At 42.6% G+C, this 144,179-nt stretch overlaps 1 protein-coding gene and 1 pseudogene across 1 annotated transcript; both read right to left on the reverse strand.

The window, feature by feature from the left end:
• Nucleotides 1–29,161: 29,161 nt before the first annotated feature.
• Nucleotides 29,162–86,524, reverse strand: LOC126236007 (farnesol dehydrogenase-like). Its single transcript, XM_049945015.1, has 6 exons — nt 86,365–86,524; nt 55,446–55,611; nt 44,185–44,314; nt 43,971–44,100; nt 38,330–38,476; nt 29,162–29,308 (listed from the first exon to the last, which is right to left on the reverse strand). The coding sequence occupies exons 1-6, from the start codon at nt 86,494–86,496 to the stop codon at nt 29,255–29,257; spliced, it is 759 nt and encodes a 252-aa protein (XP_049800972.1). The 5' UTR covers nt 86,497–86,524; the 3' UTR covers nt 29,162–29,254.
• LOC126238459 (5S ribosomal RNA) lies at nt 54,771–54,888 on the reverse strand (annotated as a pseudogene).
• Nucleotides 86,525–144,179: the final 57,655 nt, after the last annotated feature.

The following is a 144,179-nucleotide window of genomic DNA, read 5'->3' on the forward strand; positions in this document are numbered from 1 at the left end:
ATGCACATACACACACACACACACACAGAGAGAGAGAGAGAGAGAGAGAGAGAGAGAGAGAGAGAGAGAGAGAGAGAGAGAACTTACTCAGCATCAATCAAAGAAAAAACAATTGTAAGCAAAAGCTCTTTGGCTTACACATAATGAATTCGCTGCTGATCCGTAAGTACTTCTCAGTTGCGTTATAAAAACTTCAATGAACTGTTTTACATCTATAACCTATATGTGCACCTGATTACCTATCTGTGCAAACGAAAAAAATCGTATAATATCTCAGGACGCTAGTGAAGATGCCTTGTAACTAACACGAAACGCCTCTGGGAGCACAAGTTAAATAAAAAAACGTAATATGTAGTATACAACCGGCGTTTTTCTTTTGAAACCACTGCGATTTTTTACATTTTCATTGCAAATATAATGTAGAATCAAACGAATCGTTTCTTAGTTGCAAAAAATTGAATTTTGTCGATTACAGTGGCATCTAGCACGAATGGGAAAAATGTTTTGGGCGAACCCTAGGAATTTTTTGGCGTAGAATCCGAATGTACAATAAAAATGAGGGTTCCTATACGAAAATAAAAATGTGACCGACCATTGGCGGGGTGGGGGGCGGGGGGGGGGGGGGGGGCGGGGGCGGGGGCTAGGTGATGGCCAGATGGTTACAGACAGATATCCTCTTTGAAAATATTAACTTTTCATCTGGAACATATTTTTCGTACGATGTGTACTTTTCGAAGTATTTAGTTGTTCCAAGTTAAGACAAACAACATTTATACATACAACCAAGAGTGCTTTACAGTCTCTTCTCCTTGCGCTGGATTCGCGCGTCCACTGTGCGGAAAATTTTTAGATGTAAAAACTGTAAAATATACCAGAAGTTTTGCGCAAAACAGTCGCGAAAATATTTTATCGCTACAAAATTACGTTTACGGATAAAGTGATTCTTCAACGAAAGTAACAATAACATCACGTAATTGCATATGACAAGCTACCAGTTCTTGACTAATGAAAAGAGGGTAATATAGACCCATACAATGTAAAAAAATTAAGTTAATAACAGCAACAACAAACAAAACTGTTTTAGCACTATTTCCGATAGAGTAGTTATTACTTACAATATGTTTATATTTTACAGAACTGAATAGAGAATATGCACTGAGGATGGCACAAAGACGCTGAAAAATGTTTGGCCTGATATGAAAAACAGCTGTTTGCTGTAACAGGCATAATGCAGGCCCATTTTGTGTGCTGTTCTCAGGTACGTGATGAATTAGTTGGTGTTCCTAAGCAGCTGCAAATCGCCCTCACTGCAGTCAAGCGACTGACAACTGGTGTGGATAGGCTACTGAGAGTCAAGTAACAGAGGTACCAAAGGTACTATCCTCTCCTGTGGATACTGTCTCTCCTGCAGGAACTATAGGACCTATCACTACTCGTCGACCTGACTGAAAGTAGTGTGTCAATGACAGTTCTACTCATCCGGTATAAGGGAGACAGGACCAAGGAGAATCCAGGATGTTATACTGACCCCTCTAACCAACACGTTCGAGGCCCTGTCTTTCACTGAAACTGAAACTGGGCCTGTGAGACTCACTTCACTTGTTTTGGGAAAATTTGCTTTGTCCTGTGTCAAGAGTAGTGTCAATAGGCCAAACATATGGCGTCACTGCCCCCGGCAGCTAAGTTATCAGCGCGACAGAATGTCAATCCTAAAGGCCAGGTTCAATTCCCGGCTGGGTTGGAGATTTTCTCCGCTCAGGGAATGGGTGTTGTGTTGTCCTAATCATCATCATTTCATCCCTATCGACACGCAAGTCGCTGAAGTGGCGTCACATCGAAAGACTTGCACCCGGCGAACGGTCTACCAGACTGGAGGCCCTAGTCGCATGACATTTATTTATTTACCGTACCCCTTAGGGAAACGGTAGCAAGGGATGGGAAGGAACACAATGTGCACTCAATGTGGTTGCCTGGCGGTTTCGTTCAGTATGTGGAAAAGGCTATTCCTGCAATCATCTGAGACAACAAAGGGCAACCAAGTACAGACTGTGGCTCACGTGGGAACAAACGATGCCCAAACGATGCCCTCTGTCTGGAGTCCGACGTCTTACCTGGACCATTGCAGTGGTGACAGAGAAAGCTGAGAAGACCTGTTTCAACGAAGCTCACAATCTACATCATTGTTTCCAGAACAGACTATGACCCCTGGTTTTGAATCGTGTGCAAGGCATCAATCAGAGGCTGTGACTTTCTGGACTTGCGGCATACGGTTGAGAACTGAAGGGTGCCCCTAAATGGGTCGATGTACGCTAGATATCAGAGGCTGCTAGCCAGGTAGCTGACTGTGTATGTGGAGCACACAAGGGTTTCTTAGATTAGGCAACTTTCAACTTTCCATAGAGGCCAGATAAAGACAGTTGTAAACGACCTGAAAGTATCTGTGCGCGAAACGAAAGAAGTGCCGCCACAGGCGAGAGTGTTAAAATCCTGATGGGTAACTGCCAAATCATGCGCAACAAAGAACGAAAGTTTAAAGTGCTCCTAAAAGCGAGTGAAGCTCACATAATAAACACTAGGAACAAAAAGCTAGTTGAACACCAAAGTTAGCAGCAATGAGATTTTTGGGGAAAATTTCAGCGTAAATCGTAAGGCCAGGCTAATAGTAAATGGAGGTGATGTACTTGTGGCAGTTTACAGGAATCGCAGATCTACTTAGAAATTCACACTGCATGTGAGATTTCTTGGGCAAGACTCACAAGGGAACCTCCCCATCGCACCCCCTCAGATTTAGTTATAAGATGGCACAGTGGATAGGCCTTGAAAAACTAAACACAGATCAATCGAGAAAACAGGAAGAAGTTGTGTGGAACTATGAAAAAAATAAGCAAAATATACAAACTGAGTAGTCCATGTGCAAGATAGACAACATCAATGAGGGAGTATGCTCAGGAGCGCCGTGGTCCCGTGGTTAGCGTGAGCAGCTGCGGAGCGGGAAGTCCTTGGTTCAAGTCTTCCCTCAAACAAAAATCTTAAATTTTTTATTTTCAGACTATTATCTGTCCATGATCGTGTGTCAATTATCGAAGTTCAGGCACTCACACATGATCAACTTCGCTCTCCTAAATTCCAGGACATGTTCAGATTTGCTTGGACATATGCAGGATTTGACGGTCTCCACACGGAAAAATTTGAAAACGTTAAAACATATGTTTTGACAGAGCACAGGGAAAACTGTGCGACTGTGAAACTGTTGCATTCATTTGTTGCAGTTTATGTGACAAACTCTTATGTTTTCATCAATTTTTTGGGAGTGATTATCACATCCACAAGTAAACCTAAATCGGGCAAGGTAGGAGAATCTTTCTACCCATTCGCCAAGGTGGATCGACAACATATTCCTGTCATGTGAGGCATATGCCGTCACCAGTGTCGTATAGAATATATCAGACGTGTTTTCCTGTGGAGGAATCGGTTGACCTATGACGTTGCGATCAAATGTTTTCGGTTCCCATTGGAGAGGCACGTCCTTTCGTCTACTATTCGCACGGTTTTGCGGTGCGGTCGCAAAACAGACACTAAACGTATTGCAGTGAACAGAGACGTCAATGAACGGACGGAAAGATCATAACTTCGCGAAAATAAAGAAAGTAAAGTTTTCACTCGAGGGAAAACTTGAACCAAGGACCTCCCATTCCGCAGCTGCTCACGCTAACCACGGGACCACGGCGCTCCTGAGCTTACTCTGTCCTCAGATGTTGCCTATCTTGCGATTGGACTACCCAGTTTGTACATTTTGCTTATTTTTTTCGTAGTTCCACACAACTTCTTCCTGTTTTCTCGATTGATCTGTGTTCAGTTTTTCAAGGCCTATCCACTGTGCCAACTTATAACTAAATCTGGAGGGGGGGGGGGGTGCGATGAGGAGGTTCCCTTGTCAGTATGAGGGTTGGGCATAAACTTATGTGCTTGTTTAATGACATGAGTGAAGCCTTCAGTGACTGTTATCACAGGCTTTCTTTCTTTCTTTCGCTGATACCTTTATCCCACAGTTTCGCAGGGTGGGCATGGTTAGTATCGGATTTGGCTAGGTTCATGTTATGGGGTGGCCAGAAGCCCATCCTGCCGCCACCCCATACCTCCCACGATGGAATTAGTGTACCCCAGCTGTCTACATCAAGTGTAACCCATGGAATAGTGTGAGCATGCAGATGTCTTCGAGTCATGTAACTGACATGCGACGTGGGGACCAGCCCGGTATTCACCTAGTGGGATGTGGAAAACCGCCTAAAAACCACATCCAAGCTGGCCAGCACACTAGCCCTCGTCGTGAATCCGCTGGGTGGATTCGATCCGGGTCCAGCGCGCCTACCTGAGTCCAGGAAGCAGCGCATTAGCGCTCTCGACTAACCTGGCGGGTTGACTATCGTCGCAGTACACTGTCGAAGTATCTTTCACAAAACCCAAAGAAATTCTGGTGTTATGTAAAGCCTTTTAGTGGCACCAAAGCTAGTGCGCAGACACTCAGGCATAAGACAGGAACTGAAATATGTCTGGAAATCATAAAAACAATAACGGGATCCTATTGCCTTGTCACTGGTCACAGTACCTGGCTAGATACGAAAAATTGGTCACTATGTAAGCCTTCAGAAAAAAAACATGTAGTGCCAATATATTATTTTCTTTTTCATTTAAAAATACATGTTGTGGTACCTTGTAATACGTAGATTCAGAATGTGTAAGTGTTTCTATCAATAACGATTGTTTGTGAAAACTGAATTTCTCTTTGAGTGGCACTGTAAGATCTTTCCCCTCTTCTTCTCCCCCCCAGCCCCCCACCCCCCCCCCCCGTCCCACCCCCACCCACCACTCTCCCTGCGCCCTCTCGTTCCTATGCGGCACGAGGCGTCGCCTTCAATGCCAGTGCTGACTCTTAAGCAAAAACGTTTGGCAACTACTGCTGTAAATGGTCCTCAGAAGCAATATTGATGACTGTGACAATAACTGCGAATTTAGAAATGCTTAGATTAGATGGATACAACTTATATCGGTTGTCACGTCGTCTCTTGCACTCGTCCAGCTGAGTAATACTAGGCTTCTTATCTTACTGTGCACATGGTGTTGAGGTAGAAAACCGCAGATGGCCTTCTGATCGCAACTGGGTGTGTAAATTTTACAGTAGTGGACAATCTTTCGGGTATCAGAACTATCATTTCACTTATGAAGTCCTGTGTGGGATCGAAGTTGTCTGATATTATACTGGGGTCGCTAGTTGGTCAAAGCTACGTTGGGAATTAGTAGCTTACGTGAAGGCTCTGTGAATTCTGGTGCAAGGCACATTTATATTTTATTTAAAATTGTCACTGATGTACACTAACTTTACTGGGGGACACAGGGTCTAGACAACACAGCCTGTTTTACGAGATCCCAAGAATTTAACACTGTCGGCTTTTTCTATCTGTTTGTCATTATATTTTAGGCATCTAATGGTTGTTGTTGTTGTTGTGGTCTTCAGTCCTGAGACTGGTCTGATGCAGCTCTCCATGCTTCTCTATCCTGTGCAAGCTTCTTCATCTCCCAGTACCTACTGCAACCTACATCCTTCTGAATCTGCTTAGTGTATTCATCTCTTGGTCTCCCTCTACGATTTTTACCCTCCACGCTGCCCTCCAATACTAAATTGGTGATCCCTCGATGTCTCAGAACATGTCCTACCAAACGATCCGTTCTTCTAGTCAAGTTGTACCACAAGATCCTCTTCTCCCCAATTCTATTCAATACATCCTCATTAGTTATCTGATCTACCCATCTAATCTTCAGTATTCTTGTGTAGCACCACATTTCGAAAGCTTCTATTCTCTTCTTGTCTAAACTATTTATCGTCCACGTTTCACTTCCATACATGGCTACACTCCATACAAATACTTTCAGAAACGACTTCCTGTCATTTAAATCTATACTCAATGTTAACAAATTTCTCTTCTTCAGAAACGCTTTCCTTGCCATTGCCAGTCTACATTTTATATCCTCTCTACTACGACCATCATCAGTTATTTTGTTCCCCAAATAGCAAAACTCCTTTACTACTTTGTCTCATTTCCTAATCTAACTCCCTCAGCATCACCCGACTTAATTCAACTACATTCCATTATCCTCGTTTTGCTTTTGTTGATGTTCATCTTAGACCCTCCTTTCAAGACACTGTCCATTCCGTTCAACTGCTCTTCCAAGTCCTTTTCTCTCTCTGACAGAATTACAATGTCATCGGCGAACCTCAACGTTTTTATTTCTTCTCCATGGATTTTAATACCTACTCCAAATTTTTCTTTTATTTCCTTTACTGGTTGCTCAATATACAGATTGAATAACATCGGGGAGAGGCTACAACCCTGTCTCACTCCCTTCCCAACCACTGCTTCCCTTTCATGCCCCTCGACTCTTATAACTGCCATCTGATTTCTGTACAAATTGTAAATAGCCTTTCGCTCCCTGTATTTTACCCCTGCCACCTTCAGAATTTGAAAGAGAGTATTCCAATCAACATTGTCAAAAGCTTTCTCTAAGTCTACAAATGCTAGAAACGTAGGTTTTCCTTTCCTTAATCTTTCTTCTAAGATAAGTCGTAGGGTCAGTATTGCCTCACGTGTTACAACATTTCTACGGAATACAAACTGATCTTCCCCGAGGTCGGCTTCTATCAGTTTTTCCATTCGTCTGTAAAGAATTCGCGTTAGTATTTTGCAGCTGTGACTTATTAAACTGATAATTTGGTAATTTCCACATTTGCCAACACCTGATTTCTTTGGGATTGGAATTATTATATTTTTCTTGTAGTCTGAGGGTATTTCGACTGCCTCATACATCTTGCTCACCAGATGGTAGAGTTTTGTCAGGACTGGCTCTCCCAAGGCTGTCAGTAGTTCTAATGGTATCTTGTCTACACCGGGGGCCTTGTTTTGACTCAGGTCTTTCAGTGCTCTGTCAAACTCTTCACGCAGTATATTATCTCCCATTTCATCTTCATCTACATCCTCTTCCATTTCCATAATATTGTCCTCAAGTACATAGCCCTTGTATAGACCCTCTATACACTCCTTCCGCCTTTCTGCTTTCCCTTCTTTGGTTAGGACTGGGTTTCCATCTGAGCTCTTGATATTCATGCAAGTGGTTCTCCTTTCTCCAAATCTCTCTAATTTTCCTGTAGGCAGTATCTATTTTACCCCTAGTGAGATAAGCCTCTACATCCTTACATTTGTCCTCCAGCCATCATTGCTTAGCCATTTTGCACTTCCTGTCGATCTCATTTTTGAGACGTTTGTATTCCTTTTTGCCTGCTTCATTTACTGCATTTTTATATTTTCTCCTTTCATCAATTAAATTCAACATTTCTTCTGTTAGCCAAGGGTTTCTACAAGCCCTCGTCTTTTTAACTATTTGATCCTCTGCTGCCTTCACTATTTCACCCCTCAAAACTACCCATTCTTCTTCTACTGTATTTCTTTCCCCCATTTCTGTCAATAGTTCCCTTATGCTCTCCCTGAAACCCGGTACCACCTCTGGTTTAGACAGTTTATCCAGGTTCCATCTCCTTAAATTCCCACCTTTTTGCACTTTCTTCTGTTTTAATCTATAGTTCATAACCAATAGATTGTGGTCAGAGTCCACATCTGCACCTGAAAATGTCTTACAATTTAAAACCTGGTTCCTAAATCTCTGTCTTACCATTATACAATCTGTCTGATATCTTCTAGTATCTCCAGGGTTCTTCCATGTATACAAGCTTGTTGCATGATTCTTGAACCAAGTGATTAAGTTATACTCTGCGCAAAATCCTACCAGGCGGCGTCCTCTTTCATTTCTTAGCTCCAATCCATATTCACCTACTATGTTTCCTTCTCTCCCTTTTCCTACTCTCGAATTCCAGTCACCCATGACTATTAAATTTTCGTCTCCCTTCACTACCTGAATAATTTCTTTTATCTCATCATACATTTCATCAATTTCTTCGTCATCTGCAGTGCTAGTTGGCATATAAACTTGTACTACTGTAGTAGGCGTGGGTTTCGTGTCTATCTTGGCCACAATAATGCGTTCACTATGCTGTTTGTAGTAGCTTACCCGCACTCCTATTTTTTTTATTCTTTATTAAACCGACTCCTGCATTACCCCTATTTGATTTTGCGTTTATAACTCTGTATTCATCTGACCAAAAGTCCTGTTCCTCCTGCCACCGAACTTCACTAATTCCCACTATATCTAACTTCAACCTATCCATTTCCCTTTTCAAATTTTCTAACCTACCTGCCCCATTAAGGGATCTGACATTCCACGCTCCGATCCGTAGAACGCCAGTTTTCGTTCTCCTGATAACGACGTCCTCTTGAGTAGTCCCCGCCCGGAGATCTGAATGGGGGACTATTTTACCTCCGGAATATTTTACCCAAGAGGATGCCATCATCATTTAATCATACAGTAAAGTTGCATGCCCTCGAGAAAAATTACGGCTGTAATTTCCCCTTGCTTTCAGCCGTTTGCAGTACCAGAGTAGCAAGGCCATTTTGGTTAGTGTTACAAGGCCAGATCAGTCAATCATCCAGACTGTTGCCCCTGCAACTACTGAAAGGGCTGCTGCCCCTCCTCAGGAACCACACGTTTGTTCGACCTCTCAACAGATACACTTCCGTTATGGTTGCACCTACGGTATGGCTATCTGTATCGTTGAGGCACGCGAGCGTCCCCACCAATGGCAAGGTCCATGGTTCATGGGGGGGATCTAATGGTGGGATGTTCGAAATTCTGAGAGAAATCGGGGTAAGCTAAAGGGAGAGACGGCTAAAATACAGTATGCACAAAAGCCAAGAGGGAACAATAGAGGTGACGATCAAGGACCAAGGGCTCGGATTGAAAAGGGTGTAAGCCAGTGATGCAGCCTTTCGCCCCTACTGTTCAATCTGTACATCGAAGAATAAACAGTAACAGAAAGGTTCAGGAGTGGAATTAAAATTCAAGGTGAAAGTATACCAATGATACGATTCGCTGATGACATTGCTATCCTGAGTGAAAGTGAAGAAGAATTACATGATATGCTGAATGGTATGAACAGCCTAATGAGTACAGAATATGCACTGAGACTAAATTGAAGAAAGACGAAAGTAATGAGAAGTAGCAGAAAAGTGAACAACGAGAAACTTAACATCAGGATTGATGGCCACAAATCAGGAATTCTGCTATCTAAGTGGTAAAATGACCTATGATGGGTGGAGCAAGGAGAACATCAAAATCAGACTAGCACTGGCAAAAAGGGCATTCCTGACCTACAGAAGTCCACTAGTATCAACCATGGACCTTAATTTGAGTAAGATATTTCTCAGAATGTTTGTCTGGCGTACAGCATTGTATGGTAGTGAAACGTGAACTGTGGGAAAACCGGAACAGAAGAGAGTTGAAGCATTTGAGATGTGGTGCTACAGGCAAATGTTGAAAATTAGGTGGAGTGATGAGGTAAGGAATGAGGGTGTTCTATGCAGAATCGGAGAGGAAAGGAATATGTGGAAAATAATGGTAAGGAGAAGGGACAGGATGATAGGACATCTGTCAAGACGTGAGGGAATGATTTCTATGGTACTAGATGGAGCTGCAGAGGGCAAAAACCGTAAAGGAAGACGGAGATTGGAATACATCCAACACGTAGGGCAGAAGTTTCTCATGCTACTCTGAGATGAAGAGGTTGGCATAGGAGAGAAATTCGTGGGGGGCCGCATCAAACCAGTTATAAGACTGATGACAAAAAAAAAGGGATCTTATGGGAAATCTGTTACAAGTTCTGAACTTCATGTAGAGCGTTTTCTCAAAGTTTAGTGACAAAGAATTGGCTAAGCATCATTCATTCATATCGATGAAAGTTTCATTAACTGTTCCTCTAAAACTATACTTGATTTGCTGTTTATTGCAATGTTCATACCGTCTATAAACAAAACAAACTTGGTATCTGGTAATGTTCATGATGTAAGGTCACTGATATATACAAGGAGAAGTAAGGGCCCTAAGATGGAACCTTGTGGGATGCCACAAGTGATTACTTCCCTGTTGATGATGCCTGATAGCTTAATTCATGTACCTTTCCTAACGACAACTTTTGTTTCCTGTCAGAGATGTAGGAACTGATCTACTTTGCAGCATTTCCTGTTCTAATTTACTTAAAAGGATATTGTAACTTACACAGTCAAAGCCTTTGATGGATCACAAAATATACCATAGCCTTTAATTTATTATCTAATGAATTAAACCCATTTTAACTGTATGTGTAGATAGCCTTCTTAGTATCAGAACTTTTCAGAAATCCGAACTGAGACTTGGACAATATATTATTTGTTGTCAGATGGTTAAGAAGCCGACTGTGTATCACCTTTCATAAAATTTTCTTAGAATGCTAGCAAAAGTAAATTGGACGGAAATTTGATGGTATTTCTTTATCTCCTTTCTTGAACAAGGGCTTAACTTCAGCACATTTCAACCACTCAGGAAAGGCTCTTTGCCAGGCTTTAGTAATGCTGCTGCTTGTGCTTTCCTCCAAAGTTTGGGAATCTGAAATGTTTCCAAACATTTGTTTAACGTCCTCACAAGCCATTCATTAGATTTTGAACCAAACTGCTTTGCTTGTTCAGTTTGTATATCATCAGAACCTGCTGCTTTATTTTCTTTGAGTTCTCGAGCTGCTTTTCCTAGTTTTTCATGTGAGACTAGAGATTCGCTCTCTCTTTCTGTGTTTTACTTGAGATTCAGCCTAGTCAATTCTGTCTTGTCTCGCCATTCAGGAGGAGTTTGTGAGCAGTCTGGTTCGGAGTGACGTCTTCTGAAAGATGGGTCCGTAGGATCATTGCTGAGATTTTTGATTAGCTTCCACGCTCTACAAATGTTCTGTTTAATGTCCAGATCGGACAGTAATTTAGCCCATCTTTCGCTTCTCTGTTCAGCTGTGTTTCGGAGTAGCTCTTCTCCCACTTCAGTTAATCTGGTGGGAAAGGATTTTTTGCCGGCCGCGGTGGTCTAGCGGTTCTAGGCGCTCAGTCCGGAGACGCACGACTGCTATGGTCGCAGGTTCGAATCCTGCCTCGGGCATGGCTGTGTGTGATGTCCTTAGGTTAGTTAGGTTTAAGTAGTTCTAAGTTCTAGGGGACTGATGACCATAGATGTTAAGTCCCATAGTGCTCAGAGCCATTTTTTGAAAGGATTTTTATTTTTTTATTCTTCATATGTCCGTGGATCATTTCTCACAACGATATTGAACACTTCATGTTTACATAAATCTCGCATGGACATAGCGGAAAAATCCAGTGATTGTATTGTACTTGCTATGATTCTCGCTCAAGAGGTCTTCTGTGTTTGAGTCAAGGTCAGATATAAACTGGATCCTACCACCCCTAGGAATATGCCTCCTTGACGTTTTATTTACAAGTTCGACAAATTCTTTGTAGTTTTTTGGGTCTACTTCTATGTTTTCAACTTCAACATTCGGTACTACTCTGAAAGCGAGTCATTTGGCTGTCTTGAAGTTGATATGGCGTTTCAAGTGTACCCTATCTTCTCGGCCAACTCCAGAAACTGTACAATCTGGGGAAAGGTCTTCTATTGTTTTTATTCTCAGTAATTAAGATGTTGTCAGGATTATACACTGTCTGCCATCTGCCACTGTTCAATGGTGATCTATATCTGAGCTTACAGAAATAGCACTACTGTATTGTTCATGATGGCGTTCTAATACCTTATTCATTCCTTCAGTTTTTGTTCTTTGGTCGTTTACTCTTCTGAGTGTTTCTTGTAATGCTAAAGTTCCCATGAATGGTTGTTTTCACTTGTCTGATTTGGTTCAAATGGCTCTGAGCACTATGGGACTCAACTTCTGAGGTCATCAGTTCCCTAGAGCTAAGAACTACTTAAACCTAACTAATCTAAGGACTTGAAAGGAGAGACAGCATTGGTCGTATATTTTTGTTTATTATCGCAAAATCGATTTTCGGTCACTTAGTGACCATCTTCAGTGCTGTAATATATAACTTAAATTAGTAAGCACTGGTGTCAATAAGCTTACGGCGATCACATAGACTGAGGTCGCTGTTTACATGCACTTGTTCAGCAGACCTCGGTGTGACGGGGCTTGACACGCCCTCTATGTGACATGTGTCACGTGAAGACATAGTATTACTGGTTTTGCGAGATATTAACACTAAATAACTCTTGTGCATTTGTGAATCGTGCAGTAATTCAAATTTAAAATGTACGTACAACACTTAGCAGACGAAGGGGGATGGAAATATCTAAAATACATTGGCGTATTGTTTTTAAAAAAAAAAAACTTATAAAACATAAAACAGATCGATGATAAGTTGTCAGAGTGCAGGACATATAAAAGAGCAAAAGATAATGAAAAAGAATAATAAAGGAATAACATGAAATGAGGTGTAACACAGGTTTTTTTTAAAAAAAAACATAATACGCACCATCTGGCGTGGGAAGTTAGAAGTACAACGTTCGTGATTTACGTAAAATGTTACGTTAAGACTAAGAAGTCAAATATATAAAAAATTATAACAGTACGAAACTGCCATTACTTAATAATTAAAATGCCGTGAAACACAATGTTCATTACAAAAATGTTTGTACGTGTGGATACACAATTTTGTTATCATATTTAACCGACATGCTGATGTACGTCTCGTTTGTCCCTTTGGGCAATCTAGCCGTGTTATAACAGTGATTATAGGCTTCCGCATAAGCACTGGGTCAGAACCCATACATACATGACATCAAATATACACGGTTGCTTACTGTAAAACATAGCCCCATCATTTGGCGTGGGAGGTTAGAAGTACATCGTTCTTGATTTACGTAAATATTACGTTAAAACTGAGAAGTCAAATATATAAACTAGTAATAGTCCGAAAAAGCCACTAAGTAACAATTCATATGCCATTAAATAATATTAAAAAGAAAGAAAAAAAGGTTTTGAGGGTGTGGAGTATCAATTTTGCTATCATATTTAACGGCGTGATAATGTACATATCATTCGTCCCATGACTGGTTGTACGCTTCCGCATAAGCACTGGGTCAGAACCCATATGTACATTCACAGATTGATAAAACAGTAATGAAGTTACCAAGCAACCGGTTTTGAATATTAATAAACTAATTTGATTTTACATACTTATAGTAGTAGTGGGACCCATATGAAATACAAATGCACAAGAGTTATTTAGTGTTAATATCTCGCAAAACCAGTAATACTATGTCTTCACGGGACACATGTCACATAGAGGGCGTGTCAAGCCCCGTCATACCGAGGTCTGCTGAACAAGTGCATGTAAACAGCGACCTCAGTCTATGTGATCGCCGTAAGCTTATTGACACCAGTGCTTACTAATTTAAGTTATATATTACAGGTATGTTCCTAACAAGTGTTATGTTCGTATGCAGATGTAATTGTGATTTTCTGTTTTATACTCTCTGATCGTAATGTGAAAAAATTTTTAACTTCTAGCACTGAAGAGGTTCACTAAGTGATCGAAAATCGATTTTGCGATAGTAAACAAAAATATACGACCAATGCTGTCTCTCCTTTCAAGTATACCCATTATCTGGTCGTAGTGCACAGGACACTATGGAGTCGCCAATCAATAAAATTTTTCCTAGCTGGGCTTGTGCAGCGTATTTTAAATACAAGAAGTTAAAAATCAAGCTGGCGATCACAAGTCAACATATCCAGTTCAACAAAGAGTGTATTAAGAAAAATGTTACCCCACGGTATGTACAAAGTTACTTTAATAGAAGAAGACAAATGTGCGCAGTGACAATGAAAAAATGTGAACTGGTTTTGATGAGAAGTGAAATTAGGAAACTGTTTTTTAAAAAAAGTGTCATTAATTCTCAGCTGTTCGAAGCACACGCCAATTTGGGTTAACTTGTCTCTCCTTTAACCTTAGATTTGCTACTCTCAAGAGTGAATGAGATTGTGTATAATGCAGTTAGCAAAGTAAGAGCTAAACATGTCAAAAAAAAAAGCTAAGCTAATGGGACAAGGGAAAAGACAAATGTTAAATGGCGAACATAAATATAACTTCTATCCTAGAGTTAAAAAATTAACAGATATAGTATTTAATCAGGAAGAAAATGAACTTTTCAGTAAGGGTTTAAAGTACAACGTACATAAACAATTGGATAGTAGGGCAATTAAGAATACACTAGTGCAGGTTAAATTCGCGATGGATAGTTGTAAAATAAATAAGGTAGAACAGAATAAAATGGCTGTAGCGGTAGAAAAGCTATTAAAGAACGAGGTAGAAAAAGCAAATAACCAAAACAGGAGGGATCATTTGACAGTAAAAAGCTTGAATAATAAATTACAAGAAAGTAATGCAATTGTCATAAAGGCAGACAAAGGGAATTCTGTTATTATTGTTACAAAAGAAATGTATGTAGAAAAAACTTTACAATTTTTTCAAGAAAACGGTATTACATCAATTGCGAGGGACCCAACGAATGAGATTCAAAGAAAGTTAAATGAGAAACTTAAATCACTTTCAAATGTAATAGCCCCTCGTGAGATACAGTATCTCAAGGTAATGAATCCAAAATTCCTAAGCTACGATCACAATTCAAGGTTCATAAGCAATCTAATCCCATTAGGCCGGTAGTTGATCGGAGAGGGGGCCCGTTGGTGAATATTGCGAAAAAATGCCTTACTATTTTGAATAAGCATTATAAATTTGTGCAACAGTTCTCGATTAAAAATAGTACCCAATTAGTAGAGAAAATAAAAGATATACCTATTACAGACACTATGACGTTTCTTTCGCTGGACATTGTCAATTTATATACGAATATCCCGATTGAGGAAACAATACAAATTATTGACGCTAATCTCAGAAACCACAGTAATATGTCCGGCGTGGAAATCAATGAGTTCATAGAACTATTATCATTCTGCTTAAAGTATAACTACTTCACATTTAACGACAAAATTTATGTTCAAAAAGACAGACTCAGCATGGGAAACTCTGTGTCAGGGATTATGGCAGACATCTTTATTAACTATCTTGAACTGAAATTACTAAAAGATTTTCCCACATTAGCTAAAAAGATCGTATACTACTATAGATATGTAGACGACACGCTATTGCTTATTAATGGCAGTCAATCTGATATTGACGAAGTCGTCAGTACATTTAATGGTTTACACAACAAAATTGCTTTCACAGTTGAAAAAGAACAGAATGGAGTCATTAATTTTTTAGACCTAACCATTAGAAGGGAAAATGGAAAACATACATTTGACATTTACAGAAAATCAACATTCACAGATATCATCTTAGATTATGGTTCACAACACCCTGACCAACACAAAAAAGCGTTTTTCCATTTTGCATTTCATCGTATGTTCCTATTACCATTATCTAATGAAAACCATGAGAAAGAGTTAAACATAGTTAAACAAATTGCAAGAAATAATAATTACCCATTGAAATCCGTCATGAACATTTATGAGATGGTATCCAAAAAATATAGTAAAGATAATTTAAGTCAGAATGAGACAAGCGAAACTAAAAATAAAAAATTTATCATTTTGCCTTTCTGTGGTCCCATTAGCAATAAAATTGCCACAATATTCAAGAAGAGGAATATTAATGTTGGTTTCTCGACGACGAACAGACTAGGCGTGCTTTTAAGGAATAACATTCATGGACGCAATGTCTTACATGAATCGGGTGTTTACAAACTTATGTGTGCCACGTGTAATGCAGGTTACATATGGCAAACTGGACGAAAATTGGAAACAAGGTTCCGTGAGCACGTTGGTTGGTTGGTTGGTTGGTTGTTTGGGGAAGGAGACCAGACAGCGTGGTCATCGGTCTCATCGAATTAGGGAAGGAAGTCGGCCGTGCCCTTTCAGAGGAACCATCCCGGCATTTGCCTGGAGTGATTTAGGGAAATCACGGAAAACCTAAATCAGGATGGCCGGACGCGGGATTGAACCGTCGTCCTCCCGAATGCGAGTCCAGTGTCTAACCACTGCGCCACCTCGCTCGGTTGAGCACGTTGCACTTGAGAGGAAAGATATTGCCGAAAAATCGAATTTCGCAGCCCATCTGGTAGCAACTGGTCATACAACTCCAGATTTGACATCGCAATTGAAGTTGTTGCACAAGGGTAAAAAAGGTCGCTTCCTCGACCTTATGGAAGAGATGGAGATCTTTTGTCATAATAAAGCTCCAGATATCGCGCTACTTAACGAGCAAACGATATCGAGAAGCACACATTTTTGGGAATGCTTCTCCGATTTCCTATGAAAAGAGTCAACTTGTGGCCAATTATCACAATTAGCAATTCGTAGTCAGTTGCTTGTTATCCCTTATATACAACGCCTCAGTCATAGTTGCTACGAGAACACTTACAATGGCCGCTATTCCAACTATCTCAACGCATAGACACACATGTTTCGGTTTGTTTTAATAACATTACTAATTTCGGTTTTTTAAAAAGATGCTCCTTCTTTGTTCCGTAATTTGCAGAACTCATGGACACCTACTGAACATAATTTTACTACAGACGACATCTCGTAGGCGTTGACACAAAGTAATACGAACCGGTTATCACTTTACGTAATTATTTTTAATGTATGTTAACAATTCCTTTGCTGTTTGAATAAGTGCTGGATATCGTGCATAGCCTACGTTTAATTTCTCTAAAGTACGATGTATATTTTTGGTATAAGTGGCACTATTACCTGTCCTTCCTCATGATGGTTTCTCGATGTTTGATGTATACTACCTATTCGCACCTTATATTTTCGAATGTATTTCAAATACACAATTAGAATTATAGGTACTTCTTAAGTCTGCTTGTATTTCATATGGGTCCCACTACTACTATAAGTATGTAAAATCAAATTAGTTTATTAATATTCAAAACCGGTTGCTTGGTAACTTCATTACTGTTTTATCAATCTGTGAGTGTACATATGGGTTCTGACCCAGTGCTTATGCGGAAGCGTACAACCAGTCATGGGACGAATGATATGTACATTATCACGCCGTTAAATATGATAACAAAATTGATACTCCACACCCTCAAAACCTTTTTTTCTTTCTTTTTAATATTATTTAATGGCATATGAATTGTTACTTAGTGGCTTTTTCGGACTATTACTAGTTTATATATTTGACTTCTCAGTTTTAACGTAATATTTACGTAAATCAAGAACGATGTACTTCTAACCTCCCACGCCAAATGATGGGGCTATGTTTTACAGTAAGCAACCATGTATATTTGATGTCATGTATGTATGGGTTCTGACCCAGTGCTTATGCGGAAGCCTATAATCACTGTTATAACACGGCTAGATTGCCCAAAGGGACAAACGAGACGTACATCAGCATGTCGGTTAAATATGATAACAAAATTGTTTATCCACACGTACAAACATTTTTGTAATGAACATTGTGTTTCACGGCATTTTAATTATTAAGTAATGGCAGTTTCATACTGTTATAATTTTTTATATATTTGACTTCTTAGTCTTAACGTAACATTTTACGTAAATCACGAACGTTGTACTTCTAACTTCCCACGCCAGATGGTGCGTATTATGTTTTTTTTTTAAAAAAAACCTGTGTTACACCTCATTTCATGTTATTCCTTTATTATTCTTTTTCATTATCTTTTGCTCTTTTTATGTTTTATAAGTTTTTTTTTAAAAAAAACAATACGCCAATGTATTTTAGATATTTCCTTCCCCCTTCGTCTGCTATGTGTTGTACGTACATTTTAAATTTGAATTACTGCACGATTCACAAATGCACAAGAGTTATTTAGTGTTAATATCTCGCAAAACCAGTAATACTATGTCTTCACGTGACACATGTCACATAGAGGGCGTGTCAAGCCCCGTCACACCGAGGTCTGCTGAACAAGTGCATGTAAACAGCGACCTCAGTCTATGTGATCGCCGTAAGCTTATTGACACCAGTGCTTACTAATTTAAGTTATATATTACAGGTATGTTCCTAACAAGTGTTATGTTCATATGCAGATGTAATTGTGATGTTCTGTTTTATACTCTCTGATCGTAATGTGAAAAAAATTTTAACTTCTAGCACTGAAGAGGTTCACTAAGTGACCGAAAATCGATTTTGCGATAATAAACAAAAATATACGACCAATGCTGTCTCTCCTTTCAAGTATACCCATTATCTGGTCGTAGTGCACAGGACACTATGGAGTCGCCAATCAATAATCTAAGGACATCACACACATCCATGCCCGTGGCAGGATTCGAACCTGTGAACGTAGCGGTCTCGCGGTTCCAGACTGTAGCGCCTAGAACCACACGGCCACTCTGGCTGGCTACTTGTCTGACAGTAAGACTTCTTTCCCCCTCGATAATCCTTCAAATACAATGAAGTCATCAGAATTTTTGGTCTAGTAGAAGCACAGTTTTGTGTGTTTGCGATTTTTCTCCGTTGTTTCCGAGTGACAGAAGGATTATCCTTTGACTAGTTCAACGTTTCCAGGGTATGCACAGTTATGTTCACTCTATAGCAATCATTCCCGGAGGCTCCTTCCACGTCCCTCTGTTATTAGTTAAACAAGATCTAATTACCTCGTAATTACTGTAATTTGCAAAACGAAATCACATGAACAACGTAATAAGAGTTTATTTGGGCTAGTTTGTTATATATTGAAATTCTGTTCACATTAAAAAATAATGTACTCATATTTGGAACAGGAAACATGACAGGAATATTTGGGAAAACGCAGTTTCAGTGTGATTAGCTTTGTTGATTCGTATTATTTCACTCACTTTTCCATGAAAACAAGAGATATGTAATCCTCTTTGTATCACATTCCATGAATTTCCGTATAACAACATTTTTTTGTAATTAGCAGCAACTTCTGTATTTGTGATTAGCGAATTTATTGTATGAAACAACCCATCAGTTGTTAGAGTATATAAGATTCACAAGAAATCGAGTGGTAGACCCAGTATGATGTAGGATCGTGAGGAGCTCTCGGTGAGTTAATGAATTGTACACCTGAAACAATAACTGACTTTTTATGCCTTTTGAGAACCATGATGTTCTCTGGCCCATTTTCACTTAAGAAACTTACAGGGAACATCAACTGCAGAGAAACCCCAAAATGAAGCTTAAGTTCTGACAGTGTTCATTATTTTGAACAAACTGAGTTTCAGACAGAAAATTTCAAGAACATTTATTTCAGCTACAATCTACAAAACCAATATTTCGTAAAGACCTTTACACTGAATTATTTTCTGTTGACAAGGCGATTACACTGTGGGATGGTGGAATGATCTGGCAAAGTTATATAATTGAGGTCAAAGTGCTGAAATCACTTATGAGTTTCAGGTGGACCATTTTTAACATCAAGAGTGAAAGAGGATTTTATTTGAAAAGAAAACTTTTGGACTGGAGGTTGGCACATTCTGGACCAAAAAAATTATGAGGACGAGAAAACTGGACTGTAGGACTGTGAGTACCAGCTGCTACAATCAACTTGGATGTCACAAAAATCGAGGTACGCAGTCTACAGTTATTTCACCTTTACTGCACTGTTGTCAATTCAGTAGGCCATGTGAAAATCTTTTTGTTTGGGCGGTGTTCCTTTTTTTCGTTTCGTGTGTTTTCCGTATAATATTTTGATGATGTGTGACGACAGTAGGACTGACAATCAAGAGGTGGAGGAGGTAGAAAATTTGATACAAGATATTAAGGAAACAGTTGAAAAAATACTGCTACTATCGTAGAATCAGAAGGAGAAGAGGTAGACGGCGATTCAGATAGTATTTGTTCACCGATGCAAGGTTTCAGTCATGAGGAGACACTTGGTGACAAGGGCAGTCTTTTTAATATGGTTGTGAAACTCAGTGGGCAGAAATGAGATAAACAAAGTCAGAAGCCAGACAGAAAGAGTGGGATAAAACTTAAAAAAGAGAGTGAGAAATTAGACATCAAGATGGATAGACAGTAAAAAAAGTAGATCGTTGCGATAAAATCTTGGAGAGGTATTGTCAAGCCCCAAAATGTTTCAGAAAAGATTTAGACGATGTCAAAGTTTTGGTAGGGAAAACTGCAGATGCAACTGAAGTATCAGAAGTAGATTTAAATGTTTTTAGGACACATGTAAACACAGAGCATAGCAAATTTGAAATATGTATTACTTCTGTAGAAAACAAAAATGAGAAGATAGAAAAGAATCATATCAGTGAGATAGAGAGAAATGACAGGAGCCTAAAAATCTTACATTGTATGATTAAAAAATGAAAGTGGTAATATTAACTTGAAACTGAGTGAGACAAATAAGATATCTAACAAAGAAAAGAGATGCAAAAGATGATGTTAGTGGATATGTTGCTAATATTTCAAATGTTATGGCATAAAAGACGAAATGAAAGAAAATGTTGCAACTAGAAATTTTTGCAGTATTTGGAATAATATAAACATAAAGAATTTTCCTGGAGAAAACAAAATTCAACCAGTGTACTTCACTTATTAGTGTAAGGGTAATTTTACTAACAGTATGTCAGACAACTTGAAAATTAAATTTGTAAAGAAAATTTTAGATGGGGAGACATTGTCTTGGGCTAATCAGAATAAACATACTGATACGACTTTTGCAGAATTCGAAAAACGTGTTTTGAACAAATTTTGGTCTGAAACTAAGTAAGCTATGACCAAATTAGAACATCTGAATGGACCATGATTCAGAGAAATCAACATTGGCATTGAAAGACTTTTGTGAACAACAGCTAGAAAATTGTAAACTTAGATAAACCATTAGCTGAGATAATACCAATAGATGCATTACAGAGGTGACTGCCACATAAACTATAGTGACGTTTGGTAAATAGACCAGATGACTTCATTGAATAATTTTTAAAATACATTGATAAACTAGATACAGTGTGGGAGAGAAATGAGAGACAGAAGGAGAGGCAAAGAAAACATGGAACATGGATTTTATCAGACTGGGGGGGGGGGGGGTGTTGGCCCAATGATCATCATGGAAACAGAGATTGAAGAAGAAATAAGAGGAACAATTACTGTAATAATATTGGCAGGAGAAACAATAATTAGAATGATAGACATGGGGATGTTCAAAGGAGTCACAAGTAAAGAAGGAAGCAATAGAAGAATAATGACAGGAGATTTGGTGACAGAAATTTTGAAAATAGAAGGAATGGATTGAGAAACTATATCACGCCTCATTGGGAGTCTGTCAGCCCACAGTGAGAAGAAATAGATACCAAAATCAGGCTAATAATTTTAGTAGAGGAAGAAATAATTTTCAGGAGGGGTGCCACAGTAAAGGTTACAGTACTTCACACAAGGTAAATAGAATTGATTTTAGCATGGAATTTTGAAACATATATTAAGAGGCTTGAAAATGAAGAAAATGTGTAGTATAGGACTGGAGCTGATCTTGAGGAAGATATCTTGACAAACTTATTTGATTAATGTTGTAACTGTAACAGAGTTTTGATTAAGCACACTAATGATGGTAATTATGATTAGTTTTGTCTTGAGGGGTTAATGAATAATAAATATATAGAGAAGAGTGATGAACCTGTTTTTGCTGAGGTTAAATGTGTTGAGACTGAGAATCATGCAAGTGAGGAAGGAGAAAACCGGATGGATAGTAGCATGATGATGAAGATGCTGGTGCTGTGAATAATTGTGTTATTGATGATGATTTAGGTATGATGCTATTAATGACGTTGATGAAGATATTATGCTCTGTGAAGAATTAGATGGGATTATTTATGTTGAGATTAAAGAGGATCTTGATGATGATTTAGTGAAGAATAAGGAAGCACATGATAATCTGCTTATACCAGTTAATATCAGTGAAATAGTGTCCAAAACTTCCTGGCAGAATAAAACTGTGTGCCACACCGAGACTCGAACTTGGGACCTTAGCCTTTCGCGGGCAAGTGCTCCACCAACTGAGCTACACAAGCACTACTCACCCCGTGTCCTCAAAAGTTTACTTCAGCCAGTACCACATCTCCTACCTTCCAAACTTCAAAGACATTCTCCTGCAAAACTTGCAAGACTAGCACTATCGGAAGACAGGATATTGTGGAGTCATGGCTTTGCCACAGCCTGGTGGATGTTTCCAGACTGAAATTTTCACTCTACAGCGGAGTGTGCATTGATTTGGAACTTCGTGGCAGATGAAAACTGTGTGCCGGGCCGAGACTCGAACTCGGGAACTTTAACTTTTGCGGGCAAGTGCTCTACCAACTGAGCTACCAAAGCACGACTCAGGCCCAGGACTCAAAGACAAAGGTCCAGAGTTCGAGTCTCGGTACAGCCCACAGTTTTAATTTGCCAGGAAGTTTCAAATCACTGCACACTCCACTGCAGAGTGAAAATTTCATTCTGGAAACATCCGCCAGGCTGTGGCTAAGCCATGTCTCCACAATATCCTTTCTTCCAGTAGTGCTAGTTGCTTGTTTCGCAGGAGAACTTCTGTGAAGTTAGTAAGGTAGGAGACGAGGTACTGGCGGAAGTGAAATTGTGAGGGCGTTTTGTGAGTCATGCTTGGGCAGCTCAGTTGGTAGAGCACTTGCCTGCGAAAGGTAAAGGTATCGAGTTTGAGACTTTGTCTGGCACACAGTTTTAATCTGCCATGAAGTTTCTGGTGTCCACTTTTTCTGATAGCAGTAAGCAAACTGAGCTGATTTGTGATCAGATTTTGAAAGTAACTTGTGATGATTTTGATAATACTAGTAATTAAAGTGAAATGTATGATGCCTGTTAGGACATTCATCCAGAGTAGGGCATGAATTTTGAGTCTAATGAAAAGCCAGTAGATTTCAAAGAAGTTTTGGAAAACTTGCAGCTTCAGGAAAATCGAGAATCTGTAGAGAAAGAAAAAGGTATGGGTTTCAGAGAGATAGAAGAGGACTTGTTATAAGAAGATGAGATCCATATATTTGTGTTCAAACTGATAACTGAAAGTCCTATTTGTGGGATATCAAAAAAGCTGAGTGACAGAAGAAAAGCTAGGGAGAATTTTGTTGAGTTTCCTATAGCTGGAGTCAAAATTAAAGCTGCACTGGAAAAAGTGGTAAAGTGAACATCACACAAGTGTTATTGTGGGGATGTTTCGTGACTGAGGATGTGAACGAAAGTTTAATACTGGGAATGCAGGCTAAAGTTAGTTTTAATTGGAATGAGCTAAAATTGTCATTTATTGAGCCTAAGACAGGAATATCTGGGGTGCCAGATACTGTGATGGTAAATAATAGCAATAGTAATCAAAGTAGGGGGGGGGTGGAATATGATGATAGAGGGTACCAAGAGGAAGATGAAGTATTTTGTGATGGGAAAATAAGTAATGATTCTTATAGTGAACTCGCAGCAAGAAAGATAAGGGAAGCTAAAGCTTTGATTACAGAGGATAAAAAGGAACTAGGAAAAAAATGGAAATATAGTGATATATTTGATAAGATATAATTAGAGTGAAAAGTTACCAATGCACACCTAAGTTGAAACCTTATGACATGTTTTCCATGAAGCCTAATGTTGTACCCATTTGTAAAAGAAAAGCACTTGAAAAGGAGCTGCAGAAAATGTAAAAGTGGAGGATAGTGGAAACCAGTTGTAGACAGTGTAATAGCCATTGGTGGTAGTTTGTAAATGACAACATTGGATTAGGCCAGTTCTGGACTCAAGGCATTTGAACAAGTACTTGGAGAGAGAGAGACTGATCTCCCAGAAAACATAAATGACTTAATGAATAAATTTGCGAATGTAATATATATGACTAGTCTTAACTTCTGGTTTTCAAAAAATTGAATTAGAATATGAACTAGAAACTATATTGAATTTTTATATAATTAAGTTTACAGTGTTATGTGGTCCTATTTGGGTTGAATGTTTCTGTTGATGAATTCGTCAGGGGTGTTGGAATTTGTTTTGGGGAAGGAACTTCTAGCCAAATTAACTATGTATGTAGGTGATATTCTGTTATCCATCAGGAAGGATTATATGGGTGCATTAAGGGAAACTGGGGAGAAACTGATGGCAGAGAGGTATGACTTTGAAGTTAGAGAAGTGCAAATTTGCTATGAAACAAATTACTTTTCTTGGTTACAGAATAACAGAGGAAGCCACTGCAAAATTTCCTAAGTCTAAGAGAGAGTTAAATCATTCATCAGTCTTGCAGTTTCATATAGAAAGTATGTCAGAACTCAAACTTTAAATTCTCCTTGATTAAACAATATGTGGAAAAAGAATGATATGTGGGAATGAAGAGTGTGAAATTCCTGAGATAAAATAACAAGTTTGTAAGAGTGAAGTTCTATATAGACCAGATCTTTCTATGCCAATCTGTTTAATGACTGACAGCAGTGATTCAGGCTTGGATTTTCACTTGTTTCGGGAAAAAGAAGTAAATGGGGCTAGAGAACATCATTCAATTGCATTCGACAGCAGAACTTTACATACACATGATAAGAATTACATCATCACTGAAAAACAACTTTTGACGATAGTTTGAGAGTGCAAGAAATTCAGGAATTATTTACTTGGTCATAAAATTAAAGTTTATTAAGATCATAAAGCCTTATGTTACGCTCAGTAATGTAAACTTTATCATTAGAGGATCGCCAGGTGGGCAGTTTATTTACAACAGTTTGATTACACAGGAGGGTACATTAAAGGGAAAGAGAATGTTACTGCTGATCCATTGTCTATACTACCATGAGGGGGCAGGTGATGATGAACACAGAAATTGAAATCAACAGAGAAATGTCAAAATTATGCAAACAAAATGAGTAAAAGATGAGAAAGGCAACAGGAGAATTTGCGGTCATTTCAGGAGAAACCAAAATCACGATGGCCATTGGAAATTAGTTGAAAATTATTTGGGGAAGGAAGGCTTTATTATCAAGTTTATACAGCTATATTATTCTATGGACATAGTACAGATAGTGACAGACAGAAGATATGTCGGCCTGAGCACTACATTAACACTCTCATTAATTGTACACATGAAAGTTTTGGTCACTGTCGTTCATTAAAATGCATACAGAAAATCCAAGAAAGTATTTACCTCCATAATATACTCCATAATATAGCTAGTATATGTAGGAAATGTAATATCACTTGTGATAGATGTAAAAGTGGCAAAGTCGGCAACCAAAGATGTAGAGCTCACTAACAGAGGGACCTAGTTGGTATTAATCTATTTGACCAACTGCCTAAAACAAAAGGAGGATACACTTATGTACTTGTCATGGTAGACTTATGTTCTAAATTCAGTAAACTTCATTCTCTGAAGAAAGCTATGAACAGGTAGAAAAATTCTAATCAAGATTACACAAGTATACTTTCACAATGCTGATGTTCCAAATGCTATTCTTTCCGATAATGGATGTCAGTTTACATCAAAAGCCTGTAAAGATTTTACTCGTGTTTACAACATAAAACACATAGCTATTTCTGTTTATTCACTATCTTGTAATGCTACTGAAAGATATGTGAGGGAAATAGACCACATGTGCACAACTTACTGTGCCAAAAATCATTCGAATTGGATAGATTATATTGGCTGCTTCGAAGATGTACTAAGAATCTTACAGCACACCACAACTAGTGTTTCTATAAGAAACCTGCGTATCTCATCAATGGATTAGTTGAATTTTCATTAAGTAATAATATTTCTGCAACTGAGAGAGAAGACATAGTTAAGAAGACCATGGAACAACACTATAGTAAAAGAAAACAGACAACAATTTAAGATTGTAGACCTTGTATTAACTGAGAGTTATGTAAAATAAAAATTTATAAACGGTGAGATTTTGAAGTTTTTTGACATATATGTTTAACCATTTCAAATTTTAGGAAATCTGCATCCAAATGCATACCGACTTACCTATCCAAAATCTAGGAAGCTTTATGGTCTTAATAATGTAACGTAGTTGAAATTATACAGACATACAAAGTGAGCTAATGACTGATATATACTAGTTTGTTTATTTGAAATTTTATGATATAATACAGCTTGGCACCCCTCAGGGGGATACACACTCATTTGTGCATCTAGTGTGTGGCAAGGGCCCATGTGACATTTACTTCCATGGTAACACAGTTCTGATGTCACAGGTTTTCTTAGACTGTCCTTTAACTCACACCTAACTATATACACTTGACTAATTGAGTTATACATTTTGATCTTTGGATAGGCATATACTTGATAGAAGATGGAACTTGGATTATGAATATGTACTTCGTTTTTCCCTACACAAACACACTGCTGATACAACATTTGTACCTGGAATAATTCTGTCATGTTATGATGAGATGGTTTTGTTTACACTATATTACACACACACACACACACACACATATATATATATATATATATATATATATATATATATATATATATATTTATTTTGTTTACCGAAAGTTCTTTCATTTGTGGATTACCTGTACTCATCCATGTGTCTAGTAAACTACTTGGTGCATTCATTTGAGTCTTCAATACCTTTTACCATAATTCTACACAGTATTGGAACTGGTAACTATAAACAGAGTCTTACTGCATTTGTCTTGTTAAACCATGTGTTTCAAAACTCTTTGGACAACATACTCTGTTAATTAATTATTTGCAACTGTAGCTACACAGAGTTCAACAACTACAGAGTGAATTGTGCATAAATATCTTGAGCACACAGTTACTTATGAGTGGAAGCTTTATTAAGCTATGTTTAGCATAATGATGCACTGATGATTATGGATATTATCTATTATACTACACTATGATACTTAGATTATGTGCAGGAGGAGATGACGCTATGTTTACTTATTCCGATTGCTGTTGCATTCAGTTCTTCTAGTGTCATGAATGATGAGAACTGAAAATACTTTACACTTGTTTCAGAGATTATGAATTACGACCTATAGTATTAACACACAGGAGACATATTGATAATGAAGTTGTGAACTACTCAGCTACAATTCAGGATATGTACTGTTATGTGAAACAAAAATTAGAATTAAACAACTGTAGGAACCTCTTAGCAAGTAACAACTGTGCGTGACTTCCTAAGGGATTATCATACACTGTTCATGTTAACATCTGGCCAGGTCAAAATTGTACCAAATTCTGCAGTCACATTTCATTTATTTAGATATAGAGTGTAGGTTTTGTGCCAATGCCTGCCTGTATGATACTTTTAATTTTGTGAGTTGCAGTATAGCTTTAAACATAGATCCTCATTTCACCATAAGACAATAGGAGAATTTTTGTTCTATACGTAGTATTACTGTTTCATACGACCAATTACTGCTAGAGAATGCATTGTTTATATTGTATTTACTGCAATTTGTATGAATGCTTAAGTTAATATAGTTTGATTGCCATTTTGTCAGTTGTCTGCAATTTTTTTGTCCAACTGACGGTTATACAATACCTTTTTCATGCAATTTCGAAGTCCATTTGGATTGCATGATTAACTGTTATGTCATGAGATAGTACCCACGCAAATAATTTCGACTTTTGAGCTCTGTAACGTAATTTTCAAGAGCTCCATGTCAAAGCACTCACTAATGTTATGTCCATCTACTTGTAGGAACATGTACTGTCAATTTGTTTAACTGTCACTAGGGTTTCACATTTGCAATCAATCAACTAACAAGAGAGATAACAAATATATTGTAGTTATAATGCCTGAAACAGCTCTATTTACCATGCTGTGAGCTTGGTATGCTGTTAGCTGAATAACAATATCTAATTACTTGTAATTACTGTAATTCACAAAATGAAGCAAGATTAACAATGTAAACTAAGTGTTTTTTGGGCTGCTGTATTATATATGGAAATTCTGTTCACACTAAAAAGTAATGTACTCATATCTGAAACAGGAACGTATGAGAGAACGCAGTTTTAGTGTAATTAACAAAAATTAAATGATGTTGTTTATTCATATTATTTCACTTACTTTTCTATGAAAACAAGAGATTTGTAATCGGCTTTGTATTACATTCCTTGCATTCAACTGCAGTGAAGCACCAAAATGAAGCTAAGTTTTGATCAAAGTTCATTATTTTGCACAAACTGTGTTACACCCAGCAAATTTCAAGAAATTTATTTCAGTTACTATCTACAAATTTATATTTCGTGAAGACGCTTACTTTTATTGACAGCATTTATCCTCAGCAAAATGGTTACACAGCATATTCTGACCCCAATTTTGTTCAAGTTCCAACACTTTGTTGCGTGATGTACTCATTGGGGAATGATAAATAGTTTAGTACTACAATAAATCTTTAAGCTGATGGGTTGCACCTTTTCTTGCATTATTTTTAATTTGTAACTTGATTGCTACTGAGGGATGACGCATTCTTTCATTCATAGTGTCCTACAGATCATTTGAAAAAGGAGGATCTTGATGGATATGGAATGAGTCAAGGAATACATTAACAAATGTCAAGCAAATTATAGAGACCCATCGTGTACCCAATATTAACAGTGAAATGCCATTATACTCTTTAATACCATGTGTACTGATGCCATTAAATGTTATATGCTGAACTAGAAGGAACAGCGCTACTTTATAAAAAGCTACTACCTTCTCCATTATAATACACAGCTACTGTTTTTATTTTCTGTTGGTAGCTTAATATTTACTTAATTTCATTGACATTATACAAAGAAATTATCTGCCTATATCTCGAACCACAGAGGCCTGTTTACGATACAGTACTAACTGTCATTCGGTTTTACAATGAACAATGCTATTGACTCATAGCTAAATGGAATTTTCGATCAGTTCCTTCAGTAGTTGTTAGTTCAATTTTATAACACTATAACAGGTGCTTTTATATTTATGTATACTGAAATAAGGTAATAGTTTAGATACAGCATGGTTTAATAGCTTATAAGCATCATCCAGATTTTTTAAATAAACAAAATTAAGTACATATACCCACTTTATATATTCAGGAAGTCACCCCTCCTCGGCGAAAGCTCGAAATATTCTTGTCCCAGATTTCATAATGAATGCCGAAGAATTCACTGTGGAAAATAATGTGTTACGTAGGAAAACATGGTTATAAATTAAGAAGAAATTGAGAAGATCGGTATTATACATTTATTTTGACCATGCTGACAATGTACATAACATAACGTCGTGCAGTGAGGTGCCCACGGCAAGGAGACAGTGTGTCTGTTACATGTCGGTCAGCATCTTTTGTTTGACTGGCATTACCATCATCTCGTGCACCTGAAACGTGAAAGTGATCTCTGACAAACCTCAGCTAGCAATTGCAGGACATTAACCGCGGCATGGTATTTCAGCATCTTCAAACAGGAAAAAAAAAAATACGTTCTCAGACAGAACAATACGCGAAATAGTATGAAATAGTGGTGGCCCTCTTTCTCGTAGGGAGAGAGAAGGGGGGGGGGGGGCGACGGAAAATAAAAAACATTATGGAGTGCCAAATAACCATGTTTTGTTAGAACTTTAGGAAACAGTACTATTATATTTTGAAACTTGTAAAGTAGTGTTCGGAATGTCATTAGCAACGTTTCATGGCTGTTGCGCAGGAGGTGTTAATGTCTGGGTAATGAGTGATAATTCTATCACTGAATGAGTATCACAAAGCTGTGACTGAACAAGATTGCTTCAGCGCTGCGAAGCACCAGATTTTAACACCTTGTTTAGCAGCAAGAAAATATCTGTTCGACCGTCCTTTACCTTAGCTGAGTGGTCAGTGCATCTGACAACCATACAGCGGGCCCACATTCGATGTCCCAGCAGGGTTGGAGATTTTTCTCCACTCGGGGACTGCGTGCTGTTGCTGCCCTCATTATCACTTCATAATCATCGACACCCAAGTCACCCACTGTGGCGTCAACTGAAAAGATTTGGAAGTCGGCGGCCGAACTTCCCCAGGTGGGGGACTCCTGGCCATCAATGCAATACGATCATTCCATTCCACTTGCTAGAATTATTATTTTCTTATTGCAGGTACAACCAGGTGTATGTCAGATCAACGTTATTTATTCATTATTTTCAGAGGAAATTTTGCGTGTGTGTGTATGTTGTAAGTGGTCTCGCAGTGAAATCACTGGTAAATCAGGTTTGTTCAGTTTTTGTGGTGCTGTAAAAAGCAGTTCTTGTTGTGTTCGTACAGAGTCAAACACCACCTGTCAGGCACATCCATTTTTTATGATTGGGATGTCGCACTGCGCTACACAGCGCACACCTTTTCGATTTTCCCTTTGCAGTAGTGTGTACTCTTTCAGTGTGGAACGTATGGTGTGCAGCATCTGACGTGTAGCGTTTTATGTGTTTTTGTTGTCGGCGAATACACTGATGCCCCCTATAAGCCCTACAATGACATGAATTCTAAATTCGTTCTGGTTTTTCCATTGACAACAGCCACATCGAGAAAATGCCTGATCATCACTTACATGTCACTGTCAGAGTACTGTTCACTTAATAATCCATCCGGTAGCTGATATAGCACTCACTGGTCAGTCTATGAGGACTCAGATTCCATGTTTCTATGGCTGAGAGCAGAATATGAGTGTCCTTCATTGCTACTGGTTACATGATGTAATCAAACATGATTTTCTCATTTAGTTCCAAAGTTGACTCGCAATAAGGACTTACGATATACAGAACATAATTTTAGAGACACATAAATTCTTACCATCAGCAACAACTGTAATGAGCTGAACTACATATTTACAAACGAAAAAGAACAACTTTGAGAGATTAAACACTATAAGAAGCACAGAAAATAAACTTATCAAGTAGCGTACGAAATAAATTAGCAGCGTTTTATAGCTGTAGCTCAGAAGGTGTTAGCATTATCGGTGATCAGTTCGTCACTAAATGACTATAACAAAACTGTGACTGGTCAAAGTTGCAACAGCGCTGGGAGGCACCAAAATTTAATATGTTGCCTTACCTCCACAAAATGTTGGTTAGAATTATTATTTTTTTAAACAAAGGTATAACGTAGGTCAACAACGATGGTAATCGCAAAACCATGAAATATAGGAAACGTTTGCTATTCAGCACCAAGTACTGAAGGTGACAGCCAGAGGTTAGTAGGTACCAGGAAATGTCATGGTTACGTTGTCACACACTAACAAAGTAGATAGTCGATCTAAATAAGGTTCTCTTGCCGGTCGCGGTGGTCTAGCGGTTCTAGGCGCTCAGTCCGGAACCGCGCGACCGCTGCGGTCGCAGGTTGGAATCCTGCCTCGGGCATGGATGTGTATGATGTCCTTAGGTTAGTTAGGTTTAAGTAGTTCTAAGTTCTAGGGGACTTATGACCACAGATGTTGAGTCCCATAGTGCTCAGAGCCATTTGAACCATTTTAAGGTTCTCTTGCTCTCCTTCTACTATGTTTACCCCACACAGTTCCCTCCAGTACTAAATTGTTGATCCCTTGATGTCTCAGAATGTGTCCTACCAACCGATCCATTCTTTTGGTCAGGTTGCACTACAAATTTCTCTTCTCCCCAATTCTATTCAGTACCTCCTCATTAGTTACGTGATCTACCCCTCTAATCTTCAGCATTCTTCCAAAGCACCACATTTCAAAAACTTCTATTCTCTCCTTATCTAACCTATTTATCAACCATGTTTCACTTGCGTACATGGGTACACTCCATACCAATACTTTAAGAAAGGACTTCTTGACACTTAAATCTACACTCTACGTTAGCAAATTTCCCTTTAAAAGAAAGGCTGCCTGGGCTATTGAGTCATGCTGTACTCTTGTACACTGTAATAGTAGAGGAGAATGCATCGAAAAACAAATGAGGCGATAGATCCCACTTGTCAACAGCACAACCTTAAATCCGGTGTAGGTATGAACGGGGGTGCATCATGTATCCGACGTGTTCACGTTTAGAGCGTGCCAGCAAGCCTATCGTGTTGACTATCGCCGCCCTATTGTGAAGTGTGGCTAGGTTTCAATGACGCTCTAGTCTTGGTCTTCTCTTTGCCGTCCGAAGATGAAGTCGAAGACCGAAGAGCTCGGATTAGAAAGGATGTAAGACAGGAATGTAGTCTTTCCTTCCCCTCTTCCCCCCCTGATGTTTAATCTGTACGTCGAAGAAGCAATGATCGAAATAAAAGAAATGTTCAGGCGTGGAATTAAAATTCAAGGTGAAAGGATATCAATGATACGATTCGCTGATGACATTGCTATCCTGAGTGAAAGTGAAGAAGAATTAAATGATCTGCTGAACGGAATGAACAGTCAAATGAGTACACAGTATGGTTTGAGAGTAAATCGGAGAAAGACGAAGGTAATGAGAAGTAGTAGAAATGAGAACAGCGAGGAACTTAACATCAGGATTGATGGTCACGAAGTAGATGAAGTTAAGGAATTCTGCTACCTAGGAAGTAAAATAACCAATGACGGACGGAGCAAGGACGACATCAAAAGCAGACTAGCAATGGCAAAAAGGGCATTCCTGGCCAAGAGAAGTCTACTAGCATCCAACGCTGGCCTTAATTTCAGGGAGAAATTTCTGAGAAAGTACGTCTGGAGTACAGCATTGCATGGTAGTGAAACATGGACTGTGGGAAAACCGGAACAGAAGAGAATCGAAGCATTTGAGATGTGGTGCTACATACGAATGCTGAAAATTAGGTGGACTGATAAGGTAAGGAATGAGGGGGTTCTGCACAGAATCGGAGAGGAAAGGAATATGTGGGAAATACTGACAACCGGATGTCTGTTAAGACATCAAGCAATGACTTCCTTGGTAGTAAAGGGTGCTGTAGAGGGCAAAAACTATGGAGGAAGATAGAGAATGGGATGCATCCAGCACATAATTGACGACGTAGGTTGCAATTGCTACTCTGAGATGAAGAAGTTGGCAAAGGAGAGGAATTCGTGGGGGGCCGCATCAAACCGGTTAGAAGACCGATGCCCCCAAAAAAGATGAAGTCCAACACCTAGTTTGGCCTCATCAGTCTCCTGATCTCAATACAATCGAACCTTTGTAGGTGATTTTATAAGGCAAGCAGCACAAATGGATGCATTTCACTTTGACTGTTGCGCATGACGTGTGTTTGTTCATTACAAGTCGGAAACAAGTTGTAACTTGTGAGAAACGGATACTTGGTCCATTAACAAAGATTCTGTTTCCATTCACAAGTTTTCACATTATTCATATCATTTTGTACAGTCCGTCTGATTCTGCACAAACTGGTGTCACCTCTAGCCTGCAACAAGTGAATTGTAGTCACATACTAGTCTTACTTACACTCAGTCCATAGCTGTGGTATCATATTTTACAGATAAAAATGAAGTGACATTTTAAGTGCAGAAAAGGGCAATAACAATAGTAAGGAGAAACCAATATTTCGGATACTGGTAAAAATCTGATTGAAGAATTGTAGTTTCTACTTGTACTATCTGAGCGCATCTTTCAATCCATTATGCACGTTAAGATAAAAGTTAGTATTATCACACTAACAGCTCGGATTATCAGCGGAGTTAACATAGAGGCACCGAACAAATTAAACAAAGTACTGAAGCCAGCATTTTCTACGAAGGAGTCAGACTGTGTTATAAATTTCCCAAGAAAATGAAAGAGGAAACTACGACCAGTATGTTTAACAAGGTAGTTAAATCATACCTCTGGCGTAATACGTTATGTTGTTCTAGCGGTCTTCCGTGGGAATATTGGTGTGATAGAGAGATCTGACGATTAAAGAGAAAGTACTGAAAAGAGAAAAGGAATTTACTGCGCAATTTGACTAAAGGAAGGGATTAAATGATAGTACACGCTCTGAGGCATCAAAGCTTCTTCAATTTGTTAATGGAGGGAGGGGCGGGTGCTACAGATTGCAGAAGCAGACCAACACAGTAACCAGAGTCTCATAAATGCAGACTGCAGACCGGCCGCGGTGGTCTCGCGGTTCTAGGCGCGCAGTCCGGAACCGTGCGACTGCTACGGTCGCAGGTTCGAATCCTGCCTCGGGCATGGATGTGTGTGATGTCCTTAGGTTAGTTAGGTTTAAGTAGTTCTAATTTCTAGGGGACTTATGACCACAGCAGTTGAGTCCCATAGTGCTCAGAGCCATTTGAACCATTTTTTTTTTTTTTTTTTGCAGACTGCAGTACCTTCTGCAGAGATAGAGAGGCTCGCACAAGATACAGTAGCGTTGGGACCTCGATCAAACCACTCATCGTACTGAAGATTACAACAACACCTTCAGAATATATTCTTGTAATCCAGAGAATTGGAAGACCGTATGCTACTTGATATTTTATTTTAGTATATAAGCTTATTTCGGCTTTATTGCCTTCATCAGTACGTGTCCTGACGTTGTAGATGGGCATATGTCAAGTGAAGTATTACTGCTGTCTGTAGTTGTTAAGCGTAATACAGGGTGTGTATAAATGAATATCGGGGTTTTAACGTTTTATAATATTTATTATATTAAACTTACAGTTATAAATGATATGTCAAATGAAAGAGCAACTCAAACAGTTTTACCAAGAACCTCAAAAATGTTCAGTGTGGGAACCATTTGTCACAAGGCACACATCAAGTCTACAGCCGAGTTCTTCCCAAACGTTGATAAGTGTGTCTTCAGTGATTGTAGCAACAGCTGCTTCAATCCGGTTTCTTAATTCGGGGAGGTCTGCTGGTAGCGGAGGCACGTACACACGATCCTTGATGAAGCCCCAAAGGAAAAAATCGCATGGCGTTAGGTCGGGTGAAATTACAGTTATAAATGTAAGCAAGCCCTGTCATTGGGCCCATTGCGGCCTATCCAGCGCTCGGCTATAGACTTGATGTGTGCCGATGTGTGCCGTGTGACAAATGTTGCCCACATTGAACATTTATAAGGTTCTTGGTAAAACTGTTTGAGTTGCTCTTTCATTTGACATACCATTTATAACTGTAAGCTTAATGTAATAAATATTATAAAGCGTTAAAACCCCGATATTCATTTATAAACACCCAGTATTTTTTCAATAACATTTTAAAGTTGTTGCAGGTATATTATAACACGTTTTTTTATTGTTTTGACAGTTCTGGAAATTGAAGTTTGACAGCTGGTAGTTTACTTTTGTCTACCATAAAACGTTACTGAAAATAGAAATTAGGCTAAACGCAGCAATAACAGTTTACTAAGAGTTAACATATGTCCATCTACAAGGTCAGGACATGTACTGGTGAAGGCAATTAAGTCAAAATAAGCTTATATATCAAAATAAAATATCAAGCAGGGTACTGTCCACCAGTTCTCTGCATAATGTCCTCCTGTGACAAAATATATGCTGCAGGTCCCACAATAAAGAAACATATTCCACTTAACATTGTCCACAGCTCTCTCTAAAACTACAGATGCTGTAAAGTAAGTTTCACTTAATTCAATCTAGGAGGGGAGTTCGGTAAGGGGTAATGCAACAAATTTTTTTCTCAGCCAATTTCGGTTGAAAAAAATGTGGGACATCGTGGGAAAATCGTACGTCAGCCCCTAAAGTTTCACGAAGTTCCAATAGGTGGCTGCGCTGTACGTAGCCTTCAAAATGGCGTCTGTAACGGAGGCGTGTTCCAAGCAGAGAGCTGTCATTGAGTTTGTTTTGGCGGAAAACCAGAGCATCGCAAATGCTGATAGGTGCTTGTAGAATGTCTGTAGAGACCTGGCAGTGTACAAAAGCACGGTGAGTCGTTGGGCGAGGCGTCTGTTTAACATCGCAACAAGGTCGCGAAAATGTGCTCGATCTCCCTCGTGCCGGTCGGCCGCACACAGTCGTGACTCCTGCAATGTCAGAACGTGCGGACACTCTCACTCTAGGTGATAGATAGGTCTCAATCAAACACCTCGCTCTCAACAGGACGTCTCCGTCCGTAGTGCTGACACATTCGTCCGCCAGTTGGGGTACTCAAAGGTGTGTGCCCACTGTAATCCCCGCCACCTAGCAAAAGGCCATAACGAGCAACGAGGAACCATCTGTGCGGAATTGCTTGGGCGTTACGAGGCTGATCGTGACTTTCTTTCGATCATCGTCACAGGCTTCAAACAGGAGTGGCGCCACCCCACCTCTCCTCCGAAGAAAATGTTCAAACCTGCTCCCTCAACCAGTAAAGTCATGGCGACGGCCTTCTAGCTCTGAAGGGGTTATCCTGTTTGGTGTCCTCCTTTGTGATGCAACGAACAACTTTGAAGTGTATCCTGCCATCCTCAGGAAATTGAAGAAACAACTTCACCGTGTTAGTCACCACAAAAGTGCAACGAACTTACCCTCCTCCGCGAAAACGCAAGGCTTCAGACAGGTCTGTACACTCGAGAGGTTCTCACAAAACGTCATTGGACTGTTCTTTGTCGTCCACCCTACAGCCCGGATCTCGCACCTTCAAATTTCCGTCTATTTGGCCCAAGGAAGGACGCAGTGCGCGGAAAGAAGTACGCAGATGATGGGGAGGTTATTGATGCAGTAAGACGATGGCTCCTACATCGACCAGTAGAGTGCTACCGTACGGGCATATTAGTCCTCATAGTAAGGTGGCGCAAGGCCACTCCATTGAACTAAGGTTACACTGAAAAATAGATTTTGTAACGAAAAGAGTGTAGCGGGGGGGGGGGGGGGGGGGGGATATGGTGTATTGGAATCCTGAATAAAAGCAACCTGCTTTCAGAAAAAAATGTGTTGCATTACCTACTGAACGCCCCTCGTATCTTCTACGAGGGTCACTCCAAAGGAATGCACATTATTTTTTAAAAAATACAGTTGTCATTCTGCATGTGTGAAAGTTTTACAGTGTGTAGATACATCCTTCCCGCTTGTTTTCAAACTTAGTTCAACCTGTTCCCGTGAGTGGCGCCGTCACAGCATGTCAGCATGTCTTCAAGATGGCTGCTACACTTGACGTTCGTCAGAAGAAACGTGCTATCATAGAATTCCTGTGCTGTGAAAACGAGACAGAGGAAAACATCCACAAGAGGTTGAAAAAGGTGTATGGCGATGCTGCTGTCGATCGCAGTACAGTTAGTCGGTGGGTAAGCAGGTTACGTGATGAAAGGTGGCATGGCAATATTGAGGATTGTCCTCGCAGTGGCAGGCCTCGTAGTGCACACACTCCAGACAATGTGCAGAGAGTTAACGAACTGGTGACTGCTGACAGATGCATCACAGTGAAAGAATTGTCACGCTACGTTGGGATAGGGGAAGGAAGTGTTTGCAGAATACTGTAAGTGTTGGCGTTAAAAAAGGTTTGTGCCAGGTGGGTTCCCAGGATGTTGACAGTGGCTCACAAAAAAAAAACGAGAAAAACGGTATGTGGCGTACTTTTGGAACAGTACGAGAATGGTGGAGATGAATTTCTTGGAAGAATTGTGACAGGCGATGAAACTGCATGCAAATTCACCCAAGAAAAAAAAATTCAAAACCACACCTTCTTCTGGAAAAGTTATGGCTTCGGTGTTTTTCGATTCCGAAGGACTCTTGCTTTTGGACATCCTTCAAGTGGAACCACCATAAATTCTTATGCATATGTGACGACACTGAAGAAACTTCAAGCTCGACTGAGACGTGTTCGACCACATCGACAAAAGCAGGATGTTTTGCTGTTGCACGACAATGCACGGCCACATGTCAGTCGAAAAACCATGGAAGCGATCACAAAACTCGGATGGACGACACTGAAACACCCGCCTTACAGTCCTGACGTGGCTCCATGTGACTATCATCTCTTTGGGAAACTGAAAGACTCTCTTCGTGGAACAAGGTTTGAATATGATGACTCCCTTGCGCACACTGCCAAACAGTGGCTCCAACAGGTTGGTCCAGAATTTTACCGTGCGGGTATACAGGCGCTGGTTCCAAGATGGCAATTGAGAGGGATGGAAATTATGTGGAGAAATGAAAATATTGTTCCTGAAGGATGTATCTACACACTGTAAAACTTTCAAACATGTAGAATAAAAGATGGATAAAAAAAATAGTGTGCCTTTCTTTTGGAGTGACCCTCGTAAGATTAGTTGTAGGGTCGTCTTTGTCTCGCGGGTTAGTACTTTTCACCAGAACTGAAACTGTTCATCCCCAAGGTCGGCTTCTACCAATTTTTCCATTCTTTTGTAAATAACTCATGTCACTTTTTTCCAATCTCGACTTATTAAATACTATATGGGTGAAGGATTACTTAAATGACACAAAGTAGCTGGTTTAGGGAAACGGCACGCAGTTCACTCTCTGGACCGGGTGGTCTCGTTTCGGTGTTGGGAAGTTTCTAGAGCGGACACCTACGTACCAGCACAGAGGGCGGGGCGCCCAGGACGTAGATGACGGCGTCGGCGATGTCCTCCGGCGTGATGTGCGGATGTTTCAGCATCGCCTCCCGCGAGAAGAGCTGCAGGTTGTCGAAGATGTCCGTGGCCACGAGACCGGGGCTGATCTCCTGAAAGGCGAAGCAAAATCAACACGATCACGGACCACAGCTACCTACGCCATACAAGTAAACTTTTGATACAGTTTAAAATGGTTCAAATGGCTCTAAGCACTATGGGACTTAGCATCTGAGGTCATCAGTCCCCTAGACTTAGAACTACTAAAACCTAACTAACCTAAGGACATCAGACACATCCATACCCGAGGCAGGATACGTACCTGCGACTGTAGCAGCAGCGCGGTTCCGGACTGAAGCGCCTAGAACCGCTCGGCCACAGCGGCAGGCGATACAGTTTACACGTAGGTACAGATGTTGTAGCAACCCCAACGACAATAGCGAGACTTCATTTTAAAATAAACAAAATACGAGGCTGCCTCATAAATTTTTAATTATCACTTCCAAAAATAGAGTTTCCTAATTAAGTTTTTGTTTGTTTGCAGGCGCATGTCTGTAGTCCCGGTACAAGTTCGGTGACGGTTGTAGAGATGCATGTTGGCAGTTATCAGGAGGGGCAGTAAAAGATACAAACAGGTCAGGCAATATACTGGAGAGGAAGGCTTAATTACGACTGTAGTGGGTATGGAAGCTAGGTGGAAATAGCATAGCGTCAGGTGAATTAATGGGAGTTCGTCCAAGAAAGTTACCAAAAGATGAGATAAGAAAATATTAATAGGACTATCTAATCAACATGCTTGTGAATAGCTGAAGACCAGAAAACATAGACAAGTTCGGAAGAATCCTTTAGGTAGCAAGGGATAAATATTACGACAAGGTTGGTGGTGATACTTTGCAATGGAGAGGTGCCAATGCTATTATAAAGGAAACAATGACGTCTGAGTGAACTCCACTAAGAGTTACAGCTTTCGTTTCCTCGTTCTAGCAGCATACAATATGTAGGGAAGCGTGGGCGGTAACAATCGTAGAGGAAGACTAAGAGATGATACAGTAAGCAGATTCAGAAGGATCTAGGTTGCAGTAGTTATTCGGAGATGAAGATGCTTGCACAGGATAGAGTAGCATGGAAAGCAGCATTAAACCAGTCTCCGGACTGAAGACCACAACAACAACAATGTCAGCCACAGGTCAGACAAGTGATATAATTACCAGTTTCAATATAGTACGGAGACATTATGAGATGATTTCAGGGTATTGCGTAGTAATTCATCAGTGGGAGATACCTCGACAGGCGCTCGCGATATTTGAAACAAACAGAGCGCAGATATGTTTGATTCAATTGACGAATCAATGTGTAACGTCTTCAGATCACCTGATGATGGCTCCTTATTGAGCCGAAAACCGTAATTATATCACTTGCGTGTCGTCAGGTTGCAATATACGATTAAAAAATTTTACTAGCCGGTCACTGTTGTTGCCTGAGACCTTATGTCTAGTCTGTGTGTATGTTATTACTTCGCGATTGCGAACATCGAGTCTACGTTGTAACTGAAGCAGTCTAACGAGCCCATTAAAACTAGTCGCTTGTAATTACTTGTATTCCTCCTCTTATCCTTCCTCTAAAACAGACATGACGTGCAGTCTCTTCCGGTCCTTGCCGACATTTATACTGCGCAAGTCACTGTACAGTGCATGGCGGAGAGTACATCGTACCAATATTATCAATTTTCTACCCTATTCCATTTGCGTATTGAGCGAAGGAAAAGTAGCTCTATGCCTCTCTGCGCACCCTAATCTCTCTTACCGCATTTTCACGATCTGTAATCGCCGGAGTGGCATCCAACTGAAAATCCTGCACCAGGCTTTTGAGCCATACCTAATTATTATTATTTACGCTAAATATAATGTACGTTAGTGGCAGTATAAGGGCGGAGCAATCTTACGCAGATACGTGTTCTTTAAGTTTACCTAACAGAGTTCACGAGTACTTTGTTGACATTGTAAGGGATCAACGGTCCCATAATCAGAGGTAATAATACAATACTGGCTATTAAAATTGCTACACCACGTAGATGACGTGCTACAGACGCGAAATTTAACCGACAGGAAGAAGACGCTGTGATACGCAAATGATTAGCTTTTCAGAGCATTCACACAAGGTTGGCGGCGGTGGCGACACATACAACGTGCTGACATGAGGAAAGTTTCCAACCGATTTCTCATACACAAACAGCAGTTCACCGGCGTTGCCTGGTGAAACGTTGTTGTGATGCCTCGTGTAAGGAGGAGAAATACGTACCATCACGTTTCCGACTTTGATAAAGGTCGGATTGTAGCCTATCGCGATTGCGGTTTATCGTACCGCGACATTTCTGCTCGCGTTGGTCGAGATCCAATGACTGTTAGCAGAATATGGAATCGTTGGGTTCAGGAGGGTAATACGGAACGCCGTGCTGGATCCCAACGGCCTCGTATCACTAGCAGTCGAGATGACAGGCATCTTATCCGCATGACTGTAACGGATGATGCAACCACCTCTCGATCCCTGAGTCAACAGATGGGGACGTTTGCAAGACAACAACCATAGGTACGAACAGTTCGACGACGTTTGCAGCAGCACGGACTATCAGCTCGGAGACCATGGCTGCGGTTACTCTTGACGTTCCATCACAGATAGGAGCGCCTGCGATGGTGTACTCAACGACGAACCTGGGTGCACAAATGGCAAAACGTCATTTTTTCGGATGAATCCAGGTTCCGTATACAGCATCATGATGGTCGCATCCGTGTTTGGCGACATCGCGGTGAACGCACATTGGAAGCGTGTATTCGTCATCGCCATACTAGCGTATTACCCGGCGTGGTGGTAAGGGGTGTCATTGGTTACGGTCACGTCTTGTTCGCAATGACGGCACTTTGAACAGTGGACGTTACATTTCAGATGTGTTACGACGTGGCCGGCCGCGGTGGTCTCGCGGTTCTAGGCGCGCAGTCCGGAACCGTGCGACTGCTGCGGTCGCAGGTTCGAATCCTGCCTCGGGCATGGATGTGTGTGATGTCCTTAGGTTAGTTAGGTTTAAGTAGTTCTAAGTTCTAGGGTACTGATGACCCATAGTGCTCAGAGCCATTTTTTGTTACGACGCGTGGCTCTACCCTTCATTCGATCCCTGCGAAACCCTACATTTCAGCAATAATGCACAACCGCATGTTTGCAGGTCCTGTACGGGCCTTTCTGGATACAGAAAATGTTTGACTGCTGCCCTGGCCAGCACATTCTCCAGATCTCTCACCAATTGAAAACGTCTGGTCAATGGTGGTCGAGCAACTGGCTTGTGATAATACGCCAGTCACTACTCTTGATGAACTGTGGTATCGTGTTGAAGCTGCATGGGCAGCTGTACCTGTACACGCCGTCTGTTTCAGTCAATACTCAGGCGTATCAAGGCCGCTATTACGGCCAGAGGTGGTTGTTCTGGGTACTGATTTCTCAGGATCTATGCACCGAAATTGCGTGGAAGTGTAATCACATGTCAGTTCTAGTATAATATATTTGTCCAATGAATACCCGTTTATCATCTGTATTTGTTCTTGGTGTAGCAATTTTAATGGCCAGTTGTGTATCTGGTGGCATAGTTCGAGGTTAGGCACAGAGCCGACAGTTAAGCGCCGAGTGCACCCAGTGAGAGGTATTGTTGCCAAATGGAGTTGAGTCAGTGAGTGGTTCTTGAAATGATGTAGCAGGGCGAGGCACATCGTGCCGGCTAAGTGTGTCACCATGGCCGTGGGACTGACTCTCAGTGAAAACGTAAGAATTATACCGAATGATGACAAATGTTTTTACCAGAAAGTGACTACAAATACGAACCGACTGCTGAACGGTTCTACTATTACCAATTTAAATGTAGGTGACAAAACCCATGGGGCACCTCCTAATATCGTGTCGGATCTCTTTTTGCCCGACGTAGTGCAGCAACTGGAAGTCTCCCGTAGAAATACTGAGCAATGTGTCCCCCCTCCCCCCCGCCCCCCATAACGGTCAATAAGTGCGAAAATGTTGCTGGTGCAGAGTATCGTGCACGAACTGACCCATAAACGTGTGATGGGATTAAGGACGGGCGATCAGAGTAGCGAAATCGTTTGCTCGAATTGTGCAGAATTTTCTTCAAACCAATCACAAAAAAATGTGGCCCAGTGACATGACGCATTGTCATCCATAAAAAGTCCACAGTTGTTTGCTGTAAATAGTCTCCAAGTAGCCGAACATAGCCATTTGCAGTCAATAATCGGTTGAGTTGTATTAGGGGACCTAGTCGATTTCATTTAAACACAGCCAACACCATTATGGAGACACCACCAGCTTGCAAAGTGCCTTGTTGACAACTTGGGTCCACGGCTTCGTGGGGGCTGAGCCCCATTCGAACCCTGTGATCAGCTCTTATCAACCGAAATCGGGCTTCATCTGACCAGGCCACAGTTTTCCAGTTTTCTAGGGTCCAACCCAGGAGACGCACTGCACGCGATATCGTGCTGTTAGCAAAGGCACTCGCTTCGGTCGTCTACTGTCGTACCTGGTTTAACGCCAAATTTCGCAGCACTGTCTTAACAGATACATTTGTCGTACATCCAACAGTGTTGCTTGTTTGTTAGCACTGACAACTCTTCGCTAACGCCGCTGCTCTCGGTCGTTAAGTGAAGACCGACGGTCACTGCATTGTCCGTGGTGAGAGGTAGTGCCTGAAACTTGTTCTCGGCAGACTCTTGACACTGTGGATCTCGGAATATTGAATTCCCTATTTCTGAAATGGAATGTCCCATGAGTATAGTTCCAACTACCATTCCGAGTTCGAAGTCTGTTAATTCCAGTCGTGCAGCAATAGCCGGCCGGAGTGGCCGAGCGGTTCTAGGCGCTGCAGTCTGGAACAGCGCGACCGCTACGGTCGTAGGTTCGAATCCTGCCTTGGGCATGGATGTGTGTGATGTCCTTAGGTTGGTTAGGTTTAAGTAGTTCTAAGTTCTAGAGGTTTTATGACCTCAGAACTTAAGTCCCATAGTGCTCAGAGCCATTTTCGTGCAGCAATAATCACGTTGGAAACCTTTTCAAGTGAATCGCATGAGTACAAATGAGAGCTCCGCCAATGCACTGCTCTTTTAAACCTTGTGTACACGGTACTACCTCCGTCTGTATATGTGCATGTCCCAATCGCATAACTTCTACCACCTCAGTGTATGGAAAGTTAGTGCTTCCTTCACGTCGAGACTCCCTGCTGATCCTGAATATATATAGAGCAATTACTGTATTTCAGATTTGTTTGTGAACAGTCTAGGGTTTACAAAGTGACGTCTCACATTCTCATGTCAGTGTGTCACGTAAGGACCACGAAGAGAAGAGAAATCAGGGATCATACGTAGGCATACAGAAGTCGTTTCCACTCCCTCCATTTCCAATGGGAATAGCAAAGTGTAAGACTAATAGAGGTACAGGATACCCTGCGCCACGCACTATGTGGGTGCTTGTAGAATATGTATGAAGATGTAGGTACTACAATGTGCCAGGAAGTACTGGAGTTTAGTGCTTCAGGAGAGATTCTAAGTTGGTGGGAGTACTCACAGTGACCCTCATGCTGGAGTCCCGCTGGAGGAACTCGCGACGCAGACCCTCGGACAGCACCCTGACCGCGTGCTTGGTGCCGTAATAGAAAGCGCCCTCCGACATAAGGGGTAGCCAGTGGCTCGCCACGCTGCAAACACGCAACACAAAAGTAGTAATGAGGCAATGATTAACGTGAGCAGCAGGCGGGTGGGAGAAGAGAGGCGAGCGTTACCTGCCGATGTTGACGATGTGGCCGTCGTCGATGCCCTTGGCGCGCATCAGGTTAACGGCTTCCTTGGTGCACAGCGTCAGGCCCAGCACGTTCACCTCCAGCATGCGGCGGAACTCCTCTGTGCTGCCCTCTGCACATACACAGACACACGCATTACCCAGGATTGGTCTGACCTGACATTGCAAGTTTCAGCACTGTGCACTGATGAAATCAAACACTATGACCACCATGCTTAATAGCCTTCTGGTCCAAGTTAAGAACGAAATACAGATGCTGTTCTGCATGGCATTGATTCGACAAGTCGTTGTCATGTTTTCAGGGGTATGTCGTACCACATATCTACGCACAAGAAACGCGAATTACAGGCTTGTGCTTTGTCGGTGTGGAACTGACGCCCGACAGCGTCCCACATGTCGTTCATCTACATCTACATCTACATCTACATCTACATGATTAATCTGCAATTCACATTTAAGTGCTTGGCAGAGGATTCATCGAACCACAATCATACTATCTCTCTACCATTCCACTCCCGAACAGCGCGCGGGAAAAACGAACACCTAAACCTCTCTGTTCGAGCTCTGATTTCTCTTATTTTATTTTGATGATCATTACTACCTATGTAGGTTGGGCTCAACAAAATATTTTCGCATTCGGAAGAGAATGTTGGTGACTTAAATTTCGTAAATAGATCTCGCCGCGACGAAAAACGTCTTTGCTTTAATGACTTCCATCCCAACTCGCGTATCATACCTGCCACACTCTCTCCCCTATTACGTGATAATACAAAACGAGCTGCCCTTTTTTGCACCCTTTCGATGTCCTCCGTCAATCCCACCTGGTAAGGATCCCACACCGCTCAGCAATATTGTAACACAGGACGAACGAGTGTAGTGTAAGCTGTCTCTTTAGTGGACTTGTTGCATCTTCTAAGTGTCCTGCCAATGAAACGCAACCTTTGGCTCGCCTTCCCCACAATATTATCTATGTGGTCTTTCCAACTGAAGTTGTTCGTAATTTTAACACCCAGGTACTTAGTTGAATTGACAGCCTTGAGAATTGTACTATTTATCGAGTAATCGAATTCCAACGGATTTCTTTTGGAACTCGTGTGGATCACCTCACACTTTTCGTTATTTAGCGTCAACTGCCACCTGCCACACCATACAGCAATCTTTTCTAAATCGCTTTGCAACTGATACTGGTCTTCGGATGACCTTAGTAGACGGTAAATTACAGCATCATCTGCGAACAACCTTAGAGAACTGCTCAGATTGTCACCCAGGTCATTTATATAGATCAGGAACAGCAGAGGTCCCAGGACGCTTCCCTGGGGAACACCTGATATCACTTCAGTTCTGCTCGATGATTTGCCGTCTATTACTACGAACTGCGACCTTCCTGACTGGAAATCACGAATCCAGTCGCACAACTGAGACGATACCTCATAGGCCCGCAGCTTGATTAGAAGTCGCTTGTGACGCCTGTTCCGTCGGGTTCAGATCAGGTGAATTTGGTGGACAGGACAGCAACGCGTATTCACTATCATGCTACTCAAACCAGTGTAGCACGATTCTGGTCTAGTGACAAGGACAGTTACCCTGCTGCAACACGCAACATCTGTCGGGAATACGGCATGAAGGAATGCAGGTGGTCCATAGCAATGTTAATGTGGTCCACAGCTATCATGAGGCCTCTGATTACTACCACAGATTCCACGGAAGCGCACGTTAATGAGCAAATACTGCCACCATCGGTCTGCGTCTTTAGCGTGGTACATATTTCGATCAGCTATTAGCCTGGATGACGGTGTATCCGAAGACGACCATTTGTTACACCATAGCTCTAATGCTCTACTGATTTATTTCGCATTTTTGTTTTGGTTTAATGTTATAACATTGAGTATCTGTAAATGTTGTTGGATTGAGTCGATATCATGAGAGTGTTTATTCTTTTCTGTGTAAAAAACTTTGATGTCATGGTTTGATTCTATGAAATGTAGTGTATATGTCATTTAAATTCTTTGTCCCAATTGGAGGGAGACAAAACTTACTGTATATATTTGGAATTTGTTTAAACAATTTTTTTAGAAATGTCAATATGTGCAAAGGTTCTGTTTTATTTAAAATGTTTGTTCTCTGTTATGTAAACTGCTGACCTTCACTAAGGGCTCTTAGCTAAACTTTATGTAAAAAGTGTTGTGGTTCCCCTCGGGAACGGAACTGTGTAGCGTGCGCAAATTGTGGTTGGCCTAGGTAGAAAAGGTGGAACCAAGAGTCAGTCGAGAACGAGCTACCAAACTGTGAACTGCCCATGTAAAAGTTGTATATTGTGCTGGTTCCGAGAGAGCCTTTTCCTGACGTTTTCCAATGTCTCGGATGGATGGAAAAAGAGCTGGAATTATTCTGAAATTGGCATCTATCATCGCCACCAAGAAATGACAGAGTCCAGCAATTCTACCTGCAAATGCATCTAACAACACGCAATCGCCACCACATTGCGCAATCTCTGTAACTTAACACTATAGTAATGTACAGTGAAGGATCAGTTTGTTGGATGTGTTAATGTGCTCAAATATAAGGTAATTTATAACTGAATTTATGTACCTACCCTGACTTTTTTCCCCTTGTCATACCACCTCTCAGGCTCCTCTCCGTTTGAACTAAAGTGATTGCCAAGTGTCCTTACTGAAAGAACATTAATGCCCAGTGTTTTACTAATTAAGGTCTCTTGAACATAGTAAAAAGAAAGTTAAAGTTAATGTGGCAAGAAAGCGAACTAAAGTAATTGATGCTTGCAGAAAATAATTTTTCTATTGAAACTGCTTATTAATATGTTGTTGCCAACTTCAAAATTAAAAGTTCTTAAAACTGAGGCTTATAAAGTTTTGCTTAGTAAATGATCACATTGCTGCCTGTTGTAAATCGCAAAAGGTGAGTCAGTATCTTACAAATAAGTTAATTTTGTGTCTCACTGTAGTACAAGTGGAAAACTGCAATAGTGGAAAGTTATATACTCATGCTTGCCAAGCACTTGTTTCTTTTGGGTATTGAAAGTGCATATTAATAGTGTAATAGCATCCACAGGTTATCCTTTATGCTCATGATAAATAACAACTAATAGAAAGACCACTATTTGTGAAAACAATAACTTCTTTATTCAAAAGACAGTGAGAAGTAATTTGCTGGTGAAATACATTTAACTTTCATTCTAAATAGAAAAGTATTTAGCTGAGAGAGACTTAACCTGTGACCAGTTCATAATTTTGCAGTGAACTACATTTATAATTTTATGTCAACTAGGAAAGTGTTTGAAAAAATAATACTTAACCAATGTCCAATTTATGATTTTGCAGTGAATATTAATAGTAATGTTGTAAAACTTATTCGCTTTGAATAAGCCCTGAAAGTAATAGTGTGTTCCGTTATCGGTTATATTTTTGCAAATAGTTTGTGCTGCTCTAGCTGTTAGTTCCAACCTTAACATTGACATATGCAGGTGTCAGAGTTCATTGCACTCGCGTGTGGTAAAATATAGGTTGTGTTTGTCCGTTAAAGTTACTCATACTTATTTTCATAAACGAGAATGACAATAATTCTCTTGCCTAATTAGGCTGGTGACCGTTTTCCTTACTCTTTGAACAGTGTAGATAGGTAAATTATTGTTTGTTACTACTTAAACATTTAAGTAATTCTAACTTTCACTTCTGATAAGCCACCTCCGTTAGGTACAACACTGTCAATATAACAAAATTCCTCTCAGAGGGTAACACTGCTTTGCTTCTTCATACTATAATTACTTGAATAAGAATAATTTCATTATACGAACTGCCTTCAGCTTTGAGGTTATGGTATAGTAGTAGCGGACGGTAGTGTTATGTGTGGCTTTTCCGTGACAGGAGTATTTGTTCTGTTGGGGCATAGTAAGTAATAAACCAAATTTGGTATTTGATTGTATAAGCTACGTAAACCAGTTGTAGTGTTATACATCGACCTGGTGTGACAAGGCATCGCACAAGTTGACACGTTTCCATTGATTCACGGTCTTATCTTGATGCGCCGTGTACACTGCATTCGTACTTGTCGATGTTGTTGTGTGAACATGGGGACACGGGCAGATTATTTGTTATAAAACCCTATGTGCGCTGAACAGTGTGTCCTGAAACACTTACGCCTGCTCCAGCACTGTACTCTATCGTCAGATCTCCCACAGGTCGCCGGCTATCCTGCTTTACAGAGTCGGCAAGCTTCCAGTCTCCTCGAGGCATAGACGTCCAACACCTCGTTGCCGTCCTGCAGTCATTTTCCACACATGCTCGCGACAGCAGCATGGGAACAACCGACCAGCTTAGCCTTTTCCTAGATGCTCGTTTCTGGGGGCCAGGCCTTAACAATATGTGCTTTGCCAAAGTTGGTTATGTCAGTGCCTTTTCCCATTTGCAGCTCGTATCGTCACTAGAGTGATTCCCACTCGTCACTGCTCTACTTATACACAGTAATTCAGCTCCGCCTACCTAGGGGTTTTATGCAACTGCAACGTCTTCAAACATCATACATATGATCTTCATATTCTCTCGCTTGATATGCTCAAACTATAAAATATGCTCAAACTATAAATTCTACAGAAAAGCGAGCAGGACTTTTTTGCAGGAAATTTAATGTAGTTAAATTTTGCACAGGGATATGTTTTTGCTTAACACTTTTATTTTCGAATTATTTAACAAAAACGTACAAAGGTCAGCCTCAAACGTGTCTTTCTTGAGTAATTTGAAAACTGTGGCCTCCAGCGGAAACGTATCCCAGTACAAAATTTAAGTAAATTAAATTTTCTACAAACAAAGGAAGTAGGTTACAGTACACTTGTTCGCCCACTGCTTGAATACTGCTCAGCAGTGTGGGATCCGTACCAGATAGGATTGATAGAAGAGATAGAGAAGCTCCAATGGAGAGTAGCGCACTTCGTTACAGGATCATTTAGTAATCGCGAAAGTGTTACGGGGATGATAGATAAACTCCAGTGGAAGACTCTGCAGGAGAGACGCTCAGTAGCTCGGTACGCGCTTTTGTTGAAGTTTCTAGAACATACCTTCACCGAGGAGTCAAGCAGTATATTGCTCCCTCCTACGTATATCTCGCGAAGAGACCATGAGGATAAAATCAGAGAGATTGGAGCCCACACAGAGGCATACCAACAATCCTTCTTTCCACAAACAATATGAGACTGGAATAGAAGCGAGAACCCATAGAGGTACTCAAGGTGCCCTCCGCCACACACCGTCAGGTGGCTTGCGAAGTATGGAGGTAGAGGTAGATGTAGATGTACAGGCGGATCCTGTTCATTTTTTTCTGTAGAACTTATTGTTTACGCTTAACGGGCGAGAAAATATGAAAATTACACGTGTGGTTTTTGAATGCGTTGCGGGTTCCATAAAACCCTCAGGTAGGGGCAGCTGAGTCGCCCTGTGTACTTCGCTTACCGCGTCGCGTGCCCACAACACTGCGAGGTGGTTTCCAATGTCGCGGCTGTGGTCCCAGTGTTTGAGCTCAGCACTATCTGTATGCAGGTTACTGCGTTTGCGTCATTCGGTGCCGTGATCCTGACTTGACAGTCCCCAATCATTTTCTGTTGTATTTTGGACACATGAATCGAGGTTGGGTGCAGACACAGAGTCAACAAAGTGTCCGTGCATATCAGCTGCAAACTACACCCCAAATGCAAACTCGTATGATGACTGTGTAGACTGTGTGCAACTCGTATCTATGTTTGCTGCTCTATGATGCCTGGAATACAGTCTTTCTGAAAGTAGCAGGGAGCGCAGAGTCATCTACAACTGACGCAGAAACAAGACTAAGTTATAAAGAATCTAGGGTAGTGAAAGAGAAGCCGTCGTTGAGAAGGGAGTGAGATGAGACATGGTTGCAGCTTGCTCCCAATGTTATTCAGTTCGTACACTCACTAAGCAGTAAAGAAAACCAAAGAGAAATTTGGGAAGTGATTTGTAGTTCATAGAGAAGAAAAAAACTTTCAGGTTGGACTATGGTACTGTAATCCTGCCAGAGACGGCAGAGACCTGCATGATCAGTTGAAGGGAATGCACACTGTCCTGAAAGGTGCTTATAAGAGGAACGGCGATAAAAGTAAATGAAGGGTGAAGAGTATAGTAGAATTAAATCAAGTGATGCTGAGAAAAATGAAACAGTAAAAGAAGTAGATAAGTTTTAATATTTGGGCAGCAAAATAACTGACAATGGCCGAAGTAGAGAGGATATACAATGCAGACTAGTAATACTGTGAAAAAATTTTCTGAAAAAGAGAAATTTGTTAAAATCTAAAACAAATTTAAATGTCTGGAGTTTAGCCTCGTATGGGATTGAAGTGTCGACAAACAACAGTTCAGACGACAAGAGAATAGAAGCTTTTGGAATGTGGTGTTACAGAAGAATGTTGAAGAATTGAGGGACAGATCGAATGGCTAATGAAGAGGTACTGAAGCAAATGGTGAAAACAAATTGTGGCACAATTTGACTAAAAGAAAGAATCAGTTTAGAGGGCAGAGCCTGAGGCATCAAGGAATCGTAAAATGAGTAATGGACGGAAGTGTGTGTGTGTGTGTGTGTGTGTGTGTGTGTGTGTGTGCGGGTGGGAGGGTGGGTGGGTGGATGTGGTAGGGAGTACAATTGACGAGGAAGAACAAGACTTGAGAGCTTGAGTACAATAAGCAGTTTCAAATGAATGTGGGTTGCAGTAATCATTCAGAGATAGAGACGCTCCCACAGGAAGATATATATATTGTGGTGAGCTACATCAAGCCAGTCTTCAGACTGAAGACCACAACGCAAACAACATCCCTGTACGATTTACATTTGCCCACAGCAAAGGTCTAGAAATAAATCGTGCCACAGTGCTATAATGCAGGCGAAATATACATTATATCTGAATGTTTTCTAGTCCTTCTCAAGGTGATGAATATAAATTCCCCTTTAGTGCAGAACATTTAACAAAGCGCTTCATTTGACAAGGATGTAGGCTAAGGATGCGAATGTTTCTATTAGGCCTAAACTCCAATTTCACGACCACAGTGTCACCAAGTAAAAAAAAAAATAGCTAGCCTCAAGTATTCGAGAGAAGTTGTTCGTACAAAATCACTACTTTTCCTTGAAGATTAACATAAGAACAATGTTTATTAACTTTCATACTCATCAGCCACAATTTTGTCATTTTGGATATCAGTGATGTTGCGTGCTGCAATATGTCACTTACAAATATTTATGACCTATGCACCTTTTGCTCAGTATGTTTTATTACTTACTGTGTCTACTGATTCTGTTCTACGTTTTCTGTTGCTGCACTGCAGGTAAAACTGTTGTTCTTCCTGTAATACTAAAAACAACTTTCAGCACAGTAGACACACTCTTCCACCATGTTAACCTGTTTAGTGTTATCTAGTGTTGCCAACTGTGCGGTTTTTAACTAACTCATACGATACCAGGAACACGTAAGTTGAAAGTGCTGCATGGAAATGAAAATGTGTGAGATTACTGGACATCGTGACCGCCTGCTATGCAAACAACTTTTATCACATAAACTCAAACAAGTTTCAGCATCTTTGTGCCATGGTCAGTGGTATTCTTTATTCAGTTCCGTAAAATGAAAGCATGTTTTAACGAACAATTATTCTAACAAAATTAGGCCTGAAACAGTTTTTTGTCCTTCGTTGTCATTACCTTAATTTTTCCACATTATTGGTTTATGCAGGAATCTCTATACATTATTGGTTATCGGTAGTTTCTCACATCCAAAAATTTAAAGAGGGTCCACCAAATTTGTTGAAGACGTCATCCGGTTGCATTCTCATAAATTGTTCGAACATTTTATATACCAGGAGAAACTGTACCTGTCCAACACTGTTTATGCACAAGAATAGAAATCTTAAATGTTGAGAATTATAAATTAGCAACTGTATATCGTAGAACCAATATTTAGAAAGGATGCGTTGTCAGATATGTAAAAAACAATAACAAATTGAAGACTTACGTTTACTTATTACGTCACTTTCACGATATATGTTTGTAGGCAGACTAGTTTAACGGTTGCTGCTTCTTTCGCTTAGACTGTATGGTCTGCACAGCTTTCTTCTGTTTTTCTTTAATCGAATTTCTACATTGTTCACATATTGCAATACCTTCTAAACTATTCACGCTAGCCTTAAAGCTGCAGAAGAATGGTCTTTTCCGAATGTGCTTCCGACCAAAAAGCGATTCTGGTTGCTAAAGTCCGAGGCTTTTATTAATTATGCCTTGTGCTTTCTTGTGGTGATATTTCCGTAGAAACTTTCATCCCCTAACACATATTTCTTAGTATCTAACCGAGAAATGAAATATCAGTTTTCATAGATCTGGCTTTAAAATGTTTTTAATATAACGAAATATTTTCATAAAAATTTTCATCCACTGTTTCACCCCCTTAGGGGTTGAGTTTCCAAAACAGTGAAACAAGTATTTTTTTTATTTCTAACAGAGAAATCAGACACAAATTTAATAGATTTAGCTTTGCAAATGCTTTCATAATGAAATAATTTCATAAAACTTTTCATTCCTTATTTCACTCCCTTAAGGGGCTGAATTTCCAAACTTACTACTATACGAATTATTTTTATTTCCAGCCGAGAGGTGAAAAACCAATTTTCATAGATATTGGTTTAAAAATTCTTTAGCAGATCTTTAATAATGACTTATTTTCAAAGAAACTTTCACCCCTTATATTATCTCTTTAACGGTTAAATTTCCAAAATTGCTGAAAGTGCATTTTTTACGTATTTCTCACTGAGAAAATTTCGTAGTTTTAGTTTCAAAACTGTCTTAATAGCAACGTTTCTTCAAAAAGCATTTGGTCCTCTATTTCAACCCGTTAGGAGCAGAATTTCGAACAATCCCTTCTTAAACGATAATGTCCACACCCTCTCCAAATTTAAATTTTCTCTCCTTAGTGGTTTGGGCTGGGCAAAGATGAGTCATTGAATCAGTCTGGCCCTAGTTCATCCTCCTAAGGATCGAATTTCCAAACACAGTGAAACATGCATTTTTTCATTTCTAAATGAGAAGTCAAATACCTGTTTGCGTAGATCTACCTTTAAAAATGCTTTCAGAATGAAATGTTTTCGTAAAACTAGTTGAAGCGTGCCAGAGACTCTGGTCATGAGTGTGTGTGAGGAGTTGTGTTTGCGTGAATGTGTGTGTGTGTGTGTGTGTGTGTGTGTGTGTGTGTGTTTGTGTGTGTGTCTGTCGTATATTTTTGACAAAGGCCTTGTTGGCCGAAAGCTTATTTTGTGACAGTCTTTTTCTTGTGCCTATCTGCGACTCAGCATCTCCGCTATATGGTGATAGCAAGTATCCTTTTCATAATATTGTTACATTCCATCCTGGATTTTCCACTGTTTGAAATGTGTACTTTTTGTTTCCAAGTGAGAAGCCAAATTCAAATTTTCATAGATTTGGCTTTAATAATGCTTTGATCCCTTATATCACTTCCTTAGGGGTTGAATTTCCAAAAACAATGAAACACATATTTCTTTATTTGTAACCGAAAACTCAAATACTAATTTTTTTAGATGCATCTTTAAAAAACTTAAGTACTGTAGTTCTTTAATAACTGGTTATTTTAAGAAACTATCTATCAACATTTCACTCTCATAGGGCTTAAATTTCCAGAAATGCTGATACACGTATTTCTTTACTTCTGACCAGGAAACCAAATACCAATTTTCGTAGATCTACCCTGAAAGTTGCCTTCACAGAGACATGTTTTTTAAAAACCTCTCATCCCCTGTTTCAGCCCCTTAGGACTAGAATTTCGAAAGGTCCCTTCTTAAACGATGCCTACAGTATAAGATAAAAACCCTACCCAAACATCAAGTTTCTGTCCTCAGCAGTTTAGGCTGGGCGATGACGAATCAGTGAGTCAGTGAGTTAGGGCATTGCCTTTTGTATATAAAGATTAAATATGCTTTTTTAGGTTATTTTTAAGAAAGGAATAAAGAGTTTTATTAATAAATGTCGACTCATTTCATTATTAATGTCCTTCTTAAAAGAATAGTTCTGCATGGCAGTGAATATAGGATTCTATGTTAGTCATAATTTGAAGTCCAGAAGGGTATTTCACTAAATGTGCCATCTACCATTCCAACGACCATGTATTAAGATGAAACGAAAAAACTGTTACCTTCTTGGGTTCTATTTCATCTGAGGAATTTGGTTGTGTATAACAAAACATTTTTCCGCAGATTTTTTTGTCTGCTGAGGTAAAACTTAAAATTGGTTCATATTTCATGCAACTGACAAGAAGTAGTTACTGGAGTTTAAAAAGCTAAAACCAAACTAAACTCCTACCGAACAGGTCACGAAGGCCCAACGGTACAGACCGGCCGCCGTGTCATCCTTAGCCCATAGGCGTCGCTGGATGCGGATATGGAGGGGCATGTGGTCAGCACACCGCTCTCCCAGCCGTATGTCAGTTTCCGAGAAAGGAGCCGCTACTTTTCAGTCAAATAGCTCCTCAGTTTGCGTCACAAGGGCTGAGTGCAACCCGCTTGCCAACAGCGCTCGGCGGACCGGAGGGTCACCCACCCAAGTGCTAGCCCAGCCCAACAGCGCTTAACTTCGGTGATCTGACGGAAACCGGTGGTACCACTGTGGCACGGCCGTTGGCAGTTAATGGAGTTGCCATACATAATTATTTTCTGCATAGAGGAAAATCACTACTGCCGTTCCTTCAGTTTCAATATAGGCTGCTTCCAATCAATAGATAATTTCTCTGTTAAATGATAAAGCACATATAGTTCTCTTAGTTGTTGATCCAAGCATCGTAATTATGTTAGTAGAATTGCACCAAAACTGACTTACTTAGCATTATAGCGGGTGATCGCATGATACAAGCAACATACAGACTACTAAGCTGATAAAATAAGCAAAGCTAAACTTGCCAGGTATGCCATTCAGTTGGTCGATATATATATATATATATATATATATATATCGACCAACTGAATGACATACCTGGCATATATATATATATATATATATATATATATATATATATATATATATATTGAGTGAGCTACCGATCTTTGTGTTGTTTTGCTTCAAATATCAGATACTCATACTGCCTTGTTGATATGTCGATGAGATGTTCATACCTCAATGGCTACTTCACGTATGTGTTAGAGGCAAAGTTTAAATATGCTGATTGGGTCTGTGCAGACTAACCTGTAATCTGAGAGTCAGAGAAGACGCCAGCGTTATTGACCAGGATGTCGACGCGGCCGAGGTTGTCCTTGAGCCAGCGGAAGGCCGCCTGAATGTCCTCCTCTTTGCGCAGGTCTGCCTGGACTGCGTGCAGCTTGCCAGGGTACGAGTCGGACTTAGCAATGGCCTGAAACCAAAAAATGTACCAAAAAACTGTCTTAAATGTGTGGATTCCCTACACAATATGCGACCACAGGTTCAGTACTTCACTTGAGTCAAAATTCTACACTCTTATATACAGCCTTGGATACGAGACGAAAGCAAACGCAAAATCATGGCATTTGTGAGCTCGTCGGCTCTTGATGTGAACATGCAGATTAATTCTGGTACTCCAGAGAATGATATTCCAGGTGGGTGTGGAGCAGTTTTTCAAGCTAAAATGGCTGGGGCCAGAGCCAGAGTTGAAGCCAGGCAGGCTATCACGCAATATCTCGGTTGGAATGCCAATGAGGAACAGCTGATGCATGTAGAATGGGCAGACCAGAGTTAATTACCACACACCACCCAAACTAAATGGATGGCCAAAGTACCGTTGCAGCAGAGTGGCCTTGTGGAGAAGGGAGCATAACATCATTTTTTTTTTAACACGCACAGTGAAGTAACAACACGTAAGTTGTGTTCAAGACTGGCTATTCAGCAGGCAGACAGGCCAAACTGGAAACTTTAAGACTGGAATTATGAGACCGCAGTGTGGTGTAGAACTTTGACAAGTGCAGGAAACTAGGGCACACTCGATCATTCTCGACACCTGATAATGTGATTTGCATGGAGCAATTGGTACAAGAACCCTGACTTGAAAGCTTAGTTCTCAGTTGGCAGCTAACCAGTCCCGAGGTGGGACCTGTGACGTACCATCTGCGATCTGCCAAGATGACTTCGACCTACAATGCAACAGCCAGCCTGTTTTGAAGCGCTTGGCTGACGATGGCGGCTGGCGCCTCGTCTTTGCCTAGAAGCCTTTGGTGCATCCCATCACCAGGCCACCTCGAGGTCTAGCTGATGGTACCTGGTGAGCTGCCAAACCACCACCTTTCCAGGGAAGCACAGTTGCTCCCAACCCCGTACCAGAGTGCATGAGCTGACACCTCCATCACTGGACCTCCTCTCGCTGAGAGGCCGTGACTCTTTGTGACTACGGCCACCTCGTGCAGAGCTCTGGGTTGCCTTTCAGGACTGTGTGAAAACAACACTATGGAACGATAATGATTTCTTTTTTCCGTTTTCATGTACTTTCTTTTCACTTTTTCTGCTTTGTTTTCGCGATACGCTGGAAGAATTACTTTAGCATGAGTGCTGTAAATTTATCTCTTTGTACAACTACATTGTACCCGTGGTCTAGGGGTAGCGTCTTTGATTCATAATCAAAAACGTCTTCGGTCCCGGGTTCGATACCCGCCACTGCCTAAATTTTGATAAATAATCAGCATTGGCGGCCGAAAACTTCCGGCATAAGAAGTCAGCCACATTCTGCCAACGGCCTTGTCAAAGAGGGCGGAGGAGCGGATAGAGGTTCAGGGCACTCTCTTGTCCTAGGGGTGGGAAATTGCCCCTAAAGGCGGAAGAATCAGTAATGATCAACGACATGAGGATGCAGAAGGCAATGGAAACCACTGCATTAAAGACACGTAACGTGTATCCACAGGACATGTGGCCTGTAATTGAAGAAGTGTCATTATGATCTCTCCATTGACAAAAGATTCCGGAATAGTCCCCCATTCGGATCTCCGGGAGGGGACTGCCAAGGGGGAGGTTACCATGAGAAAAAGATTGAATAATCAACGAAAGGATACCGTTCTACGAGTCGGGGCGTGGAATGTCAGAAGCTTGAACGTGGTAGGGAAACTAGAAAATCTGAAAAGGGAAATGCAAAGGCTCAATCTAGATATAGTAGGGGTCAGTGAAGTGCAGTGGAAGGAAGACAAGGATTTCTGGTCAGATGAGTATCGGGTAATATCAACAGCAACAGAAAATGGTATAACAGGTGTAGGATTCGTTATGAATAGGAAGGTAGGGCAGAGGGTGTGTTACTGTGAACAGTTCAGTGACCGGGTTGTTCTAATCAGAATCGACAGCAGACCAACACCGACAACGATAGTTCAGGTATACATGCCGACGTCGCAAGCTGAAGATGAACAGATAGAGAAAGTGTATGAGGATATTGAAAGGGTAATGCAGTATGTAAAGGGGGACGAAAATCTAATAGTCATGGGCGACTGGAATGCAGTTGTAGGGGAAGGAGTAGAAGAAAAGGTTACAGGAGAATATGGGCTTGGGGCAAGGAATGAGAGAGGAGAAAGACTAATTGAGTTCTGTAACAAGCTTCAGCTAGTAATAGCGACTACCCTGTTCAGGAATCACAAGAGGAGGAGGTATACTTGGAAAAGGCCGGGAGATACGGGAAGATTTCAATTAGATTACATCATGGTCAGACAGAGAGTCCGAAATCAGATACTGGATTGTAAGGCGTACCCAGGAGCAGATATAGACACAGATCACAATATAGTAGTGATGAAGAGTAGGCTGAAGTTCAAGACATTAGTCAGGAAGAATCAATACGCAAAGAAGTGGGATACGGAAGTACTAAGGAATGACGAGATACGTATGAAGTTCTCTAACGCTATAGATACAGCAATAAGGAATAGCGCAGTAGGCAGTACAGTTGAAGAGGAATGGACATCTCTAAAAAGGGCCATCACAGAAGTTGGGAAGAAAAACATAGGTACAACCATAAGTAACAGAAGAAATACTTCAGTTGATTGATGAAAGGAGGAAGTACAAACATGTTCCGGAAAAATCAGGAATACAGAAATACAAGTCGCTAAGGAATGAAATAAATAGCAAGTGCAGGGAAGCTAAGACGAAATGGCTGCAGGAAAAATGTGAAGACATCGAAAAAGATATGATTGTCGGAAGGACAGACTCAGCATACAGGAAAGTCAAAACAACCTTTGGTGACATTAAAAGCAACGGTGGTAACATTAAGAGTGCAACGGGAATTCCACTGTTAAATGCAGAGGAGAGAGCAGATAGGTGGAAAGAATACATTGAAAGCCTCTATGAGGGTGAAGATTTGTCTGATGTGATGAAACAGGAGTCGATTTAGAAGAGATAGGGGATCCAGTATTAGAATCGGAATTTAAAAGAGCTTTGGAGGACTTACGGTCAAATCAGGCAGAAGGGATGGATAACATTCCATCAGAATTTCTAAAATCATTGGGGGAAGTGGCAACAAAACGACTATTCACGTTGGTGTGCAGAATATATGAGTCTGGTGACATACCATCTGACTTTCGGAAAAGCATCATCCACACAATTCCGAAGACGGCAAGAGCTGACAAGTACGAGAATTATCGCACAATCAGCTTAATAGCTCATGCATCGAAGCTGCTTACAAGAATAATATACAGAAGAATGGAAAAGAAAATTGAGAATGCGCTAGGTGACGATCAGTTTGGCTTTAGGAAAAGTAAAGGGACAAGAGAGGCAATTCTGACGTTACGGCTAATAATGGAAGCAAGGCTAAAGAAAAATCAAGACACTTTCATAGGATTTGTCGACCTGGAAAAAGCGTTTGACAATATAAAATGGTGCAAGCTGTTCGAGATTCTGAAAAAAGTAGGGGTAAGCTATAGGGAGAGACGGGTCATATACAATATGTACAACAACCAAGAGGGAATAATAAGAGTGGACGATCAAGAACTAAGTGCTCGTATTAAGAAGGGTGTAAGACAAGGCTGTAGCCTTTCGCCCCTACTCTTCAATCTGTACATCGAGGAAGCAATGATGGAAATAAAAGAAAGGTTCAGGAGTGGAATTAAAATACAAGGTGAAAGGATATCAATGATACGATTCGCTGATGACATTGCTATCCTGAGTGAAAGTGAAGAAGACTTAAATGATCTGCTGAATGGAATGAACAGTCTAATGAGTACACAGTATGGTTTGGGAGTAAATCGGAGAAAGACGAAGGCAATGAGAAGTAGTAGAAATGAGAACAGCGAGAAACTTAACATCAGGATTGATGGTCACCAAGTCAATGAAGTTAAGGAATTCTGCTACCTAGGCAGTAAAATAACCAATGACGGACGGAACAAGGAGGACATCAAAAGCAGACTCGCTATGGCATAAAAGGCATTTCTGGCCAAGAGAAGTCTACTAATATCAAATACCGGCCTTAATTTGAGGAAGAAGTTTCTGAGGATGTGCGTCTGGAGTACAGCATTGTATGGTAGTGAAACATGGGCTGTGGGAAAACCGGAACAGAAGAGAATCGAAGCATTTGAGATGTGGTGCTATAGACGAATGTTGAAAATTAGGTGGACTGATAAGGTAAGGAATGAGGAGGTTCTATGCAGAATCGGAGAGGAAAGGAATATGTGGAAAACACTGATAAGGAGAAGGGACAGGATGATAGGACATCTGCTAAGATATGAGGAAATGACTTCCATGGTACTAGAGGGAGCTGTAGAGGGCAAAAACTGTAGAAGAAGACAGAGATTGGAATACGTCAAGCAAATAATTGAAGACGTAGGTTGCAAGTGCTACTCTGAATGAAGAGGTTAGCATAGGAAAGGAATTCGTGGCGGGCCGCATCAAACCAGTCGGTAGACTTATGACAAAAAAAAAAAAAAAAAAAAACTACATTTCTGTTTACGTCTTTCAGTGGTCATGAGTGTAATTGTTTTGATGCTGCTTGATTTCAGGTTTATTAACATGGCTGTTTAAATTCTTTTTCTGTGAACGGAATGATATGAAGTCATAATTTTCATGAAACTGCAAATCGATGTTCTTGGAATTGTTGAAAGTGTAATGTGAAGCGAGATGGACTAAGTGGTGTAGAAACATGTCGCTAGGTCGACAGAGAAAGCATCAACAAAGAGTTGGGAGCGAGAACGAGAAGCGATTGTCGTGCCTCGCCTGTGCTAGTGCGTATTGTGTATGTGGCCGACGTAAAATAGCTGTTTTCAACGGTGATAACGTTTTGCGATTCTTTTGCGTACTGCGGACAAAGAGTTAAGTGTCGCGTTGGTTATTAGTCGGAACTGCTACTCGGCAGGTTAAGCTTAAGAGCTATGACGGGCAGACAGCTTAGCTGCGTGAACGCTCGCTAGTGCACGATTTGATTGTAGGCAGCACAGATGGTTTATTGCGTACTGTGGACTGTAAAACTAAACAGAAACTTGCTAACGCATTTCCTTGTCGTGAACTGATATGTATAACTTTAATCTCGAATGGGCGATGTGCCGATCACCGCGCAAATGATATGAGTACGCGGTGACCATTGTGCACGGTACGTATTGTGTGATGTGTACCGTGGTCTGTCAGGTCAAGTTACAACTAACTTATTGTACTTTCTTATTGCGGACGGTAGTACTGCGAAAAGTGGCGAGCCGCGATCGAACGGAAACTGAGAGGGATCGGTCGCGCCCGCTTTGCTGGCGGAACCTTCCGGAGTCGAACGACGAAAACTTCTTGCTGCGACAGAGATAGATGATGGAAGAGTGACTGCAGTCTTCGTCTTGGTAATCCGTTGGACTGGTCGAGGCACATGGTCGGTCAGCCGGACGTTCCAAGCCGATGTTGTATTGAGTCAGCACGAAGAATTTTACGAAGGGGCCCGAAGGAACTGTTGCACACCGCCATTCGCCGAATTGCGAACTCTGACCGACATTAAACAGCCACATAAAAAAAAAGTGATGTTGGTCGAGATGGCCGTTTGCAACAGCCTATGTGGATTCTTGTGGTCGTTACAGCTTGTAAAAGCGCATTTACTGCCCACCCGATTGACTGTCTTGGTTGTAGTGAAATACGTTACTGGTGCACATCGTGGTTATTGTATTGAATCCACGTGGGTTTGGATGACCGTGCTCGTCTTGACAAGAACTATATTTATGTTACATCATGTCCGTCCCCAGTAGCTCAGTGGTCAGCGCGACAGACTGTCAATCCTAAGGGCCGCGGCTCGATTCCTGGCTGGGTCGGAGATTTTCTCCTCTCAGGGTCTGGGTGTTGTGTTGTACTAATCATCATCATTTCATCCCCATAGACGCGCAAGTCGTCGAAGTGGCGTCAAATCGAAAGGCTTGCACCTGGCGAACGGTCTACCCGACGGGAGGCCCTAGTCACACGACACTTATTACATAATGTTGCCTACTGTGTATCCTGTTAATCATTTGATGCCGCGCGGGATTAGCCGAGCGGTCTAGGGCGCTGCAGTCATGGACTGTGCGATTGTTCCCGGCAGAGGTTCAAGTCCTCCCTCGGGCATGGGTGTGTGTGTTCGTCCTTAGGATAATTTAGGTTAAGTAGTGTGTAAGCTTAGGGACTGATGACCTTAGCAGTTAAGTCCCATAAGATTTCCCACACATTTGAACATTTTTTGAATCATTTGATTATTGTTGAAAAAGGTGTCGTTGACATGTTAATGAGTGAGCTATCAATTCGAAGTAGTAATGGACTTCTCTGTTGTGTAAGGGTTACCTGTGTTCCATTTAATATTATCTGTTGTGAAATGCAAGACGGTAACACCAGTGCGTAAATTTGAAACTTTCTTGTTAATTGATGGTGGGACCTGTGCGATTTCCATCAGCCATGTTAGTTAACGGGATTTGTTCCTTATGTAAAGATTATCTGTGGGCGCTTTAAAATTGTTTGTTCTAAATGCAGGAAGGTGAACCCAGTACATAATTTGAAAGTTGTTTTGGTTGATTTCAAGTACGCTTACGTCATGCTGATCTCTTGTTAATCCCTCATGAGATTTGTGCGATTTCTGTCCTCCATGTTAGTTGGCTGGATTTGTTTTTATGTCAAGATTATTTGTGGGCTCTTTTAAAACTGTTCATTGTAACTGCAGAAAGGTGAACCCAGTACATAATTTGAAAGTCGTTTTGGTTGATTCCAAGTACGTTTATGTGATGCTGGTTCATTAGGTGCTGTCATAATATTAGTTGTTTCTTAAAGGTAAAAGGGGAATGAAAGTTTAAATTCAAATTTTACCTGCTTATTGATCTTAAAAGTTGTATTAAAAAAAATACATTTTGCGATAAAATTGTTCTATCGATCCTCTTGTAAGGCTAACTGAGGGTCCACCTCTTGAGTTTTCTGTTTAAACATTTATGTGTAATAAAAGCATGAAACTTTCTTCATCACCGCTCCATTGCTACGTCACATTTGTAATTTTAGGTGTGTGATTTGATAATGGTCGTGTCAACCCGAAACCAGTAACCACTACAGCTGAATCTTATATCATTGATACTGAGACGGATGAAATGAAAAATTATAGAATTCCTCGATGTTTAATTAGAAAGCATCCCATTCACAAACAATCCGTCGAACAAGAAAATTGTGGATTCGCTTTGCCCATCCATAGTTCGGGACCGTCCGTCAGTCGCGAACATCAGATTGCAATTGACACAGACTGTCATCTCTCCTTTCCAAAAACTGACCAACAGGGTGGTTCAGTGTCTATTCTTAACTGATTTTATAAAGTGTGAAATCAGTTTGACCGAATCTGTCGCTTAGTTGGGCGCCATTGCCTCCCCTAATCGAATGTGAGAGTTCAAGATGTCTTCGCGTGAAAATTCTTCTCTGAACGTGGGTTTATATTCAAATAAGCACCTACTTCTAATGACAAAGTTCGTGTAGATATAGCTACAATAAACTAATGCCTTCGGACCCTTGCTGTTCGTGAGGTATATTAACAAACTTGTAGGTAATATTATTAAAACGGGGTGTTCAAAAAGTCTCTCGGCAGTGCCGTATGATTGTTAGCCGCGCGTGCCGTATGAGGCAGTGCATATACCGAAATGAAACTCAGTGATATACAAGTTATTAATTTACTGAATATTCATTTTTGCTTACAAATTTTCACATTAAATGTTGAAAGTGTCCCCTCTGCTGTTGAGTACACAATTCCATTCGTCTAATCATGTTTCCAAACACAAGCTGTAACATTTCTTCTGTAACAGAAGCAGTAAAAGTGGATATTGCAGTTTTCAATTCATCGATAGATTTTGGACGGTTTTTATAGACAGTTGCTTTCACTGCACCCCAGAAGAAAAAGTCAGGTGGTGTTAGGTCAGGCGATCGTGGAGGCCCAAGTCCGTGTGAAATTATGCGATCACCAAGAACATCAGCAAGCAGTGACATTGAAATGCGAGCTGTATGCGCGGTTGCACCATCTTGTTGAAAATAACCGTTCAGTATTTCACTTAACCCAAGTTCTCCTATGAATGGGTACAGAATATCACGCAGTATCGTTGTGCGTTTATTGTTTCGTTGAAAAAACCAGGCAGGCGGACTGTCATACGGCAGTGCGGAGAGACATTTTGAACACCCCGTAGTAACCTCAGATGGTGCAGTTATCTATCTAGGCTACTGACTGGAAAAGGCTGCGCAAATATTCAGTGAAATCTTAATTAGATTCCAATGCATTGCAAAGATCTGAAAGTTGCTTTGGATTTTCAGACTTGTAAAATTACGTACTTCACAAAACGGAGGAAGTAGCATCCTGGGACTATAATATCAGTGAGTCACAGTTGCAATCAGACATTTCATACAATTACCTGGGTGAAACAATTTTTACGAATATGAAACACAACCATTAGAAACGTTTAGTCGTGGGTAAAGCACGGGACTTCGGTTCATTTGCAACATACAACGTAAAGTACCCCCTACCACGCGCTTCACAGTTGTTTTCAGAGTATAGATGTTGTTCCAGTTGCTCCCGCTATGCCCTTGGCACTCTCCATGTTGAATATCGTTGCTAATCGACGCGTTTAGTACACAGAGTACTGCCGACGTAAAGATCACGTTCTGCTCGGCAGCATAAATCCTGAAACGACTCCGGCAGCATACCCCAAGATTTCCTCCCTTGCTGTCTATCGCTGCGCCAGGCAGCTGCCGAGCCGCAACACTTGTCAGGAACACGTGAGAGCTGCCGCATGCGGTGTGCAGTGCTATGCACCAAACGGTTTAGCGCTCCGCTGACAACTCGATAACTGTTCCTTCCAACAGCAAAGTCACACGTCTCCTGCCCACTGTCACGGCCGTGAGCATTGTGCTAAGACAATACGTGACAAAGTTATCCTACACCAAATGTGCCACTCAGGTTTGGTGCCGACAATGGCAGCGGTCCAAAGGACATCATGTACCGAATTTTCGCATGGTTTTGACCTGTTTCATCCATAGTACCGCGTTAATAATTGTTGGAATATTGGATGTGTCGCTTGCACAACCAGAAAATGCGATTTTTGTTTGACAATAGGTCCTCAAGAAACATTTCAAATTTTATTGAAAGGATACTTAGCGGCTAGGAATGTCGTTTCTGACAACAGCCGCACGAAAAATAGCATAACCATAAAGAAAACCACTCAACTAGTGGAAGACATAAAAAACGTTTACCTATTACCGAAGTCTGGTGTAACTGCAATGAATCACATTTAACATATAGTACATGAAAGTTACGGTAAATGGGTCTAATGTGGCCTGCTGGTACAGATACATTGATTATGTTTTTTATCTACACTCCTGGAAATGGAAAAAAGAACACATTGACACCGGTGTGTCAGACCCACCATACTTGCTCCGGACACTGCGAGAGGGCTGTACAAGCAATGATCACACGCACGGCACAGCGGACACACCAGGAACCGCGGTGTTGGCCGTCGAATGGCGCTAGCTGCGCAGCATTTGTGCACCGCCGCCGTCAGTGTCAGCCAGTTTGCCGTGGCATACGGAGCTCCATCGCAGTCTTTAACACTGGTAGCATGCCGCGACAGCGTGGACGTGAACCGTATGTGCAGTTGACGGACTTTGAGCGAGGGCGTATAGTGGGCATGCGGGAGGCCGGGTGGACGTACCGCCGAATTGCTCAACACGTGGGGCGTGAGGTCTCCACAGTACATCGATGTTGTCGCCAGTGGTCGGCGGAAGGTGCACGTGCCCGTCGACCTGGGACCGGACCGCAGCGGCGCACGGATGCACGCCAAGACCGTAGGATCCTACGCAGTGCCGTAGGGGACCGCACCGCCACTTCCCAGCAAATTAGGGACACTGTTGCTCCTGGGGTATTGGCGAGGACCATTCGCAACCGTCTCCATGAAGCTGGGCTACGGTCCCGCACACCGTTAGGCCGTCTTCCGCTCACGCCCCAACATCGTGCAGCCCGCCTCCAGTGGTGTCGCGACAGGCGTGAATGGAGGGACGAATGGAGACGTGTCGTCTTCAGCGATGAGAGTCGCTTGTGCCTTGGTGCCAATGATGGTCGTATGCGTGTTTGGCGCCGTGCAGGTGAGCGCCACAATCAGGACTGCATACGACCGAGGCACACAGGGCCAACACCCGGCATCATGGTGTGGGGAGCGATCTCCTACACTGGCCGTACACCACTGGTGATCGTCGAGGGGACACTGAATAGTGCACGGTACATCTAAACCGTCATCGAACCCATCGTTCTACCATTCCTAGACCGGCAAGGGAACTTGCTGTTCCAACAGGACAATGCACGTCCGCATGTATCCCGTGCCACCCAACGTGCTCTAGAAGGTGTAAGTCAACTACCCCGGCCAGCAAGATCTCCGGATCTGTCCCCCATTGAGCATGTTTGGGACTGGATGAAGCGTCGTCTCACGCGGTCTGCACGTCCAGCACGAACGCTGGTCCAACTGAGGCGCCAGGTGGAAATGGCATGGCAAGCCGTTCCACAGGACTACATCCAGCATCTCTACGATCGTCTCCATGGGAGAATAGCAGCCTGCATTGCTGCGAAAGGTGGATATACACTGTACTAGTGGCGACATTGTGCATGCTCTGTTGCCTGTGTCTATGTGCCTGTGGTTCTGTCAGTGTGATCATGTGATGTATCTGACCCCAGGAATGTGTCAATAAAGTTTCCCCTTCCTGGGACAATGAATTCACGGTGTTCTTATTTCAATTTCCAGGAGTGTATTAAGTGAACACAAGGAAACAGAAAAACTGCACAAAGAGAGCGAGCGATTAGGCTAAGGCGCTGGTTAAGACAGGGTCTCGTATTCGGGTGAACAGCGGTTCAAATCTCAGGCTGCCATCCACATTGACATTTCATGTGGTTTCTATAAATCGTTTAAGGAAGTGCCGATATGTTCTTTTGAAAACGACAAGGCTGATTTCTCCGCATACGTCCAAAATCCTTGCTTGTCCTCTGCCCCTAATAACCTCGTCATCGACGGGAGCTTAAACGCTAATCTTCGTTCGTTCCATAAAAAAGTTATAAACGCAATACAATGAAACATCACTTCACGGTAGAGGAACTGGACGAAACCAAGCTTAATTTATTAGACAATATCGTGAAGGCATAAAACAGTGGATACGCTTTTGCAATATGCAGGAAGTCCATAGGAAGAGATATAGTGCTACACATAAACTGTAATCACACTCATAACCAACAGCAGACAGCACTGATACACGTGCCTCATTCCATGTCACTTCTAGCTCGGAATTCAAGAGGTAACTCACACAGCAGGCAGAATAGCTCGGAACAATAGCTACGACATAAAGATAGCGCATAGAGAATTTCTGATGATCCACGTTCGACTTTTAAGTACGGGTACAAACACTGTTACAAGCTAACAGACCACACAAACTCTATACAACCTAAAACAAACATGTGCAGCAGATTATTGAAAGCAGTGACCATGTTTCGTAATCGTAGTGTAAATTCAATACACTGATGACGCTTTGGGGAGAAGAAGCGCGTCGTATCTGACGTATAAATGCATCACATTTCGTAGTTGCGGAAGTGACAATCTCAGTAAGTCAACAAGTCTGTGTCGAAAAATCAGTTTGGCAGATTTGCCATAAGAATAATATACCAAGTACTACGAAATAGTTTAGTAAGGTAACTTATTTTGCGTGTTTTCATGCACATCTGAGATACTGACTTGCAGACACCTATTCAGTACCATGAAGCATCCCCTCTCGCTAGAAAACTATAGCGAACTGCACGAAACTCTGCAGAGGATTGGCGCTTGGTGCAGGGAGTAGCAAGTGTCTAACAAAATAAACAGATATGACGAACTGCGAATAGATAGGCAGAAATACCGTTTACTATATGATTACACTAATGCAGAACAATCAGCGAAATCAATTTTTTCCATAAACTATCTTGGAGTATGTGTACGGAGCGATTTGAAATGGAACGGCCACATAAAAGTAATCGCGTGTCAGGCAGATGCCAGACAGATTCACTGGAAGAATTCCCAGAAAACGTAGTCCATCAATAAAGGAAGTAGCTTACAAAACACTCATTTGATTAAGACTTGAATATTGCACGTCAGCATGAGATCAGTACCATATAGGACTGAACGGGGAAATAGAGAAGTTCCAAAGAAGAAGAGCACATTTCGTTACAGGTTCACTTAGAAAAGCGAAAACGTCACGGAGATTCTCGGCCAGCTGTACTGGCAGACGCTGTGAGAGAGGCGTTCTGCACTTCTGTGTGGACTACTGTTAAAATTTCGAGAGCGTAAGATCCTAGAAGAGTCAACCAATATGTTGTTTCCTCCTAGATACATCTCGAGAAAAGATAAAAATAAGAGAGATTTGATCCCACGCGAAGGCTTACCAGCAACTGTTCCTCCCGTGAACCATATGCGGACAATTTACGGGGACGGGGGAAGCTGCGCCCAAGACAAGCACACCTGTTTCGATGGCAACCCAGACTTACTCAACAGGCTTGAGCTGAGATGCTCTGGCAGACCTCTATAAACACACCTACATGTACACGAAGTTCTCCTTGAGCCATTGTCTCTCAGTTCGAAAGCGACGGCGAGGTGCATTGTCTTGCTGAAGGCACAGATCACATGTGAGGTTCTGTAGGCGAATAGTCGGACGTACAGGATCAAACAGTGGGTCGCTGTGTCACTATCCAGTGAGAGACGCATCAGGAGTTGCCAAAAGGCACCCCTCACAAGCAGCCGTCTCTGATTCAAACTCTCTTGTGTGTGTGTGTATGTGTGTGTGTGTGTGTGTGTGTGTGTGTGTGTATCTGTATGTGTGTGAATAACAACGCTATTTGTGGTGTAACTGAGTAAGCTCAAGACGACCAATGCATTAAAAAATTTAGACGATTAAAGTGAACTGCCGGCCGGTGTGGCCCAGCGGTTCTAGGCGCTTCAGTCTGGAACCGCACGACCGCTACGGTCGCAGGTTCGAATCCTGCCTCGGGCATGGATGTGTATGATGTCCTTAGGTTAGTTAGGTTTAAGTAGTTCTAAGTCTAGGGGACTGATGACCTCAGATGTTAAGTCCCATAGTGCTTAGAGCCATTTGAACCATTTTTTTAAAGTGAACTGCGTCCTTTGGCATATGTATGTGATGTTAAACAACTACCAGCATTCTACAGTGGAAAATTTCCCTATACGTGTCTATACCTGTACTCTGAAAGTCACCATGCTGTATGTGGCCGATAGTGTACTGTGTACTATTGTCCCCCCTTCTCACCCCCCCCCCTCCCTCCTCCTCCTTTCATTCACGGACTACTGATGGAGGCGGTAAGAACGACTGTTGTTAAGTCTCCATACAGGCCGTAATTATTTCACCTTAACCTTCATGGCCACTAAGCAAGACGTGCGAGGACCGAAATAATACGTATCTCGGTTCTTCTCGAAACTCTGGTCTCGGAATTTCAAGTTTTTACGTGATGCATCATTCGTGTTTAAAACTCTAAACTGGCGTCTTTGTTACGGTTGGTTTATAAGTACATGGTCTAAGTACATTGAATTCAGTCGTTTTTGATACGCTGAGCTAAATATAGAACGTGACGAGCAGCGATCGCAGTTTCAGTTCAGAGCGGTCTGCAGCAGAAATTCAAAAAGAAAATGTGAACTATGAGGTTCAAATGGCTCTGAGCACTATGGGACTTAACTTCTGAGGTCATCAGTCCCCTAGCACTTAGAACTACTTAAACCTAACTAACCTAAGGACATCACACACATCCATGCCCGAGGCAGGATTCGATCCTGCGACCGTAGCGGTCGCGCGGGTCCAGACTGTAGCGCCTAGAACCGCTCGGCCACTCCGGCCGGCCGAACTACGAGGCTGATGTAGAGATGAGACATAGCTCTTCGAAGAATGCGAACATATTCTAGTTCCGATTAAGAATATAACTAAGTAATTGTTTTCTACTTGTCAACAAAAACACTTGCCAGAGCTCAGCAATTGACGAAAAACTGCTCCTTTTTTTGGACTGGAAGGAACACTCCCTGTGCATCGCTTTCCGTGTCAGTATTTATCCTAATCTCCTACGCAGCCGTGTCATCAATCAACTTTGTTCTTCCACGCTTTTTGGTTAATTTTTCACATGGGCTGTTGGGCTGTTACTTTTTGACTGCTGATACTTCAATCCCAATAGTTGCAAATGCTCTTATATCCATAGGATGACCATTTACAATGCCCGAGCAAATCTGATATTGCAGAACACTGCCTTGGTAACACTCATTCTGTGGAATATGAGAACACTGAGTTTCTGGTATGCACTTCCAGCGTTTGGGATAGTGTTATTATGGAAGCAGCTGAGATTAAATTACCAAGGGATCTTATAAATAGAGACGGAGGTTTCTGCTGTTTGGAATCCTGATCAAAGAATAAAGGGATAGAGTTAAATTATTTGCTCAGAAACTGGTTATTAACATTCACTGTCGATAATTTCTGACACTGGTCATCTTTGATTGTGTGGTGGCACTAGATTTGTGTGGTGTGTGTGTGTGTGTTTTGTCACTCTGTTTATGCCATGTTATGGTACTTGGTACGCTTAGCCCAGGATATCGAGGATTAAATTTGTTTTTATAGCGCTCTCTCGTTGCATTTGAGCCTATAAAGTTACGGGCTGTGCACATTTTGAAATAATGGCGATTGTCCAAGACGTCACCCGGTTGCATTCCCGGATGTTGTTTGGAGGTCAGAGTGGTTTATTCAATCATGTGTACAAGTTCGGCTTAATGATTTCGCTTCCAGTGAGACTCATAGTCTTTCTGCAGAAGATGCGAGTCTATTTAAGGATGTACGGTGCATAAATAATCATTTAGAAAAATTATTTTGATCGCAACGGATCGCAGAATTTCGCTCCAAGATCTGGAGTCTCGAACGCTTATCACGAAATCTTGTCTCTTGTATTTGACGTTATGCAACCTATCACAGAAAACAAAAATCTCCGGAGTACTACACTTCATGTGAATAAAGAAACTCTCTAATGTTGAATACATTAAGTAGTCGACGACTTAACGAAGACGGTACCACAAAAGACCACGCTCACAGTTGTCAAACTAATGTCATCAGACCTAAATTATGCAGTATACAGAAGAGCAAGTCGCCGACGAAAGAGGAATATTAGGAACTGAAACCCTATAAAAATATTGGAAATGCTTCATGGTAATTTAGATTCTATAATACGTTACTGAAATGTACATTACAATATTTGTTTTGGTATGGCTCCACGTCAGAGACTTTAACTACGAGCCACTCCTGCTCTAAAATACACTACTGGCCATTAAAATTGCTACACCACGACGATGACGTGCTACAGACGCGAAATTTAACCGACAGGAAGAAGATGCTGTGATATGCAAATGATTAGCTTTTCAGAGCATTCACACAAGGTTGGCGCCGGTGGCGACACCTACAACGTGCTGACATGAGGAAAGTTTCCAACCGATTTCTCATACTCAAACAGCAGTTGACCCGCGTTGCCTGGTGAAACATTGTTGTGATGCCTCGTGTAAGGAGGAGAAATGCGTATCATCACGTTTCCGACTTTGATAAATGTCGGATTGTAGCCAATCGCGATTGCGGTTTATCGTATTGCGACATTGCTGCTCGCGTTGGTCGAGATCCAATTACTGTTAGCAGAATATGGAATCGGTGGGTTCAGGAGGGTAATACGGAACTCCGTGCTGGATCCCAACGGCCTCGTATCACTAGCAGTCGAGATGACAGCCATCTTATCCACATGGCTGTAACGGATAGTCCAGCCACGTCTCGATCCCTGAGTATACATATGGGGACGTTTGCAAGACAACAACCATCTGCACGAACAGTTCGACGACGTTTGCAGCAGCATGGACTATCAGCTCGGAGACCGTGGCTGCGGTTACCCTTGACGCTGCATCACAGACAGGAGCACCTGCGATGGTGTACTCAACGATGAACCTGGGTGCACGAATGGCAAAACGTCATTTTTTCGGATGAATCCAGGTTCTGTTTACAGCATCATGATGGTTGCATCCGTGTTTGGCGACATCGCGGTGAACGCACATTGGAAGCGTGTATTCGTCATCGCCATACTGGCGTATCACCCGGCGTGATGGTATGGGGTGCCATTGGTTACACGTCTCTGTCACATCTTGTTCGCACTGACGGCACTTTGAACAGTGAACGTTACATTTCAGATGTATTACGACCCGTGGCTCTACCCTTCATTCGATCCCTGCGATACCCTACATTTCAGCAGGATAATGAACGACCGAATGATGCAGGTTTTGTACGGGCCTTTCTGGATACAGAAAATGATTGACTGCTGCCCTGGCCAGCACATTCTCCAGATCTCTCACCAACTGAAAAAGTCTGGTCAAAGGTGCCCGAGCAACTGGCTCGTCACAATACGCCAGTCACTACTCTTGATGAACTGTGGTATCGAGTTGAAGCTGCATGGGCAGCTGTACCTGTACACGCCATCCAAGCTCTGTGTGACTCAATGCCCAGGCGTATCAAGGCCGTTATTACGGCTAGAGGTGGTTGTTCTGGGTACTGATTTCTCAGGATCTATGCATCCAAATTGCGTGAAAATGTAATCACATGTCAGTTCTAGTATAATATATTTGTCCAATGAATACCCGTTTATCATCTGCATTTCTTCTTGGTGTAGCAATTTTAATGGCCAGTAGTGTGTGACAATAGGCAAATACAAGAGATTGACAGTCAGAAATTTCTGTCACCACAACTTGATAATAAATTCATTTTGGAGGAGCATACTACAGAAATGCTGAAGCGCCAAACCAAATCTTTATTTCTTGTGCGATATAAAAATAAGAAAACTGGTATACTTCGGTTGCATCATATGGGATCATTCTTTTGGGGCAACGTATCAAAGCAAGCTGCAGTTTTGAGTCCAAAAGTATATGATACGAATTATTTGTGGTGTGAACTCAAGAATGCCCCGCAAAGTCCTGATATTGGAATTGGTGATACTGACTACTGCCTAATTGAAATTTGTGATACATACCTCTTTTTTAAAACCTGCAGCTCAGTTCATGGAATCAATGCGAGAAACAAGAATAATGTTCATAACGATTTAAAGTCACTTACTTTGATGTTAAAGGTGTCCATTATACAGGATTACATGAAAACAGTAACCTTCCGACTCCCCATTCTTTAAAGAATCGAATTTCCATGTATAAAACAGGTTCAGACTTTCGATTATTTTACAAATGAGTTGAACTGGTAAATATTTGAGGGCTTAAGTGTCGTATAATGATGTAACTTTGAAGGGCCACTGTCAACAAAACGTGTTCCGAAAAGAGACAATTGTAAAGAAGTAATAAATTATAACATCAAGCACAAGTCGCTAAGTGCTCACATTCTCAAATACTGGAAGAATATAGTCTGCTTAACCATGTACGGAGGCTTCCCGGCAGTCGTTCGTCCCGCGAACCATACGCGACTGGAACAGGAAAGGGAGGTAATGACAGTGGCACGTAAAGTGCTCTCCGCCACACACCGTTGAGTGGCTTGCGGAGTATAAATGTAGATGCAGATGTAGATGTACCGTTAGTTACGATGCTTCAAGACATATACAAAGTTTACATCTTTATCATTTGATTTACTGCGTAAAAAACGTTTAACCTAAGATTGTACCTCTTAATGAGTAGATTACGACAGTATTTTAAATTTTTTTAATTTGGTCAATAATTATATGAAACACTGAAAAACAATGTTTTTTGCTCCTTACAGCTGTTAGATATGTAACCTGGAACTAGGATTGGCTAACTGTTGCACTCTTTACGTAATATAGATAGGGCGCGAAATACCTGTCTCCACTTGCAGTTGCTGATCACTTCCTTGTTGGATAAACGGCGTTTGCTTGATAAAATGTGTTAACTGCAATTTTGTTTTTGTTTTTTTGTACTTGGAATATGTTTTGAGGGACATCGAACGTGTGCGGCAAAGAAAACTGTCAAAAACACGTATTTTATGACATAAATGAAGGGGTCAAAATTTGGTAGGACTCTTCGGCACTCGAGTAACAAACACACAGCGACTACCAACACTGAAACTACGAGCCACCTCTATTTTAGACATGTGCTGGGAGAATGGAGGGCTTCAAACCAGTCTTCGGACCGGAGACCAAAACAACAACAAAAAGTACCCTTTGATATTCACTTCACAGAATCGAACTCCCACATGCAAAACAGCTTCAAACGTCTGTTTACTTTACAAGTGAGTTAATGTGTTAAATATTTGTCTTTAAGCGTGTAAGAGAGAAAAAGTTTAGGAAAGGTTTGAAATTGTGCTTACAATTTGTTGCAAGTTCTTAAGTGCTCTCATTATGAGAGCATATATGAATGTAATCTGGCTAATTCGCCTTCCATTTTAGGTAGAAGCTGGTATTCCATGTAGCTCAATGTTTATGACGCCATATCTCCAAACCTGTATGTCGTACAATATATTAAGTAACTTTGCAGGTATAGTAAGTGGTACACAGGATGATTCGGTGAGGTTGTTACAAATTTTCTGTGATGATGGAGAAGGATAGATGTATCAATTTGAGGTAAGGGACTCTGATTCGGAAACGACCGAGTCGTGAGTTCTGGTACCTCTGACAGTGAAATAGATGTAGCAATACTGTTTCTGCTACGGTTGTAGGGTAAGCAACTTCCAGAAATGTCTGGTAAATATGGGCTATAAAATGCGTACACTTCAAGATCTATGAGCACTTCTTCAAATTCGCTACCGTGAAACACATCTCTTCTTCGAAACAATTGCTGATATCTCACGAGGTATGCATTTTAGAGCGCACTTTTACTAGACTTTTTTCTCCTTGTTTCGGTCCATACTACCACCTCTGAAAGTTCCTTAGCAAAAACAATTCCGGTACATGTATTCCACTGTCGGAGATACCAGAGCGAATAGCGCTGATAACTTTCGACTTAGTCTATCCCGGACCAGGATCCCTGACCTCAAATTGGTACACTTACCTTCTCCATCACCCCGAAAGTTTGTAACGTCCTCACGGAGTCATCTTGTACCTAGATACTGTACGCAATGTGTGTTGCGAATAGAGTTATTAGTAAAAAAGTATTAAATTAAGACGGCGTGTCTCATATTGAAGTACGTATTACTGCGGGCCATTTTAAACAAAAAGTAATTTTTCACGGATCTCAGTGTTTAGGATGTCATATCTTCTGAACTATGTGTTGCTCAGTCGTATACACTCATGTTCAGAAAAAACAGAACACCTTGAACGTGCATATTCACAAAACTTGTACATTAGTATGTTCCGCAGAAATGATTGGAATTTCAGTCACCTCGGTTCAGCATGTGTCCTGTTGCCTAGTAGACGCAGTGTCCACCATGGGCCCTGATAACTTGTTCCATGCGTGATGGCATCTACTGGTATAAGGCAAGAATATGGTGTCCTGTCGTGTAGCCACCCATGCTCCATTCACCTGGTCCCAAAGTTCGTCTGTGGTGGTGACTGGCATTGGGTCACAGCGCTGAACCTGTCATTTCACCACATCCCACACATTTTCGACTGGCGGCAAGTCCCGAGATCTGGCTGGCCAGCGCAAAAGTCTGACATCCTGTGACACCAAAAAGGCACGTGTTTGTGTAGTAACATGTGGTCGTGCATTGTTTTGCTGAAAAATGACGTCTGAGTTGGGTTGTTTGGGCAAAGAGACTAAACAGCGAGGTCATCGGTCTCATCGGAGTAGGGAAGGACGGGGAAGGAAGTCGGCCGTGCCCTTTCAAAGGAACCATTCCGGCATTTTCCTGGAGCGATTTAGGGAAATCACGGAAAACCTAGATCAGGATGGCCGGACGCGGGATTGAACCGCTGTGTTCCCGAATGCGAGTCCAGTGTGCTAACCACAGCGCCACCTCGCTTGGTAATGGCGTCTGCGGTTTTGTGCAGAAAGGGCATGGTTACGACCGCAAGACGTCATTCACGTAGGACATACCGGTTACAGTGCTCTGTACACGCACCAACTGTGATTTGTTGTTGTGCTCAATAGCACCCCGTACCAAAAGGCCTTGAGTCTTGTGTGAATGCAGTCACTGTGATGTCGCTCCCCCTGTCTGCACCGAATCAAAATGCGGCCATCATTTTCAAATAAACAGAACATAGATTCTTCCTAAAACACCATCTGAAGCCATTCCTGTCCACAGTGACGTCGTTCCATACTGCCGTCTAGCATTTTTCTGCAAACTCATCAAAGGTAGGCGGAGAAGTGGACGACGGGCACATAACTTGTGCCATAATAAACGGCGACGGACTGTCATCTCTGATAGTGTATAATGTGTTACACTGTTCCACTGTTGCGCCAGAGTTGAGGAAGACTTAAATCTGTCCTGCAATGCCATTCGGATGACGTGTCAATCTTCTCGGGGGTGGTCTGGGTGGTGCGAACCCATCTCGTTGCGTTCTACGACCTTCCAAGAACCATTCTATATACACCCCTTGCACTGCCCAAACACTTTGTCCCTCACGAGCAGCAATTTCCCTGATGAATGCGTCACATTTTCTCACCCCAATAATGCGCCCTCTTTGAGACTCACTGATCTGACGGTACGGGTCGTGTACACATCTGCGAGGCATCCTGAACGTTTGCTGATGTCATAATGATCCATTACCTTCTGTTTATAGCGACAACGAGAGCCGCTGGCACATTTTACCAGTAGATGGTGTTACGCTGCGATATCGATGTTGTCCTTGAACCCGCCGACCGACATGGTTGAAATGCCAATCATTTCTGCAGAACGTACTAATGTACATGCCCTGTGAATATGAACGCCCTGTCTCTAGTCGTTCAAGGTGTTCTGTTTCTTCTGAACATGTGCGTAATTTCGTAGGTACCTTCGATAGAATATATGGATACTATCTTCTAAGTGTGTTGTGAACAAAGTTAGAAGCAAAGAAGTAATAAATCAAAACGTCGTGCGTGATGCTGAAGTTTTACTGCACGAAATGCGAAAATGTAATAAGCTATGAACTTTTTTCCTTCCTGCTCTTCGTCTTGTGTGTCAGCGTGATAAAGTTTCGTAAGCTTTTTAAACTATGTGTAAAGTTTGTTGGAAGTAGCTATGTTCTGTCATTCTCAAATACTGTATGAACGAAGTCTGTGTGTTTGCCCGCCGTCATTTACGTTGCTTCATGACAAACACACTGTTTCTTACTGCAATACGTAATTTATTGTGTTAAACTTTGAACATAGTCCTACACCTCTTAATGAGTAGATTATGACAGCATTTTAAATTTTTAGATTGGTTCACTAATTAATCAATCTTGGTTGCCTCTTCGCTGCAACTGGTATCGGGATCTGATACACTCGTAGTGTTCCTGGTATTACAAGGGGATCGCGCCTACTCGTCACCACCGATTCGTCCACATTTATGATATAATACAAGGTGATTCAGTTGTCCCTAACGTTGCCGTTTTATGTAACCCGCAATGTTATAGCTGGTCTTCATAAATCACGAGCGAGATTTTCATATTCTCTCGCTCGCTACGCGCAGTCTACAACTGCTGCAAGGAAATGAACACGATCTTTTTGTAGAAATTTAATGTAGTTAACTTTTTTACTGGGATAAAAAAGTATTCGCAATAGGCCGTAGTTATTGACTTAACCAAGAAAAACGTACAAAAGTGATCTTCAAACGCAGTCCTACTCCCACGCTCGGCCTCCCACCGGTCAGGATTTGTTGTATGCTATTCATGGCACTTCTTCCTACCACTGTGCAAATATCTGAGACTGCATGCATTATTTCCCACATTAGACCTAGTTGCGCCACCGGCTTAGTCGAGCACTTACAAATTGTAAAATCTACGTCTGTTTAAATTTTACCTAACAGTGTTGTGAGTTTTAGCAACATAACATAAACATCATTGCATTCGACAGGCCTTCTGACTACGCAACTACTGTGCTTGTAAGTGATAAGTTTGGATTGGATTGTTAACATAATTAGTTTTAGCGTAACGTATACAAAAGTTGTTTTTCGTTAATTACCCACACGGGCACGTTTAAATTAATAGAGTAAACGAAACAGACGATCATGCTGATGGTTTAGTAGCCCAATCAATAGAGAACAAGAAACGTCGAATATCGCGAATAGTTGGTGCAGTCGGAAATTTTGTACAGTATTAGAATCCTGACTGGTGAGGTACGAGTATGGAGTGGAGGTGCGTTTGAAGGTCACTTTTAAAACTTTTTCTTGAATAACTCGAAAACTGTAGCCTTCAGCGAAAATGTATCCTAAGTTTTTCTTGAATAACTCGAAATTTTCCCTTCAGCGAAAATATATCCCAGCACAAAATTTGAACTACATTAAATTTCCTACAAAAAGTTTTTTTCTGTAAGTTTGCGCGAAGCGAGAGAATATGAAAATCTCGCGCGTGGTTTATGACGGCCAGCTATAAAAATACGGGTTACGTAAAGTGACAGCGGTAGGGGCAGCTGACTTACCCTGTGTACAGGACTTGGCCAGAAATGAAAGTGAGGAAAGTGGGAGCTCCAAATGGTCAAGCATTTAGAAAAAAGCGGCATTTTTGGCGAGAATCAGACGAGCCATGAGCCATCTACGTTAACGTAGTTTCCAGGCAACGGCTGGTGTAGTGGAAAGAGTACAGACTGGAAATCGGAGGGTGGTGGGGCCTAGCCCATGTCGAGACCCTTTCTATTTATTTTTACACACACCAAAAAAGGTTTTGTATCACCTCGGTTCCCAAAACTCCTGAAGATAGATGTTGACTGAGGATACTGTAGCACAGACACAGTCCCTTTGACTGTTATTAAACCCGCCCAAGCCGGCCGCGGTTCTAGGCGCTTCAGTCCGGAACCACGCGACTGCTACGGTTGCAGGTTCGAATCCTGCCTCAGGCGTGGATATGTGTGTTGTTCTTAGGTTAGTTAGGTTTAAGTAGTTAGTTAGGTTTAAGTAGTTCTGTTCTAGGGGACTGATGCCCTCAGTTGTTAAGTCCCATAGCGCTCAGAGCCATTTGAACCATTTTTTGAAACCCGCCCAAAGATGTAAACAACCATGCATGAGCAGCGCCTATTAGATGGAGGGTGTTCGACAGCCTATCAGTTCTAGTCATTCCACCAGAATGGAGGTAGGCTACACGGCTCGTGTTTTCTGTAGTTCAATCTTGCCTAGACGGTCAATACCGCGGTTCGATCGCGTCCGCATTGTTACTTTGTGCCAGGAAGGGCTCTCAACAAGGGAAGTGCCCAGGCGTCTCGGAGGGACATGGAGAAGATACAGAGAGACAGGAACTGTCGGTGACATGCCTCACTCAGGCCGCCCAAGGACTACTACTGCAGTGGATGACCGTTGCCTACAGATTATGGCTCGGGGGGAACCCTGACAGCAACGCCACCATGTTGAATAATGCTTTTCGTGCAGCTACAGGACGCCACAGGACGTCGTGTTACGACTCAAATTGTGCGCAATAGGCTGCATGATGTGCTACTACACTCCCGACGTCCATCGCGAGGACCATCTTCGTAACCACGACACCGTGCAGCGCCGTACAGGTAGGCAGAACAACATGCCGAAATGACCGCTCAGGATTGGCTTCACGTTCTCTTCACCGATGAGTGTCGCATATGCCTTCAACTAGACAATCGTCGGAGACGTGTTTGGAGGCAACTTGGTCAGGCTGAATGCCTTAGACACACTGTCCAGCGAGTGCAGCAAGGTGGAGTTTCCCTGATGTTTTGGGGTGGCTTTATGTGGGGCCGACGTACGCCTCTGGTGGTCATGAAAGGCTCCATAACGGCTGTACGATACGTTAATGCCATCCTCCGACCGATTGTGGAACCATATCGGCAGCATATTGGCGAGGCATTCGTCTCCATGGACGACAATTCGCGCCCCCATCGTGCACATCTTGTGAATGACTGCCTTCAGGATAACGACATCGCTCAACTAGAGTGGCAAGCATGTTCTCCAGACATGAACTTTATTGAACACGCCTGGGATAGATTGGCAAGGACTCTTTATGAAGGACGTGACCCACCAACCACTCTGAGGGATCTACGCCGAATCGCCGTTGCGGTGTGGGACATGTGGACAAACAGTGGACTGTGGATAGTATGCCACGACGGATACAGCCATGCACCAATGCAAGAGGACGTGATACTGGGTATTAGAGGTACCAGTGTGTACAGCAATCTGGACCACCACCTCTGAAGGTCTCGCTGTATGGTGGTACAACATGCAATGCATGGTTTTCATAAGCAATAAAAAGGGCGGAAACGATGTTTATGTTGATCTCTATTCCAATTTTCTGTACAGGTTCCTGAACTCTCGGAAAAAAAAGTGTGTGAAATCTTATGGGACTTAATTGCTAAGGTCATCAGTCCCTAAGCTTACACACTACTTAACCTAAATTATCCTAAGGACAAACACACATACGCTTGCCCGAGGGAGAACTAGAACCTCCGCCGGCACCAGCCACACCGTCCACGATTGCAGCGCCTAAGACCGCTCGGCTAATCCCGCGCGGCTCTCTCGGAACTGAGGTGATACAAAACTTTTTTTGATGTGTGTGTTAATCTTCTCTTTTTACGTTACTTACACGGCAAATAAACCGAAATAATGCTCATTATAATGTATTTGTTAATGTTTTCGTAAAAGACACGAAAAGGAAAGGCAAAGGAAAACTTGCAATATACAAATAAATGTCCAGGAAAAGATTGCAAGTCATGTTGGTGACTGAGGACAGTGTACTGAACAACATTGCGTTAGTGTTTATTTAATTTGCAAGTGGCAACAGCAAACCATTAATGCTAATTTTGCCCTGGACAGCTTGTCAAGTGCTGACGTGTAGAAACGTGGACGCAAAACGTTTAATGTATACTGAGAGGCGTATTCGAGTAAGTGTTGCAGTTACGATCGTAGAGAAAAAATCAGGTTGTAAATTATGTGACGTGTTTGCGGGAAGACTGTCAGACATAGGGAAAACAGAACTAACGCACTGAAGTGGGTACATTTTAAGGTACGAATGATTACAATATCCGCACTTATATACCTAACACTATGTATAATTATATAGTTTTATTATTTTACATTGTTGACTTAGACGTGCTGGAGCGACGTTCATTGTAAAAGTAGTGGAAGCAGTAATTACCTCGGCATCCTGCAGACGTTACAAACGCAGCATTTTTACAATAACATGGTTGTTTTAAAGTTTGTACAGAAAAACGACCGTCGTTTACATTCATAGAAGGTGATCTCGAATCACACAGTGTGGCTGCAGATGAACAGTAACACAACAGGCCACCAGATATTCGGAATGGTAGCTGATGGTGTACAGTGTAATGTACTTTGATTCAGTCTTCTTGGGGTACGATTTATTTTTCTCTTCCATTGAGATAAGAGCAGTTTTTAAGCTTTATGGCAGTTTATTTATCTGGCGACAAAAATAGACACTGTAGGGTTGTACTAAGGAAGTAAACTCGTATCCCTTTAATACTAGACAACGGCAATCCTTCATCTCGAAAGATCTCTTCGTATCACTGAGAATTTGTTTGTACGCCCACGAGCCAGTTAATATAAGAAATGTGTCTCATGCACGAAAGACTTAATTCTCAATCACAACTTTTCTTTGTCTTACCATTTCACACCCTTTATGAAAATATTAATAAATACAACATACTGCGCATTATTTCGGTTTACTTGACGTACAAGCAACGTAAAAATTACAAATGAGCAAAAGGTTCCACGCAGAGCCTCGACCACACGACCCTTTGATTACTGTTCTGTACTCATCCCGCTGCTCCAGCCGCCACCTGGAGCCCACGCCAACATAAACGGCTCGTACCCTGCCCGACCCGCTTCAGAAATGCTGTTTTACTCTGACCGCTTGGAGCACCTATTTCTGTCACTTTCATTTCTGGGCAAGATTCAAAATGGTTCAAATGGCTCTGAGCACCATGGGACTTAACATCTGTGGTCATCAGTCCCCCAGAACTTAGAACTACTTAAACCTAACTAACCTAAGGACATCACACACATCGATGCCCGAGGCAGGATTCGAACCTGCGACCGTAGTGGTCACGCGGTTCCAGACTGAAGCGCCTAGAACCGCACGGCCACACCGGCCGGCTCTGGGCAAGACCTACATAAGCCACATATTTGGATGAAATAGGCACGGAAACCTTGTTAATAATACGGAAGATATGAGTTCGTGTCGTGCTACTTACTTGAGGCACTGGAGAAGCTGCTGGTGTGACGTGCCCAGCTTAGGGGCGCGCTCCCTGGGGCTGGAGAGGGCAGAGCAGTGGTTTCTAACACACTACCGCTGAGAGTAATCAAATACTAGCTAGTATTCCCCCCCCTCCCCTCCCACACCATTGTCAACATTAGATCCTAATTAAAAAGCAATTTTCTTTGCATACTTGAATTTTTAAAAGGACGAAAAGTAATTGATATTTAGTTTCTGCAGTTTTATTAAACCACGAACTAATAAGCCAATAAGACAATTAATATTGCTCATTTTTAACAATCTTTTTATAGACGTGACGAAAAAATTGTCAGTGGACAGCGACTGCTACGTACAACTCATTCGCAGAAAAGAAAGCTAATTATCCAAATTAGGAGTAAATAATTGAAATAAATGGTTGTAGCTCCGTCATTAGTTGCATTGAGAAGTGTCTTCTATTTTATTTCTTGATGATTACTCGTTTCAGACGCCTGTCTCCATTTTCAGACCATCCGTATCGTAAGTGTGATAAACACAAGCGGTGGCCTTTGTACGAAATATCAACAACAGTAAATAGACCACATGGGACGGACATTAGAGAACTAATGTCCGCCCCATGTCGTATGTTTACTCATGCTGAGTCGGTCATAGTGCCACTTTGGTCATCACTGCAGGGGCAGTTTTTGTACATAGGATATTGTCTGTATTTGTCACACGATACGGATGGTTTGAAAATGGACACAGGTGTCCGAAGCTAGTCGTCATCAAGAAGTAAAAAAAAAAAAAATTAGTTCTCAGTGCAACGTATGACAGAACTACAACCATTTATATCAATTAGAAAACAAGTTACGGAACTAGTTTTCACCTGCAACATGCTACAAGTTCGTAAGAGTAAATATTTGCTACAAAACATGCTTCTTCTGCAACATGCTTCCTCTGCACCGCTTCTCTCCCTAGCAACACGTACTTCATCCACTCTCTGCACACCCATTTAAAAAAAAAGCAAATTAAATTTTGGGCATTATTTATTTTTTTAAGATAACGTCCAGGTTAGCTACAATAAGTTTTATATTCTTTAGTACGACAGCTGTCTCGGCTCTACTGCCATTCTCAAGTGACCTACGAATACAGCATCAGTGAAATTATCTACATATGCAGTCTGTTGGGGCACCTTTGTATCACTTTTTTCCTTTTTTGAAAATACTGGACGCAAAATAAGTTACATATCAGAACAGCACTGTAAAATTTTATATTAGGAGAGTGAAAATTTACACTAACTGTGCCCTAACAGATTAAAATTTCTATTTTAATACTGGGACAAAGTTACACTGTCATGTTGGATAACTTTAAACTAGTCTTACAAAACGTAGTATTTCCCTTATATCTAATCATCACAGAAGTAAATCGGGTAAGAAAGAAGTAAAAACAAGTAGTGCTAATTCAGTACTTGCAGGTTTACTTTGAAATATCGAGATATCTGTATAGATCTGGCATTGTTCGAATTAAATCAGTGGCGCCAAAAGCTCTGTTCACAGCCAGTGCTAATGAATTGTAATCATAAGCCTGAAAGAGCAAGTAGGCGTTAGCAGCAGCTAATTGAAACAAAAGTAGTAAGTTGTAGAAAGATACCCTGACTGGTAAAACGTTACCCTGCTTAACTGTTTGGGGGTTGTCCATGTGAATAGTTATACATTGGAGTAGTAGATTGGTACATACGTCTAGTTTCATTTGAATTCCATATTGCATCTATAGTAAAGTGTCTTTGCCTAATTCGTAGAGATTACATGGCATTTAGCAGCTATGGAATGCGTTTTTCCACTTACTTGATAGTTCGTTTACTATGAAGTATGATTTTACATTTGTTTGACAGTTTGTTTACTCTGATGCTATATGTTTACAAAGTATAGTTAGCTAAGTAACTGTAACGTTATATTTCACTGATTGAATTTTGCTGTGAATTATTTCTTTGGTCTGAGTATGTTTTGCTGTCTGTATCTACTATCTCTTCTCGTGTACCATGTAATTGTGTTTATGGTCGTGTCTTCGTTTAGCATGTCGTCTGGATAGTCTTTTTTGTGGTGTTGTATCTCCTGTTCTTGGAGTATTTTCGTGGTAAGCCGTTTCCCTAATCTGTGTAGTATCTGCAACGCAGTCTCGATTTTCTTGGCTGTGTGATTTTGGCTTTTATGTGTAAAAAGAGGCTAGATTGATTACTGTCAGTGTTACTGCTGTGTTCTTTGAACATGATACTAAAATTTCGTCCTTTTTGGCCGATACAGAAATTATTGCGATTGTAGCAAGTGATTTAATATATTCCCAGATTGGTATATTCTGAGGTTTTGGTTTTGCCTGAATGCATGTTTATTATGACATTACGGAAGCCAAGTTTGATGTACATGTTCTTGAACAGTGAGTTTATCTTGTTTGATTTACCATTCCGGGAAATCACACTTTATAGTAAGCGGACTATCAAATAAGTGACAAAACGTATCGCATACGTTTATAATTCCAATATGTCATGTAATCTCTACGAATTAGACAATGACAGTTTACTGTCGATGCAATATGGAAGTCAAATTGAACTAGACGTAAGTACCAATGTACTATTCCATTGCATAATCATTCACATGAACAACCACATGTGTAGACAATTTCACCAATGCTGTATTCGCAGATTACTTGAGAATAGCAATGAAGCTGAAACAACTATAGTAATGAAGAATATTAATTTATTGTAACTAGTCTCGACGTTTCCTTTTGAAAATGTCATATTATGACGTGTATTATGCTGCGGGCCCAATCGAACAAAAAAATTGTGCATTATACTTATTTTGAATGAAGTGATGCCCACTGGCTGTAAAATATTTTTTCACAAAAGTCGCAATTGGTTAGAAGACGGATCCTGAGGTGACAAAGATTCTTTTTAATAAGCGATAGCGGAAAGGTAACTGCATTAGAGCCACTCCCCGTCATTGACGGCAAGGAATAAACAAATAGCGCGCTAAAAATGGTAGTCCATATTTAAGGGGATGGCAGAACCGTGCCACGAGCACGGAGATGTTTGCGCGACAGTATATTTATACCTTCTCTACTTACTTATTGAGTGGCAGTTATTGAAAGACCTTAGACTGGCAATTCTTTCTGTCTAGAAACTACTACTATTACTACTACTACTGCTAGTACTGCCAGTGCTATCAATAATAATAATAATACTGTGTGGGGGCTACATCAGTGAGTGGCCATTACATAATTACTGTTGTGTTCTGCTGTCGGGTAGTTCTTTTATTGTTACGAACCGGATAATTCAGCAATTTCTGGTCTCCAGAATGAAATTTTCACTCAGCTGCAAAGTGTGTGCTGATATGAAATTTCCTCGAAGATTAAAACTGTGTGCCGGATTGAGACTCGAAGTCGGAACATTTACCTTTCGTAGGCGAGTGCTCTAACAGCTGAGCTATCCACGCATGACTCGGGATACAAAAAAATGGCTCTGAGCGCTATGGGACTTAATTGCTGAAGTCATCAGTCCCCTAGAACTTAGAACTACTTAAACATAACTAACCTAAGGACATCACTCACATCCATGTCCGAGGCAGGATTCGAACCTGTGAGCGTAGTGGTCGCGCGGTTCCAAACTGTAGCGCCTAGAACCGCTCGGCCACACCGGCCGGCTCGGGATACATCCTCAGAGCTTTACTTCTGCCAGTATGATGTCTCCTATCTTTCGTTTTCTTCTGCCAGGAAGTTTCGTATCATTTCTCACTCCGCAGCAGAGTTAAGATTTCATTGTGGAGACATCCCACAGCCTGTGGCTAAGCCATGTCCCCGCGGTATTCTTTCTTCCAGGAGTGGTAGTATTGCAAGTTTCGCAGGAGAGCTGCTGTGAAGTTTGGAAGGCAGGGGAGGAAAGGTGGTGAGTCGTGCTTGGGATGCTCAGTTGTTAGAAGGCTTGCCCGCGAAAGACAAAGGTCCCGAGTTCGATTCTCGGTTCGGCATACAGTTTTAATCCGCTAGGAAGTTTTAATTTGAGGTCTGTTACGAAAACTACGTACAACTCGGAGAGAGGATTTTCATGAGACATTTAGGCATATGTGACGTATAGGGCTCAGTCTTATTGCCATAACTGAATTTAAACACTACAAAGTACTTGTGTAGTGGGTGAACTGCGATAGGAAGATGTTGTTCGCAAGCTGCAGCGTCCACCACTATTTGAAGGAAAGATAATGTAATTATTTGTGACTTCTGCGATCAATATTACGAGGTAGTGATAATAGTCGAGTTTTTTAAAAATAATTTAGTTTTACAACCGGGGCACAATTCCTTGTTTTTCCCCTCAGAAAATTACATTTTAGCCCTACTCGTGGGGTAGCTAACCCCAGGCTGGGGACGACTCCACTAGGGCAGAGGGTGGAGCACGCGACTGACCTGCACCCTGTCGGCGCGCCGCGCCACTCCCACGACGGTGACGCCGTGTCGGAGCAGGGCGCGCACCACTGCGGCGCCGATGCCCGCGCTGGCGCCAGTCACCACCGCTACACGGCCCCGCCAGCGATCCATGTCTCTGGTCTCTGGTACCGTCTGGCGCCGCGGCGCCGCCAGCGGCTCTTATATATGCGGCGACCTCGCCTCGCTAATCGTAGCTGCCGCGCCATCTGCGGACGTAGAGTGGCCGAGGTCGGGCGGGAGGTTGGCGAAGCCTCGCAGCCGGCAGGCGCGCCGCTCCATTCCCAGCACCTCGCCGGCTGATCGCCTTACCTGGAGCCTCCAGCACCTCACCCTGTCATCACGACATCCCGACTGCACGTGGCACATTGCCGCCGGTCAATCCTGTCGCGTCGCGCAGGAGTGACTGGACACGCCCGTCCGACGTGACGCTGTCACATAAACTTTCATATCAAACGTACTTTCACCGTTTTCAGACGTTTATTTATTACTAACAGCAGTCGTGCTCTACCGTTGCTGCTGGAGCAGAAAATCGAAACAGATCAAATGTGGAAAAGTATTTTTTTTTTTTCGTAAGAACTAAAACGAACGTGACAGATGTGAAAATTACCCAGTTATCAGTTTAATAAACACAGCTGCAAAATACTAAGACGAATTATTTACAGACGAATGGAAAAACTGGTAGAAGCTGACCTCGGGGAAGATCAGTTTGGATTCCGTAGAAATATTGGAACACGTGAGGCAATACTAACCTTACGACTCATCTTAGAAGAAAGATTAAGGAAAGGCAACCCTACGTTTCTAGCATTTGTAGACTTACAGAAAGTTTTTGACAATGTTGACTGGAATACTCTCTTTCAAATTCTGAAGGTGGCAGGGGTCAAATAAATTGAGTGAAAGGCTATTGTAGTGGACTGACAAGGCAGCCAGTCCACAGTGACGGGTAGCCGAAAGGCACACGTACACACACGCCGACTGGCGTGAAGTCTGAAACAGGATACTTGATGAAAGCTATAAAGAAAAGAACGGAGCTTCTCGTATACTTAACTTTAATTTCTTGTTGTACATTGCTCTTGATAATACAAGTGAGACTCTCTCCAGATATGGTTAATGGCGCCTTGCTAGGTCGTAGCCATGGACTTAGCTGAAGGCTATTCTAACTGTCTCTCGGCAATTGAGAGAAAGGCTTCGTACGTGTAGTCGCTAGCAATGTCGTCCGTACAACTGGGGCGAGTGCTAGTCAGTCTCTCGAGACCAGCCGCGTGGTGGCGCTCGGTCTGCGATCACTGCCAGTGGCGACACGCGGGTCCGACATGTACTAATGGACCGCGGCCGATTTAAGCTACCACCTAGCAAGTGTGGTGTCTAGCGGTGACACCACAGCTATTTACAGTTTGTACAGCAAACCAGGTGGCAGTTATAAGAGTCGAGGGGCGTGAAAGGGAAGCAGTGGTTGGGAAGGGAGTGAGGCAGGGTTGTAGCCTCTCCCCGATGTTATTCAATCTGTATATTGAGAAAGCAGTAAAGGAAACAAAACAAAAATTCGGAGTAGGTATTAAAATCCATGGAGAAGAAATAAAAACTCTGAGGTCTGTCGGTGGCATTGTAATTCTGTCAGAGACAGCAAAGGACCTGGAAGAGCAGTTGAATGCAATGGACAGTGTCATGAAAGGAGGGTATAAGATGAACATAAAAAAAAGCAACACGAGGATAATGGAATGTAGTCGAATTAAGTCGGGTGATGCTGAGAGAATTAGATTAGGAAATGAGACATTTAAAGTAGTAAACGAGTTTCGCTATTTGGGGAGCAAAATAACTGATGATGGTCGAAGTAGAGAGGATATAAAATGTACACTGGCAATGGCAAGGAAACCGTTTCTGAAGAAGAGAAGTTTGTAAACATCGAGTATAGATTTAAGTGTCAGGAAGTCGTTTCTGAAAGTATCTGTAAGGAGTGTAGCCATGTATGGAAGTGAAACATGGACGATAAATAGTTTAGACAAGAAGAGAATAGAAGCTTTCGAAATGTGGTGCTACAGAAGAATGCTGAAGATTACACGGGTAGATCACATAACTAATGAGGAGGTATTGAATAGAATTGGGGAGAAGAGAAATTTGTGGCATAACTTGACAAGAAGAAGGGACCGGTTGGTAGGACATGTTCTGAGGCATCAAGTGATCACAAATTTAGCATTGGAGGGCAGCGCTGAGGGTAAAAATTGTAGAGGGAGACCAAGAGATGAATACACTAAGCAGATTCAGAAGGATGTAGGTTGCAGTAAGTACTGGGAGATGAAGAAGCTTGCACAGGATAGAGTAGCATGGAGAGCTGCATCAAACGTCTCAAGACTGAAGACCACAAGAACAACAACAAAACAAACGTCCCATTACGATTATCATATGGCTCACTTGTATACGTTGAAAGATACAGAGAACCGTGAAAGAGAATTGTAACATTCCCGTATAAATAAAAAATATAAAAACTAATGATACGTAACATTCCCGAACAGAAAATAAAAAATAAAAATAATGAAATTTGGGTAATTAAATTCTGACGTATGTAAACTGATAAATCCTAACTCATGACCGAGCGAGGTGGCGCAGTGGTTAGCACACTGGACTCGCATTCGGGAGGACGACGGTTCAATCCCGTCTCCGGCCATCCTGATTTAGGTTTTCCGTGATTTCCCTAAATCGTTTCAGGCAAATGCCGGGATGGTTCCTTTGAAAGGGCACGGCCGATTTCCTTCCCAATCCTTCCCTAACCCGAGCTTGCGCTCCGTCTCTAATGACCTCGTTGTCGACGGGACGTTAAACACTAACCACCACCACCACCACCTAACTCATGAAAAACTTATAACTTTTGACGAAAGTAGCGCTACGCCATGGCCCTGTGAAATCAATCTGAATCTGTCCGTGTGAAATAAACTGGGATATTCTTACCTCGTGTTGGTGTCGCCGGATAACGCTGTCTATATATCTGCTCGTAAATGGCACAGCTTAGTGCAATGCTGGCCTATCTACTAATACTGGATAACATTCGTCTGAGATCTGAATTACGAGAAAAACTGACTTTACTCAGTGACACAGCTACACAGCTGGTCGTCTGATTACTAAAGAGCACATGACTACGATCTGACAAAAATTGTGGAGTATTTTAATTTAGATAAATGATCGGGACTGGCAATGACTTGAGGGCAAATTATGCTTTTATAGTCGACTGGTAAAAACAATTGTATTCTGTAAATTTTTTACGTTATTGATAAAGATCTACAATACACGGGAAAACTGAATATATTACAAATCTGGGTCAACTGGTGCTGACGAATCACAAAAGAAAAAATGGTTCAAATGGCTCTGAGCTCTATGGTACTTAACTTCTGAGGTCATCAGTCCCCTAGAACTTAGAACTATTTAAACCTAACTAACCTAAGGACATCACACACATCCATGCCCGAGGCAGGATTCGAACCTGCGACCGTAGCGGCCGCGCGCTCCCAGACTGTAGCGCCTAGAACCGCTCGGCCACCAAGGCCGGCTCACAAAAGAAAAGATTGAAACAAATTCATATTAACATCTCAGATAACTTAACTACGCGCATGCCAATAAAAATAATAAAATTTACCTTACAATAGATGGTTGACTTAATTATACTATTGATTTTTCATTATATTAACAACTATTCATTTGTTCATCATCATCTCATTCCATGGTATCATTTAGCTCTGCGGGTGGTCACAATTATTTTTCAGTTCCATTTAATAAAATTTTACAATTTCTTCTGCACTGTGACTTTAACAACTACTAACTATAAACTGCGCTGTGCCAGCAACAGACTACAACTACACTGTAGCAGCGAGCGACTGCCACTGCGGCAGAGACTGCTCCGAGGTGCGACTCTATTGCAGCTCTCTTTTAACAGGGGCAAAGATATTTTATGTCTCAGGCAGCGCCTGTGAATTGTCGTTATAGCAAGAGAGTAATACATCGAGATCACATTTGTTCCAACTGGGTGGTGAATCACTTAAAGAATTAGCAAGGCCAGATTAATTTCTGTCACTCCATGGCCATATACATGGTGTTAAAAATATGTGACATGCAGGGGTTGGATAAAAATACCCTACTGGCCATTAAAATTACTACACCAAGAAGAAATGCAGATGATAAACGAGTATTCATTGGACAAATATATATGATACTAAAATTGACATGTGATTACATTTTCACGCAACTTGGGTGCATAGATCCTGAGAAATCAGTACCCACAACAACCACCTCTTGCCGTAATAACGGCCTCTATACGCCTGGGCATTGAGTCAAACAGAGCTTGGATGGCGTGTACAGGTACAGCTGCCCATGTAGTTTCAACTCGAGACCACAGTTCATCAAGAGTAGTGACTGGCGTATTGTGACGAGCCAGTTGCTCGGCCACCATTGACCAGACGTTTTCAGTTGGTGAGAGATCTCGAGAATGAGCTGGCCAGGGCAGCAGTCGAACATTTTCTGTATCCAGAAAGGCCCGTACAGGAGCTGCAATATGCGGTCGTGCATTATCCTGCTGAAATGTAGGGTTTCGCTGGGATCGAATGAAGGGTAGAGCCACGGGTCGTAACAAAGTGCCGTCAATGCGAACAAGAGGTGACCGAGACGTGTAACCAATGGCACCCCATACCATCACGCCGGGTGATACGCCAGTATGGCGATGACGAATACACGCTTCCAATATGCATTCACCGCGATGTCGCCAAACACGGATCGACCATCATGATGCTGTAACAGAACCTGGATTCATCCGAAAACATGACGTTTTGCCATTCGTGCACCCAGGTTCGTCGTTGAGTACACCATCGCAGGCGCTCCTGTCTGTGGTGCAGCGTCAAGGGTAACCGCAGCCACGGTCTCCGAGCTGATAGTCCATGCTGCTGTAAACGTCGTCGAACTGTTCGTGCAGGTGGTTGTTGTCTTGCAAACGTCCCCATATGTTGACTCAGGGATCGAGACGTGGCTGCACTATCCGTTACAGCCATGCGGATAAGATGGCTGTCATCTTGACTGCTAGTGATACGAGGCCGTTGGGATCCAGCACGGCGTTCCACATTACCCACCGATTCCATATTCTGCTAACAGTCATTGGATCTCGACCAACGCGAGCAGCAATGTCGCAATACGATAAACCGCAATCGCGATTGGCTACAATCCGACCTTTATCATAAGTCGGAAACGTGATGGTACGCATTTCTCCTCCTTACACGAGGCATGACAACAACGTTTCACCAGGCAACGCCGGTGAACTGCTGTTTGTGTATGAGAAATCGGTTGGAAACTTTCCTCATGTCAGCACGTTGTAGGTGTCGCCACCGGCGCCAACCTTGTGTGAATGCTCTGAAAAGCTAATCATTTGCATATCACAGCATCTTCTTCCTGTCGGTTAAATTTCGCGTCTGTAGCACGTCATCGTCGTGGTGTAGCAATTTTAATTGCCAGTAGTGTATGGAAACACGGCGAAAAACGCATGTTTGAACATATAAGCACATGCTAGCCAAGACTATAGGTTGCTTTGTTATACCTGACCACGACAGGTGCCTGTGTAATGTCCTCAATACGTTGCACGTGCGTTTCGTTGGAGCTAAGTGAATTCTAACGTGGACAAATTCTTGGTACTCGTATCGTGCGTACTTCATGAACCGAGGTAACCGAAGTGTTTGCTGCTTCAAGAAGCACCGTATCGAAGATTTACAACGCATACACGCACAGCGGGAAACATCATCCGCCAAGTCAGAAGACCAACGAAAGTGTGTGTTGAGCCATCGTGACAGACGTTCACTGAAGAGCATTATGACGAAAACTGAGAGGACGACAGCCGCAAAAGTCACTGCAGAAGTGAGTGACGCACTTGCGGGTTTAGGCACCAAAGCAGCACGGAGGCATCTCCACAGGCTGGGAATTGCAGGGCGAGCTCGAATTTCAAAACCGCTCATCAATGATGCAAATGACTGTAGCAGGTAATCGTGGCGCCGTAAACATAAAACCTCCGTTATGGAGCAACGGAAGAAACTCAATTAGTCCTATGAGTCTCGTTTCACACTGTTTCCATCTTCTGGCCCACTTTACATCGCAAGAGTGAAACATGGCGGATGGGTTCGGTAATCATTTTCGGCAGCCACATCGCGGCATTCTGTGAGCCCCGTGGTTATTCTGCAAGGTCACATTACTTCCAAGCATTATGCAATCATTTTAGCTGATCAGGTGCATGGCATGGTACAATCTTTGCTCGCCAGTGGTGATACAGTGTTCGAAGACGACAGAACTCCTGTACACACAGCTCGTGTCATCCAGGACTGGTTTTGTGGGCACCAGGATGAATTGTCGCATCTTCCTTGGCCACCACCGTCACCACGTCTCAAAATTACCATTACCTTGGAGAGAAGGGCGCGTGATCGCTATCCACCTCCATCAGCGTTACCTGAACATGCCACTGTTTTTTTTAGAAAGAATGGTATAAGAGTCCCTTGCAAACCACGCAAGACCTGTATTTATCCATTCCGAGACGACTGGAAGCCATTTTGAATGCCAACGGGTTTCCTACACTGAATTACTCATTGTAATACGTTGTATTTTGGTGTTTCCTCATTTTGGCCGCCCCTTCGTATACAGGGTGAGTCACCTAACATTGCCACTGGAAACAGCTCCCAAACCACAACGAGCGCTGAATAACCAATTCCACAGACGAAAAGCGAGGAGAGGGGCTGCTGGAATAGGTTAATACAAACCATTGACAAAGGAACAAACGTATGATTTTCAACACATACTTGTTGTTGTTGTGGTCTTCAGTCCAGAGACTGGTTTGATGCAGCTCTCCATGCTACTCTATCCTGTGCAAGCTTCTTCATCTCCCAGTACCTACTGCAACCTACATCCTTCTCAATCTGCTTAGTGTATTCATCTCTTGGTCTCCCTCTACAATTTTTACCCTCAGCGCTGCCCTCCAATGCTAAATTTGTGATCACTTGATGCCTCAGAACATGTCCTACCAACCGGTCCCTTCTTCTTGTCAAGTTATGCCACAAATTTCTCTTCTCCCCAATTCTATTCAATACCTCCTCATTAGTTATGTGATCTACCCGTGTAATCTTCAGCATTCTTCTGTAGCACCACATTTCAAAAGCTTCTGTTCTCTTCTTGTCCAAACTATTTATTGTCCATGTTTCACTTCCATACATGGCTACACTCCATACAAATACTTTCAGAAACGACTTCCTGACATTTAGATCTATACTCGATGTTAACAAATTTCTCTTCTTCAGAAACGCTTTCCTTGCCATTGCCAGTCTACATTTTATATACTCTCTTCTTCGACCATCATGAGTTATTTTGCTCCACAAATAGCAAAACTCATTTACTACTTTAAGAGCCTCATTTCCTAATCTAATACCCTCAGCATCACCCGATTTAATTCGACTACATTCCATTATCCTCATGTTTTTTTTAAAATTGGAAACCTGTTATTATTTTTAGCACAACTGAAAATAGGAACAAATACTTAATCAATGCGGTTTGTTACATTGTAAAATGTTAAGTACATCCGGAGTAATTTGTAACATAAAGTTGACGCTTGAAACCTCAGACGTGTTGTAACAAACAAGATCTGTAGCGGTATGTTTAAGAAGACTACGAAGTTTACGAGTATGGCTGTCTCAGTTAGCGCTTGCTGAATTAGTCCTTGTACACAGAATAACTGTAGTACGCTGTGTTACCGGACGTATGTGGTAGTGAACTGTACACAATTAAGATCAGAAGAATGCACAGTAGGAACGTGAGAAGGTCGCAAGTACAACAGCGTGTACAGTGCCGTAAGAACTGTGAAAATGGTTTATTCTAACTCTGAAAAGACAAAGGTGATAGTCATCTATGGCGAGTGTAGACAAAATGCAGCTGTAGCCTACAGGTTGTATGCAGAAAGGTACCCGGACACAGATCATCCAACAAGCCGCACGTTTCAAGAACATCTATTCACAATTGCATGCAACAGGTATGGTCGTAACACGCGAACAGGTCTGTAACACACCCATCACAGGAGAAGCAAGTGCAGTTGATTTGTTAGCTGCTGTTGCCGTGAACGCACACATGAGTTCACGTGACATCGCTAGAGGCAGTGCAATGAGTCAATGCGGTGTAATGCGCATACTTCATTGTCACAAATTTCACCCGTATCATGTATCGCTGCATCAGCAATTACGAGGAGAAGACTTTGATAATCGAGTGAATTTCTGTCAATGGGCATTAACAGAGAATGCGTTGCAGTTATACCTGTTTACCGATGAAACAGGTTTCAAAAACCACGGTGCAGTGAATTCAGGAAACATACATTACTGGCCCGTGGACAATCCTCGTGGCTTCGACAAGTAGAGCGACAGCGACCGTGGAATGTAAATGTATGGTTGCGGAGTAATTGGCGACCATCTCATTAGTCCTCACTTCATTGAAGGCACCCAGACAGCGGAAAAATACATCGAGTTTCTACAAAATGATCTGCCAACATTGCTAGAAAATGTCTCGCTGGAAACACGTAGACGTATGTGGTATCAACATCATGGTGCTCCTGCACATTTTGCAATGAACACTAGGCTAACCTTTGCAGAATGTTTGATGAGCGTTTCAGAGGACGTGCCGGACGCATAAATTGGCCAGCCCGTTCTCCTGATATTACACCTTCACACTTCTTTCTGTGTGGTACGTGAAGTATTGGCAGAAGTGCCAACACCGTGTTGCTAGAGGAGGCCGAAATGCACGCGTTTAATTACACGCAGACTGGCGTGAGATCTGGAACGGGACAATGTCTTGAGAATTGCAAATAAAGTACGTAGATGATGTAATACTTAACTTTAATCCATAATTGGTGTACATCGCTCTTGACGGTACAGGTTTTATAATAAGCTCAATATAACTGGTAATGGCGCCTTGCTAGGTCGTAGCAAATGACGTAGCTGAAGGCTATGCTAACTATCGTCTCAGCAAATGAGAGCGTATTTGTCAGTGAACCCTTGCTATGAACGTCGGCTGTACAACTGGGCGAGTGCTAGTAAGTCTCTCTCTAGACCTGCCGTGTGGTGGCGCTCGGTCTGCGATCACTGACAGTGGCGACACGCGGGTCCGACGTGTACTAATGGACCGCGGCCGATTTAAAGGCTACCACCTAGCAAGTGTGGTGTCTGGCGGTGACACCACATTCCTCCCCCGCAAATCGGCGTACGGTTGTGTTATAAGGCTTCCGCACGCCGTGGGGAAGACCTCATGTCGACGTATGCGACGAGGTGGGGAGCCTAACAACAGGCGAGGCTGTGCCACCCGCACCCGGCCATTCGGTCCGAGGGGAGCTAGGAAACGCCTGGAAACCTAGTCCAGGGTGCACGCCAACATGCGGTGTATGCGCCCGTAGAGAGATAGTAAGGGCCGAAGAGTCGACCTCCATCGGGGCGGCGCACCCGATAGGCGAAGACGACATAGGGTCCGGAGCGGGCAAGAGTTCCATTGCGGACGACAGCTGGTCACGGGAAGCGATCGGCGGCGCGTGACCCAGGGAGGCGCTTGGCGGTCGGAGCGAAGCGTCCACTGCGGGCGTCGCCGGCGGGAGGACCGGCGGCGGCGGCGGCGGCGCGTCGCCATGGGGCAAAATGGAAGGCATCGTCGGTAACACCTGGGGATGAGGCGAGCCAGTAGATGGGTCCCCAGGGCGCTGACCGGACGGCACCGTCGCTGAAAGCAGACGGGGAGCAGCAGAACCCGTGCGACGACAGAGGTGCAGCTGATTGAGATGCCGACGCACCTCACCAGAGGCCCCCAAAACCAGATACATAGCGCGGCCGAGGCAGCGAAGAATGCGCCCTGCGAGCCAACGCCGTGAACCTCGATAGTTGCGATAGTATACAACGTCGCCTGGAGCAAAAACAGGTGGCTGCCGCTGCACAGGAACGTGATGCGGCGGATGCAGCAAAGACATCAAGGTTCGATGAGGACGACCGTGGAGCAACTCAACCGGCGAGCGACCATCTCGGGGCGGAGAGTGATATGAGGACAAAAACAGCAATAACGCGTCCTCCCGAGAATGCGACTCTTTCAACTTCAACATCTGTGACTTGAAAGTCCGGACCAATCGTTCAGCGGCACCGTTTGAGTGAGGCGAAAACGGCGCGGATGTCAGATGTTGAATACCATTGGCCTTGCAGAATGACTGAAATTCTGCGGACATGAATTGTGGGCCATTGTCGGAAACAATAGTCTGCGGAAGACCTTCAACGCAAAAGATAGCGGATAACGCTTGGATGGTGGCAGACGACGTCGTGGAAGACATCCGTACAACAAAAGGAAAATTACTGAAGGAATCGACCACAACCAACCATCGAGCATACCAGAATGGACCAGCAAAATCGATGTGCAAGTGTTGCCAAGGGGAAGTGGCTTTCGGCCATGCAAAGAATTTCCGCGGTGGTGCGGATTGTTGTTCGGCACACGCCATGCAAGAAGAGCACATATTCGCAATCGCAGCATCGATTCCGAACCAAGTACAGTGCTGACGAGCAAGTTGTTTCGTTCGCACTATACACTATACCCCAATGACCTTGGTGGAGAAGCCGTAAGACAGACGACTGTAACGAACGTGGGACCACGACCCTGGACTGATCATTATCAGAACGCAACAGAAAAACACCACGTCGAACAAAAAGCCTCTCCTTGTGAGCAAAAAATCGGCGAACCAACGGATCCTCGATCCGTGACTTTGACAAGGGCCATTGAGAAGTAACAAAACGCAAAACGGTAGCAAGGACAGGGTCAGCAGCTGTGGCTGTAGCTACACGACGAAAATCAATCGGAAACGATTCGACCACATCATCAGTTTCCGAATCAATGAACATGCAAGCAAGTTCGGAGGAATCGAACGCTCTATCCTCAGCAACAGGCAAACGGGACAACGCATCGGCGTTTCCGTGCTTAGCAGTGGACCGATACAAGATATCGTAGCGGTACTGCGAGAGGAAAATAGACCAGCGAATGAATTTCTGCGCTGTACGTGGAGGTACAGGTTTGTTCGGATGAAAAAACGACGTCAAAGGTTTGTGGTCTGTGATGATGGTAAAGTGACGACCATACAAGAAATCATGAAACTTAGTAACACCAAATACGAGAGCCAAAGCTTCTTTCTCAATCTGTGAATAATTTCTTTGCGCAGACGAGAGCAATTTGGACGCAAAGGCAATAGGGCGATCATGCGATCCATCCTTGTGCGCAAGCACAGCACCGATCCCGAAATCCGATGCATCGACCATCAACAAAAGGGATTTCTGGGGATCGAATGGCGTAAGGCAAGTATGTGAAAGCAACGCCGATTGCAACTGGCGAAAGGCGCGTTCGCATTTCGTCATCCAGACGAACGGAACACCTTTACGGCGTAAGCGATGAAGCGGAGCTGAAATGGAAGAGGCATGGGGAACATATTTGTGGTAATAATTAATTTTTTCCCAGCACACTCTGCAGCTGCTTCAAATTCTGCGGCGAAGGCAAGTCTTGTATGGCACGGAGGTGCTCTGGACTGGGATGTATGCCGTGGGCATTGATTACATGTCCCAGATAGGGTAAGTCACGAGCAAAAAACACACATTTGTCCTTCCGCAAGCGAAGACCATTTTGTCGCAAGACCTGAAATAATGTTCGGAGATTGGCTAAATGTTCTTCTTCCGTCTTTCCGGAGATCACAATATCGTCCAGATAGTTTGCTGCAGTAGGGACCGATGCACAAACAGTTTGTAAATATTGCTAATCCAATGTGCTTTGCACGCGTGGGTTCGGATCCCATCCTCGTCGCCATTTGAAGTATTGGCAGAAGTGCCAACACCGTGTTGCTAGGGGAGGCCGAAATGCACGCGTTTAATTACACGCAGACTGGCGTGAGGTCTGGAACAGGACAATGTCTTGAGAATTGCAAATAAAGTACGTAGATGATGTAATACTTAACTTTAATCCATAATTGGTGTACATCGCTCTTGACGGTACAGGTTTTATAATAAGCTCAATATAACTGGTAATGGCGCCTTGCTAGGTCGTAGCAAATGACGTAGCTGAAGGCTATGCTAACTATCGTCTCGGCAAATGAGAGCGTATTTGTCAGTGAACCCTTGCTATGAACGTCGGCTGTACAACTGGGCGAGTGCTAGTAAGTCTCTCTCTAGACCTGCCGTGTGGTGGCGCTCGGTCTGCGATCACTGACAGTGGCGACACGCGGGTCCGACGTATACTAATGGACCGCGGCCGATTTAAAGGCTACCACCTAGCAAGTGTGGTGTCTGGCGGTGACACCACAGTACGTTAATGGAGAACGTGTACCGTGATGTACCTACAACTCCAGAGGAATGAAACATCGTATTGAGGCAGCCGGTGGCAACCAGATGTACTGCGTCGTGTAAGACATTCATTACGCAGTAGATTGCAAATTTGTGCAGCATATGATGGGCAGCATTTTGTACATTTATTGGCCTGAAATGTCAGGACACACTCTTTTACATTCTGTAATTGAAAAAAAAAATTGTAGATTTAACTACATTCTCATGTTAGTGTACATTTTCTTTTAACATATCAATGCCGTACAGTATTGTACATGTTAGCATGTGGACGTAACGTGCTGTTCATGTCTCTTCTGTACCTGCGTTACATCACTATTCTTTTTGTATCCCTAATTAATTTGGTTCTCTACGATCCACACGATTGAACTGCTGAGGCGTTACTCAAGCGTCAACTTTACATTACAAATTACTCTGGATGTGGCTGATATTTTACAATATAAGAAACGGCATTGATTAAGCATTTTTTTTCTATTTTCAATTGTGTTAAAATAATAACAGGTTTCCATTTAAAAAAACATAAGTGTGTGTCGAAAATCATACGTACGTGCATTTCTCAGTGGTTTATATTAACCAATTACACCAGCCCCCTCCTCACTTTCGGTCTGCGGAATTGGTTATTCAGTGTTTGTTGTGGTTTGAGAGCTGTTTCCAGTGGCAATGTTAGGTCACTCACCCTGTATACAGGAGTTATTACTGATCAAAACTGGAAGAAAAGTTCCTGCAATGATACGTCCGCAAACCAACACCTGTTGAGCTAGGAGCCCGTCTGTCCTCTCACTCCAACCAGTCTGTTACACAGGAGTGGACCCAAGAGACAGTGATGCCTGTGGCTACCACCAGCCTGACACATCCTTCAGCCCTTCTTCGCAAAGAATCACGCATTCCTTCAAATACACAATTCGGATTGCGTGACATGCATTGATTGCCTGGTCCTGCAACAACTGCACATTGTCGATGGGTTGCACATACACCAATGACTCTAAATGTCTTCATAATCAGAAACCAAAAGCACTTAGGATGGCTTAGGTGTGGTGAATAGGGAGGTCAAGCTACTGCAACTCTCCAGCCAATTCGTCGACCATGAAATGTGCGTAAGCCACAGTCGTTGCCTTTCTGCAGGGGTAACGTTCTCCAATAGCGCAGGTAATTCAACGCTCAGAAATGGGTGATACACGGCACCTGTTAATCTGCTTGGTAAAAAGAGTATGTCACTATGACTGAGTCACCGACAACTGCTGCCCATATATGCGAGCCTGATGGCTCACCTTAAAACACTAACTTGCCGTCAAACACGGTAATGTTACCCCCCTGAGAGGATTTCGAATTTCGACAGCGCTTGTGTCTAATGGATAAAGGTATCGGACTATTATTTTGAATTTCGTGATATTAATAGAAACACTAAACGGACTTTAACCTTGGGAGTTAATGAAAGTGGTAAAATCATAAGGGAATGAAAAAAAAATGAATGGTCGCCAGCCCAAGTAGGCACATTACTTTGGAAATATATGTTTAAGAAAATTGGTTATTGAAGTTACTGTCGTTGATATTTCTCTTTGAATAGCACACAGGATACAAACTGATTCAGTGCACTATGAACTGTGTGGAGCAGCAGTTACCAATAACGCACACACCAGCGAATTATAGGAAGCAAATTTGCACCAAGCTCATATTAATGACATCTACACTCACGATCATCACTTAATCATATACTGAAATGTTACTGCATGAATTGCAGATCTAAATTTGGACATGAGGGGCTTTTATCTTAACTGACATTAAAAAGCAAATAAAGATGAATTATATCATAAATACACTTCTTTAAGCTCCTCTACATACATCAATTTTCCTTAGCAACAGTAATAGTTCAATTTTATCCTAAAAAGTGGAGAATATGATTGGTACCCATAAACTAGTATAGTTTCTCTAGTCAACTCTCTCTAATTCTTACAGTAAAAAGAAAGACTAATTCAAAAAGATAATCATTCACTCCCCCCCCCCCCCCCCCCCCCAAGAACCATAGACCTTGCCGTTGGTGGAGAGGCTTGCGTGCCTCAGCGATACAGATAACCGTACCGTAGGTGCAACCACAACGGAGGGGTATCTGTTGAGAGGCCAGACAAACGTGTGGTTCCTGAAGAGGGGCAGCAGCCTTTTCAGTAGTTGCAGGGGCAACAGTCTGGATGATTGACTGATCTGGCCTTGTAACACTAACCAAAACGGCCTTGCTGTGCTGGTACTGCGAACGGCTGAAAGCAAGGGGAAACTACAGCCGTAATTTTTCCCGAGGGCATGCAGCTTTACTGTATGGTTAAATGATGATGGCGTCATCATGGGTAAAATATTCCGCAGGTAAAATAGTCCCCCATTCGGATCTCCGGGCGGGGACTACTCAAGAGGACGTCGTTATCAGGAGAAAGAAAACTGGCGTTCTACGGATCGGAGCGTGAAATGTCAGATCCCTTAATCGGGCAGGTAGGTTAGAAAATTTAAAAAGGGAAATGGATAGGTTAAAGTTAGATATAGTAGGAATTAGTGAAGTTCGGTGGCAGGAGGAACAAGACTTATGGTCAGGTGAATACAGGGTATAAATACAAAATCAAATAGGGGTAATGCAGGAGTCGGTTTAATAAAGAATAAAAAAATAGGAGTGCGGGTAAGCTACTACCAACAGCATAGTGAACGCATTATTGTGGCCAAGATAGACACGAAGCCTACGCCTACTACAGTAGTACAAGTTTATATGCCAACTAGCACTGCAGACGACGAAGAAACTGAAGATATGTATGATGAAATAAAAGAAATTATTCAGATAGTGAAGGGAGACGATAATTTAATAGTCATGGTTGACTGGAATTCGGTAGTAGGAATAGGGAGAGAAGGAAACATAGTAGGTGAATATGGATTGGGGCTAAGAAATGAAAGAGGAAGCCGCCTGATAGAATTTTGCACAGAGCACAACTTAATCATAGCTAACACTTGGTTCAAGAATCATAAAAGAATGTTGTATACATGGAAGAAGCCTGGAGATACTGACAGGCTTCAGATAGATTATATAATGGTAAGACAGAGATTTAGGAACCAGGTTTTAAATTGTAAGACATTTCCAGAGGCAGATGTGGACTCTGACCACAATCTATTGGTTATGAACTGTAGATTAAAACTGAAGAAACTGCAAAAAGGTGGGAATTTAAGGAGATGGGACCTGGATAAACTGAAAGAAACAGAGGTTGTACAGAGTTTCAGGGAGAGCATAAGGGAACAACTGACAGGAATGGGGGAAAGAAATACAGTAGAAGAAGAATGGGTAGCTTTGAGAGATGAAGTAGTGAAAGCAGCAGAGGATCTAGTAGGTAAAAAGACGAGGGCTAGTAGAAATCCTTGGGTAACAGAACAAATATTGAATTTAATTGATGAAAGGAGAAAATATAAAAACGCAGTAAATGAAGCAGGCAAAAGGGAATACAAACGTCTCAAAAATTAGATCGACAGGAAGTGCAAAATGGCTACGCACGGATGGCTAGAGGACAAATGTAAGGACGTAGAGGCTTATCTCACAAGGGGTACCGGAAAATTAAAGTGACCTTTGGAGAAAAGAGAACCACTTGTATGAATATCAAGAACTCAGATCGAAACCCAGTTCTAAGCAAAGAAGGGAAAGCAGAAAGGTGGAAGGAGTATATAGAGGGTCTATACAAAGGCGATGTACGTGAAGACAATATTATGGAAATGGAAGAGGATGTAGATGAAGATGAAATGGGAAATATGATACTGCGTGAAGAGTTTGACAGGGCACTGAAAGACCTGAGTCGAAACAGGGCCCCCGGTGTAGACAAGAAACTATTAGAACTACTGACAGCCTTGGGAGAGCCAGTCCTGACAAAACTCTACCATCTGGTGAGCAAGATGTATGAGACAGGCGATATACCCTCAGACTTCAAGAAGAATATAATAATTCCAATCCCAAAGAAAGCAGGTGTTGACAGATGTGAAAATTACCGAACTATCAGTTTAATAAGTCACAGCTGCAAAATACTAACGCGAATTCTTTACAGACGAATGGAAAAACTGGTAGAAGCCGACCTCGGCGAAGATCAGTTTGGATTCCGCAGAAATGTTGGAACGCGTGAGGCAATATGACCTTACGATTTATCTTAGAAAATAGATTAAGGAAAGGCAAACCTACATTTCTAGCATTTGTAGACTTAGAGAAAGCTTTTGACAATGTTGACTGGAATACTCTCTTTCAAATTCTAAAGGTGGCAGGGGTAAAATACAAGGAGCGAAAGCCTACTTCCAATTTGTACAGAAACCAGATGGCATTTATAAGAGTCGAGGGGCATGAAAGGGAAGCAGTGCTTGGGAAGGGAGTGAGACAGGGTTGTAGCCTCTCCCCGATGTTATTCAATCTGTATATTGAGCAAGCAGTAACGGAAACAAAAGAAAAATTCGGAGTAGGTATTAAAGTCCATGGTGAAGAAATGGAAACGTTGAGGTTCGCTGATGACATTATAATTCTGTCAGAGACAGCAAAGGACTTGGAAGAGCAGTTGAACGGAATGGACAGTGTCTTGAAAGGAGGATATAAGATGAACATCAACAAAAGCAAAACGAGGATAATGGAATGTAGTCGAATTAAGTCGGGTGATGCTGAGGGAATTAGATTAGGAAATGAGACACTTAAAGTAGTAAAGGAGTTTTGCTATTTAGGGAGCAAAATAACTGATGGTGGTGAAAGTAGAGAGGATATAAAATGTAGACTGGAAATGGCAAGGAAAGCGTTTCTGAAGAAGAGAAATTTGTTAACATCGAGTATAGATTTAAGTGTTAGGAAGTCGTTTCTGAAAGTATTTGTATGGAGTGTAGCCATGTATGGAAGTGAAACATGGACGATAAATAGTTTGGACAAGAAGAGAATAGAAGCTTTCGAAATGTGGTGCTACAGAAGAATGCTGAAGATTAGACGGGTAGATCACATAACTAATGAGGAGGTATTGAACAGATTTGGGGAGAAGAGGAGTTTGTGGCACAACTTGACAAGAAGAAGGGACCGGTTGGTAGGACATGTTCTGAGGCATCAAGGGATCACAAATTTAGCATTAGAGGACAGCGTGGAGGGTAAAAATCGTAGAGGGAGACCAAGAGATGAATACACTAAGCAGATTGAGAAGGATGTAGGTTGCAGTAAGTACTGGGAGATGAAGAAGCTTGCACAGGATAGAGTAGCATGGAGAGCTGCATCAAACCAGTCTCAGGACTGAAGAGAACAACAACAACAACAACAGATGTGTTGATACATCGAGTGGAGCGATCGACTGCCTGACGAATCTCTGTAACAGTTCTGAAACGAATGCCATAAATTGTTCCTTCATCTCAGGAATCAAGCCCCACCGATCGATCAAATCAGTCGCAAGTTGGTGCGACACGAGACCGGACATTGTCCCACAAAATGATGGGCGGATCCTGCAGAAAGTGTCACCGCTTCTTTCTCTAACAAGGGAACCTCCCCATCGCACCCCCCTCAGATTTATTTATAAGTTGGCACAGTGGATAGGCCTTGAAAAACTGAACAGAGATCAAGCGAGGAAACAGGAAGAAGATGTGTGGAACTATGATAAAAATAAGCAAAATATACAAACTGAGTAGTCCATGCGCAAGATAGGCAACATCAAGAAGAGTCTGAGCTCAGGAGCGCCGTGGTCCCGTGATTAGCGTGAGCAGCTGCGGAGTGAGAGGTCCTTTAATTTTTGCTCGAAATTTTTCTTTGGCTTCCTTTACTGCTTGTTCAATGTACAGTTTGAATAATATTGGGGGTAGGCTACAACCCTGTCTCACCGCCTTCTCAACCATTGCTTTCCTTTCACGCCTCTCGACTCTAATAAGTGTGGTTCGGTTTTAGTACAAGTTGGAAAAAATTTGGAAATTTGTGGCAAGGTCTTATGTGACCAAACTGCTGAGGTCATCGGTCCCTAAGCCTACACACTACTTAATCTAACTTAAACTAACTTCCGCTAAGGACAACACACACACCCAGGCCCGAGGGAGGACTCGAACCTCCGACGGGGGGAGCCGCACGGACCGTGACAAGGCGCCTAAGACTGGAAGACTGCGCGGCTACCCCGAGCCGCTGTACAAGTTATATATAGTCTTTCGCTCCCTGCATTTTATCCCTGATAGCTTCATAATTTCAAAGAGAGTATTCCAGTCAATATTATGAAAAGTTTTCTCCAAGTCTACAAATGCTATAAACGTTGGTTTGCCTTTCCTTAACTTGTCTTCTCAGATGACTAGTAGAGTCAGTATTGCCTCGCGTGTTCCTACATTTTTTCGGAATCCAGACTCATTTTCCCCGAGATCGCCTTCTACCAGTTTTTCCAATCTTCTGTAAAAAATTCGTGTTACTATTTTGCAGCCATGACTTATCAACTTAATAAATCGGTAATATTCACACCGGTCAGCACCTACTCTCTTCGGAATCGGAATTTCACGTTCTTCTTGGAGCCCGAGGGTATTTCCATTGTGTTATACAACTTACTTAGCAGATGGAAGAGTTTTGTCATGGGTGACTCTCCCAAGGATGTCAGTAGTTCTGACGGAAATTCTTTTACTCGAGGGGCCTTGTTTCGGCTTGGGTTTTTCTTCTCGTAGTATTATATCTCCCATCTCATCTTCATATATTTCCTCTTCCCTTCCTACAATATTGCCTTCTGCTTTATTTCCATTGTATAGCCCCTCTACGTGCTCCTATCTTTGAGCTATCCCTTTTTCCCTTATCTGCTCAGTACGGGTTTCCCATCCTTGTTCTTGATATTCTTACAGCTCTTTTGTACACTTTGCATATGACAGGGATAAAGCAATTGCACGTGCACAGCTGGCCACGGAAGATGAAGGATTTATAGCTTCATGAAATCCAATGCTTCACGCGATTGTTTCAGAATCTTCTTCTACACGTCACAAAACCTTGTTTTTGCAGCTGGAAAGATCCAGTGTCTCCAAGCCGCTGTAGTAGCCTGATGAACATGGTGAGTTCAGCGTGTCGTTCTGCATACATTTCTGTGGCCTGGCGATTACTGCCGTCGGTTACCTCGTTACACTGTAACGGTCATCTCGCCGGTCTGGATGTCAGTGGCCGTCGAGGTTGGACAGGTGAGGCGGTGACGTCACAGTACAGTTTGTTCGCACGTATCTTGTTCTGTTAACTTATAGCAAGGGCAGCACAGCCTCAACCGACCGACATAGCGTACCGTTGGACTATTATGACTGGTTTCGTTGCCACCGTCAGTGTCCTGCAAATTACAACCGTTCAGGCATCAGCAGTGCTGAAACAGTAAGACGACCTACACCACCGAACACTATACATTACTCGTCACAAGTAAACGGCTCTCATATATCTTTGTGGACATATAATTATAGGAACTTTTCTTCTAGTTCTGACAAATGCTGCCTCCCGTAGGAATATGTAGTATTTTTTCAGACATCCTGCATTTACGAGACTAGTGCTCCGTAGTGTGGGAGCGTATTACCAGTCGCTCTGTTGAAGATATACACATGTCGATCAATCTTAAGCAATAGATAAGTTTTACACATTCGTTACATTCATTGATTTAAAAAAAGCCTTCAATTCTGCAGACAGACAGACAGTATTCTTGATACTGGAAGAAGCAGGTATTGACAAAACCACCAGACAGTTAGTGAACCAGATATAGACACATCTTCAAAAGTTAAATTTCTAGGAGAAATTTCAGGACCCTTCAAAATTAACACTGGTGTTCGGCAGGGCGATGGGCTCTCACCGATTCTCTTGTCTGTTCTTAGACAAGGTCGCGAGAGAGTGGGATAAAGAACTGCGAGAGAGAAACATCCAAGGAATCCATGTAGGACAAGGAAGAGGAAAATCGGAGGTGAGCTGTCTCGCTTTGGTGACGATATTGCAATAATTTCTAGGGACAAAACATATGCAAAGATAATAACAGAAACACTTTACAAAATTGCAGCTAAAACCCGATTAATAATATCTTGTGAGAGGACAGAATACATTGAACATAAACACAACAGAGAAAAATATATACAAACACAACACTGGAACATCAAAAGAATTTTTAGTTTAAATATTTGAGACAATGGATACAATCAAATGGATTAGGTAACACCACAAGTAAAGAAATATGTAATAAAATGCAATTAACATACAATCTCACCCAAACAGATATAATAACAGGCCAGTATCGTGCCAGGCAAAAATTGAACACTACGTAACAGTCATTATACTGGAAACACTTTACGGATCTGAATGCTGAAGAACTGGCAAAGAAAGAAAGGAAAATACTCAGAAAAATTTTAGGAGTACAAAAGAACAAAGATAATAACTGGAAGAAGAGGAGAAATAAAGATCTATCAGAAACATAGGAACAATCAGAAAAACAATTAGGAAGAGGACATTAAAGTTTTGCGGTCATATTTACAGTATGAATGACAGCACACTAACGAAGAAAATTTGTGATTTCATTTTCATATTAAAAAACACTACAGGATGGTTGGAAGAGACAGTAATGGATTTGAGAAAACTTAACGTCTTGTGGTGTCTTCTGGACAAGGAAAATTTCAGGCTAATGATCAATACTGTTAAATTTCGTATCCAACAAAAAGAATGATAACGTTGGCGGGTGATGTCAAATGAGTATTGGCAGGCCATTGTGCAAATTTTGTACTAAAAAAAGAAATATAATATAATTAAACAAATTTATTTTTTCTCGCTTTTATCATTTTGATTCCTTATAGATTTTTAAGGGACTGCATTGTCCTTCACTTTTAAGTTACATCGATTCCTGTATAATTAGTTCTCATGCTTGATCGTGTGTACAATATTGATTCTTAATTGGACTTCCTATTCAGATGCAGGCAGCTAGTAACATGACGTTAGCATAATGCGCGGAAGGAAATGAAAACTTTCGTGGTTTTCCACTAATAAGAATCCTCACACTTCATATTTTCATAAAAATTATTATTCAGATAATACAATGTCTACTACACACTTCTCGCAAGAATACGTCTTCTCGCCGCGAGAACGAACGACAGAGTCTTTCTAATAATTGTCAAAAAAAATGAAAAAGGTTACCATCATTAGTTTTTCGCCTTCCGGCGTAACAAAATATCTCTTTGCCGACGATTACAGAGACCGCGCTAGTGTTTATCGTAGCGTGTTGGGGCTTTTCCTTTATGGTTCAAATGGCTCTGAGCACTATGGGACTCAACTGCTGAGGTCATTAGTCCCCTAGAACTTTGAACTAGTTAAACCTAACTAACCTAAGGACGTCACAAACATCCATGCCCGAGGCAGGATTTGAACCTGCGACCGTAGCGGTCTTGCGGTTCCAGACTGCAGCGCCTTTAACCGCACGGCCACTTCAGCCGGCTTTTCCTTTATGTACCCATGCCAATGCATGAAGAAGCTGTAGGAAGATAAGGAGAAAGAGATTGTACCATAGTCTTAGGTTCTAAGCGGTCTACAATTGGCCCATTCTGTAATAAAGAAAGATAAGTTTAATGTGTGAAGTTTGAGTCACTACCTCTCGATTATACAGATCTGGAAAAGCGATATGTGGAGTAAAGAATGGATGTTGTTGTTGTTGTTGTTGTCTTCAGTCCTGAGACTGGTTTGATGCAGCTCTCCATGCTACTCTATCCTGTGCAAGCTTCTTCATCTCCCGGTACTTACTGCAACCGACATCCTTCTGAATCTTAGTGTATTCATCTCTTGATCTCCCTCTACGATTTTTACCCTCCACGCTGCCCTCCAATGCTAAATTTGTGATCCCTTGATGCCTCAGAGCATGTCCTACCAACCGCTCCCTTCTTCTTGTCAAGTTGTGCCACAAACTCCTCTTCTCCCCAATTCTATTCAATACCTCCTCATTAGTTATGTGATCTACCCGTGTAATCTTCAGCATTCTTCTGTAGCACCACATTTCGAAAGCTTCTATTCTCTTCTTGTCTAAACTATTTATCGTCCATGTTTCACTTCCATACATGGCTACACTCCATACAGATACTTTCAGAAACGACTTCCTGACACTTAAATCTATACTCGATGTTAACAAACTTCTCTTCTTCAGAAACGCTTTCCTTGCCATTGCCAGTCTACATTTTATATCCTCTCTACTTAGACCATCATCAGTTACTTTGCTCCCTAAATAGCAAAACTCCTTTACTACTTTAACTGTCTCATTACCTAATCTAATTCCCTCAGCGTCACCCGACTTAATTCGACTACATTCCATTATCATCGTTTTGCTTTTGTCGATGTTCATCTTATATCCTCCTTTCAAGACACTGTCCATTCCGTTCAACTGTTCTTCCAAGTCCTTTGCTGTCTCTGACAGAATTACAATGTCATCAGCGAGCCTCAACGTTTTCATTTCTTCTCCATGGACTTTAATACGTACTCCGAATTTTTCTTTTGTTTCCGTCACTGCTTGCTCAATATACAGATTGAATAACATCGGGGAGAGGCTACAACCCTGTCTCACTCCTTTCCCAACCGCTGCTTCCCTTTCATGCCGCTCGACTCTTATAACTGCCATCTGGTTTCTGTACAAATTGTAAATAGCCTTTCACTCACTGTATTTTACCCCTGCCACCTTTAGAATTTGAAAGAGAGTATTCCAGTCAACATTGTCAAAAGCTTTCTCTAAGTCTACAAATGCTAGAAATGTAGGTTTGCCTTTCTTTAATCTATTTTCTAAGATAAGTCGTAAGGTCAGTATTGCCTCACGTGTTCCAACATTTCTGGGGAATCCAAACTGATCTTCGCCGAGGTCGCGTTAGTATTTTGCAGCTGTGACTTATTAAACTGAGTTTTGTCAGGACTGGCTCTCCCAAGGCTATCAGTAGTTCTAATGGAATGTTGTCTAATCCCGGAGCCTTGTTTCGACTCAGGTCTTTCACGGCTCTGTCAAACTCTTCACGCAGTATCGTATCTCCCATTTCATCTTCATCTACATCCTCTTCCATTTCCATAATATTGTCCTCAAGTACATCGCCCTTGTATAAACCCTTGTATAAACTCTTGATATTCATACAAGTGGTTCTCTTTTCTCCAAAGGTCTCTTTAATTTTCCTGTAGGCAGTATCTATCTTACCCCTCGTGAGACAAGCCTCTACATCCTTACATTTGTCCTCTAGCCATCCCTGCTTAGCCATTTTGCGCTTCCTGTTGATCTCATTTTTGAGACGTTTGTATTCCTTTTTGTCTGCTTCACTTACTGCGTTATTGTATTTTCTCCCTTCATCAATTAAATTCAATATCTCTTCTGTTACCCAAGGATTTCTACTAGCCCTCGTCTTTTTACCTACTTGATCCTCTGCTGCCTCAAATCTACCCATTATTCTTCTATTGTATTTCTTTCCCCCATTCCTGTCAGTTGTTCCCTTATGCTCTCCCTGAAACTCAGTACAACCTCTGGTTTAGTCAGTTTATCCAGGTCCCATCTCCTTAAATTCCCACCTTTTTGCAGTTTCTTCAGTTTTAATCTACAGTTCATAACCAATAGATTGTGATCAGAGTCCACATCTGCCCCTGGAAATGTCTTACAATTTAAAACCTGGTTCCTAAATCTCTGTCTTACCATTATATAATCTATCTGATACCTTCTAGTATCTCCAGGATTCTTCTATGTATACAACCTTCTTTTATGATTCTTGAACCAAGTGTTAGCTATGATTAAATTGTGCTCTGTGCAAAATTCTTCCAGGCGGCTTCCTCTTTCATTACACCCCCCCCCCCCAATCCATATTCACCCACTATATTTCCTTCTCTCCCTTTTCCTACTCTCGAATTCCAGTCACCCATGACTAATAAATTTTCGTCTCCCTTCACTACCCGAATAATTTCTTTTATCTCATCATACATTTCATCAATTTCTTCATCATGTGCAGAGCTAGTTGGCATATTAACTTGTACTACTGTAGTAGGCGTGGGCTTCGTGTCTATCTTGGCCACAATAATGCGTTCACTATGCTGTTGGTAGTAGCTTACCCGCACTCCTATTTTTTTTATTCATTATTAAACCTACTCCTGCATTACCCCTATTTGATTTTGTATTTATAACCCTGTATTCACCTGACCAAAAGTCTTGTTCCTCCTGCCACCGAACTTCACTAATTCCCACTATATCTAACTCAACCTATCCATTTCCCTTTTTAAATTTTCTAACCTACCTGCCCGATTAAGGGATCTGACATTTCACGCTCCGATCCGTAGAACGCCAGTTTTCTTTCTCCTGATAACGACGTCCTCTTGAGTAGTCCCCGCCCGGAGATCCGAATGGGGGACTATTTTACCTCCGGAATATTTTACCCAAGAGGACGCCATCATCATTTAACCATACAGTAAAGCTGCATGCCCTTGGGAAAAATTACGGCTGTAGTTTCCCCTTGCTTTCAGCCGTTCGCAGTACCAGCACAGCAAGGCCGTTTTGGTTAGTGTTACAAGGCCAGATCAGTCAATCATCCAGACTGTTGCCCCTGCAACTACTGAAAAGGCTGCTGCCCCTCTTCAGGAACCACACGTTTGTCTGGCCTCTCAACAGATACCCCTCCGTTGTGGTTGCACCTACGGTACGGCTATCTGTATCGCTGAGGCACGCAAGCCTCCCCACCAACGGCAAGGTTCATGGTTCATGGGGGTAGGAAAGAATGGATAAAGAAACAAAAATATTTCTAGAATTAAATTTCATTCTAGAAACGTCCCCCAAGCTGTGGCTAAGTCATGTCTCCGCAATATCCTTTCTTCCAGGAATGCTAGTTCTGCAAGGTTCGCAGGAGAGCTTCTGTGAAGTTTGCAAGGTAGGAGACGAGGTAGTGACGGAATTTAAGGTGTGAGGACGGGACGTGAATCGTGCTTGGGTGGTTGAGCTGGTAGAGCATTTGCCCGCGAAAGGCAAAGGTCCCGAGTTCGAGTCTCGGTCCGGTACTCAGTTTTAATCTGCCAGGAAGTTTCATAACAAAAATATTATCTTCATATTAACTATTCGTGGCAAGCCGGCCGAGGTGGCCGAGTGGTTCTAGGCGCTTCAGTCCGGATTCACGCTGCTGCTACGGTCGCAGGTTCGAATCCTGTCTCGGGCATGGACGTGTGTGATGTCCTTAGGTTAGTTAGGTTTACGTAGTTCTAAGTTCTAGGGGACTGATGACCTCAGATGTTAAGTCTCATAGCGCTCAGAGGCATTTGAATCATTTTTTTATTCGCGGTAGACGCGCTACGGCAACTGTCTCACAGTACTGCTTATTTTCTTCCCTTTTTCTTCGTGGAATATTGTATTCTTTGATTTGTCCAACATTACAGTACAACCGTTATACGGAATGTACTTTAATATGACCAAACGAAAATCACTGACGAATGCTTGCACAAGCCTTCCCATTCGAAGTGTTCACGGTAAATGATGCACACATCTGTAGCCTCGCTTAAGTATGCATAATCGAAATTCGATCAAGCGTCAAGCTGCTTGTACTTTCTTGAAGCTTGTGGAAAGATATTCTATTTACGCTGAAGCATGCTTCGGGAAGCACGTTTGGACATGCGTGCTTGTCAGCAAGCAGTCACGCGTGTAGCCACCCTAACAGATAGATGGCTCCTCTTTTATAAAACTGAGCGGTCTTCGATGGTTCAAAACTTGTTAATGTTAAACTAAGACACTATTGCTATTTATCCATTGATATCTCGTACATTATTTCTAACCGTGCTGAGACCTCTGTGGTGGGTTATCAAGAACACTCTGTTCTTTCTGTTTTAGTGCACTAACATCGGGAAACGACGATCTGCCGAGTCCACCTTCGAGACGTAGCAAAGCCGCGCCGTGCTATGTGTATCCACGTCCACAGCTGCGGGAGCTGTGGCCGTCTGTCTACTTGCGACGTTATTTACGACCGTCTGCACTTAAAGCACGCGACGACTGAGAGCGTGTCTCTTTGCGAAAGTTCACATTCTCACACTGGCTGTGTCCTTCGAATGACCTCTGACTTAGAACTACCTCAGTACGTCCGCAAATGTGATCTATGAAACGGTGCGAAAGTCGGAAAGGCAGTGACAGTATAGAGGGTGACATTTTTATATCGAGAGAACGAAATATCTCAAAAACTACACATCGGATTAAAAAAACGAAAAATACATGTCAATATTTTTAAAAATGCGATCCTCAGATACCTATATTGACACACCTGACCCTCACCGCCTCCCCTCCCCCGAAGGTGGAGCGAGGGAACTCTTTGAAATCTTAAATAGAAACATCTCATTTTTATTAAAGATTCAGATTCTATCGGACAAAATACGTGATTTTTGTATGTAACACCTCTGTCGTCGTGCGGTAGATGATGCTGTAATTGATAAATAACACAGCTGTGTTCCAAAACGTATTATCTCGAGAGAAGATCACCGGAGATAGCTGGATGCTAGGCGTTCACGTGCGCTGTACCATCCCAGCACACTGGACCCACTTTCGACGCCTGAGATCATGTGACAGCGTCTAATAGCCGGAGAATGCAGCCATATAATGCTGAGCTGGTGCTGAGACTGCAGTCGAAGTCGGGAGCAAAGATGAGGTACAACGCGACGACAGCGGTGGTCACGTCACAAGCCCAATCTGACGTAGGACAGGACAGGTCTAACGTCGCCTGACGAGAGATAAGTCCCCAGTGCAAGTGATCCTTCCCTGGGCAGAGGCCCAGGTATACGCGTCCAATCGGCGTTGTGACAAGAAACCCCGCTTGATAAGTCCCCAGTGCAAGTGATCCTTCCCTGGGCAGAGGCCCAGGTATACGCGTCCAATCGGCGTTGTGACAAGAAACCCCGCTTGATAGGTCCCCAGTGCAAGTGATCCTTCCCTGGGCAGAGGCCCAGGTATACGCGTCCAATCGGCGTTGTGACAAGAAACCCCGCTTGATAAGTCCCCAGTGCAAGTGATCCTTCCCTGGGCAGAGGCCCAGGTATACGCGTCCAATTGGCGTTGTGACAAGAAACCCCGCTTGATAAGTCCCCAGTGCAAGTGATCCTTCCCTGGGCAGAGGCCCAGGTATACGCGTCCAATCGGCGTTGTGACAAGAAACCCCGCTTGATAAGTCCCCAGTGCAAGTGATCCTCACCTGGGCTGAGGCCCAAGTATATGTGTCCAATCGGCTTTGTGACAGAAAGATATGCTTGTTGTCACGTACGCCTGAAAAGTACTGCCCCAGGTGTTGGCGTGTAGCAACCCAGCCCATTGCAGGGCAGAGTCTGGGGAGCAGAACGCCTAGGCAGCAGTATTACAGTTCCTCACACTGGAAACAGACGGCTGGTGGCCAACATGCCTGTCTGTTGTGGCCCATTCGAGCTTACACTGCAACAGTTCCCCTCCATATGGGCTGAATTCGGTATTCCAGATTTTACTCTGCTACTGTACATGTGAACTTACTGTAATTACATTTTTCTATTTGTGTTTACATTTCTAATCTCTACTTTCCCACAGCTCTTATATATTGTTTATCCTCCATTTTCCTATTCCCCGTCACTACTCGCAGCACAGCGTCTTTGTTTCGACCTCTCCATGTTGCAGCAGTGCAAAACGTCTCATATGAATAGAAATGTGGGAACCTGGGAGAGATCGTCAAACATTATGAAACTAGATACCTACCTTTTGTTACGTGCTACCCTCCTTAACCTTTATACTTAATTTCAAGATTAATGTCCGCAGGAATCGGAGATCTAACACTTAAACTCTAAACTTTACCTCTCACCCCGACAGCCCTGTCCAGTGTACCGTGATCCATGATCCCCTCCAACCTACTGACGAATTTAACCACATGCGCTCTCCAAGTTACACCATTCAACGCTATTCTATAATTCTTCTTCGTCGGAAGTCTCTAACACCTGATACATTCTCCCACTATGTCCTGCCCCTAGGCTTATCTCCTATCATGTCCACTGTTCTCAGGGAACCTCGAGCAATATAAAGATGATTTCTGAATCCCAGCACCTGGTTACGCTGTTTTGAGTCAGTTTTGCATCAAGGAAGACAAAAAAAAAAACCACACCATACGATAAGGTAAAGCCGCCATATTTCGTCCCCCACCCTATTTTTGGCCTCTGAACCATATCTTTAAATCAATTATTCCCAAAAAATTTATATAACACCAACATTTAAGCCTACACATGGAATTTAGCTCAAAATATACCAGAAACGATTTGTTATCTTAACAGAAAAAACTTCAAAAACAATCTGCTTTTACCAAACTTGAAAAAGTGGTCCCATTTTCGTCCCCTGCTACTACGTCTTGGCCGGCCGGTGTGGCCGAGCGGTTCTAAGCGCTACAGTATTGAACAGCGCGACCGCTACGGTCGCAGGTTCGAATCCTGCCACGGGCATGGATATGTGTGATGTCTTTAGGTTAGTTAGGTTTAAGTAGTTCTAAGTTCTAGGGAACTGATGACCTCAGAATTTAAGTCCCATAGTGCTCAGACCCATTTGAACCATTCGGACTATGTCTTGTAAAAGAGGCATTAACAGTTTAAAAACAAGGTGAGAGGTGGCATGAGCCCCCTCTCATATTTCTATCTTACACTAAGTAATTCGATTTTCCTCTCTAATTGCATGCAGTGAAAAGTTGCTATTCCTTCACACGCGGACTTCCCAAGAAGCGTCTCTAGTCACCCGGGTGGTCTGGTGACAGGCGGGTTCTGCTGATTTTGAAAGGGTTAAGCCGACGGGTGTGAGGGAGTCGAGTGGATGCTTTCCAGACTCCGACATTGTCATAAGAGCGGCGGCGACACGTCCACAGGGGCCTGACGGAGCGGCTGGGCTAGAGATTCCGTTACTTCGCAGAAACTTAGTGAAAACACCTTCTGGCGGGCTACCAGCGAGGCGTGGGAATGACTTGTGTTCCCAGGCAGTTTTTGCGGGCAAATTCCCGCGTTTTCTGCAAAACCATAACTGTGATTGGCTTGCTCATGGAATAGCTCCATGACGTAGCAAAATCGGCGCAGAAATTGGCGCCAAGTATCTCCATTGGTGGAATAGTAGTGTCGGCAATAGAGGGGAATTTTCCACCGGTTTTCGGGTTACTGATTGGAACGTTTAACCACGACCACTGTCGTGGGGGTGGCAATGATCTGTGTTCGGCTTGTACGGGTGCTCTTGAGAGAGTCAGCTCACGCCTTTCGGTCGGAGTAGGTTTACAAGTCTGAGCTCTCGCTGCTCTGGACAGCCTGCCTTCCGTTGGCTGTCTAATATATTTTTATTTAATTGAAACTGTTCGACGAAGTTGCTGAAGTTTCGACTTCAACGTAACTTCCCGAGTACAGTTGGAAATTGAGCGTTCTGCGTACAAGCGGCCTATCTTGTCTGTCTTGAGCAGTTTTGGCTAAAGTTGACTGTATCGGAGTTACTGTGTGACTTTGCTTGTTAAAATCAATCACTGTACCGTCAGTGATTGTGTGGCGGGTCTTCTTCGTCTCCCTCAGAGGGTAATTTGTATTGTTAGGAAGTCTTTAGTCTGGAACAACCAGACCAGGGTAATTTGTTTCGGGCTATACTCGCGACATTATCATCACCACGACGGGACGTCGAAGCAACCTCCAGTACGCCAGATCAACACAATCTTGCACTTAAGAAGACAGCTTGGTAATGTATATCTGCAGCACCAGCAGCTTAGGGAATTTTGCTAGGTGATAATCAGAGCTCAGCAGAGCGCACCTGTTCGACTTTTCTAACTTTGTTCTGTATTGGGTGTTCATTGTCTGACTTCTCAGTACTGTAGCAGCAATTAATGTTGGGTTGGATGTGTGTTTCTCTTAAGATTTGAGTTGCAAAGAATTGGCTCCACATATCACTTCGTCATAAATGTCACAATCTAGTTTATGGACAACTTCACCTTCACAGCATTTAATTGAGTATCCAATTTGATCCAATTTGATGTATTGTAAATGTTTCATGTGTTTTGTTTCTTATTTTGAGTTTAGTCATAAATCAAATTGTTATTTTGGACAGAACTTTCATTCTGTTCATTGGTAGAGCAACCCTTTCATTTCCCACTACGTTAATGAAACTTTCCTTTATTTAATTAATTTCTATCAAGTTAAATTATTGTAGGTGACAAACTCTTTTCTACTCCACTTGCAGGGTCGATTACAGTCAGTTGGCGTTTCTTCTTAATCCATGTGCAACAGCAAAAGTCGGTGTTAGAATAGGGGGGCTTAGAGCATCATTTACATATGAAAATTCTAGAAGAATTTGGTGTTAAATACACTTCTAGCCCTGGCACCTCGCAAAGGCAGTAATATAATAATAATAAAGACAGGTTACAATATTTATTTATATTATGTACAAGTTACAAACGTTCATTTTTGGTACAAAATATGTTGATTAGCAACTGTATGATTATGTTTTACCCTTCCAAACAAGAATCGCATTTTTTTTTCCTTTGCTCTTGAGCACATTTCGTGTTGCTGCACGAAACATTGAGTGCAACGCACCCATTTTTCCCCATGATTTTCTTGAGGAAACCGTTTTAGGCAAATGGAGCCCTCCGCATATTTTTCATTATCCTCGCTTCCACTTGAATCTTGGATGGGACATCACCGTCGACATCAAAGTCACTGGATGTTTCAAGTTTTGTTTTTCTTTTTAACGGTTTCTTTATATTTCCTGGCAATGTCCTCAGTATTAGATCTAACCGTTTTCTCTCATTACGATTGTTTTTTCTCTTGAGATTGCCGTAGTTTCATCTTGTAAGGTGAGCCTGCAGTAAGAGAAGCACTGCCTCGTCGCTTAGATGAAGGTGAATGGATAACTGGCACCCCTGCGGTATCTCCTGGGCTAACTGCTGTTAACTGTGGCATCTGTGTGCTGCTTGAAGGTTGAGCGGTTGGAAAGGCTGGCTGTATAGCTGTGATTGTTGAGGGTTGATTTTTTGCACGTGAGTCAGGAGCTGAGAAGGCGTCAGCAACCGCCGAAAAGTCTTCTGCGCTAAACACATTCGGCTTGTAAGGCAGAAACCCAGTTTTCTTAAAGCCATTGGTTCAAATGGCTCTGAGCACTATGGAACTTAACATCTATGGTCACCAGTCCCCTAGAACTTAGAACTACTTAAACCTAACTAACCTAAGGACATCACACAACACCCAGTCATCACGAGGCAGAGAAAATCCCTGACCCCGCCGGGAATCGAACCCGGGAACCCGGGCGCGGGAAGCGAGAACGCTACCGCACGACCACGAGCTGCGGACTCTTAAAGCCATTCACGGCAGTTTTTACAACCGCAGCCTTTTCACAGGCTTCATTGAATAGCTGCGCAATCTGCAAAAAAATGGGTCAAATGGCTCTGAGCACTATGGGACTCAACTGCTGAGGTCATTAGTCCCCTAGAACTTAGAACTAGTTAAACCTAACTAACCTAAGGACATCACAAACATCCATGCCCGAGGCAGGATTCGAACCTGCGACCGTAGCGGCCTTGCGGTTCCAGACTGCAGCGCCTTTAACCGCACGGCCACTTCGGCAGGCTGCAATCTGCAGGTTACCAACAATCTTTCCAGGATGGTTAGACAACCAATTCTCTGTTGCCTGCGCACACGTTGTATTAAAAGTAAACGTGAACGACACATCGAGATGCTGCAGTTTTGAAGTGGAGTGACGATTAAGCAGACTGTGACAACAACATTATTACGAGCAATGTTAATTAAATTCACACTGCGAGAATGTGAATAGTGTCCGTCCAATATTAACACAATAGGGTCTTCCTTTGATGGCTTTACAATTGAAATGAAGTGTCGAAACCATTTTTCAAAAAGATCACTTGTGATTCACCCAGACTCATTCGCTGCTCCTATTGACCCAGGTGGAGCTCCGTCCATGAGTTCGTTCTTCATCAGCTTTCTGGAAAAAATCGTAAGAGGAGGTATAAATGAACCTGATGCCGATATGCACGAAACAACCGTCACTAGTGCACCTCTCTCTGTAAACGACAGTTTGTGTACAGACTTCTTCCCTTTCATAGCAACTATCTTTCTGTGATGCTGGTTTCACCTACGTTGAACACTTTAAGAGGATTAAATTGTATTTTCTTCAACTCGGGCTTCAGAATAGAGAAAAAGAACTAAACACTTTCCTCGTTGAAACCTTGTTCCCTAGCTAGTGACAAGGATTGCGGCGTTCGTGTAGAAGGTGTCTGATGTCTCTGAAGAAACAGACGCGACGACTTCCGTCCAGCTGCATTTTGCCCGACTGAAAATTTGTGAGCATCATTATTGCGTACAGCAAACTGAAAGGCTATTCGCCTTAGATCATTCAGAGCAAATTTTTCTCCATGTCCTTACAATAAGACACTAACTCAGCCTCTAACTCACGTGAAAAAACTGGTTTTCTACAAATAGCTTTTTCAGTTAACTCTTCAGCACTCTTACCTTCTCCTTTCTTCATATAATCATTGATTGCCCTAAGCACACTAAATGTCTTACTCGCAGCTGCCATTTCCTTATTTTTCACAGCAGTTATTGCCGATTTCATCGCCTCTCTGTCCCACTTCTTCCTAGGTGGCATCTGAAACAAAATGAAAAAGTATGTTTTAAATTTCGTCCCCTGGACGAATCTAGGTACAGATGGGGCGACGAAAATAGGAACATCCTACTTGCCAATATGGCGGCTTTCTACACTACAGGAAGTAAACCAAACACGGCAAAACGCTCAGATCATTCACTTTCTAGCTTACCCTAAACAGATATGACAAATACAACTAAATAAACACATTATAATAATTCGAAAAAAGTATTTACAAATAGTATTTCGACAACTCATCTTTTGACAAATTAGAATCCCTTTTCTCAAACGGCCACGCAGAGGACTGGAATACATATCAGGACCCCACGAGTGATTATGAAAAAAAACATGCTGTTACTCAACTGCATTTCCGACGACTGTGGCACCTCTGTCACTCCCGTTGTTGATGTCAAATTAGCGGTCCATGGCGGCAACGCTACGAAACTGCTGCTGTGCAGATAGCACAGATGTTACTGGAAGCTCATCCTGTACAGCACAATCGGCCAGTGCCCATAATGGAAAACTGATGAAGAGGTGGAGTGCGACGTCAGCAGAGCTAGCAGCAGCCAGCTGGGGTAGACTTGCTGAGGTAGGTGAAGTCAGCCCGGCCAGCGGCTGCTGTGGGCAGTCTGAGAGGTGTCAAGCTGGGTAGAGCCCATGATCTCCACAGATGACGTCCTAGGGCTGATGTGCATTGAGCGACTCCACTGGAGTGGATCCAGTTCAGTACGTGGTCCTAGCAGTCCCATGACTGCATCGAGAAGCTGGTGCAGACTGAGGCCAGCTGGTGCTGAGGCTGCATCAGTGCTGAGACAAGTCAAAGTGAGGACTGATGCTGAAGCACGGCACCTCGCTGGTGGTGGCCATGTCAGAAGCCAAATTTGACATCAGGACAGGACAGGCGTAACGTCAGGTGATGAGAGACAAGTGTCCAGTACATGGGATCTTCTGCTGGCCAGGAGGCTTGGTCAATGTTATTTTGATGAGAAGTGGTAACCAGTGGCACTGATGCTGGTATTGGACGTTTGGCAAACACTATGGCTTGAGTCTTCTCACCATTGAATTTTAGACGCAATTTGGTGTTCCATTGCATCAGTTCTCCGGTTGCTTGTCACAAATGGTAACGCAGGTGTAAAGCATTCGTGCTGCGGTTGTCGAGTGCCATATCATCGGCATAAAGGGCTAATTGGGCTCTGTCGGACCTAGGAGTGTACATCAACGGTCCCAGGACGGATTCCTGAGGTATGCCAGCTCGGATTTGATGCTCCAATGACTTCCCCTCTCCCAAATATGGAAGTTGCGCTCAGTTAGATACGAGAGAAGGAGACGTATACGTTGCAGAGTGACTCCCATATCGAGAAACTTGTACAGAAGCCCCTGATGCCAGCCAGACTCGAACGCCAACGATGTGTCGAGGAAGAGAACTTGAAGATACACGCAGAGTTGTGCCGGGATCCTCTTCCAAAAGCTGAAGCAGTTTATGAGTCGTCTATGTTGCCGCTGGAAACAAGACTGTTCTCACGGGAGCAGCTGTTCAGCTTTAACATGACAGAGGAAGCGGTGCAGGTAAAGTCTTTCAAAGTGCTGGCATCAGGCGTATGATACACAGTAGTCCCTGCCTCCTTTCATACTGACCGTCTGCCTCTCGCGACATCTAGTGATCAGTTTCGCATTACGTTGCGATGTCCTACTACTTTTAATCAGAAAGTGTGTATGTGTGAATATTGTAAAAATCGGTGCACATATATATGTATATGTGTGTTCCACATTTCTCGTAAGCCACGCGACTGATTTCAACCAAACTTGATACACATATCACTTACTGTCTGTATATTATTGTTCTGGGGATAAAAACCACCCACCTATCAAAAGGAGGGGGAGGGGGGGTGTTGAAAAAGCAGTGTAGCCATGACGAGCGAATAGCCGTACTTTACTCATCTAATATTTGAGGATGAGAGCACTTAAAGACTTGAACAAACTTCATTCATAATTTCAAATCTTTGTGAAACTTTTTCTTGTTTACAACCCCCCCAAAATTATATGAACAAATTTATTGCTTACTATGTTTTCGCTGTTCGTGCAGTAAAACTGGCACATGAAGCATGACGTTTCAATTTATTACTCCTTTACTACTAATTCTATTCACAACACATTTCGCAGACAGTAGACACATATAACACTGGATGTACGTAGAACATTTTATCATTGAATGGCAATTGATTTACGAGATACGACGTCATATACACCAAGCTTCCTCTTTCCTTTCTCTGCGTCAAAATAAAACTGCAGGGCGAAATTCGCTAGAGATATGGGTGAAATATGTGTACAGTTACGTGTAAAGTACGTTAAACGCATGTGAAATGCAGGGTGATTATAACTGAAGTCAAACTTTCAAACCGCTGTAGAAATAACACCACTGGTCAGAATGAGGTCAAATTGCAACGGAATATTATCGGAGAAGGAGGAAAACATATGGCAGAATAAAAATAAATAGTTACAAAATGTAGCAATAGATGGCTCTGTAAGCATCATAATTTAATAGTTGTCACTATAAATGAAAATGTATCATACAACAATGCCTAAGGTGTACGTTTGACGTTAAACAAACTGTACTACTCAGTGTGCTTGGGTGTACAGGTGTGATACTGTTAGTGTACAGTAAGCCCATCCACCACGGCAAGGCCATATCATATCGGTTGGGAAAAATCGTTTTTAATTGTCCTGAGCGTAAAAACCGCATAAAAAGCATCAGTCAAAATCAAATCGGATTATTAATGTCTGTGTGACTGGCGCAGAACATGTTGAGTATGCTGTCCACCGTTTTCTGCAACAAGTTGAAACCGAGAAACAGCATGTTCCACAACTGATTGAAATGTTTCTGGGGTCACGTTCAGAATGTGCTGCGCAATGCGTGCCTTCAATGTAGCTAAGTTTGCAACACTGAACACAACATCTTTCACATAGCCCCACAGCCAGAAGTCACACGGATTAAGATCAGGTGTTCGGGACGGCCAGGCTTTACGGAAGTGACGGCTGATAATTCTAGCATTTCCGAAATAGCGCTTCAGCAGCTGCTTAACTGGATTTGCAATGTGCGGAGGTGCGCCATCTTCCATAAAAATGATCCCATCCACACATCCACGCTGTTGGAGAGCTGGAATGACGTGGTTCCGCAAAAGACAGTCATAGCGCTTACCAATGACGGTACAGGTAACACGACCGGAAGCACCTGCCTCATTGTCCACTTCCATGCGAGCAATAAATTCTAAAGCAAAGATCTCTCTTGCTGGCAAGTCAACAGAAAACAACTCGTGCACGTGGGTAATTTTGAAAGGATACAAAGAAGCATGTTTCGTCGGATTTTACGCACCGTGCTCAAGAGGATGTCCAGTGTTCGGCAATTCTCCGTACACTAGCCGTTTGCTCACCACTGTTCTCTCCTCCTGCACTGCTGTGGCCACTGCTTCCACTGACGTCGAATCAATTCGTTTCCTCCCTCTACCAGGTTGCACACCAAAAGAACCCGTCCTTTCGAATTTCCGAATCATTTTCTCCAGACCCACGGCAGTCATCGGATCAACGCCTTTTTTCGAACCGTTCAGTGTCCGGAACTTCAGCGGAGCGACGCGTGCACAGTCGTCAACCTTGTAATACAGCCTTACAAGCAGAGCGCGATGCTGCATTGAGACAGTCATGGCGAACGTCGCAGACGCGAAAGAAGGAAAAGCAGTGTACCCGGCGTGTTAATACCAACTTCAATGGGTCGTGCGCATGACAGGTGTTTTCATTTACGTATTCTGACACATACAGCGCCACCTATCGATCAATTTTCACTCTTTTTTTCTTCTGTCATACGCTTTTCCCATTCCTCCGATGATATTCCGTTGTAATTTGACGTCATTCTGACGATTGGTGTTATTTCTAAAGCGTTTTGAAAGGTTAACTTTAATTGTAATCACCCTGTATATTTGACATGTGCGTATGTCGGAAAATCCAGGGTTAAAAACTCGCCCAAAACCCCTGGAACGATTTCAGCCAGGTTTGGCACACATATTAGTTACGATCTGGAAACAATTGCTGTGAGAGTAGGAACCAAGAACATCCTATTGGGATGAGCGTGATGAGGTGGAGAGAGAAGAAAGGAGGACGACACGAATAGACAGCGAAAGAAAGGAGGAGATATACACAGGTTGGAGGGGGAGGAGATGGACAGTGGTGAGGGGAGGAGAAATGGACAGAGAGAGAGAGGGGGGGAGGAGGAGATAGACAGTGAAAGGAAAGAGGAAGAAATGGGCAGAGACAGGGGGAGGAAGAGATTGGCAAAGATAGGTGGGAGGAGGAAATGAGCAGAGAAACAGTGGGAGGAGGAGATGAAGAGATGGAGAGAGAGGAAGCGAAGGCCAGAGAGAAGGGGTGGCAAAGAGAGGTGGGAGGAGGAAATGAACAGAGAAACAGTGGGAGGAGGAGATGGAGAGAGAGAAAGCGAAGGGCAGAGAGAAGGGGAAGGATGTGGTGGACTAATAGGAAAGTGCTGGAATAAATAGGTACCCAGGCAACAGGGGTGTTCAGCTAGTTAGGATATAACAATGGGAAATCATTGGACTGCAATAAAATAATCACACATTTATTAATTAAATTTAAATCCAAATGAATTGTACGATGTGTTTGTGTGTGCTTGTGTGTGTGAGAGAGAGAGAGCGTTGACTGTGGCGAGAATGTCCTTTAGTAGCCAGAATGTTCACTGCAAAGTGCTTAACTGGCGTTGCCCCATGTCGGCGAACTGCGTAGCTGTACTCCTGAAATATTACAGAACAGGAAGTGGTAAAAAATGTTTGTAGCTTGCCGGTAAGTTACAGTAATAGCTCTTTACCGCGGGTGACTAATGCACCCGCCACGAATGAAAACTTGTTTACAGACATCACCATAAGGTAAAATTGCACCATTAAACCGCTCGTTCCATTACTCATACGGTTCGTGTTCTGTGTATCATGTCGAAAAGGAAAACAGTTCACGTAATACGTCGTTTACTTCGACGTCTGCTTGATATACTACAGACCAATTCAGTTGCGGGTGGCGAATAGTGAACAGCACACAAAATTCATGTGTTCGATAACGTACTCGTTACAGCACGAAAAATTAACTCACTTGAAAAGCCTTTAATTCACAGTCTTTGTGTGGCACTGAGTGTATTAATTCAACTGAGGCTTGAAGTAGCAATCAACATGCATACCACGTGTAAGAAGCCGCTTTACAATTCGTTGCACAGCAGGAAACAATTCCATTGAAAAAGTCTTTAAATTCACAGCCCCTTTGTGACATTTTGCGTATTAATTCAACTACGTGCAGTAACAGTAGCCAGTGTACGAAGCACGACTAACAGCAACCAGTACACCAAATGGTTCAAATGGCTCTGAGCACTATGGGACTCAACTGCTGTGGTCATAAGTCCCCTAGAACTTAGAACTACTTAAACCTAACTAACCTAAGGACATCACACACATCCATGCCCGAGGCAGGATTCGAACCTGCGACCGTAGCAGTCGCACGGTTCCGGACTGCGCGCCTAGAACCGCGAGACCACCGCGGCCGGCGCCAGTACACCATCCGCATGTGAGTGTGCCTATATCATAATCCACAGCACGGTAGATAACAGTTTACTTGAAAGTCTTTCATACTGTACGTGCTTCCCCATATCTCAGTTCAGCAGAAACAATTAAAGTAACAATGAGACTACACGTCAGACGCAAATATTCAAAGCAGTGTGTTGTACCGCGGGAAACCCTCCATTTGATCGCAGTCTTTTCATAGTAGTTCACGTCATAGTGCTACGAAGATTTCCGGACGACGATGAACATGTGAGCACGGTTTGTTGTCCTCTTGTCACTCTGTGCCTCACATATAAACAAAATGCAAATTCTGTTAGCTGGTTACGTCTCAGCGCATACCCCGCTCACTCTTCTCAACAACGAGTCACTGCACATTGGTCCAGACTCCTTTGTTACCAGCTCACACAGCAACCTATCGATTTATTACAAAACTCATCATCTCTCTCACGGAATATTACACAAATTACAATCTTTTAAACTTTTCACACAAATTTCCAGTTATATGCTCATATATCTTGCTCATACGCAACAAAATGTTATTAAATGTTTAAACACACAACAGCAATAGTGGCAACTATTTATTTACAGCTCGTACGAAATAGATACGTGTGTCAAAGTTTTACTGACCTTCAAAGTAGTCACCAGCATTTTGTATAACCCGTTGCCAGAGATGTGGAAGTCGTAGGATACTCTTAGCAGTGCCAGTTGCGTTGACAGTTGGAGCGGCGCGGTCTATTGCCCGACGAATTTGTAGCAGTTCTGAAGCGAATGCCGTGAAGTGTTTCCTTCAGTTTAGAAAACGAGTTGAACTCACGAGGGCTTAAGGCCGGGGAATGCAGTAGTCATTACAGCACTTAGCAGCCACATCAGTCAAACAAATCAGTAACAGCTTGCACTGTACGTGCTAGAGCATTGTTCTGCAAAATGATGGTCAGATCCTGCAGAAAGTGTCATCACTTCTGTCTCTAAGCTGGTCGTAGGTTGTGTTCCAAAAATGAACACCATAGAGACAGAAGTGATGACACTTTCTGCAGGACCTGACCATCATTTTGCAGAACAATGCTCAAGCACGTATAGTGCAAGCTGTTACTGATTTGTATGACTGATGTGGCTGCTAAGTGCTGTAACGACTACTGCATTCCCCTGCCTTAAGCTCTCGTGAGTTCAACTCGATTTCTAAGGAAACACTTCACGGCATTCGCTTCAGAACTGCTACAAATTCGTCGGGCAATAGACCGCGCCGCTCCAACTGTCAACGCAACTGGCACTGCTAAGAGTATCCTACGACTTCCACATCGCTGGCAACGGGTTATACAAAATGCTGGTGACTACTTTGAAGGTCAGTAAAACTTTGAAACACGTATCTATTTTGTACGAGCTGTAAATAAATAGTTGCCTCGTATGAGCATCGCTAGCGAGCGTGGACTACAGTATCTGTGACTAAACCAAATACTGAAGTGCGTTTCGAGCTGTGTCTGTGAATGGACGTGCTTCAGGTATTGTGTTTGTCAATGAATTGTCTTTCTATATCGTCGTTCTGATCTCGTTACTGATATAGTCCAACTGTCTCGTAGTGAATTTTGCCGAAGTGGTGACACCAGGTGCAACTGCGACACGCAATACGCGAATTTTTGCCACGAATGGCCTACTATGCATGAATACTGCAAACCTCTTTTGCTGGATTTTCAGCCATTTCAGCTCCAAGCACCACCACATCTGCATTGGCCTCGTGTGAAGTCCACCGACAGTTTACTTACTGTGCTCAAAACCGCCTATTGATAAGACACGAAGGGGCCACAACGTTCAACGGTACACTGACCGCCCAATCAACAGCCACCACGCCATGACAGTGGCCGACAACAGACAACTTATTGCTAGGCTATGAATAAGATTACCCTGTGAATTCACATCCCAGTGCAGTGAGACAACATGTGCCAACTAATAACGTACAATTTCACGAAATTACCACGAAATGTTGCTTGCTCGAGCATTCGCATTTTGCACAGTTGCATCCTCGAACAGGCAATCACCATCCACATTATTGTGTAACGAACCATCAAGTGGAAGTCCCCATTAGCGATACGTTTCGCGGATCGTCCACGCCTCCTAGGTCGTGTAATGTCTCTCAACTCCCGCCCGTCTCGTGCCTACCAACACAAACTGTTGGGTGCCATGACGCATCGGATTCCACGTTCGTTACCACAACCTCCGGGTGTTTACAACATTGAACTGGCCGACTGGCCGATTGTGATCACACTGCCCTTCAGACGTTAGAATTCGCACAAAACTTGTGTCTCAGTCGTGACTACCACTATTCAGGACAGAGCAGCCGACGCTGCGGTTCGCCACTGCTGTGTGTGCGTTCATTTCGCTAAATATCGCCGTCGACGACACCAAATACGTCACGCTGATCAGTCATCTCAGGGAACATACCGACTTAATCGTTGACGTTATCTTGTCATCACCTGCCAAATATAAATATAACAGAGCTGAGACAACGCTGTTGCAAATTCTGTCGAAAATACCGGAGCAACAACTACAACCAGCACTGTATAGTGGACAGCTGAACTACAAGGTGCCGTCGTAACTTTCGCGCCACTGACATTAATCTCATGACCGACACCACTTTGTGGACGCCTTAGGTCATCAAACCACCGCAGTAGCCTCAACGCTGAAACCAAAATCGATAACTTCACGCGTTGGACAGCCCAGAGTGGAGCTGAATTCCACTGACGGTGACGTCACCGCCACTGCACAGCAGCAGACTGCACACAGCACCAACTCAGCACCAGGCAGAACAACAAAGGCTGCAGCTGGTGATTCAAGGTTACTAGCCTGCTGCTACCACAGCCAGTTCAGTGATGATGCCCGCAAATTCCGTGCTCCATGCGATTTCCCAAAGTGCATGTGGGAGCCGTTGTAGGCAAGCTAGCTCGCACAACTATATCAAGTCGCCACCAAACGACATGCGTGTTGCAAAGACACATCTCCTCACACTCTCTGGCGAATTCTTCATTCCGATATCAGCTCCGTACCGTGAAATGATACGTCCCAACTCCAACTGCATGCAGCCAACAGCTCCACGATCAGAGCATTTGGATTCACGACATGCGATTTACGCCTCTCAAGTCAGCGCCAACTCAAATGGACATTCTACACAACTGATGTCACCAATCGTATTTAAGGCACCGTTTTTCTTCATTTCCGATTCTCGTCTGACATCACATCCTCTTAGCTCGAACAACATGATACCAGAGAACACATCCCTGGTCTTTAAGCCCTGACTGCACTCCACCTCTCGATGCAGCATGCTGTCCTGTCCAGCAACTCGACAACTAACTTATGTACGGTGATACTCTGAGAATGTGTCTCAATGTCACAGGATCTTCTCGTAACCCCTCAGCGTTGTAGCAGCTGCCTCGCCAATGACAGTGCGCTCCCCGCCGAAAATGCTTCCCTATTCCAATATGTGTTCAACACTTTCACTGCCCTCAAATTAACTCACGAACAGCTACAACGTACGTCTCTCACGCACAGTATTGACCACCACACAGACACACATGCCCAAGCCATCCAATGCACCTCAATGGCACCATTGCACAGTACAATGGTTAGTAGTGCAGTATTTGCTTTGCTTGGCACTACCTTGCATACTGCCTCTTCTTCATTCTCCACACTCAACTTAAACAAGTCTACAGCATGTGCAAATGGTTCAAATGGCTCTGAGCACTATGGGACTTAACATCTGAGGTCATCAGTCCCCTAGAACTTAGAACTACTTAAACCTAACTAATCTAAGGACATTACACCCATCCATGCCCGAGGCAGGATTCGAACCTGCGACCGTAGCGGTCTCGCGGTTCCAGACTGAAGCGCCTAGAACCGCTAGGCCTACAGCATGTACAATCCACAGTGGCATACTGCAACGAATCTTAACAACCAACAGTCCACGTGTATAGCTAAGACATGCCGACTAACACTGCCTAACTTGCGTGCTGCTAAAGAAACGGGTGGTGAGACGCTGCAAGCTGGCATCTTTCATCCGTCCAGTAGCCTATGGGTGTCAGTTATCAGATTAGTACCAAAAGAAGGTGCCACTCTTCGCCTCTGCAGAGATTACAGAGCCATCAACATCCGTGCAGTGCATGAAAGTTTGCCAGTATCACATATACAAGACTATACTCTTGCACTGGCAGGTGCATCCACCTTTAGTGTACCTGATTGTAAAAAAAAAAGACTTTTTACAAATTCCTATGCAGACTGATGATATTGCGAAAATGGCAATTATCACACCCTTCGACCTGTACAAATACTTTGTGTTGAAAAAGGCTGCACAGACGTGGCAAAAATTTATTGACAAGATCCTCTCCAATTTTGTTCATTGCTATGCTTGACAACATACTTATGTTTTCTGCCACTCCTGAAGAAGGCGAGGTACAGCTCGAACAAGTTCTCAGAACCTTACAAGACAGCAGTGTGTTGGTCAATCGTGACAAATTTCAACTATATCAAAAAGAAATACTTTTCTTTGGACAGTTAGTCAGTGCCGCGGGCATCAAACTAATGTCAGAGAGGGCAGATGCTGTACGACAGCTCCTACAACCACTAACTCACCATGAACGCCTCTGTTTCCTCCGCATTTTAAATTTCTACCAAACTACCTGCCACAAGCAGCTGCCTTCCAAGTGCCGCTCACAGGCGTATTATCAGGTCACAACATAAATGAAAGAAGGTAGTTCGAGTAGGTCGAAGACCTCATGAACACTTAGATCGTGCAAAGGAATATGTCGCTAACGCAGGCACGCTTGCGTATCCCATATCAGCTGTCCAACTAACTGTTACCATTGGTGCATGTCACACTGCCACACGTATGGTGCTACTATAGTTGGCAGGCAATGAAGCCCAATCTCTCCAGTTCTTACAGACTGACAGCTTCCCATCCCAAATGCTTGGCATTCAACAGGGAATTACTCGCATTTTTCGAGGCAGTTCAGTACTCCCGCAAAGACATTGAAGGTCCGAACACCACTCTACTCACAGACCACAAGCCAGTTGTTGATGCTATAAAACACTCGTTGAAGAAAGTCAACCCTTGACATTTACGCCGCGCGGGACTAGCCGAGCGGTCTAGGGCGCTGCAGTCATGGACTGTGCGGCTCGTCCCGGCAGAGGTTCGAGTCCTCCCTCGGCCATGGGTGTGTGTGTTTGTCCTTAGGATAATTTAGGTTAAGTAGTGTGTAAGCTTAGAGACTGATGACCTTAGCAGTTAAGTCCCATGAGAGTTCACACACATTTGAACATTTTTTGACATTTACGACATCTTGATTTCATTTCACAGTATTAGGCATTTACATGATATAGGCAACATCATTGTCAATTACTTATCAATATCGTCTCCTTCCACTTCGATTACAAACAGCTAGGCGCCGTCTAATGAACTGACACTAACACTTCCGAACTCCTACGCAGCAATATCAGCATCAAAATTGAAAGATGTACCATCCCAGGCAGTGGAACTTCGTCCCTTTGCTATGTCGCCTTCAACACAATTTGACCGCTTGTACCAGTAACAGTTTTAGGCAAAATCTTTAAGCAACTGCAGGGCCTTTCACATCCTGGCATTCTCCCCACAGTCTGCCTAATCTCTGAATGTTTTGTGTAGCCTATTTATCACAGTTTTTCGACAGGGGGTCCTACCGTATATTATGGTTAAACAGAGACTAACTAACAGCAGAGTCTGTATACAATCAGCTACAGAGTCATCGGGTTTGGGATATTGTTCAGTTTTACTGATTTAAGCTGATTCGCAACGCCGGCTGACACTAATATATATGTCACCCATCTTTGCAGTGGCTGGAGAATTAAACTTGGACAGTATGCCTGGATGTTTCTTTGCAGAGAAACTGAGAAATTCAGTATTGTTGCTTTTGGTTTGTTACTTCCAATTTCGCCGGCCGGGGTGGCCGAGCGGTTCTAGGCGCTACAGTCTGGAACCGCGCGACCGCTACGGTCGCAGGTTCGAATCTTGCCTCGGGCCTGGATGTGTGTGATGTCCTTAGGTTAGTTAGGTTAAGTTCTAGGGGACTGATGACCTCAGATGTTAAGTCCCATAGTGCTCAGAGCCATTTGAACCATTTTTTGAGGACAAATTGGATGAAAATCAGTGTGGGTTTAGGCCTCTTAGAGGTTGTCAGCACCAGATCTTTAGCTTACGGCAAATAATGGAGAAGTGTTACGAGTGGAACAGGAAACTGTATCTATACTTTATAGATCTAGAAAAGGCATATGACCGGGTTCCTAGGAGGAAGTTATTGTCTGTTCTACGAGATTATGGAACAGGGGGCAATCTTTTGCAAGCAATTAAAGGCCTTTACATAGATAGTCAGGCAGCAGTTAGAGTTGACGGTAAACTGAGTTCATGGTTCACAGTAGTGTCAGGGGTAAGACAAGGCTGCAACCTGTCTCCACTGTTGTTCATATTATTTATGGATCATATGTTGAAAACAATAGAATGGCTGGGTGAGATTAAGATATGTGAACACAAAATAAGCAGTCTCGCATATGCGGATGACTTAGTTGTGATGGCAGATTCGATTGAAAGTTTGCAAAGTAATATTTCAGAGCTAGATCAGAAATGTAAGGACTATGGTGTGAAGATTAGCATCTTCAAAACGAAAGTAATGTCAGTGGGAAAAAGATATAAATGGACTGAGTGCCAAATAAGAGGAACAAACAGGTGGACGGTTTCAAGTACTTAGGATGCATATTCTCACAGGATGGCAACATAGTGAAAGAACTGGAAGCGAGGTGTAGCAAAGCTAATGCAGTGAGCGCTCAGCTACGATCTACTTTCTTCTGCAAGAAGGAAATCAGTACCAAGACTAAGTTATCTGTGCACCGTTCAATCTTTCGACCAACTTTGTTGTATGGGAGCGAAAGCTGGGTGGATTCAGGTTACCTTATCACCAAGGTTAAGGTTACGGATATGAAAGTAGCTAGGATGATTGCAGGTACTAGTAGATGGGAACAATGGCCGGAGGGTGTCCACAATGAGGAAATCAAAGAAAAACTGGGAATGAACTCTATAGATGTAGCAGTCAGGGCGAACAGGCATAAATGATGGGGTCATGTTACACGCATGGGAGAAGCAAAGTTACCCAAGAGACTCATGGGTTCAGCAGTAGAGGGTAGGAGGAGTCGGTGTAGACCAAGGAGAAGGTACCTGGATTCGGTTAAGAATGATTTTGAAGTAATAGGCTTAACATCAGAAGAGGCACCAATGTTAGCACTGAATAGGGGATCATGGAGGAATTTTATAAGGGGGACTATGCTCCAGACTGAACGCTGAAAGGCATAATCAGTCTTAAATGATGATGATGATGATGATGATACTGTATTTGTTGTACTTGATTTTCACACATACAAACTTGCTTCTGGTGCCACAGGTAAATAGTACAATATCATCACCCATTGAGGCTTGATCCATTTATATGCATCTCCCTAGATTAAAGAAAGCTGCTAAGATGCTGCTAAGAATAGTTCTGTTGATGCGAAATCTCACTACTGTACTCTTCTTTCGGTTCAGAATTGCCCAGTATCGTGATTCAGTGTAATTTAATTTGTACTGATGCTCAGTATTCAGCTTCTGTTAGGCAACAATGGTGTAGAAATTGGCTGCAGCGCAACACTTATTTTATAATTTGATTATTTCAGTTTGTCAACGTGTTGAGAAGAAAAAGTCCAAGATGACGATGAAACGACAGTACCAGTTAATGTGTACATGGACTTGGAGCAGGTGAAAAGTAGCTGTATGTGCAACAAAAGAAATAGAAGTAAGATTTGACTCCATCGGAGAATAAAGAATATGTATGGGGCAGCACGTCTGTCGAAAACGACCGTTGTGAAATGGTGCGCCAAGTTCCGTGCAGGCTAAGATTCGACAAAAGGCGCTGGTCGATCTGGAAGGTCAGTGGAGGTCATTAGAGCATCCAAGTTATATTCCTGATCTCTTCCAAGCCTTCGACCACTTAAAAAAGCCCTTAAAGCTCGATGACTCCTCTCGAACAAGAATGTGCAGCAGGCAGTTACGGACCTCTTCACGTACTAGGTCACGGTGTTTTACGAAACAGGTATCTTCAACCTGGTGCCCGCGCGTCGGATCCATTAGGGCATGATTCCGGCTATTGGCACCCTTCTACACTAGTTTATCGTGAGGTGCGATATGGTTTTTAGAACGGAGTAAAACTGAAGGAAGCGGGGAAACCGCTTAATAGCAAACATACTCCAGGATCACGTTGTAGTTGACTTTACTTGATGATGTAACTAACGTTACAAAACCGATTGTGCTTTTGACAAGTAACAACATAGCTCCAGTGGTGTTTTTAATCAATATTGAGCTTTCCGGCTATCAACGTCTGTTAAATAAACTTTTGTTAATGGAACAATTTGTGCCCAAACACGACACATACCGGGTACAGTCAGCTTTGCTATGTTGTGTGCACTATCACCAGCGCAATACAGATACAAAGCTAAGTTCAATAACTCTGAAATGAGCTGCCGGAGAACCGTGGACCCCTCATACCAAAATACTCAGAGGGTGTCTCTAAAAAATGTCTGAAAGTTTTCTGGTGGACTCCCGGTTCATCCTGTAGATTCGTGGTTCTCGACATTTTTTAAACCATTACCCCTGAGTGCAGTCAGACATTAGCTAGTACTCCTAGAATGAATGACGAAGGAATTCGTTTCCTTTAATTTACGTCTATGGTCACAAACTTTTTGTTAACAGATTACCGGTTTCGGTCTATAATGACCATCATCAGATCTGGAGCAAAGAATGGGAAAAAACATAAATACACTCGCAGATTGTCTACAGGTTAAAAACAATAAATAGACCATAATGAAAAGTACTACTGACAAATATATGCATTTGTGTGCTGTAAATATGAAGAGGCATACCTGTATATAAATATCAACGGGGACAGTTGAAAATGTGTGCCCAAATGTGACTCAAAACCGGGATCTCCTGCTTACATGGCAGACACTTTATCCGACTGCGCTATCGAGGACACAGAGGATAGAGCAACTGCAGGGACTTTTCTCTTGCACGCTCCCCGTAAGACCCACATATCTAACTTACTGTTCACACACTACGTTTTTGGTGTCCCTGGCCACTATACTCTTTACTCGCGGCAGTCAATCTACTGATTCCCGTTAAGAGTTTGAGCAAGGTGAGTGCACGCGCACTGAAGAAGATCATTGGTCGGTAAGCCTTATCTACATGAAGATGGTTTCTGTTCTTTCGGACATGTCCGAAAGAACAGATACCATCTTCATATACCCATTATTGTCCAACTTCACTATAAGTGAGACAAGCAGAAAGTAACAAGAGTAAAATATCCATCAGTACGCGATTTAAAACAGAACAATATACAACTGGTAACAGGAAACGCAAATGACATATTCATTGCTAGAATACTTAAAAAATGTAATTTTTGCACGAAGGTGACTGCGTACAAATCACTCGTTCGACTGATTTTCTGGTAATACTCGTCTGCGAAATTACTAATAGTATTAGGGTTCAAAGATCAGAAGAGTGTTTTGTTTTGGTTGGCAGGAGAGCCAACACCGTGTTACTAGAGGAGGCCGAAAGGCACGCGTTTTAGCTCACGCACGCTGGCGTGAGGTCTGGAACAGGACAAGGAAATTAGAATTTAGAAAAAAGGACGTAGCTGGTGGAATACTTAACTTTAATCCATTAATGGTGAACGTCGGTCTTGACTGTACATGATTCAATGTCAATAGTAACTGATAATGGCGCCTTGCTAGATCGTAGCAAATGACGTAGCTGAAGGCTATGCTAAACTATCGTCTCGGCAAATGAGAGCGTATTTTGTCAGTGAACCATCGCTAGCAAAGTCGGTTGTACAACTGGGGCGAGTGCTAGGAAGTCTCTCTAGACCTGCCGTGTGGCGGCGCTCGGTCTGCAGTCACTGATAGTGGCGACACGCGGGTCCGACGTATACTAACGGACCGCGGCCGATTTAAAGGCTACCACCTAGCAAGTGTGGTGTCTGGCGGTGACACCACATGTTTCGTCACCACTTTATTTAGTAAGAGTGAGGGCGTTCTGAAGATACTCGTAAGACTGCAGTGACAGACGCTACAAGAGAGACGTCGTGCATCACAGGGAGAGCCACTGTTGAAACTGCCAGAGCGTGCATTCCACGGAGATGGAGGCAGCGTATCAGGAAAGTGATCACGGCGAGAGAATCAGAGAAATCTGACCTCATATGGACGTTTACCAACAGTCGATCTTCCCACAAATCATTCGCGAAAGGAACGGAAAAGGGGGGTGGGAATGGGATGACACTGGCACCAGAAGTACCCTCCGTCACACACTGTATCATATGTACACGTATATGACTGGCCCAACTAACATCCCGCGAGAAGAGCGTCTGTTTCTATTGCGGTACTATCTGTTCTGTTCTCGTTCTGGATGTCAAAACACTTTTCCTCGTGAAGCATGTTTCATCGGTGAACACCAGTACTGTTATCGGAGACACTGGTCAACCCACGTAGAATTTCTCACTTCTAAATGCGCTAAGTTGAAAGATGTTCAGCGAGCTCTTCACTGGTGACTCATCGGGTGCAGACACGTGCGGTAGCTTCGTTACATTTCAATACATCGCAATGGATGGTGTTTGGTTTGTCGTGCGTACAACTGCGATGTCATCAGCTCCCTTGCAAAGTCCCAATTTTTACACAGACCAATTTTTTTTTACACAGTCCAATCTAGCCACTGTCACGAATGAGTCACAAACAATGATTGACCTTGCGCAAAGCCACGGTAGGAGTTCCTGATTATCGCCAAAGCCTGTCGACTGCAGCGAATCGGCAAGCTTCTCACAAACGCCGAGTTGGAAACTTTTCAGCATCTCGGCTGCTAGGAGCTGATACGTTGCACATCGCTTTACCGTATGTGGGAAGCACGTCCTTCAGTCGTTTGGTGCTGTAATGCATTATACACACAGTAAACAACCGTCTGCTGTGTAAACCACCAGCGCAGTTGTAAGGGCACTCGTAACATGTTCAGTTTTCCCTACCAGGCGCACCTATACAAGTCCACTAGCACAAGTTCACCTGCTCTAATGTGGTTCAAATGGCTCTGAGCACTATGGGACTTAACTTCTGAGGTCATCAGTCCCCTAGAATGTAGAACTGCTTAAACCTAACTAACCAAGGACATCACACACATCCATGCCCGAGGCAGGATTCGAACCTGCGGCCACACCGGCCGGCTTCACTAATGTGGTCCACACGCACACATCCTACAGCGTACCCTAGAGGTTTCCAACCTCAGTTGTGACCATGGCTTCTCTTCAAGAAAACGCTTTGGCTGTAGAAAACTGGTTACTTGCTTTTAAAAGCCATAAAAAAACCAAAGAAGAAATACAAGAAATGGAAGAGGTCGCGGCGGGGCGGCTCGGCCTTTCACTGTCCTTTAAACAATCTGTACACCTACCTACCTGAACAGGTTTCAGGTTGTCTGCCCCTTCACTCTGCAAAGATACATACGGTTTAGTCGACAAAAGTACCATTGACGAAAATGCGAATATATACTTACCACGTAAAGCCCACATAATTCCAGTCAATGGCAGCATCTGAAATTTAGTTAAACTATCGAGCGCTCGGGATTCGTGTATGAGTCGTTTGAAAAATCTGAACAAAATTTCCTTTTAGTTGGTTTATTGCCTTTAAAACAAGGAAAAAGGCTATCAAGTCCGTATTTAATATCTCGACATCAGTCATGAAATGTTATTGATTGTTCCAAGTTCACACCCGAAAGTAGGCAAAAGATATTTAGTCCAACCCGATATTTTAATGGTCCTAAACAGACACTGACCCACGACTACTTGCGAGTTAACAGTGAGTCGTTCAGAAAACTTCTTGTACAGAAGTGCTCTCCATTACGTCTTGTAATTTGTATGAAACACGTCACGCAGAGTTCATGTACGATTTGAACTGTTCACACGTGAAATCTCCTTAAATAAACCACTCACAAAGCTCATACTTCCTCAAAATACTAAATACTTTTCCTCAACTACACGGGCACCAATCAAAAGCGCGGATTTCTTCATTTTGGCACATATTTGATCAGCGCGATTTAACATAGATATTAACCAGAAGACGTCTGCCGAGCGGCTATATCGACTCATAGATCTAAGGCGCAGAGCCCTACTCAGACGCGAGGGAAATGCTGAATTCCTATTTGCTTTTATGTTAAGCAGCCAATCAAATCATCTCGAGCACTTCTGCACTCACGGTATTTCTAATGTCAGCCAATCAGATTACCACAAGTAATTTAGACTAGACACTTCGCAATTCTGAAACTAAATAAAATTTACTGAAAACAAAATACGACACCTTTCAACAAAATAAATTATTAATAAATTTAATACCTAACGCCCCTTCTGGCTGCCCTTTACAAAATCAAGCTCACTCGGACGTACGTCACAATTTCTCCTATTACACAACTTTCCCACCCTTACATTTACATAGTTTTACTTAAATATCACATTCTCACTTTACGTATGTCCTCCATTCACTCTTTCAGTCTCTCCTAAACACTCACACAACCAAAATACAACAAAATAATAATTTTCCAATGTACTGTTAATTACGTCAGAAATCTGTGGCAATGAAACTAAAGAAAATCCCAGAAAATTAGATCACATGCACCTATCCTCTTGGTTGTAGTTTCAGTTGATACTGTAGATGAATACATTACAGTCCTTAACTCGTCTTCCCGATGCCATCACAGTTATTATATGTTTTAGGTAAAAAATTATATCTCCGAAAATATTTAAGTTATTGATTTGAAATTTTAGCACAGTGGTTCTATTATCCATAGAATTTAGTACACGAAGTATGAAAAGATCGAATAATATTTAATGGCACTTCTTCAGATTCACAGAGAGTATGTGTAATGTACTGCACGCAGCGTTAGGCAAGTACACGGCTCGCTCGTCCCGGCAGACAGCGTCAGCTATGCCAGCGTCAGAACCAAAATCTGTTCTCCTCCCGGCTACAAGGCAAGCTACACTTTCAATGCAAGATGACAACTCACAGTAATTTGCTACGTTACAGCCCCCCCCCCCCCAGCCCCCCGCTATGAACCGAAAATTACTTTCAAGTATATTTGAGGTTCATATAACGGCAAAATTATTACCACAACGTAATTTAACTAATCAAACGAAAACTAATTACCCACTGATTGTTTACACAATTTTTGAATCATAAAAAGCTTATTAAAAATGAGAATTTACGAAACATTTAACTCTGTTGCAATAATACATCACATTTTTATGGTTTTGACTGGATAGCAATACATTAAAATTACTAACAAAGAAATTTTCGTAATGAAAAAACCTACTAAATTATTTCTCTGTAACCAACAGAAAACGTTTAGAAGATACGTAATCTACACTATGTAGAGGTGCTATGGAGGGCGATTCTCTTTTAACTGAGTATACTTTTTCACAAATTAGTCACAAAAAGCTCTATAGCGTTCTTAAAATTTGACAATAGTGACAGAGGGAGAACCATTTCGCTGTGGTGAGCGTCTATAGAGAATTATATATTTTCTTCTTCCATGGTACTAGAGGGAGCTGTAGAGAGTAAAAAGCGTAGAGGAAGACGGAGATTTGGAAGAAATCCAGCAAGTAACTGAGGATATAAGTTGCAATTGCTACTCTGAGATGAAGAGGTTGACAGAAGACTGATGACTCAAAGAAAAAAAAGTGTTCAACGCGCAGTAGATGTGTGTTTCTTATTTTATCCAGTGCATGTGAAACGGATGCATCTGGTCGCACGACCTGTGACCCGTGTTACAAATCATCGCTTGCCACCGCAGTGTTTACACTGCGTATCTGCTCCCGGTCACGGAGTCATCGCAGTCCTGATAACCACTGGGGCTTTGTATCCTGCGTCAGTACCCCATCAGATATTGACTATGGACATGCGCCATGACCTGCCGTCAACCACTACTGATAGTAAGAGACTCCGAAATCACAGAGAGATTCTCCGCTCATTTAAGCATAGCCAAATTCCTGTATACAAACAAAATCTAAACAGAGACAAAATTAGCGTAAGGAGAACCATGCGTGAAGCGTTCAACAAATTCAAAAGTAAAATGCTATCTAACGATCTGTGTTGAAAATACCCAGAAGTTTTGGTTTTATGTTAAATCAGTTAACGGATTAAAGACGCCTGTCCAGGTATTCCATGATTATAAGGGCAACGAAACGGAGGATGACAGAGAGAAGGCAGAAATACTAAATTCATTGCTCCCAAGCTGTTTCACTGGGGAAGATCTTCCTTGAAATCGTCGCACGAATGTCAAAATGGAAGTTACTGAAAGAAGAGACAACGAGTTAAAAAATCAACTGAAATTCCTCAAAAGAGGAAAGGCCACAAGACCTTATGGGATGCATAAAAGATTCTACATAGTGTATGAAAGAAACATGCTCCTCTTCTACTACCACTGTATCATCGGTCGCTAGAGAAACGAAGAGCTCCCATGACTGGAAAATACGCAGGTCATTCTCATTTTCAGTAAGGATGTAGGCCTAAATCTCAGGTGTCAAAAGAATTCTGTAACACGTTTTATTCTCGGCTATTATGACATCTCTGGGTACCGAAAATCACCCCAGTACGAATCAACAAGGATCCAACGGTCTCGCAGCGGTGGTAATTCCGATTCCCATCACATCGCCGAAGTTAAGAGTTATCGGCCTAAGCTAGCATTTGGATATGTGACCGTTCGATCTGACGAGTCCTGTCGTCAAGCGGGACTCACTTAGCCCTTGTGAGGTAAATTGAGAAGCTCTTGACTGACAGTTAGCGATTCCGTCTCGTCAACTGACAACGGCAGGAGAGTGGTGTGCTGACCACGTGCTCTTCCATATCCGAATCCAGTGACGCCTTTGGTCTGAAGACGACATGGCGGTCGGTCAGTACCGTTAGACCTTCCGAGACCTGTGCGGACTGAGATTACTTTAGTTAGGAATCAACATGGACTCCGCAAGCAAGGATCATGTGAAATCTGGTACCCTCTGCTCGTCCACGAGACCGATAAGGCAGCAGATACTAGTGTCCGGGTTGATGGCGTGCTTCTTGAATTCCGGAGGGTCTTCGATACAGTTCCTCACTGCCGCCGAATGAATGAAATACGAGCGTGCACAATACAAAACCAGTTTAGTGAGTGGCCTGACGAGTTCGTAGTAAACAGAACACATTATGTCTTTCTTAACGGTGACAAAACTTCACACTGATAAGTAACTTCGGGCATACACCAAGAGAATGATACAGAACCATTACTTTTCACAATAAACACACTGAAGTGACAAAAGTCATCGGATACCTCCTAATAGTGTGTCGGACGTCCTTTTGCCCGGAATAGTGCAAAAAATGACTGTGAGCACTATGGGACTTAACTTCTAGAACTTAGAACTACTTAAACCTAACTAACCTAAGGACGTCACACACAACCATGCCCGAGGCAGGATTCGAACCTGCGACCGTAGCGGTCTCGCGGCTCCAGACTGTAGCGCCTAGAACCGCTCGGACACTCAGGCCGGCCGGAATAGTGCAGCAAATCGACGTGGCATGGACTCAACAAGTCATTGGAGGTCCCCTGCATATATATGTTGAACCAGCTGCTCCTATAGATGTCCATAACTGCAGAAGTACTGCCGGATCCAGGTAATTGTGCACGAACTAAGCTCTTGATTATGTCCCATAAATTTTCGATTGGATTCACGTCGGGCGATCTGGGTGGCCAAATCATTCACTCGAACCGTCCACAAAATTCTTCAAACCAATCACGAACAACTGTGTCCCGGTAATGTGGCGTATCGTCATCCAAGAAAATTCCATAGTTGTTTTGGAACATGAGGCTCATGAAGAGCTGCAACAAATGGTCTGCAAGTAGCCGAACATAACTTTTTTTAGTCAATAGACGGTTCAGTTGGACCAGAGGACCCACTCCATTCCATGTAAAACCAGCTCACAACATTATGGAGCGTGCGCAGTTTCTTTTCGACAACTTGGGTCTATAGCTTCGTGGGATCTGCGCCACACTCGAAACCTACCATCAGCTCTTACCAACTGAAACTCGTACTCATCTGACCGGGTCACGATTTTCCAGTCGCCTAAGGTCCAGCCGATCCCACACATCCATGCCCGAGGCAGGATTCGAACCTGCGACCGCAGTGGTCGCACTGTTCCAGGCTGTAGCGCCTAGAACCGCTCGGCTCTTCATATCTCATATACGCGATACTATCGCCATCTGTATGTGTGCATAACGCTATTCCATGACTTTTGCCACCTCATTGTGTAAATGATCTAGTCGATAAGTTCGGAAATTTCGCGAATTATGAAACTGTATACAGAGTAGCTGAAACGCTGGAAAATTATAGCGAAATGCAGGTAGAACTGCAGAGGATCGACACTTAGTGCAGCGATTGCTATTGACCCTCTGCACAATCAAATGTAACTTTATGATTACACGTTTACAGAACAGGTACTGAAAGCAGTCATATCCGTTAAATATCTGACAGTGTGCGTACGGAGCGATCACATAAAACTAATGGTGGAAAGGCAGATGACAGACTGATATTTACTGGAAGAATCCTCAGAGCACGTGTAATGCACTTACAAAGGATGTAGCTTACAAAACACTCGTTGAACCAATACGTGAATATTACTCATCAATCTGGGGTCCGTACCAGATAGGATTGATAAAGGAAATACAGAAGATCCAAAGAAAAGCAGCACAGTTCGCTACAGGATCATTTAGTAAGAGCGAAAGCGTCACAGAGATGCACTCCAGCTCCAGTGCTAGGCGTTAAAAACACAGACGTTGTTCCACGGGAGGAGGAGGCGATTAGTCTTTAACGTTCCGTCAACAACGAGGTCATTAGAGACGGAGCACAAGCTCGGGTTAGGGAAGGAAATCGGCCGTGTCGTTTCAAAGGAACCATTTGCCTCAAGCGATTTAAAGAAATCACGAAAAACCTAAATCAAGACGGCTGGACGCGGGTTTGAACCGTCGTTCTTCCGAACAGACGTTGTTCATAACACTGTGGTTATTTCTTAAAATTTCGAGAGCGCACATTCCTAGTATATCCAATCAATATATTCCTAACTCGTAGGTATGTATCGAGAGAAGATCATGAATGTAAAAAGAGAAATCCGTGCTCATCCCACTCATTCTACCCGCACCTCCGTCACATACCATAACGTGGTTGTATAGCTGTTCATGTAAATAAAGACAGGAAAAATGCAGCTTCCATTTACTGACACTACACGACACTGTCTCGTTTGGTCACTGTTCACTGAGAATATTGATTCGTGTCTGTTTACCTGGCGCTACATGATCAATTCCGCAGCTGTTCTGCTTTATTTACATACGTAACTTTCGTACCATCATTGAAGATCTTCCCCAATTATAGCCAAAATTCTTATTTATGTACAAGAGACGTTTTGCTTCTATTTCTTATTTTGTATTATTTTGTAAACAATGTCTTTCAGAAAATTATTAAGGGTTCTCTGCAAATAAGGCAACGGCCTTGCCGCAGTGGATACACCGATTCCCGTCAGATCACCGAAGTTAAGCGCTGTCAGGCGTGGCCGGCACGTGGATGGGTGACCATCCGGGCCGCCATGCGCTGTTGCCATTTTTCGGGGTGCACTCAGCCTCGTGATGCCAATTGCGGAGCTAGTCGATCGAATAGTAGCGTCTCCGGTCAAAGAAAACCATCATAACGACTGGGAGAGCGGTGTGCTGACCACACGCCCCTCCTGTCCGCATCCTCAGCTGAGGATAACACGGCCGTCGGATGGTCCCGATGGGCCACTTGTGGCCTGAAGACGGAGTGCTCTCTGCAAATGGACTCCCATTAAATTTTGAGAAAACACGGTGTATACAATTCTGTATAGTAAATGCCATAACACCATTGATGAATGTAGACTTTGAACAGAAGTCTGTTGCTAAGGCCGAATATTCAAATTTTCTGTGTTTATGCATCGATGATAAATTGAACTGGAAGAAACATAGTGATGGTCTGCTGAAAATTTTAGGTTCAGATATTTATGTTTTTAGGATTATTGCAAATTTTGGTGATAAACATATCAGTAAATTAGCCTACTATACCTATTTTCACTCACTGCTTTCATAAGGCACTATATTTTGGGCTAATTCATCATTAATAGAAAAAGTATTCATTGCACAAGATATCTTTGTCATTTTCTTCGTAAACATCTTGTATTGTGCACGAGTTGTCCAGGAGGGGGCATACAAGTAGGTGGCTTGGATCTTCTTCAGCCCCGCAGTCGCAAAAGGTGTCAGCCCTCGCTGGAAGGATTCTCCATTTCTTCAGGTAGGTCTTGCATCGGGGGACGCCCACTCTTAGGCGGTTGAGGGATCTCCATACAGGATACTATAGGTTTGCGCGAGGAGCTAGTTCTTCTTTTGGTGAAACGTCTAAGGGCATTGAGCCCTTCCATGTTGCATGGCGAATTGCCTCTGGAGCTCCCTCCAGTGTCGCAGTCCTAGCAAGGAAAAACTCTTGCGGGATTTAAGGGGGAATCTTGCTGCCTGATGACCATACAGAGGATGTCGGCGGTCATTCTCCTGCTTTGTTCTCTCATTGTCTTCAGCAATGGCCCTCCGGATGTTGGTTGGGGCTATTTCAACAATCGGATATAATTTCTGCACTGAGATGATACTTGCAGTACCGTTGACCGCAATATCGACTTGCTTAGCATGAGCTGAAGCGTTCTACACAGGAGCAGCATACTCAGCGGCTGATAGACAAAGCGCAAGTGCAGAAGTCCTTAGGATGTGCAGATGGGCTCCCCAGCTGCTGCCAATCATCTTCTTAAGTATCCCATTGCGAGCAGTGACTTTCTGTTTTACGTTAGACATTGCTGCCTGTACGTTAGAGCCCTGTCCAGTGCGACACCTAGGCAGACTGGTGTTGGGCAATGTTGCAGTTGCTCTCCTCGCCATGTGATGTCCAGCTTTTGCTGCGCTTCCCTGTTTCGTAAGTGGAGAGAGGTCACTTGAGTTTTACTGGGATTGGGCTTCAGGTGGTTGGCATCACATTACTTGGAGAGTTCATCCATTGCTAGAGACAGTTTTCCCTCTACTTCTTTAAAGGTTGACCCCTGAACAGCTT

Source organism: Schistocerca nitens, chromosome 2 (assembly GCF_023898315.1).
Source record: "Schistocerca nitens isolate TAMUIC-IGC-003100 chromosome 2, iqSchNite1.1, whole genome shotgun sequence".
Lineage (NCBI taxonomy): Eukaryota > Metazoa > Arthropoda > Insecta > Orthoptera > Acrididae > Schistocerca > Schistocerca nitens.

Coding starts and splice junctions, on each gene's coding strand:
- LOC126236007 (XM_049945015.1), bottom strand. CDS start 86,496: ATGGATCGCTGGCGGGGCCGTGTAGCGGTGGTGACTGGCGCCAGCGCG. Junction 55,612..86,364: donor GGCGCGCCGACAGGGTGCAG/GTCAGTCGCGTG, acceptor TTTTGGTTTCAG/GCCATTGCTAAGTCCGACTC. Junction 44,315..55,445: donor CTCTGACTCTCAGATTACAG/GTTAGTCTGCAC, acceptor GTGTATGTGCAG/AGGGCAGCACAGAGGAGTTC.